This window comes from Microtus pennsylvanicus, chromosome 17, assembly GCF_037038515.1.
Source record: "Microtus pennsylvanicus isolate mMicPen1 chromosome 17, mMicPen1.hap1, whole genome shotgun sequence".
Classification (NCBI taxonomy): domain Eukaryota; kingdom Metazoa; phylum Chordata; class Mammalia; order Rodentia; family Cricetidae; genus Microtus; species Microtus pennsylvanicus.
Genome location: NC_134595.1, coordinates 3,956,667 through 4,100,430, shown reverse-complemented (window position 1 = coordinate 4,100,430; position 143,764 = coordinate 3,956,667). Strand labels below are relative to the sequence as shown.

Below are 143,764 nucleotides of genomic sequence, written 5' to 3'. Positions count from 1 at the left end.
CAAATAGTAACTGTTTTGGGCGCTACAGATTACAAACAGTTTCTATGACACGTTCTAGTTTTCTCATGCTACACACACTGTGGTAGTTTGAATGCCATTGACCCCCATAAGCTTACAGGGAGTGGCACCATGAGGAGGTGTGGCTTTGCCAGAGGAAGCATGTCACTGTGGGCTTTGAGATTTCCTACGCTCAGGATACTGCCAAGTGTGACAGTCGACTTCCTGTACCCGCAAGATGTAGGTCTCTCAGCTACTTTTCCAGAAGCACATCTGCCTGCCTACCACCATGATGATAATGAACTGAACCTCTGAAACTGTAAGTCACCACCTTAATGGGTTTCCTTATAAGCGTTGCCATGGTAACGGTGTCTCTTCACAACAGTGAAATCGCTCCTTTTTTTTCTTTTTATGTATATTGTATTCCACCCACATCTGTGCCTGCGGGCCAGAAGAGGGCACTGAATCTCATTATAGAATGTTGTAAGCTGCTGTGGGACAGTGGTCTTGTACCCTGTAAAGATTTGTTATTTGCGTTTTAATAAAATACTGATTGGCAGTAGCCAGGCAAGAAGTAGAGGTGGGGCAAGGAGAACAGGAGAATTCTGGGAAGAGGAAAGGGTCAGTCTGCAGTCGTCACAGAGGAAGCAAGATGAGAATGCCTCACTGATAAAAGGTACCAAGCCATGTGTTAGCAAGAATTATGGGCTAATTTAAGATGTAAGAATTAGTCAATAAGAAAGTCTGAGCTATCAGGCCAACCAGTTTATAATTAATGTAGATTTCTGTGTGTTTCTTTGGAACTGAATGACTGGAGACAAAACCTCTGGCAAAAATAAGCTACCCTGTGGTTGTTGGGAACTGAACTCAGAACCTTTGGGAGAACAGCCAGTGTTCTTAAACTCTGTATTGTCTCTCCATTACCAGCAATGAAAACTCTACGACAGAAGGTGGTACTGGGAGTAGAGTATCGTTGTGATACACCTGACCATGTGTTTATTTGAAAGAATTTGGGTTACAAAAGCGGTGTGGTTCTTTAAGTACTGCTTACAGTGGCAGGGGAGAGACACAGACGTGGATAGGCATGCCATGCAGAGTGAGATTGGATATGTATTTAGTGAGTTATGGAGGGGAAAAGGGAGAAGGGGAGAAGAGAGTTGGGGGGGGACAGAAGAAGGAAAGGGGAGAGGTAGGGAGAGGAAGATGGAAAAGGAAAAGAGTCAGGCTGCAAGCAGGAAGAAGATCTGCTTCCCTCAGGAGATGGGGGCAGTGGGCGTGGCTTGTCTCTTAAAGAGACAGGACAGACCCTTATGGTAACCTCACAGTATGATCCTACCTAGCTAAATTTCCAACTTGTGGAAAGAAACTAAAGAAAAGCTTAGAGCTGGGTGTGGTGGGGGCACATCTTTAATCCCAGAGCTGGAAAGGCAGAGGCTGACAGATCTCTGAATCTGAGGGCAGCCTGGTCTACAGAGCAAGTTTCAGGACTGCCTAGCTTAGGCGGTATAGTACAGAAACCTGGTGGAGATATAATTGAACGAGGGTCCATGCTCCAGCCCCAGCAAGCAGCAGAACTTGGCAGCATAGGTCAAGTTGTTATGGCTTTAGAGCTAAGGATAGAAGAAAAGAATTAAGGAATAAAGTCACCGACAGGGCCTAGTAGAGAGGCCATTTCATGACGCTGTGAAAATGAAGGACAGGCTGCCTTGGAGAACTCAGGATGCTAGACATGCCAGAGCCATGGACGGGTGCCTGCTGAGGAGAGCTTCTCACAGGGAATAGAACTAGTCCGAGAGAAGGGGGTGTGTTGCAGTCAAGTGCTTTGACATCAGACACGGAAATGCAGAGTTTGGAGTTTGCCCAGATGGTTTCCAGCCTTGCTTTCCTCCCTATGCTCCCTTCCCTGCATTTTGGAATGGTAATGTACATCCTGCGCCATTATATGGTGGAAGTATGTGGTCTGGTTTGTTCCATTCTGGTTTTTTACAGGTGATTACACTTAAGAGATTGCATGAATCTCAGAAAAGACTTTGGACTTTAAAACGTTGTTGAGTCTGTGAGAGACCATGGAGACTTTTAAAGCTAAATTAAATGTATTTTGCATGATGATGCTGTTACAAGCTTATGGGGGGCAGGGAGTGGGATGTGATAGTTTGAATGTAATTGGCCCCCATAAACTCATAGGGAGTGGCTTTGTTGAGTGGGTGTGGCTTGGTTGGAGGAAGTGTGTCACTACGGGGGCAGGCTTTGAGGTTTCCTGTGACTGGATGCCTCTGAGAGTGGTAGTTGACTTTCTGTCGTCTGCCTGCCTGCTGCCATATTCCTAGTCATGACAATAATGGACTGAACCTCTGAAACTGTAAGCCACCAACCCAAGTAAATGTTTTTCTTATAAAAATTGCTGTGGTCATTGGGCGGTGGTGGCGCACGGCTTCAATCCTAGCACTCAGGATGCAGAGGCAGGCGGATCTCTGTGAGTTCGAGGCCAGCCTGGTCTACAAGACAAGCTCCAAAGCTTTACCCAAACTAAAGGCTAAACAAATACAAGCACCCAGGAAATTGCTGGCTTGCATTGCTTTCAGTTTTACACTACAGATTTCTTTTCTGTGACAATAGGGCTTGAAAAAAAAGAGAGAGAGAGAGATTTATATAACCTTGGATAGCCTAATATTCACTATGTAATCCAGGCTGCTCTTAAACTATTGAACATGCGATAACCTTCCCATCTCTGCCTTCTGGGTGTTGGAACTTGCCAGAATCACCTACAGCAGACAAGCACTTAATAACTATCCTTATCTCCTCTTGGTATGTCCTTTTTATTAGAGAGGAAGAAAGATTACAATTTTATTTTTTTATTTTATTTTTATTTATTATTATTATTATTATTATTGGTTTTTCAAGACAGGGTTTCTCTGTGGCTTTGGAGCCTGTCCTGGAACTAGCTCTGTAGACCAGGCTCGCCTCGAACTCACAGAGATCCACCTGCCTCTGCCTCCCTAGTGCTGGGACTAGCTCTGTAGACCCTTACAGGCTACAGCTCCCTTACACTCTGGACACGACAGCTCCTCAAATCAGATAATGATGGAGCAATCCTCCTTTCCCCTCTCTTTCCCTTCTTCTGGGTTTCAGCTTTAAAAATAGGCAAAGAAACCAGGCATGGTGGCTCACACCTATAATTCCAATACGCAGGAGCCAGACAGGAGGACCACCAAAAGTTCAAGGCCAGCCTGGACTACATAGTGAATTCCAGGTCAGACTGAACTATAGTGTGAAACCCTACTCCAAAAAAAAAAAATCAAAAGGCAAACAAGAAAAATAATTAATACGCTAGAAGGTGGTCACAGGAGCTTTATATAGCAGCACTTGGGCACTTGTTCTTCAGCCAAGAGGCAAGGCAGACGGTGACAGCTGTGGATGGCTGGGAAGCTGGCAGCAGTGGAGGCAAGTCTTTACTCATGGTGTCTCCCTGACAGAAGCAGTGGTAGATGACCAACAACGACAACTGTTGTGCAGCTTCCCGATTCAGCAAATGGCCTCCTGAAAATAGAACGTGCCGCAGCTTCTTTGGTGTCCTGATCCTACAGCACAGCTCTCAAGTTCACGTTTGAATGCTCAACCCAGAATCAGTTTCTTCGGTTCCCCAAGTTACCATAGCTTTTCTGCTCACGCCAATTTGAATCGATTCATTCTCTCTGGATGGAAATATCACTGTAAAGTTAAAGACAGAATTCCAAAACCACAAACATTCTTTCTAGTGCTCCCAGCAATAGGAGAGCTAGGAGTCCCATTTCTGGGAGAAGAAATGAACCAACTAGACAGAGTCGTAGGTCAGGGTCCCAAGGCTTCTTTCCCAGTAGGCCTAGAACGTGAACTTAGCCCAGGTGAATACAAACCTGGTAAACTATGCCAACCTTAGGCTGGCTATGGAGGTAGTACCACACTTCTTAAAACACACAACAGATTTTAATTCTTAGGTGGAAGCCATAAACCCCACTGAAAAGTTGATAAGACTACAAATCTCTTCCCCAGAAAAAGTTCACATTCTTGCCAGGCTCAGTGGTACAAACCTATAAACCCCACACTTGGGTCACTGAGGCAGGGGCTAGAGAATCCTAGGCCAGCCTCGGGTACATAGTGAGCTTGGAATAGTCTAAGCTAGACCATAAAGTAAAGCTCTGTATCTAAAAGCCAATAGAACAGAAAAGAAAAATTCCACCCTCTGTTTTAGGAAATTGATGTAATCAAGTTAAGAGCATATTTGGTGAAACACAGGCTGGAGATCAGGGGTACCGTACTGCATGTCCGAGACCCTCAGTTCAGTCCCAGGAAGAAAGGGACATATTTAATAAGCACCATTATTCTTCATGTCACTGAATCTTAAGGCTCGGAGGTCTACATGATCAAAAAGCAACTATCAAGGTTTGTTTTTCCAGAGAACGGAGTCTCATGACTACCCTAATGGACTTTTCTTCTCAGAGTCCCTTTTTTCCTGAGTACTCGGCTCCTAAAATGTCAAGAAACATTTTTTTTCTCTGTGCCAGTCTCCTTTTCAAGACCCTCAGCCCCGTGATTTTTTATGGGGGAAATGACCTTCCCTGTCTAGTTCACCCATAAATATACATTAATACGCAGGGCCATAGAGTAGTGAATGCAGGAGGTAATTATAGACAGCAAAATGCATAGTGTTAGGGCCACATTAGCTTAGAAACTTAAGACCATCAAGGCATAACCTAAAAGGATGACCTAAAAGGTTTCATTCTCATTCCTTGTGTGGGAAATACAACCATTCCCTCAGTTCCTCTCAAATAATGTTGACTATCTCTGTTCAGAGACTCCAACATGTCCTTGAAGCAAATTTCCACTTGCTTAATAGCAGTTATACCTTGTGCTAGAGCCTTGAGAGCCAGTGCAGGAGACAGCCTGAAACCCTGTCTGGTTTTCCTCTGTAAGACGACCTGTCCACTGTCCACTCTAACAACATCCAAGGGGGAAAGTATGCCTCTGGATACAAGCAAACATACTGAAAAACAAGGGCAGTACAGTAACCTCTGCATTCCCAGAGCTCTTAGGCACCATCAGGACGCAATTCACATTTCTTCACTATTGCCACCGGCAAAAAGGCACTGTGGAGGGGACAGAAAAAGGGAGACATGGAATCTGGATACAGAATTTCAACGCTGCTTCTTCATTTTGCTAAACTTCTTCACTGTGCTGCAGAGTAAACAGTCCACTGTTTTTCAGAGATATGATTAATGAGACCAACTGCGTGCTAAAAAGCCAGAAGCACTGTGGAGGCACGGACTGTTGAAATTAGCTGCAGCACAGGAAAAGCAGAGATTAGGGGGTCGCGGTTTAGGTGTGTTTGAAAAGCAGGCCCTAGGGAACAGTGTGAGCCGGTAGGTAGCAAGAGAGGCAAAGGCGTTGCCAGGAAACCAAAGCAAGGAGGTGGGTGAAGCAGGAAACAGGGAAGAGAAGTTCAGAAACGACGACGTGCTGGCGAGGGGAGGACTGCTGGGAGGGAAGATGGCTTCAGTCCTGCTGGGAGGGAAGATGGCTCACTCAGTCCTGCTGGGAACCATCTGATAAGCAACTAGAACCCGCTCAGGAATATCCCACTGGGAGACTGGGCGGCTAGGGTGTACAGCTGCCTGTTTGTGATCGTGGGTTGATAAGTGGCACTGGGACTTTAAGCTTCTCATGAAAGCATTGAAGCCGGAGGCAAGATGGTCATTGTACCTGGTAACCAGCCACAAAGGAGCAGGTGACCTAAGAAGGGGCAGCTGTTTTGTGTGTGAGAGAGAAAGACGCCCTGGGGGAGGTTAAGCAATACTGGTTCTAGGACACCATTTCCAGGCTCAAAGTATTGGTTCACATCTGCCACGTATCAACTCCTTACATCTTTGGAAGACGTCAGCAAAGCAATGTGAGAAAAGTGCCCGCATCACAAATCCCAGTCCCTGGAGAACCCAGGAGCCAGGAGTCAAGGTGACACTGAGGCCTCCTGGATGACTCGGCAGCCTCTCCTTTCCTCACAGAGGTTACCTTTCTGTTACTGCAGCCCCCTCTCCTCCTCAGTGTGGCCAGGAAGCCAGCAGAAAGAGCGAGCTAAATAACACATACATCGTTGTGTCCCCCAGCATCTCGCCCACACTCATCGGATAATTGCCATCTCACGGCCTTCTGCCTGTGAGCTACAACTCTGAAGAACTGCCTTAAAATGGCTCCTTTTCAGCACACAGACACGTGTGCATCTTTATATATTGCTGCTCTGTTTACAGCAAGAAGGAATCAGCCCAGACGTCCATCAACAGACAAAGAGATAGTGAAGACGTGGTACATAGACACAGGGCAATTTTATTCAGCCATAAAGAAAAATGAAACTATGAAATATACAAGCAAATGTATGGAGTTGGAAAATGTTAATTAAGGGAGGTAACACTGGCTCAGAAAGATAAATGCCACACATCCTTTCTCATATGAGGATCTTAGCTTCTAATTATTATATATGTGTATTTATGTGGGAGTGAGAGTGGGTAAAGGTCAGAGAGCTACGTGAGCCCCTGGAGAGGGGGAAAGGCTTTAATTGAGCGGGGGGGGGGGGGGTGATAGCATAAAGGCGATATGAACATAGAAAGGGGACTATGGGGGCAGAAAGGAACAAGGGGCAGGGAGATGGGAAACAGACCCAAACCAAATAGTATAAAGAATGCCAAAAGGAGGAGGCTGAAGAGATGGCTCAGAAGTTAAGAGCATTTGCTGCTCTTGCAAAGACCTGGATTCAATCCCCAGCTCCCGCATGACGGCCCACAGCCATGGCTAACTCCAGTTCCAGGGCAGTTGATGGCGCCTTCTGTCAACAGGCAAGCATATTTTCACCTTTTAACAAGCAGGCAAAACATCCAAATACATAAAAGAAAATAGCCAAAAGGGAACTTATTGCTCTGCATATCAATTTTAAGAGTGACTGGTAAACATATTTTTGAAGCTAAAATAAGAAAACCAGGCCACGGTGGTGCACGACTTTAGTCCTAGCACTTGGGAGGCGGAGGCAGGAAGATCTCTGTGAGTTTGAGATCAGTTGGTCTGCAGGTCTAGTTCCTAGATAGCCAGGGCTACACACAATAAATAAATAATAGAAATGGGGATGTAGCTCAATTAACCGGGAGAATGCTTGGCTAGCATTCACAAAGCCCTGAGTTCATCCCTACGCTGAATTCCCTGCACTGAGTAAATCAGGCAGGGAGGTGTATGCCTATCATCTCCACCAGCACAGAAAATATGCGTAGGAAGATCTGAAGTTCAGGGCCATCTCTGGCTACATAGTGAACTCGGGGCCAGCCTAAGTAACATGAGATGTGTAGGTCTCAACCACGACAAGCTTGATGATAAAGGCCTGAGTCTCAGTAGGTTACCCTGAGGCAATACTTGGTTCCAAGAAAGACCACAAACTGAGACCACCCAGCACCACCTAGGAACAGACCATCCAAAGGAAATCGCTACCATTCCAACCATTGTCGATAGGATCCCCTGTCAGCACACAGCCGTCGCTTTCCACCAGGACACCCCTAGACAAATGTCAGCCAATCAGGGGTCCTGAACCTTAGAAATTCCTCACTCCCACCTTTCTATTATAAAAACCCAACCCTAACTGAGCTCGGGGGCTCTCCGACCACTCCTATGCCTTGGGCACACAAAGACTCTGAGTTAAGAATAAAGGCTCTTTGCTTTTACATTCAGTCCTAGTTGGTTTTGGGGAGACTCTGTGATCTGGGCATAACAAGACTCTGTCTAAAATATATGTTTATAGAATAATAAAAATAGTGAAATCAGGGAGTAAAAAAAATTTATTTCCCACAGGTCCAACCACGTGTCACAAACCAGCCTTCCAGATCATACTCAAACAATCTCGAATCCCAGGTCGGACCAAACTCAGACCATCAGGCAAGGATTCCTGCTAGAACCTACTGGAAGGGTGGGCAGTTAATTTTTGTCTCTGTGAGATATACCACAATCTCAGCAGCACAGGGGCCAGAAAGCTTTTGGTTTTTCCATCCCCAGGAATGTAGCTATAAGACAAAGCTGGTTCTAAGAAGCATTAGCCAGTTCAGGCACTGGACAAGTTAATTACATTCCTGCACAGTAGGGCTCCTAGGGGGAGCAGGGAGAGCTGCTGAGGGAAGCTGGGGTGCCAAACACTCCAAGTTCCAGCCAGAGAAAAAAGTTCCAGATCCTGCCTGAAGATGGGGAAGGAGTTCTTAAATTTGAGCTCGCAGACATGACTTGGGTCAAAGCTGCCAGCCAGCCAGCCACTCTCCACTCTCCTCCATTGCATCCCGAGTGTTCAAAAGTTCCGTGTGCTTCACCCTGCAAGCACTGCTACCTGGCTCCCTTCCCACTCCGACTGTAGGGCTCGTTGACCAGGCTTCCTACCTGAGGGAAAATCCTTGTGACTGCAAAGGAAGAAGAGGGTGTTATGATGATGCCAAAGGGATCTGTTTGTAACTTTGATTCCTGAGAAAATGGAAGTGAAAACTGCAGAAACCAATGGAGAACCCAACGTTTGTCCTTGCTCCTGACCCACAAATCTGTGGTCACAGAGGGAGTCACACCAGGCCGTGAGCTTTACTCTGGGACAGGATAGGAGATGCTCCCACTAATGTCTTGCTGAGCGAAGGCTACTTAAAGAATCTACTATTTTCTCCCTGTATTAAAGTGATCCCTAAATCAGATAGGCTAAACTCTGCTGCAGTAATAAACCATCCCTTCATGTCAATGGCCAAAAGCAGTCATAATGTATCCTTACTCACTGCGTATCCACTGTACCCTGACTAGATGAGCCAATTGATTTTGGCCATTCCAGGGCCTTGAAAAAGGAGGCAGATAACCTCAGAAATGCTGCCTGTCTTCTCAGGCAGGAGAGACTACAATGTATTTCAATGAAGTTTGAATTTTCTTTTAAAGAGAGGGGTGAGGTAGAGGCATCTCTTTTCCCTCTCTATTCGATTGCTTTCCATTTAAAAAAAAGTCAATAGGCTAAGTTTTCTCAACCCTTACTTCTAAATTTTTATTTACTTAATAGTTTTGTGGGTATATGGGTTTCTGTACGGGTACACACATGCCTCAGAGTGGGTACAGAGGGCAGAAGACAGCTTGTGGGAGTCTGTTCTCTCTTTCTATGGACTGAACCCAGGTTGTCAGCCTTGGCAGCAGGCATCTTTACCCACTAAGCCATCTTGCCTGGACTGCCCTCCAGTTACTACTAGGATTACTCTTCAGCCTTTGAAAGTTCTTATTGTTCTCCTAATGTCCTCCATCCCCATTGGCTAAGCAAGGTGCATTCGGGCTCACAGAGACAGAAGTATCAATTCCAGGGCCTACACGGGTCTTGTAATATTGAGTTGGAAGTATCACTTGCAGCCTGCCCAGTGTTTGGACTCCAACTCCTAGCCTGCCAGCGCTGACCCCACAGGTTATTAAGCTCAGGCCAGGAAGAGGAACGTGGTTTTGGGTTTGCATGTGTGCTCCCTCTGTCTTCCCCTCTCCGTGCTCCCCTGGCCACCCGGGAATGTGCCACCTATGGAACAGGGGCGTTTAGTTTGGTTTGATCTGGTCTGATCGGAGTTCTTTTGTGTTGGCGGAGTGGCTCATCTTAAGATTTTTCCTAACAGATGGAGGTTTCCACTGAAAGGGTCCATGTCTCGTTTCTCCCCCGCACCCTCTGCAGGCCCGGGGCCCAGGGAATTGCTGGAAAAGGCTCTAGGTGAGTTCCTCTTTTAAAGTGAATGCCTGGTAGGGTTTGTGGTGACCCATTTGCTTTTTGGGTTCTCTGATGAAGCGATGGGCCTGCGCTGGGAACCTGACACTTTCGCTGAGGTGGACTTTGATTAATCCAGGATGCCGGACATTCAGTTTCCACAGCCCTGTCTTCAGACAGGAATTGTCTCAGCGGATGCACTGTGACACACTTGAGTCACTCAGGCATGTGCTCCAGTGGGTGTCTTAGGATTCCAGGCCGATTCCAAACTTCCCTTAGGCACCCTTTTACAAAAAGTCCTTTTAAACTGGGGCTATCTAACTTAAAGCAAACAACACGCCAAAAGCCCGTGATGGATATATGTCCTCCCACCCTGCTCCCCTTCCCCACTCCCTGCGTTTCTAAGCTGTCTGCTGTGCTTTTCTGACCTTTGTCCCTACCTCCTCTTACAGCGTTTTCTCTAACAGCGCTTTATTTGTCTGTCTGTTAAAATGATGTGGCCACAATATATTCGCGTGAGTATGTGGATTTGTTTCTGTGAGCATGTGTGCTTCCAGATTGCAGCAGCTCCAGAAAAATATAGATACCTTCGTAACTGCCATTTTAACCTCACCGCCATCTTTGGTGAGGGCAACCACGTGTGCTAGCCACCATTTTAACCTCACCGCCATCTTTGGTGAGAGCAAACCACATGTGCTAGCCACCATTTTAACCTGACCGCCATCTTTGGTGAGGGCAACCACGTGTGCTAGCCGCCATTTTAACCTCATCGCCATCTTTGGTGAGAGCAAACCACGTGTGCTAGCCGCCATTTTGGGAAGGGTAACCACTTGTGCTAGTATTCTACTAGCATTGGTAAACTGTAACTAATTAAATAAAATGCACATCTAAATTTAGCTTATACGCCCAGTTTAGAATAACAGGCAGTGGTACCTGGTTCTCAAGTGCCTTGACATATCTGAGATTATGGCATTTTAACACAGACATACAGCTTCCGCAGCATCCTTTAGCTCCTCCAAGAAAACAGAAGACCTTCTGCTTCTACGCCTTGCCTCTGGGATTGGCAAAACAACCCACAAAGCAAAAAAGTGACTTTTCACCTCTTCAGCTTCCTGGGTGCCACCTGGGGCATTGATCTTTTCATCCTACCAAGAAACGTAGACTAAAATCTTTCCCCACAGGATAAATCTTTGGGCTCCTTGCACTCAACAGCTACTGGCAAGCACTGCTTCTAAGACTGGTGTTCTCCAAAGACAGGGAAAGGATTTGGGATTGCCTGTGTAGCTAAAAAGCTGCCCCATTTTTGCTCATTTATCCCTCCCAGAGCTGTCTAATGGCAGGCATTTGACAATTTAAGGTACAGGTTCCTGTGAAGGTTCTACTGCTGTAATACAGGCAGGTGTCCCTAACAGGTTTCAGGTATATCTTAAAAATCTAGGGTTTCCTATCCCAGCACTTAGGAGGCAGAGACAGGAGGATTTCTGTGAGTTTGAGGCCAGCCTAGTCTACAAGAACTAGTTCCAGGACAGGTTCCAAAGCTACAGAGAAACCCTGTCTCAAAAAAAAAAAAAAAACAAAACAAACAAACAAAAAGCCTAAAAAGAGGAGAGAGAGAGTGTGTGAGACAGAGAGAGAGTGTGAGAGAGAGAGACAGACAAAGTGCCTTTTAGACATAAAGCAAAGAAAGCCAACCTACAATTCACAATCCCCAGAGAACCTAGACAACAATGAGGACCCTAAGAAAGACATACATGGACCTACTCTACATGGGAAGTAGAAAAAGACAAGATCTCCTGAGTAAATTGAGAGCATGGGGACCATGGGAGAGGCTTGAAGGGGAGGGGAGAGGCAGGGAGGGGAGCAGAGAAAAATATATAGCTCAATAAAAACAATTTAATTAAAAAAAAAAGACTCGCTGGAAACTGAGAAGGCCTCACCTGAGTAGCAATCTGTTTTACCCTTTCTAGTTAACTTCTGAGTTAGTAATAAATCACCTGCCTTTCGCACTCTCTGTGCTGCCTCCTCCACTCCTGGACAGGGCAAGGCAAGAGCCCACCCGGTGATGGCAGATGGTCCCTGTGTCCCCCTTCACCAAGTCACAGACCCATGGCCCCGGGGAACAAAGATGGCTCAAGCTTTCTGCCCTGGAGCTTCTGCTTCCTGGAAGCCGCAGGCAGGTAAAGGGACGGACCAGATGGGGGCAAAGGTGACATTTTTAAACTCTAACCCAGAGCTCTGGTGGAGCTGGAGCGTACATTTGACTGGGTCAGAGTGTGGAGCAGTTTACTCCGCAGATGACTGCTGGGACAGCAATGGAGTCATCTCTGTGGCTCTTGGTGTGGTCAGGGGAAGACAACAGACTGAGACTTGCCCGTGTCCCTCCAAAGGGAACCCAGGGCATGGCGGAGACAGCCACCAAGGCTAAAGAGAGGTGCAGAGAGAGCTGTGTGGGTGACAAATTAACATCACCAGGATGATACTCCCCAACATCAGAAAACAAATTCAGATGTGGAACTGAGGGCCAGGGGTCCGAAGCAGAGATGTTACAGTGTGTTGTCTAAAATGTCCAGTTTCCAAACCAAAAAATAAGTCTGAAGAAATGGAAGATGGTGGCAACAAAGAGAACGTCCTAAGACTTAGTACTCTAGACTAGTACTCCGAATTTAACAGAGAAGATGTTGCCTTATAAAACAAAAACAAAAATAAGAAAAACAACTAACAAAACCACAAAGGTGTCAGGAAGGCATGGCAGTGTCACATCTCTAAGGAATGCCAGGGAAGACACAGCAAAGAGAGATCTGAGGGTGACAGTCAGTGACAGACCCTGGCTTACATCGCGATACTGGGACCAAACAGGAGGAAGTTATGAAACTGAAAGGTACAAGCGACAGGCTGGAGGGTTCAGTGATTAGGGGCACCTGCTGCTCTTCTGGAGGGCCGGGGTTTGTTCCCAGCACTCATACTGGACGGCTCCAGGGTATCTGATGCCCTCTTCTTCTGGCCTCTGCGGGTTCCTGCACACAGGCACCATCAACACCTACACATAAATAAACATTAAGAAAGAAAAAACAAGCAAAATGAGTGCTGGAGAAGGTCCACAGTAGGTTTCAAAGAGGCTGAAGAAAGAATCAGCGAACCTGAAAGTGACTGCTAGATTCTTTTACAGTGTACAAGGAGAGCATGAAGAAAAGAATCAAAGCGCCCCAGCAACTGCACCGTGAAAAGGCCAGAGAGACGAGAGAAAAGTGAAGAAAAGTGCTGCATTTACAACGAAACACTTCCTAGTCTTTTGACAGTTCACTCCAAACTGCACAGACGTGAGGACCCATGTGGCGGACATGGCAGGGCCAAACACCAAGTCAAAAGCAAGAATGATGTCTTGAAGGCAGCAGGAAAAAGAGAACTCGCTTTGGTGGGAGAAGACACCACACTGGGACTCGGGGGACAGGGTGATGGGGGCACAGCAACTTTGGGTGGCCCTGGGAGGCACCTTAAGTGCGGTGATAGACAAGCTAAAGACATTTCCGCACGTGCAAACCCTGGGATGATCTGTGGGTAACAGACCATTTCAGGAGAAATACGGAAGAAAGTGCTCGCAGCCAGCCAGACACAAAGACTTCAGACAGGGAGCAAACGCACGAAATAAAAGCCGGAGAACCAATAGAGTAACAACGACATTTTAGTGGAAGTAGAATTATACTTACTATAACTAAGAGTGAAATTCAGCAAGTCCATGTGCACACTCCTCATGTATCTTGAGCAACTGTGTATAACAGTACGTACAATATATAACGTACTGTTGGGTTTATACTGTATTCAAATGTTACGCTTAACACAAAGGAAAACAGAAAAAAAGACAGGAGACACAAAAAATAAGCAACGAAAGTGTCAGATATAAATCTGATCTCATCACAAAAAACCTCAAGAACAAGTGGAACAATTCAGTCAGAGACTGTCGGGGCCAAGGGGAACCTTACTGTAGGTGACATGTTGGCCCGCTATGTGTAGGGATGTGAGCTCAGTACCCTGTACAGAGGTGGGGCAATGCCAGAGAGTGCCACACAAGGAAACAAGCCCAACTCCACATGATATACGGAGGGTCTCTTTAGAGTCAGATCGTGGAAACAGATGCGTCAGGCAGGGAGCTGCCACTAGACGTCTGCAGGGGCTGTATGTACATGAGGCAGGATTTCAGGGCACTGGGGATACAGCTCAACCGTAGAATACTTTCCTAGTATAACAATAAATAAATAAACAAATAAAAAAAATCCAGGTTCCCAATTACTTTAACTGTCTTAACCAAAGCAATAGCCTTTTGCTATGATGTAAATCTGTCCCAGTTCTCTTTTGGGTTCCTGGAAAAGTTCTACTGCTGTACCAAAATCAGATCTGGTTAAAAAAAAAAAAAACTAACAGTCTCCAAAGCCTTTTGTTAACCCCAGCCAGTTTCAAGCATATTTTACAGGTTACTCCTGCTGCCTGGGCCAACTCACAAAGTGCTCTCCAGATAATGCCAAGTACCAGCACCAGCTCATGGGACTTCACCATTGGTACCGATTTTCTTTCTTTCTTTCTTTCTTTCTTTCTTTCTTTCTTTCTTTCTTTCTTTCTTTTTTTTTTTTTTTTTTTTCGAGACAGGGTTTCTCTGTGGTTTTGGAGCCTGTCCTGGAACTAGCTCTTGTAGACCAGGCTGGTCTCGAACTCACAGAGATCCGCCTGTTTCTGCCTCCCGAGTGCTGGGATTAAAGGCGTGCGCCACCACCACCCGGCTGGTACCGATGAAGGACTCCTACTGACTAAAATCTGGTTGTATCTGATACACCAGAGCCTCACCTGTCCAACCAGGGCACTTCCCTGCTCCATTCTTTCTGGCAGTTAATACATAGAGCCAGTAATAACAATATTTTTCCTAGCCACCTGCCTTCTCATCTCCCTCAAAAGCAGCTGCCTGAGGACTCCAAAATGACAGCAAATTAGATACAGCTCCAGCCACACCTCTCACTACAAATGAGCCCAACTCCCTGCTTTTCTCCATCTTCCATGTCGCCTCATGTCTGCAGGAAGTAGACAGACTTGAGCCAATGCCCATATCTAAGGACTCTGGGATGTTTGGTTAAAAGTGAGACCCCAGTCCTCTAACATCCCTAATACCCAAAGAGGCTGGAATGTAATATTGAGTTGAAATGTCACTCTGGGCCTGCCAAGCATCTGGACTCCAACTCCCAGCCTGCCAAGTGCTGACCCCACAGGGTATTTAACCTTGCGCCACGTGGTTTTGGGTTTGCCTGTGTGTTCCTTCTTTCTTCCCCTTGCCATGCTTTCCCAGCCGTTCAGGAGTGTGTCGTCTGTTAAACACGGGCATTTAATTTGGTTTGATCTGGTCTGATTAGAGTTCTTTTGTTTCGGCGGAGCAGCTTGTCTTAAGATTTTTTTCTAACAGGTCTGCACCAGGTCCTCTGCATATATAGAATTTGTTTTGTTTTGTTTTTGTTTTGCTTTGTGTAACAATTCTGACTATCCTGGAACTCTCTGTAGACCAGGCTGGCCTCAAACTCAACAATCCAGCTGCCTCTGCCTCCTGAGTGCTGGGATTAAAGGCGTGCGCCACCACACCCAGCTATTTTATTTTTTAATAGTCTTATTCTCATACCACAGATGTGTTAGAAAATCATTCTTCCTGCAGTGGAGGTTCCACATGCTAGACATGGCTGGTTGCTTTCTCACAATGTGGTGTAGTTTCCCCTCCAACCCCTGCATCCCATGGAAAATGTCAGACACTTGATCAGACTTACGTCAACTTACTTTACAGAAAAAGTTTGAAACTGATGCTGTCCACTTCTGAGTCCAGGACCTCAAGAAATACAAAACTAGAAATACTAAGCTTGGTGAGTGGGTGACAACCTGACAGGCTTCGAAGTTCCCCTGAACCTTCACTGTAGTGCTCAGCATCCAGAAGACACACTGCCCACCTGACTCCGTCAGCCCTCGCCCTCCGGTTGCACATACTCACTCTCTAATTTTATCACTTCTAGAACTATTAGGCAGATGTTCTTATGCAAAGCAATTATTTAGCCATCTTATAACATGGGGTGTACATAAACTCCAAGAAAAGAAATGACTTAATTCTTTATTTTCTGGGTAATGAGAGTAAAAGAGGAATGATACCCTAACAACCTCTAAATGGTGACCAATGAGTTGGCCCTTAACTGCCATCGTGAAACCAGAGATTTTTTAATATACTCATGAGTACAGTCATTATTTGTTTTGATTCCTGACCAGAATGCCTCTTCTAAGACTAGAGAGTGACTTTTCAGGGGCATCAGGTTGGTTTCTCTCTCATTTCCCCCCTTTTCCCTTTTTTCTTACTTTTGTTGTTATTGTTTTTTAGGATATTTGTTTGTTGTGTGCTTGTGTTTGAGACAGGATCATAATATCTATCCTTGGCTGGCCAGGAATTCAATTCACAGCTCAGGCTGAGCTGAGTTCCCTCCTGCACTGGGTTCGTAAAATCAGAGACACAGTCCTAAGCCTCCACCGCGGGCATGACCGGGGATCTGGACATCTGGATGCATCACCACTGCTGGCTCTTGGTTGCTTTCCAGTGCCTTGCACAGCTAAACTGGAAGATACATTTTTAAAAGAGAAAAGTGATTCTGAGCTCATTTTGTTTTTCCAATTCATATTTAAGATTACAATATATTGACTTAACATTATCTTTTTGCTCTTACATCGAATATAAGATCTTCATTCACATTCATACTGATATGAACTTAGATTTCATTTTAGTTTTCAATAGAGTTATAATAAGTTTCAGAATAAGAATGCCGATACTTCTGCTAACAGTAAGTGTTTCTTCACAATTCTTTTGTCCCATAGGATATGTAGGCAAAATACTGCATTTTAATATCTCTTCAAGTAATTGTTTCTCCTCCGTATGGGAAGGCTACCAACATGGCTTACTGTCAGGTTCATCAGCTTCAATTTGTTTTCAGTTTTTAAAGATTGTTCTTTGTGCTTGATTCAATTCTGCTCTTTTGGTAATGTAAAACAACTACGAGAACAAAAACAGGAATTATATACACTAAGGTACATTTAGAGAAGCCGGCCTCTTCCCTCTCTTTTCCTTTTATAGCCTGTATACTTTTGTTATCTACACATAGAATTTTTGAAGCAGGGTCTTTTATCTCCCAGGATATCCTTCAACTTCCGTTATAGCTGAGGATGGCTTTGAACCCCTCCCACATCCAACTGCTATAATCCTATGCTCACACACGTGTGTGTTACCTGCACATGTATATGTCTGCAGCAGAGATCAGAGGATAACCTTGGGTGTCATCCTCAGAAATACTAGCCACATCCTTTGAGACAGGTCTCTCATTGAACTGGAGCTCATCAATCAGTCTAAACTGGTGGCTGGTGAGCCCCAGGGATCCCCATCTCCACCTTCCTCCTTTGAGAGCAGAAGTGCACACGGCCACATCCAGCTCTCCCCACCTCCAAATACCGAGTGTTGGGGATCCAACTGAAGCAAACACTTTACCAATTAAGCCATCCCTCTTGATTCATGTTTATGTAAGTATGCACATAAAGAGAATCATCTTTGTTTGGGGACAGGATTTTACTTTGTAATCCTGACTGGCATAGAGCTCACTTTGTAGCCGATACTGGTCTTGAACTCATGGAAACTTTCTTCCTTCTGCCTCCAGAGTTCTGGTATTAAAGAAATGTACCACCACAATGCTTTTTGTTGTTGTCATTGTTTGTTGGTTTGTTGATTTGAGATAAGACAAGTCTCTATAATCTGGTCTGGCTTTGAATTCAAGGAAATCCTCCCACCTCAACCTCCCGACTATTGGCATTGGCATTGTGTGTGAGCAACTATATGTGTTTGTTTGTTTGTTTTGTTTTTTTTTTTTTGAGTCTAAACTCCCTCACATGGGGGAGCATCGATGGTTTTGTTTTTTTCCAGTGCTAGGGGTCAAATTCAGAGCTTCTGGCATGTTAGGGAAGCATCTACCAGGAAAGCTAGATTCGCAGCCTGTATGTTCATTCTGATACAAAAACTAGCATAATGCCCAGTGGGGGGGGGGGGCACATGCCTTTAATCTTAGCACTCGGGAGGCAGAAGCAAGCAGATCTATGTAAGTTCAAGGCTAGCCTAGTCTACAGAGCGAGTTCCAGGACAGGCTCCAAAGCTACACAGAGAAACCCTGTCTTAAAAAACTAACATAACACAGTTCTGAATCCACATTTTTTCTAAAACACAACTCAGCGAGTCCTACATATCAGTGCATAGAGGTAGTCTTTATTCCTTTGTCATCTGCAAAGACTCTACTGTACAGATGCCTCCGAACCTCCTCATGTAGATGTATCTCTTACACACAGAACAGAATCAAGGTACCATGTTTTATTTTGTTTTGTTTTATTTTTTAACTATCACAACGAAAAAGAATAATACGAAAGAGAGGAAACTCAAAATGAGACAACTCTACGCTGCTAGAGAACCATCTCTCCCCTGGTGATGATTTTTAGTTAAGGACTTAACTAAAAATAATATGATAAGACAGATTAATTAAAAAAATCCTCATTAGTTGCATAGTGGTCCTATGTCCACCTAAAAGTTTCAGTGAGCCATTATTTCCTGGTTAAGGCAAAGTCCCTGCAGATGTTCTCACCATTCAAAACCCTTCACACAGAGCTGCTGAGTTCATGCCTACTCTTGTGATGCACTGGCCGTACCCCTCCACGCCTCCCAGTAGATGGGGAAACAAGTTCCTGAACCGCAGGCATGGGCTGCACTGAGCAAGCACTGGATGGGGCAGAAAGTAGTTCAGGGCTTGGGTACAGAGCACATGAGTATGACTACTTTCAGTTCCAGAAATAGAATCAAGAGGTCACAAATTATTATCTGTCACTCTACTTAAATGGAAGGCCATTTTTGAGCTTCTAGCTTTGTGACATCCACTGGCTTTCCTTTAGGCCTGGGATTCTCCATCACTCTCAGGCTGACATCCGCCTGAGTAACAGGTTCATCAAACAAACTCATTTTGATGAAGTATAAGAGTGAGTGTCCCTGCTTTCTAGTCCAAGAACAAACAATATTTTCTGCACCTTGCTTCCCTTTGGGACTGCCTTGTAATATCAGAGGCTATGAACTAAGCACATCGCTGAACGTGCCAGGCCTAGATTAGGCAAACCAACATCTGTGCTTTCTTTTTGCCCCCTCCCTATAGCAATTCTGTGGGGCAGAATTTTCAGAAAGGTTTTTATTTGTTTGCTCTTTCAAAAAAAAAAAAGCCCAAGTTATCTCACCCAACGAGACTGTTGCCATGACATCTTGAATGATGAACTGTTAGCTATTTTCAAGGAACTTAAAGAAGTGCAGTGTATCAAGTTTCCCTTTGGTTTGACAACAGAGAACAACAAACTCAAAATAAGAGTGACCTAACCACTCTAGAGCTATATCTCTCAACAGACGAGGAGATCCCAGGGTGGAAGTTGCTGGCACTGCACTCTATTGCCTCAAGGCTCAGGAACTTAGGTATGATGATATATGCCTACCAATCTCAGTGTGTGGGAGGCTGAGCAGGGCCGCAGTGAGTTCAAGGTCATCCTATGCTCTGTAGTGGTGAGACCCTGTCTCAACAACGAAGAAATGTGGGAACTTTGGGTTCTGCATTATTTATAATAATGTATCATCAACCTCACCTGTCCTTCTTATATTCTGGAGGCTACAGCTTTCTTATCCATCTTTTAAGGCATTCCTCCAAAGCAGAGCCAACTTTTCTGGAAGCCTCAGTTACTGTTTTCTACTTACACCTTAGTGACCATTCTGAGCTTTCCTGGAAGATAAGAAGTGTGGTGTCTTCTCTAGGTTCATTTCCGCACTACGTAAAACTGTGAGACTTCATCGTGAGGGAATTGAAATAGATTTCTGCAGCGGAAAAGATAGTCCCTGCCACAAGAGAAACAGGGGTCACAGCACCTTATCAATAAGAAGAATAATGGGGCGCAGAGTGGATAACTTGGGGGAATTAATAGCTATAGCATGGACAGTGACTGGACCCTTATTCTCTGCATGCTTTAGATATGCAGAGAAAACCTCACACCACCACTATAATATCTAATATCATCACTAATATCATCATCACCATTCTCCAGACAAACAAACAAACAAACAAATGAAACAAGGCTTAAAATCAGGCAGACAACTCGTGCCTGAAAGCCTTGCTACAGGAGTTCAAAGATACTTGAACCCCACAACAACAACAACAAAAATTGGGACCAGAGTTGAATCTCAGAAACATGCTTCCAGCCACTCAACCATTGCACAAATAAGAAACCCAGATTAGAACCCATGCCACTGAAAGCCCAGTTTTGCAGTCAATCCAAGAGGCTTCCTCAGGGGCTCTGATCTCTATCACCCAGCAGAAAGCTGAGCGGCTGTTCTGGAAAGGAGAGGCCTCTCCTGGAATGTGGCTGGCGCCTTCTCCAAGGCTGTTCCCTTTATCACAGTGCAGCAGGACAAGAAACCTGACTCTGCTTTCTCTCTCAGGGAGGAGTTTTTTTTCCATTTCTGGCCAAGTGTGCCCTACCCTCTACATCTGTCATCTTTACATGCGCCATAATTAGGGTCCCTACCCCCAGGTAAATTTCCAATAGTGGTGTATAATTTAATTCAACTACTAACTTTTAACATTTGAAATTTGAATTGTATTTACTTATTATTTGGGAAGAAAGATTCTAAAAGCCCACAAACAACTTTATCCTCCTCCAAATCCTATCTATATGAGTAATCACTAACAATCTTCTCTTTTTAATCGCTTTTAACCAAGACACAAAAATGCACATATTTATAAGGTACTGTATGTCATTTAAATACATAGATACACTGGATAAAGCTTAAGTTGAGTTATAAATATGTCTATATCCTCAAACATTTATCATTTCCTTCTGGCGAGAACTTTCAAAATCCTTTCTTCTAGCTTTTTCAAAGTCCTGGCTTTAACAACAGCCCATCAGGACTTATTCTTACCTACCTGTAAAATGGCGCCAACTGACTAGCCTTTCCCCATGCCTCCCTCCTTGAAGCACTCCCAAAGTCCTGCAACCACCACTTTTTAAGATTCCACACAGGCCTGAGATGACTCAGGGCTTGAGCTTCTGTCTCTGGTTTATCTCATTTAACATAGCCACCTGTGGGTCCAGCTGTATTATCACAAAAGACAAGATTTCATCTTTTCTGAAGGCTGAAGGGTATCAATTATGTGCACATACCACGGTTTATCAACTTATCAGTGGCTGGACCCATCAGTTGTTTCTATCGCTTCTCTAGGGAATGCTGTTGCAACAGAAAAATGTAACTGTCCTTTGGCATACGTATTTCTTTTCGTTTTGATGTGTAGCCAGTTTGGGATTGATGGAGTGCATAGCAATTCCATTTTTAATTAAAGAAAAAAAACCTTCACATAGTTTTCAATGACTGTACTAACTTTACATTCAATAGTATGTAAGGATGCCTTTCCTTTCACCATGTTCTACTAGCCTCTGTCTTTTTGGAAGTTGTGTGTGTATGTTTGTGCATGTGTGTGTGTGCGCACATGTATGTTTGTGTTGAGACAGGGGCTTGACAGGGACACTGAAGCACTCCTTCTATTAAGTAAGACTAGAAGTCTCTTCTACTGGTTCATTCATGCTGAAGCAAGATAACATCTCAGTGTGGTTTTGATTAGTATTTTCCTGATGAGTGTTACTGCAACTTTCTGGTGGAATGGCAGGAAAGGAAATAAAACATCAAGTCTGCTCTTTTTATTACACTCAAAAGTTATAGTTTTGCGTGTGTCATTGAGGGCTCTTGGACTGCACCTGAAGCTATCAACTTGCAATTCTACTGCTCACCTCTCAAGAATTCAAAGAAAGTTTTCATCTTCTTATTTCCATGCACTGTATAAGTCAACAAACTTTCTTCTCAGTGTGCTTTCTGGATCTCATAAAACTTAAATGGAGAGCATTAACTAGCTCGATGGCAGGGTAACACCAAATCACACTTTAAAAAATATAGTCTTATTGTATTAAATGTCTTGTTACTGTAATTACAGTGCCGCAAGCACACAGAATAACGCATCATATCATTATTTAATTTTACGGAAAAGCTTTCTAAAGTTGTTTGTTTACAGATAATGCCAGATTCTGTTTCCATTTTACCTAAATTGTAGCCTGTGCTAGGATTTTGTATTTTACTGTAATATTTCTTAAAATGTGCTTATCTTTTAGGATCCAGCTTGATAGTACACGATTCCTGTAGAAGATGGACCAATAATTGCTCCGAAAGGGGTTTGACAGCGTGAAGCTTCTGTGTTACAAGGTGGCAACACAGTTGCTTTTCGAACCTCCTGGCAGAGCGCTGGCCGAGCACAGTCTCGGGCAATCATTAAAAAGCCCGTGTTTTCACTAAACACAACTCCCAGTGAAAAGCATCTTTCTGAATACTATGTAATGACACTGAAAAATGTCCATGGTGAAATGGGGAGCTGTACTCCAAAAAGTATAACAATAGACAAGAGTGTCAAGACTGGGCTCTCAAAAGATGGAGTCAGAGTCAAGGATGAGTTTTCTATTTATTTTATGCTTTTGAAAATCTTCTACTTATTCTATGATTAGCATCCAACTGTTTTGTAGAATTGTTTTTGTTTTTAATTATATATGTGTGTGTATGTGGGGGGGAGGCATGTACATATGCATGCAGGTGCCCACAGAAAGCAGAGGTACCAGATCCCCTGAAGCTGGAGTTACAGCAGCTGTGAGCTGCTCAGTGTTGGTGGTACTTGGGGCCTCTGTAAGGGCAGGGCATCTTAACCACAATGCATCTCTCTGGCCTCAGCGTAAAGCTTTAAAACTGAGTCAGGAGGCTAAAGCTGAAAAATGCTAATCTTGAGATCCAGCCTGGCTTATCAGAAAGACTATGTCCCACAAAAGTAAAAAGTAAATAAAACAGGCACGGCAGCCCATGTTTCTAATCCCAGTATCTAGAAGACTGAGGAAGGCTGACTACCCGAGTTCCAGACTAACCGGGACTAAAGCAACCAAGGAAAGCACCTGGCATCAACCTTGCGCATCCACATGCATTCACTCACACACGTGTGCACCCCGACATGCAAACATGCATACACACAGGCACACACAGCCCACACATATGCAGTAATAATGAAACAAAACTAATGGCAGCTGGGAACAGCAGCACACACTTGTTAGCACACGCGGGGCTAAAGCAGAGGATCAGGCAAATTCAAAACCAGCCTGACCTACAAAGGCTACTCTGGCAAAACCTTGTCTCAAAGTAAGTAAATAAATATAATTACAGCTCCTGTGTAGAGTTTAAACAATACAAGCACTGTGGGCATGTGATGGGGAGCCGAAGGGCAGAGTGGGTCTAGTTGCAGCATTTAGGAAAGTTCATCCCCTGAATCTGCACGGACTACTCCCTGCCTTCCTCTTTGACGTGCGACTGTTCTACAGTTAAGCACCTTAGAGTTGATTTGTTGATTTCAACGTCCTTTTCCGTGCACTCGGGTTTAACTAGGGTAACGTGGGGTATGCTTTTCTAATGGTGGGCCTCCAACTCTCAATCAGCTTGCCTCAAAAGCTGAAGTTAGTCTTCTTTGTGTTAAACTCAGCTCAGTTTTCTAATGCTGAAGAAGTTCAACAGGAAGAGAATTCTGGAAGGATGGAAGGTAGATATTATAAACTGCCCTCCAGACTGAGAAGCTAGGAGGGAACCATGTGGGACCCTGAGGTCATATCTTGCCTAAAGGGAAAAGAACCACAACTCATCCACTTCATGGGGACTCTGTCCCAGGGTACCCGGACAAGCTAATTCATTTCATGAGGTGTCAATAATCTAAGTGGCTATTTAAACTGCCTTGATTTTTTTTAATGTTGGAAGTAAATTCAAATTGTAACAACCGTACAGTGTAAACAAAAGGCACCCACAGCTGTGGTGTGTCCGCAGACTGCCAGTTTTCCCAAGAAGTGTTAAAGCAGCTGAACCAGAGACAAAAAAACTGTGCCTTGTTGGAGTCCTTTCCCTTTCCTGAAATGTGCTGTTTCGGAAAAATCCAAATACGCTGACATCATATTTATAATTACGAGATTTAATGAGAAAAGCAGCATCAGTGAGTAGGTAGTTGGGAGGGGACTGACCCTTTGAATCTAGGCCAAGGATACTGTCACCTAACTGGAGTACAACAGATTTATTTAGCCACAGGCAGTCCACATTGTCTTTCCCGGGGTAGTTAAGTCAGACTCGGCCTCCCTTGCTTCCAAAGGGAGGAAATACTTCCTCCACTCAGGGCAGTTGCTGTCAGTTCTCCGGACAAACCGTTAAACTTGAAGGATTTTGAGCCCAGAAGACAGGGCTGCCCGCTTCCAGCCTCCCGGCCTGTCCCCAACTCCAACACCCGCACCTTTCAGAGGTAAGCCTTTGTTTGCGCAGCCCCCCACCCCTGCCACCCTCACGGGAAAGCTTCACCCTCCCTCCCTACCACTCCCAGGCAAGTGAGTCAGACAGACAGTAGGTAAGAAAATCAATTTAAATCCTTTTATCTAGATCTCATTTGAATTGGCATTTGGCTTATTGTGAAGGCTTATTTAAATTAGAGGGAAAATAGAAGCCGCTCCCCACATTTCCGTGGGGAATTAAAGCCTTGTGTATTTTAGAGAAAAAGATGTAGAGGCTCCCTTCTAGCACCCGCTACGCCCATCCTCCAGGCTCAGCTCCTCTAGGAAATAATAAAAATTTAAAGCAAGAATTTAGACAAGGCTTTGTCCTAGGTGGCCTTTAAGAATTCTTGGTTTAAGTGGACTAAAAATGCCTGTGTGGCAGGGCAGCTGGGTTTCTAGAAGCAAACCCCTTGGGCCTGTGAATCCATTCCCATCCTTGGAAAGCTCTGCCAGCAGCCAAACTCACTGGGCAATCAGATAAAGACCCCAGACCTCATCCCCGTCCCTGCTACCTAGAATCAGCAGGCCCAAGATGGGTCCTTACTTGTGAGGTAGTTAGCACCCTAGACAACAGGCAAGAATTGGAACTGAAGTGTGAGTTCCTCATTCCCAATCAACTTCTTCAGTGCTTATCCTGGACTTTTCTTTTCTTTTTTGTTTTGTTTCAGTGTTGTTGTTTTTGCAAGTAACAACAGCAAGATTAGGTTTGAGCATTAACCAAAATTAACTTACTTTCTACAAAAAGTCTGTTTCTGAAACTATTATCAGAATACTTAAGTGATTAGAAAAAGTATGCCATTTTAACATCAGGTAAGAAAAGGAAGAGCAATGATATCCTTGATTATAGAAAAAAGATGGCAAACCAAGTTACTCACTCCAATGAGGGGAGCGGCCCCTTAAGATCACTGAATTGGATTACTACAGAGACACATCTTAAAAAATATAATATATTCCAATTATCTAAAAGTATATCTAATTATCTGAAAGTAAACTTTCAAACATCAATGGAAAAAAAGCTATTTTATGGTGGGGGAGGTTCTTGTGACGAAAATAAATGAGGTAGAGGCACTTTGTTGTCCCTGAGTCCAGCTGTCCCTAAGGGAATGCAGGGATACACATACTCCCTCCAGAAGTTCCTCTAACATAGCTCCATTAGAAGTTTGAAAAGTTGGCTTCTCCTGAAGCCCATCTGTCTGGTAGGAGTCATTACCCCTTCCCCCCACTTCATCAGTCCTATAAACATCTCTTTCAGTTCAGGAAGTCTCTTAAAGAATGGTTTGTAACCAGGGGGTTTGGGAACAATCCCCAAGCCCCGCCACTGTCAAAGCGACTCCCTTTCCATTACAAACATCTATTCATTTGTTCGGTGTGTCTTGAGGAGGTTATTTGTGGAGGTCAGAGCACAGCTCCGTGGAGTCAGTCGGTTCTGTCCTTCTGAACCTGGTTCAGTGGCTCAAACTCAGGCCTTTAGCTTGGGGGGCAAGGGCCCTTAGCCCCTTGTTGAGCTATCATCTCAATGGCACCAGACAGGCTGTCCTCACAAATTCCCAGGATACTGATTTACCAATCTAACCAATGTCCTGAGAGCATGGAGGATGTGCACGGAGAGATTATTGCTCAAGGGTTAAAGGTCTCCAGGACGGTTAAGCAGGCCCGGATTCATGCACTTTTGCCGAACTCATCAACTGCAAGTCAGGTCTTCTTAGGTGGTGGGGGGGGAAGGAGGCTCCTCAAAGCAGGACAGAATGGCACCAATTGTAGCTCCGCCGACTTGAGAGACCATTGCAGGACAATCACATGCGGCCAGCCCAGAGGACACATGAGACATATAACATATGCCAAACATACAGCAAACTGTAGAGCTTACTAAAGATAGATTATTTTTGTTAGTTTTTTTTAATCATGGCAGCTTAATTTTGCTGCATCTCAGACTAATTTAAAAGCTAAACAAGCACATCTCAATCCTTTTGTTTTAGCTGGTACCTAATGCATAAAGATAAGACACATATTCCTAGGTTTCGCTGTACACTGTGTTTAAATTATGCTTGACACACAGTATAACCCTTAATCAGTGTCTTTTCTCTTGTCAAAATTTCTAGTCTTTGCTACTGGATGCTTCCTGCTCTATCACAAAACAAAATCTATGTTAAGAAACTGAAACTCACTGAAGTTCTCCTCAAGAGTGCCTTTTAAGGATAAAAACTGAGCTTTTGTGAGACTGCAGGACACAGGCAAGGGAAGACACACTGAGTAGCCCGCAGCACTAACAATTATCTCCTCAGCAACCACACGAATCCTTCAGGACTGAAGAGAAGTAAGACGCCAAGAGCCTAGCGTGTGCTTATCAGCGCCTGCTTATCCTTGGACAATCAGGAGACTCACTGAGGGAAGGCAGAGAGCACAGGGCCCGTGGGCCCCAGAGGGCTCTAGGATCTAGGACAAAGGGACACAAAGGCGCTGTGAGGAGCCTCCACTCACCACGTAACTCCCACCATGAAACAGACATCCCGTGCTTTTCTTAGGTTTGGTTCTAAACAACAAATACAAAATCAAGCACTTCTAACTTTTTTTGTGTCTTTGGTTTTTGTTTTGTGTTGAGCTATGGTCTCACTACGTAGCCATGAATGGCCTGGAACATGGTTTGTAGACCAGGTTCGCCTTGAATTCATATGGCTCTGCCTGACTGCCACGTTCTGCTCCATGACCAGTTTTTGGTTTTTTAAGACAGGGTTTCTCTTTGTAGCTCTGACTACCCTGGAACTCGCTCTGTAGACCAGGCTAGCTTGGAACTCACAGACTGCCTCTTGTCTCCCTGAGTGCTCGAATTAAAGGTGTGACTCATCACCTCCTGGCTCTCTGTGACCATTTTTACAGCTGACTTTTTATCAAATATCATACAGTCATGCTCATGGAGCATGCAATCGCCAAGGCAGCTCTTCAAAGGCAAGCAAACAGCATCCAAGCTTGCTTACCTTCAATCTTCATGCTGCTCATACCTTAAACTTCCCAACCGAGGCCTGCCTCACAAACAAATACACCTATCTGACCAGCACCGAGGCCTGCCTCACACACAAATACACCTGTCATCTGACCAGCACCGAGGCCTGCCTCACACACAAATACACCTATCTGACCAGCACCAAGGCCTGCCTCACACACAAATACACCTGTCATCTGACCAGCACCGAGGCCTGCCTCACACACAAATACACCTATCTGACAAGCACCGAGGCCTGCCTCACACACAAATACACCTATCTGACCAGCACCGAGGCCTGCCTCACACACAAATACACCTATCTGACAAGCACCGAGGCCTGCCTCACACACAAATACACCTATCTGACCAGGGCCACAGACAGCCAGTGATGAGAGTTTAAAACCAACTTTTTGATTTCCTTGGAGGGAATGAAGTTCTCTCACCCCACCTGTAAAAGAAAATGTAAAATCCACCAATAGGATTCCATCTCTTCACTAACAGAACACACTGGCACCCAGTGCGGTGAGATTGGCTGGCGGGTAGAGACATTTGTCACCAAGCCCCGACAACCTGAGTTCAACCCCCAGGGTCCACATGGCAGGAAGAGAACTGACTTCTGTAAATGTCCCCTGACCTAGACACACTCACCAAGTAAATGTAATTTTAAAAAAATCTCTCCTAATCAAGCTTATAGGTTCTTTTGTATTGAACAACCCCCCTTTGACATTTTCTGACTCTCATTCCATAGCTGTCACTACAATTTGACCTTTCGAAAGCAAAAAAACTAACCCAGGTAAAGGAAAGGGAGCTTCAGGTCACCACGATCCCTGCCAGCAGAAGGGCAGCAAGTAGCGGTGATTCCCAGTTAAACAACAAAGGAGAACCAGATGATGTGCTACAAAAAATCAGCTGGGAAAGATTAAATCCACATCTCTGGAATATTCGAGGGAGGAATGTTTTCCATTGTACTAGGTTTCTAGTTCCTCTCAGATAGGCCGCCCTTCTGTCCCTCAGTGCTCCTAAGCACCCTCTCCTAGGTCTTTCTTTTAGAAAGAGCCGGGCGGTGGTGGCGCACGCCTTTAATCCCAGCACTCGGGAGGCAGAGACAGGCGGATCTCTGTGAGTTCGAGGCCAGCCTGGTCTACAAGAGCTAGTTCCAGGACAGGCTCCAAAGCTACAGAGAAACCCTGTCTCGAAAAAAAGAAAAAGAAAAAAGGAAATGAAACACACATGCACATACTTGGGGCTGGCGCGATGGCTGGACTTTTCCCAGAGGACCAGGCTTTGGTTCCCAGCATTCACATGGGGGTTCACAACTATCTGTAACAGGTTCTAGGGGATCCACCCTAGGCTCCCTTCTAGCCCCTGCCAACACCGCATGAACTTAGTATACAGATATACATGCAGACAAATGGCTATGCTCATAAAATAAAAATAAATGAATCTTAAAAGGCAGCTTCTAGACAGCTGGCTAGCGAGGAACACTCCTCATAGTTCATATTCCTGGTCTTGGTACGTGTTTTGGGAAAATGTTTCTGAACCAGGCACATCACGCGCCATTCACGCAGCCTATTCAAAGGTCATGCTTGACCCATTAGAAGGCTGAGCACCACAAGGCAACCCTCCCAGAGATCCTGTCCCTCGGCAGTGGCTACTTGCAAGGCCTATATTAAATGGCGAACAATTGGATTAACAGGCTAATCTCAACTATCCCACTCCCCATGTTACCGGAAGCAGACTGCTGCTGTTGAACGGGTGGGCTCTTGGATACAGAAAGCTTAGCCTGGCTCAGGATGCAGGGGGCCTCCACTGTGATCCCGGATCTAGAGACATAAAACAAGGTAGAATCCAATCTAATCTTAATGAAATCCATCTCCTTTTTTTTCTTTTTTTTCCCCCATTCTTCCACCAAGACCTGAAGTACACAGAAGAAGGGAAAGTTGTCTGACTTCCACACAGCAAGCCAGGCATATGCGCATGCGCACGTGAACACAGGCAGTGATTTCATGATGGTTACACGTTACTAGATGCACCCTCTGGATGGCATGCTGTTTTGTTTCTTTTAGGGGGCCTTTAAGGTTTTCCGCTTTTCAGTGTTTAATTAAAGACACCACCAAGAGCAAAGTGGGGGGGGGGGCTAAAGATCTGGAGGTAAAGATTAGAGGGGTAAAAGAAATCTACTCAAAACTGGAATCTTCCATTATTTCTTTTTTATTGTTTTTATTAAGCTTTCCATTTTTCTCTGCTCACCTCCCTTCCTCTCCGCTCCCCTCCTGCCCTCTCCCATGGTCCCCATGCTCCCAATTTACTCAGAAGATCTTGTCTTTTTCTACTTCCTATGTAGATTAGATCCATATATGTCTCTCTTAGGGTTCTCATTGTTGTCTAAGTTCTCTGGGATTGTGAATTGAGGGCTGGTTTTCCTTTGCTTTATGTCTAAAAGCCACTTATGAGTGAGTACATGTTATATTTGTCTTTCTGGGTCTGGGTTACCTCACTCAATATGATGTTTTCTAGTTCCATCCATTTGCCCACAAATTTCAAGATGTCATTGGTTTTTTTTCTCTGCTATGTAGTACTCCATTGTGTAAATGAATCACATTTTCCTTATCCAGTCTTTGGTCCAGGGCGTTTAGGTTGTTGGAATGGGACTGGAACAGCATTCTTGGTCACCATGGGTCAGCATTATTCCAGCCTCTGAGCAGCCATCGACCTAGATACAGAAAGATTAGAAACCTCCATTTTTCATATAAAGGAATCCCAAACTTCCCTGGCTGAAGTAGTCATGCAGAATCGGAGCGGTTTAGACCTCATTTTCCTTCAGCAAGAAAGATGATATGCAGCTCTTGGAGAGGAAAAGCTGGGGCGTTCTGGAATTAGTAGAAATGGGTGGGTTGGTCACTCAGCTCTTGGAGAGGAAAGCTGGGGCACTCTGGAATTAGTAGAAATGGGTGGGTTGGTCACTCAGCTCTTGGAGAGGAAAGCTGGGGCGTTCTGGAATTAGTAGAAATGGGTGGGTTGGTCACTCAGCTCTTGGAGAGGAAAGCTGGGGCACTCTGGAATTAGTAGAAATGGGTGGGTTGGTCACTCAGCTCTTGGAGAGGAAAGCTGGGGCGTTCTGGAATTAGTAGAAATGGGTGGGTTGGTCACTCAGCTCTTGGAGAGGAAAGCTGGGGCACTCTGGAATTAGTAGAAATGGGTGGGTTGGTCACTCAGCTCTTGGAGAGGAAAGCTGGGGCACTCTGGAATTAGTAGAAATGGGTGGGTTGGCCACTGAGCCTGTTTTCAGGTCCTCCATCCTTTGAGTGTTTGGGCCCCCGCCCCTAAATGCTGTTCATGTCTCCTTGGCTTAATAGTTTAGCCATCTTATGAGGACATGCTTGACCCAGTGCCTCTACTCTTTGCAGTGTGCGTATTGATTCTTTCGCAGTCGGGGCCTCTCCTTCTACTTCTTAATTCCTTTTCCTGTCCAGCAGTCAGGCATTGTCGTAGGCGTCTCCTGTGCTCCTCCGGTTCCGTTCTTGTGGCTAGCAACATTTCAGTTAGCACTGGTCCTTTCTGATTTCTTTTTCCTCTACACTCTCCCTTCTGTTATGCACTCTCTCCGTCACTGTCACTAAATCTCTAATACTCCTTTCTGCAAGGCGTTCTAGTTCCAGCAACTTCTTTCTAATATCTGTGGCTGACTGGTTAACGTAAGCCAGCATCATGGCCAGTAGCACTGGGATTCGGGATCATAGGGCATATATCTTCGGAAGGCTCTGACCTGCACCTTGTTTATATCATATGCTTTACTCATGTTGGAGGCTGTCTCGCGGCTGCCTTGAGACCTGTCAGAAGAGAGCGTAGCCCCTTACCCTCAGGAGTGTTGTTCTGGGGACCAGCCTCAGCAGAGAAGGGGTTTTCAAATCTGGGCTGTCTGGAAGGCGAACACAGGATTACTCCTCCTCTTCCTCCTCCTCCTCTTTCTCCTCCTCCTCTTCCTCCTCCTCCTCTTTCCCTTCTCCCTTTTCTCCTCCTCTTCTTCTTCTTCTTCTTCTTCTTCTTCTTCTTCTTCTTCTTCTTCTTCTCCTTCTCCTTCTCCTTCTCCTTCTCCTCCTTCTCCTTCTCCTTCTTCTCCCTTCTCCCTTTTCTTCTTCTTCTTCTTCTTCTTCTTCTTCTTCTTCTTCTTCTTCTTCTTCTTCTTCTTCTTCTCCTTCTCCTTCTTCTCCCTTCTCCCTTTTCTTCTTCTTCTTCTTCTTCTTCTTCTTCTTCTTCTTCTTCTTCTTCTTCTTCCCTCCCCCTCCTTTCTCCTCTTTCCTCCTCCTCCTCCCCATCCTCACTCCTCCACCCTCCTCCTTTCTCCTCCTTCTTCCTCCTCCTGCTCCAGCTCCTGCTCCTATTACCTAAGGTCATGCCCAAACAGGTCCAACATCTCAAAGCCTATTGGCTGAAGGAGTTTCACCAGCATAAGTAAATGTATGTGCACCATGTCCCTGCCTGGTGCCCAGGGATATTAGAAGAGGGAATCAGATTCTTTGGAACTGGAGTTACGGATGGTAGTGAACAACCATGTAAGTACTGGGAACCAAACTGGTTCCTCTCCAAGAGCAGACAGGGTATTTAACCCCATTGCCATCTCTCCAGTCCCCATACTCTTTTCTAAATGGATATTCTAGTGACATTTTAGTCTAAAAGTTAGAGCAAAATTGGGAACTTCAAATGTCAATGAGCCTTTAATTTACAATTCAGTGTTACAGTCACATACCGACATGCTCAGATTTTCAGAACAGAACACGTTAATACAAGCTTGTTAGGAAAACTGGACACCCATGACCAGAGCTGTGGTGGAACATGTGAACTTGAGAGTAGAGAGAGTGAACAAGGTCAGTTTTCTCCAGAAAACAACTTACCAAAGCCAGATACGGGTATAATTAATTTAAAATGTTCGATACATTTCAATTGAAGGATTTTGATTTCAAATTGACACTCAGTATGATTTTGTTTTACAAATACATATTCTTTGAAAATAAATACATATCTATCACCATGCACAAAACTCAAGTCCAAATGATCAAAAAACCTCAACATAAAGCCAGCCACACTGAACTTCATAGAAGAGAAAGTGGGAAGTACACTTGAACACATTGGCACAGGAGATCACTTCCTAAATAGATCCCCAGTAGCACAGACACTGAGAGAAACAATTAAAAAAATGGAACCTCCTGAAACTGAAAAGCTTCTGTAAAGCAAAGGACATGGTCAACAAAACAAAATGACCGCCTACAGAGTTGGAAAAGATCTTCACTAACCTCACATCAGACAGAGGTCTGATCTCCAAAATATACAAAGGACTCAAGAAATTGGTCATCAAAAGAACAAATAATACAATAAAAAAAATGGAGTACAGACGTAAGCAGAGAACTCTCAGAGGAATCTAAAATGGCTGATGGACACTTAAGGAAATGCTCAACATCCTTAGTCATCAGAGAAGTACAAATCAAAACAACTCTGAGATTCCATTTTAAACCTGTCAGAATGACCAAGATCAAAAACACTGATGACAGCTTATGCTGGAGAGGATGTGGGGTAAAGGGAACACTCCTGCATTGCTGGTGGGAATGTAAGCTGGTCCAGCCCCTTTGGATGTCAGTGTGGCGATTTCTCAGAAAATTAGGAAATGACCTTCCTCAAAACCCAGCAATACCACTTTTGTGTATATATCCAAAGGATGCTCCATCATGCCACAAGGACGTGTGCTCAACTATGTTCATAGCAGCTTTGTTTGTCATAGCCAGAACCTGAAAACAACCTAAATGCCCCTTGACCAAAGAATGGATAGGAAAATGTGGTACATTTACACAATGGAGTACTGCAAAGCAGGAAAAAAATAACAACATCTTGAATTTTGCAGGAAAATGGATGGATCTTGAAAATATCATTGTGAGTGAGGTAACCCAGACACAGAAAGACAATTATCATTTACTTACTCATATGTGGTTTATAACCATAAAGCAAAGAAAACCAGCCTAAAAATCACAATCCCAGAGAACCTAGACAACAATGAGGACCCTAAGAGAGACATACATAGGTCTAATCTACATGGGAAGTAGGAAAAGACAAGATCTCCTGAGTAAATTGGGAGCATGGGGACCTTGGGAGAGGGGTGAAGAGGAGGGGAGAGACAGGAAGGGGAGTAAAAGAAAAGTGTACAGCTCAATAAAAATCAATAAAATTTAAAAAACTACATATTCTTATAATTTGGTTTTGAGGTTTTCTGACCAACATCTTTTCTGTTTCTGTTTTGATTTGTTTTGCTGTTTTAGGCTTTTCTTCACCAGGAGCCTCAATCTTAGGAACAGTCTTCTTCAGTCAGGAGGAGGGTCTGTGGAATGGGACAGACCTGAAGTCCAAACCAGGGCGCTTGAGCCCCCTACTATAAGATGATGAGTCTTTACCTTTGTAGGTGTGGTGCTGGGCTTTGGGAAGAATTAGCTAGTGCCAGTGCTTACCACAAATCTCCATCCAGGCATACCTCCTCCCCGCCCCAGTGCTGAGGTTTCTGTGTAGCCCTGGCTCTCCTGGAATCCCCCCCTTTTTTTCCCTCAAGAAAAGTCTTTAGAATGGCTTATTTCTAGGCATCTCACTTTGGACATTTGCCGAGCTCCTGGTCCTGTCCAGCAGTCCCTGCTGTGAGTCGCAGTCTCCCGTCTGCGTTCTGACTTTCCTTGCTCCCAACAGTTGCTTCCTGCTCTGAGGTCTCCTCGTTAGGGTCAGAGCGGCAAAGAGAAGGAAGGCCCCGAATAAGTAGCACAGTCTTCATACTTGTTGTCCGTGGTGATGCCATTGGTTTCCAGCTGTGAGCTATTCCCCACAGAGAGCATAGGCTGGGGCTGGCCCTGCAGGAAACATCCACTTGGTGGGTACAGGGACCTTGTTCTGCGTTCTTTCCCTGTGGGAATTAATGTGCTGTAAACCTGTACACCTCGGCCCCTGACCTGGCAATCAGCTCCCATCTGGCTGGCTCTCCTTTGGGAAGAGGGAGGCCCTTTGCTCTCTGCGATCTGTCTGTCTGTCCACATAAGATCAGAAATGCCATTTCTGGAAGGATTTATGGTACTGCAATCAGCAGAATGCTTTGGGGTAGAAGAGGAGGTGACTGGGGAGTTATGTTGTGCAGCATGCAAACCAGCTCCAGACCTTCAGTGGTAGAGCCCTGTGTTTCCAGTGGGGGTTCTGGGACTGGGTGTGGAAGAGCTACCTGTGGACATTTGTGTTCACAAGTGCACACTCTTCACCGTGTGCCTGTGTTTTCCTCTGATTTCGTTGTGGCAGGAAGACAGACTTAGCTTTGAGCTGACAAGATTCCAGGGAGCTGGTCTTGGGTGCTCCAGTGTGTTTTTCTCTGGGTGCTACTGTGGCTAATGATGGTTAAGTGTCAGGCTGGTGATCAGTTGTTCTTCACGGGGGGAACTTACTTTTGCAGATGAGCCTTGATTCATAATGAGGTGACACCTTGATAAACGCATTGTAAGATGAACACATCTTAAATTGAAAACAGATTGAATTCGCCTAAGCTACTGCATATTGTTTCTTAGCAACACACCGCACAGCAGAGTACCATTTTTTTTCCTCTTGGTGATTATGTGGCTGACTGAGGGCTGTGGTTTGATGCTCTGCCCGATGTCTGAAGTGCTTGTTCTATTGCTAATGCAGGAAAAGATGAAAATTTAAAATACGAAGCACAGTTCCTGATATCTACATATCGCTTTTTCCTCCAACTTAAAGTCCTAATTCTGAAGCCCATCACCTACGTCTGTGTGTGTCTGTATACCAGCAGCCCATGGGACTTGTCTAGTTTTTCCCCAGCTTATCTAGGTAGATAGTTACTGTCTAAAACAGCCCTAGTGGTAAGAGAGCAGGGTCCAAGTGCGACTCAGGTGAGAAAGGAGCAGACAGGACAACAAAGCCCAGGGGAGAAGAGAATCGCTGTGGTAATTACAGATCCTAGAGAACAGGGGGCCTGCAGAGCCAGTGGGAAGGAGAAGCTGCCCAGAACAGAGGAGCAGACAGTGGGAGGGGGCCAGAAGGAGAGGAGGACAGGGTAGTCAGGGGTGGTAGGGGATAAGCACAGGATGTTACCCCAGCAGGATTCCCGTGTGGGAGTCCTAGTTGGGGACTTAGAGCAGGCAGCTGTGTCACTGAGGCTCTGAGACAGAGGTGGCCAGAGTAAGGTGTCTGAACTCTCTATAAAAACATCCCCCCCCCACCCCTTGGAATCTCCAAATGTTAAAAATATTTTTTAGATGAGCCTCTCTGCTGAAGTAAATAATTCCAATCAGACCAAATAAAATATGCCCATGTTTAATGCAGTGCTCCCGTGGCGAGGGGAAGAGAGAGAAAAGGGGAGAGCACGCTAAACCTGGAGATCGTGTGTTTATTATCTGGGGGGGCAGATTAAATAGCCCGTGGGAGTGGTCCTGACTGTCTCTGGGGAGGGGTCACCACTTAGCAAGCTTTCTTGAAGATTGAGTTTGGACTAAGGCAACTGCCAGGGGAGGAGGCTTGAAATGAAGTTTCTGTCCATAATTCCAGAGATGGATGCCAGGGCCTGGGATGAGACCCCCAACTATAATATTCTAGATTTTTATATAAAGGGGAGTTTGGAAGCTGGGGTGATGCCTTTGACCAAAAACTACCTTTTGTATTTAATTTTTTCCTAATGTACTAAAGAACTGGGTAATTTTTACATTACATTTACAAGACTGACATTTTGTTAGTTAATGTCAAGGCGCACCCGAGTGCGTAGCTGCCTGAGCTTACTGGTTTGAGACCATTTACAATGGTTGAGAGAGAACACTAGGCTCAAGGGTTTAGGCCCTGGTTTGAGATTTACAGTAGTTGCAGCCAGAGCTGAGACTGTTCGAGAAATCGGGTCTGAGCCAGTGATCTTTCCAGTTTTTGTTGGTGATAGAAGATTTTCTCAGGACTGTCCTTTCTGTCCATAATTTTGACTACATACACAGTCAGTTAGGTTGGACTAGATAGATGGTGCTATGCAGGGTTTTCTTTTTTTTTTAATTTATTTATTTATTAAGGATTTCTGCCTCCTCCCCGCTACCGCCTCCCATTTCCCTCCCCCTCCCCCATCAAGTCCCCCTCCCTCATCTGCTCGAAGAGCAATCAGGGTTCTCTGACCTGTGGTAAGCCCAAGGACAGCCCACCTCTATCCAGGTCTAGTAAGGTGAGCATCCAAACTGCCTAGGCTCCCCCAAAGCCAGTACGTGTAGTAGGATCAAAAACCCACTGCGATTGTTCCTGAGTTCTCAGTAGTCCTCATTGTCCACTATGTTCAGCGAGTCCGGTTTTATCCCATGCTTTTTCAGACCCAGGCCAGCTGGCCTTGGTGAGTTCCCGATAGAACATCCCCATTGTCTCAGTGTGTGGGTGCACCCCTCGCGGTCCTGAGTTCCTTGCTCGTGCTCCCTCTCCTTCTGCTCCTGATTTGGACCTTGAGATTTCTGTCCGGTGCTCCAATGTGGGTCTCTGTCTTTGTCTCCTTTCACCGCCTGATGAAGGTTAATATTCAGGAGGATGCCTATGTGTTTGTCTTTGGATCACCTTCTTATTTAGCTTCTCTAGTAACATGAATTATAAGCTCAATGTCCTTTATTTATGGCTAGAAACCAAATATGAGTGAGTACATCCCATGTTCCACTTTTTGGGTCTGGCTTACCTCACTCAGGATAGTGTTTTCTATTTCCATCCATTTGTATGCAAAATTCAAGAAGTCCTTGTTTTTTACTGCTGAGTAATACTCTAATATGTATATATTCCATACTTTCTTCATCCATTCTTCCGTTGAAGGGCATCTAGGTTGTTTCCAGGTTCTGGCTATTACAAACAATGCTGCTATGAACATAGTTGAGCATATACTTTTGTTGTATGATAAGGCCTCTCTTGGGTATATTCCCAAGAGTGGTATTGCTGGATCCAGGGGTAGGTTGATCCCGAATTTCCTGAGAAACTGCCACACTGCTTTCCAGAGTGGTTGCACAAGTTTGCATTCCCACCAGCAATGGATGAGTGTACCCCTTTCTCCACAACCTCTCCAGCAAAGGCTATCATTGGTGTTTTTGATTTTAGCCATTCTGACAGGTGTAAGATGGTATCTTAAAGTTGTCTTGATTTGCATTTCCCTGATCGCTAAGGAAGTTGAGCATGACCTTAAGTGTCTTTTGGCCATTTGAAGTTCTTCTGTTGAGAATTCTCTGTTCAGCTCAGTGCCCCATTTTATAGTTGGGTTGATTAGCCTTTTACGGTCTAGTTTCTTGAGTTCTTTATATATTTTGGAGATCAGACCTTTGTCAGTTGCGGGGTTGGTGAAGATCTTCTCCCAGTAAGTAGGTTATGCAGGGTTTTCTATTCCTCCATTTTACCACAGAAGCCAGGAAGAATTCTTGATCCCTAAGGTCCTTAAAAATGTCAATGCATTTGACTTTTTTTGATCCAAATGCAAGATTTCAAGGTCCTTCAATAGCTGGATGCATTTGCTGTGGGTGAAACAACCAAACAATTCCATTAAATCATTTGGTAAATTTTCATTTAGTCTTGGGGGTTTGGGAGCAATCGTTGGGTGGTGTGACTGTCATAGCAATGCAAAGGTTTAAATGGTAGGACGGCAGCGGTGGCTGCCTAAGATATTTGATGGAGTTTGGAGTTGCTGGGACGGCAGCGGTGGCTGCCTAAGATATTTGATGGAGTTTGGAGTTGCTGGGACGGCAGGGGTGTGTGCCTATGATATTTGATGGAGTTTGCAGGGCTTATGGGGAAGAAATTTGTTTTTTAAAGCATTAATAATTTAAATGATATCCAAAGTATTTGGTGACTTTCCCCATTTCCTCATTCCAGATGAGACAAGCAGTTCATCTTGTATAAGGTGTTTTGCTTGCTGCTCTGTCTCTCTGTAGGTTATTATTGGAGGATAACATAGGAGCCCCAGAAGGGTCATTGTAATTCAAGTTTTGCTAGTGAGAAAGAAACAAATAATGTTAGTATAGTAGTGGTAAAGGTCGCAAAAGCAAAGATTTGACCCAAAAGACTGAATTGAAGTGACATTCCCGTGAGAGCAACTGGGCCACAAAGAGAAGTCAGAAAGCCCTTATAGAGAATCAAGAAAAACCATCTAGGGTTAGTGGAGAACCCCACTGAGTCCATGGAGCCCTGAGAAAGAAATCTACTTTAGAGGTGTCTTTCAAGAGACACCCAGAATAATGCGGGTCGGTTCTCCATAGGACTGTGTTTGCATTCAAATCTGTTGTAGTAGCTTAGAGCGGTAGGAACCTGGCCAGTGAAGTGACTCAGCAATAAGGCGCTGTGGCCAAGCCTGACAACCTGAGTGTGAAGCCCAGAATTCGCCAAGGGGAGAGAGAACAGACTCTCTGCCCCCTGTAGTGTTCCATATCAGGAGTGAGTGCACCCCCGCCCCGCCAACACACACACAAATGTCAAAAAAAATAAAGTGGTAAAAATGGATTTTGTTCAATACTTATTGACGGGAGCGGAAACAGCTAAGCTCTGTTCTGATTTGGTCGTGCTAAGGGAACGCTGGGAGAGTAACTTCGGAGAGAATTTCAGGAGCCTGGAGAGCAGTGAATCCTGAAGCAGCTCCAAAACAGTAGGGTAAGGAGGGATCTAGGCAGCAGCCACCAGTGAAGAAATGGGGTCCCATAGACCCGCGATTGCTTGCATCTGCTCTTCGGGGTCTCAACTGTTTCCTTCATAAGAATCTGGATAAATTAGTGGTTTCTTTATCCTTTATCTCATAAGACCCATCCCAAACAAAAAAAAAAAACACCCATGTATCAATTCTAAAATCCAAGTAAACAGTTAAAGCCAAAAAACAAAATAAAACAAAAAAGCAAAAACAACAGCCAAAAAAAAACCCAGGAAATATATATTTCTAAAATCATAAAATCAAACAAATTTTCAACAGCTTTCTCAAGTTTATATTTGACTTTTCAGATTTGCAGTTGACTTTTCATAATAATTGTTCAAATGTTTTTTTTAGGTAAAAAAATGTCTTTAATCATAAAGGATTTATTTTTTTTCACAAATACCATAAAGTCAATTAAAATACACATAAACATAGTATTTCCACAAATTGGACATCAGAGGACAGTTGTAAAGCTGAGCCAGGGGCTAAGGACCGGGGCACATGCAGGGTGGCTGGTCAGCTGTGGCTCCAGGTGTCCTTAGTCATCTCTCTGGGGCAGGTAGAGCAGGGGACAGAAGGTGCGGCTCCAATCTGATGGCAGCAGCATCTCTGCAAACTGTGATAGCCAGGCCCCTCTCCAGATGGTTTCTTCAGGAGAGAGTGCAGCTGCTGGGATCGGAGCGCCTGGGGCAGAGTGGGTGAAGGGTGTTCCTCTCTTCTGGAGGACAAGGGTGACACCATTGCTGGCTGCAGTGCCTTTGGGAACTGTGGCTGGAGGCGGAGCTACAGATGGGGGACTGAGGGAGGGCTACAAATGGAGGGCTATGAATCCAGGTGAGGTTCGTAGCTGGCCATTCTGTCAGATGCCAGGGCTGCTTTGGTTTCGACACAGAACATCCTATCTGTGTGTGGCCTATCTTCTCCATGAGGCGCAGGAGAAGGAAGCAACTGAGTCACTGTGGTTACTTGGAAAGTGCTTGTTTGTTGGATGCTTGCTACCTCCTAAGGATGAGGTCTGGGCAGTCATATGAGGAAACCAAGTCTTTAACATCCCTTCCACTTGCAGCAAAGTTCCTAGACAACGTTCTCCCATCTGAAGCTTTCATAAAACTTCCACTCTACGCTGGATTTGGTCCATGGCCACACTCTAGTAGAAGTTACTCAATCCTCTGTCGAAGCGGGCCAGTTTTAGTCCAATCAGTAGATCTGTGAGGGGCCCTATGGACCTTGGAGTTCTTTACACTTTTGAGCAAAAAGCAGGTCTCCCTCTGTGATTCATCCCTGTGTGTGTAGACTAGTCTCCAGTTCACTGTCTCTTGATCTTCTGATCCTAGATCCTCACTGTACCAAAGGAGATGCTGTATGTTTGTTGGATACCAGAACCCCTGGTTCACTGTCTGCAGTGGATAGAACCTGGACTGGGCTGGGCACCTCCCCTTTGCCCAACAGGGTCTGGCCTGAGCTGTGGGCACTCTTGCCTTCCCTCTCATTATCAGAGGGGAAGCTAAAGTCACTGTTGACAGGGCATGTGGAAAAGAGGAGGAGGAATAAGGAGAAATGCTAGAAGGAGAATCCATAGGTCTAGGAGCAGAAGATGAAGAGGCTCCTGGAGGACCACAACAGAGAAGGGGCTCACGTAGTACCAGAGATCAGAACCAGCAACTGAAAGCAAAGAGGGAGTCTGCAATGAGAGTCAAAGGATTGGAAAAGGAACCCAGAGACTGGGGCGTTCTCAACAGGGTAACACGTTCCCCCCATCCTGTTCTCAACAGGAATAAGAAAAAAACTTGCTTTTTCACCCCCATTCAAAATCCAGACCGCTGGCCCACGCAATGCTCCTGACCCCACACAGCCTTTCTTCCTTTGGGTTCAGAGCAAATACCCGACTTTACAGGTCTGTCTGCTGTTTGGGACTGTTTCCTTCCAGACCTCATAGTGAGCTTATCGACCTAAAAAACCACCCATAGTGGCTCATCTGTGCATAAAAACGCACCTAAAGTCCCTATCTGTTTACGTGTTTTCTAGCAAGGGAAGGTGCACACGATCTCCATGTAAAATAAATTAGTACAGTTTGTTGGTTTGTAAGCTCAGGACGCGGTTTTGGGTGCACAGATTTTGGAGGGGTATACAAAACAAATGTCTCTTATGGGCTTTCTCGGAGCATTCGCAAGCAGTTTATTTCTACATGTATGTTACAAGTTTTTTGCCCAACAAAGGCAGAATTGGAGGGCTGTGGGATTATTCTAAGAAGGCTAGACCTGTTAGAAACCCAGTGACTAAATGCCAGTCTGATATTCTTGTGCTGACATTGTATTTGTAACTTCAAATACTTGAATCTGATCGGATATACCTAGCAAACAACTGTGTAATTTCTTGGTTATGTTTTTCGCAGTGATTCTGTTTGTTCGTCAGGTACACAGCTGCTTGAAACACTTGAAAATCAGCTTTACAAATGCTTAGTTCGATGTGGAAGATTTTGTCGTTGCTGTAATTAACATTCGTTTGATTGTTTTCTTCGTGTGTTCGTGTGTGCATGTGGTACAGTGTTTGTGTGGAAGTCATAAGACAACTTGTGGGACTTGGTCCCCCCCCTCCCCTCCCTGCTTGTGATTTCAGCAACTGAACTCAGCAAGGAAGTTCCTTATCTCCCAAGCCCAGTATTTGGGTTTTTGTTTTTGTTAGTTTTTAGTGCTGGAAATTAAGACCAGGCTCTCTATGAGCTAGTCCAGACAGCTGAACTACATAGAATTTGTATTTGATATGTGTACCGAACTGGGGCACCGGATCGTGAGACACAATGTAGAAATTCAAGGGCAATACGTTTTAAAAGCCCTTTTTGTTATCAGCGCATGTTGCAAATGGAAAGTGTAAAAGTTGTCCTTGAACGGGTACATCAAAACTGCTTGTGCTTTGCTGTGAATCATTTGGAAGCCATACAGTTTTACAGGGACGGAAACTGTCTTTCAGGCCACTGAGTGAGTTTAAAGACTGCTACAGACAAAACACTACAGCCTTTTAGGAGAATTCAGAGAGCCCGTCCGCTGCAGCACAGCCAGTGAAAGACAAGTGTGCCGTTTCTCAGGACTCAAAAACACTTGCGCCAACTTAGGGCTGCAGAGAAACAAAGCTAAGGGGTCTCCCTGGTGTATGTGAAAATCTGATTCTGAGTGGAACGCTCTGTAAACAATGCATTTTATTAGTCAGTGCTAAAATAACGCTGATAAATTAAGATAGAACATTGGCATTATTAGACATAGTAATACAATTGTGACTCTTGTATTGTGTTCATTTTAATTCTAAGGATATTGAGCAAAATGCTTCTTTTCATTTGGCTCTTGTTAAATTGTATAACGTTTGGTGCTTTTGTGTACTAAATATAAACCAAATATGATCATGCTGTTTGCAGTTTAAATATTTTTTCATTGTTTTTATTGAGCTATACATTTTTCTCCACTCCCCTTCTTTCCTCTCTCCTCCCATGCTACTCTCTCCCAAGATCCCCATGCTCCCAATTTACTCAGGAGAGCTTGTCCCTTTCTATGTCCCATGGAGTTAAGATCTATGTTTGTCTCTCTTAGGTTACTCATTGTTGTCTAGGTTCTCTGGGGTTATGAATTGTAGGCTGGCTTTCTTTACTTTATGTCTAAAAGCCACTTATAAGTGAAGACATGTGACATTTGTTCTTCTGTGTCTGGGTTACCTCACTCACTATATATATTTTTTTTTTTTTTTTGGTTTTTCGAGACAGGGTTTCTCTGTGGTTTTGGAGCCTGTCCTGGAACTAGCTCTTGTAGACCAGGGTGGTCTTGAACTCACAGAGATCCACCTGCCTCTGCCTCCCTAGTGCTGGGATTAAAGGAGTGCGCCACCACTGCCCGGCACTCACTATATTTTCTAGCTCCATCCATTTGCCTGCAAATTTCAAGATGTCGTTGCTTTTTTCTGCTGAGTAGTACTCCATTTTGTAAATGTACCACATTTTCCTTATCCATTCTTCAGTCAAGGGACATTTAGATTGTTTCCAGTTTCTAGCTATGACAAACAAAGCTGCTATGAACATAGTTGAGAACATGTCTTTGTGATATGATTGTGCATCCTTTGGGAATATATCCAAAAGTGGTATTACTGGGTCTATTTGTAGGTTGTTTCCTAATTTTCTGAGAAATCGCCACACTGACATCCAAAGGGGCTGTACCAGCTTGCATACCCACCAGCAATGCAGGAGTGTTCCCTTTTCCTCACAACCTCTCCAGCATAAATTGTCATCAGTGTTTTTTTATCTTGGCCGTTCTTACAGGTATAAGATGGAATCTCAGAGTTGTTTTGATTTGCATTTCTCTGATGACTAAGGATGTTGAACATTTCCTTAATTGTCTTTCAGCCATTTTAGATTCCTCTGTTGAGAGATTTCTGTTTAGATCGGTACCCATATTTTTATTGGATTATTTGTTCTTTTGATGACCAGTTTCTTGAGTTCTTTATATATTTTGGACATCAGCCTTCTGCCTGATGTGGGGTTGGTGAAGATCTTTTCCCATTCTGTAGGAAGCCATTTGATCCTGTTGACTATGTCCTTCTCAGTTTCAGGAGGTCCCATTTATTAATTGGTTCTCTCAGTGTCTGTGCTACTGGGGTTCTATTTAGGAAGTGATCTCCTGTGCCAAAGTGTTCAAGTGTACTTCCCACTTTCTTTTCTATGAGGTTCAGTGTGGTTTGCTTTATGTTGAGGTCTTTGATCATTTGGACTTGAGTTTTGTTCCTGGTGATAGATAAGGATCTATTTTCATTCTTCTAAATGTTGATATCCAGTTATGCCTTTTGCTGGATGTGCTTTCTTTTTCCCTTTAATATATTTTGCTTCTTTGTCAAAAATTAGGTGTTCGTAGGTGTATAGATTGATATCTGAGTCTTCGATTCTGTTCAATTGGTCCTTCTGTCTGTTCTTACGCCAGTACCAGATTGTTTTCAGTAGCAGAGTTTGAAGTCAGGGATTGTGATGCCTTCAGAAGTTCCTTTATTGTACTGGATTATTTTGGCTATGCTGGGTTTTTTGCTTTTCCATATGAAATTGAATATTGTTCTTTTGAGGTCTGTGAAGAATTTTGCTGGGATTTTGATGGGCATTGCATTGAATCTGTACATTGCTTTTGGTAAGTTGCCATTTTTACTATGTTAATTCTACTTAGCCAAGAGCATAGGAGATCTTTCCATTTTCTGGTATCTCCTTCAAATTATTTCTTCAAAGACTTCAAGTTCATACAGGTTTTCCACTTGTTTGGTTAGAGTTACTCTGATGTATTTTATGCTATTAGTGGCTATTGTGAATGGTGCTATTTCTCTGATTTCTTTCTCAGCCCACTTATCATCCGTGTAAAGGAGGGCTACTGATTTTTTTTATTCAATCTTGTTTCCTGCTACATTACTGAAGGTGTTTATGAGTTGTAGAAGTTTCTTGGTAAAATTTTAGAGGTTACTTACTTATGTTAACTATCATATCTCAGCAAATAATGAAAGTTTGACCTCTTCTTTTTAAATTTGTATCCCCTTGACCTCCTTTTGTTGTCTTATTACCCTGCTAGAACCTCAAGAACTATATTGAATAGAAATGGATAGAGTGGACAACCTTGTCTTGTTTCTGATTTCAGTGGAATCGCTGGGAGTTTCTCTCCATTTAGTTTGGTGTTGACTCACTGTATATTGCCCTTATTATGTTTAGGTATGTTCCTTGTTTCCCTGCTCTCTCCAAGACCTTTATCATAAAGGGATGTTGTAATTTGTTGAAAGCTTCTTCGGCATCTAATGAGATGATCATGTGGTTTTTATTTTTCAGTTTGTTTATATGGTGCATTACGTTGGCAGATTTTTATATGTTGAACCAACCCTGCACCTCTGCGATGAAGCTGACTTGATCATGGTGGATGATGACTCTGATGTGTTCTTGGATTTGATTTGTCAGTATTTTATTTAGTATTTTTGCATCAGTGTTCATGAGTGATATTTGTCTGTAATTCTCTTTCTTAGTAACGTCTTTATGTGGTTTTGGTATCAGGGTAATTGTAGCCTCATAAAAAGAGTTTAGTAATGTTCCTCTGCTTCAATTGTGTGGAATAATTTGAGGATTATTGGTATTAGTTTTTCTTTGGAAAATCTTGTAGAATTCTGAGCTGAAACCATCTGGTCCTGGGGTTTTTTTTGGCGGGGGGGAGACTTTTAATGACTTTCTATTTCTTTAGCAGTTATAGATCTGTTTAATTTGCTTATCTGGTCTTGATTTAATTTTGGTAATTGATATTTATCCAGAAATTTGTCCATTTCCTTTAAGTTTTCCAATTTTTAGAGTACATGTTTTTAAAATATGAATCATAGGAAATATGATTCTCTGGATTTCCTCCATGTCTGTTGTTATGCCCCCTTTTCATTTCTGATTTTGTTAATTTGATATTTTCTCTCTGCCTTTGGGTTAGTTCGGATAAAGGTTTGTCTGTTGATTTTCTCGAAGAACCAGCTCTTTGTCTCATTGATTCTTTGTATTGGTTTCTTTGTTTCTATTTTGTTGATTTCAGCTATTAATTTGATTATTTCCTGCCATCTAGTCCTCCTGGGTCATTTGTTGTTTGTTTTGTTTTTTTGTGTGTGTGTGTTTTTCTTTTTGTTCTAGAGTTTTCAAATGTTCTGTTAACTCACTAGTGTGGGATTTTTTTTTTCAGCTTCTTTATGTAGGCATTTAGTGCTATGAACTTTCCTCTTAAAACTGCTTTCATTGTGTCCCATAAATTTTGTTATGTTGTATGGTCATTTTCATTCAATTTTAGGAAGTCTTTAATTTCTTCCTTTATTTTTCCTTGATGATCCATGTGAGCATTGTTTAATTTCCATGTGTTTGTGGACCTTCTGCAATTATTGTTGCTGTTGAATTCCAATTTTAAGCTATAGTGATCCAATAAAATACATGAAGTTATTCCACTTTTTTTTTGTATCTGTTGAGGTTTGCTTTATTACCTAGTATGTGGTCAATTTTTGAGAAGGTTCCATGAGGTGCTGAGAAGAAGGTATATTCTTTCATGTTTGGATGGAATGTCCTATAGATGTTTGTTAAGTCCGTTTGAGTCATAACATCTGTTAGTTTTCTTATTTCTCTGTTAATATTCTTTCTGATTAGTGGTGAGATTAGGTGTTAAAGTCTCCCACTATTAGTGTGTAGGGTTTAATGTGTGATTTAAGCTTTAGTAGTGTTTCTTTTACATATGAGTGTGCCCTTGTATTTTTGACATAGATGTTCAGTATTGAGATTTCCTCTTGATGGATTTTTCCTGTGACTAATATGAAATGTCCTTCTTTGTCTCTTTTGATTGATTTTAGTTTGAAGTCTATTTTGTTAGATATTAGAATAGCTACACCAGCTTGTTTCTTAGGTCCATTGGATCGGAAAATTTTTTCCCAACCCTTTACTCTGAGGGAATGTCTGTCTTTGAAGTTGAGGTGTGTTTCTTGTATCCAGCAGAAGGATGGATTCTGTATCCAAACTGTTAGCCTGTGTCTTATTGTAGGTGAGTTGAGTCCATTCATATTAAGGAATATTAATGACCAGTGATTGCTAGCTCCTGTTATTTTAGTTTTCATTGTTGGTGATATTATTGTATGTGGTTTTCCTTTCTTTGGGATTTGCTGCTGTGAGACCATCTGTGTTTTTGTTGGTGTAGCCAACTTCCTTGGGCTGAAGTTTTCTGTCTAGTACTTTGTGTAGGGCTGGGTTTGTGGCTAGGTATTGGTTAAATCTGGTTCTGTCATGGAATATCTTGTTTTTTTCCTTCTATGGTGATTGAAAGTTTTGCTGGGTGTAGTAATCTGGACTGGCATCTGTGGTCTCTTAATGTCTACATAATGCTTGACTAGGACCTTCTGGCTTTCATTGTCTCCATTGAGAAGTCAGGTGTAGTTCTGATAGGTCTGCCTTTATATGTTACTTTGGCCTTTTCTCTTTCAGCTCTTAATATTCTTTCTTTATTCTATATGTTTACTGTTTTGATTATTATGTGACAAGGGAACTTTTTCTTTGAAAGATTTATTTATTTATTATGTATACAACATTCTGCCTCCATGTATGCCCACATGCCGGAAGAGGGCACCAGCTCTCATTATAGATGGTTGTGAGCCACCATGTGGTTGCTGGGAATTGAACTCATGACCTCTAAAAGAGCAGCCAGTGCTCCTAACCACGGAGCTATCTCTCCAGCCCAGGAACTCTTTTTTTTTTTAAATCCAGTCTATTTCGTGTTCTGTTTAAAGCTTCTTGTATCTTCATAGACATATCTTTCTTTAAGTTAGGAAAGCTTTCTTCAATGATTTTGTTGACTATATTTTCAGTGCCTTTGAGCTGGAGTTCTTCTCCTTCTTCTAAACCTATTTTTCTTGATTTGGGTCTTTTCATGGTGTCCCATATTTCCTGGATATTTTTGTTTAAGTTTTTGTTAGATTTAATGTTTTCTTTAACTGATGAGTCTATTTCCTCTATTGTATCTTCAGTGCTTGAGATTCTTTCTTCCATCTCTTGTATTCTGCTGTTTATGCTTGCATTTGTGGTTCCTGATTGTTTTCTTATAATTTTCATTTCTATAATTCTCTCAGTTGGTGTTTTCTTTATTGTCTCTGTTTTGGTTTTCAAGTCTTTGTTTCTTTCCCCTGTTTGATTGTTTTTTTTTTCTTGGTTTTCTTTAAGGGATTTGTTCCAATTTTTTTGTTTGTCTTTTCATCTATTTCTTTGAGGGTATGTTTTATTTCCTCTTTAAGAGCCTTAAACATTCTCCTAAAGTTATTATTTAAGTCAATTTCTTCTGCTTCATCTATATTTGGTTGTTCAAGTCTTACTGTTGTAGGGCCACTAGTTTTTATTGGTCTTGTATTGCTCTTTGTAGTGTTTGAGTATGTTCTTACCATATCTACCCATCTTTTCCTCTGATTGGTATAGTTGTATAGTTAGGACTGTCTGTGTCTCTGGTGATCAATCTTCCAGGTGCCAGTGGATCCAAGGCTCAGATGGTAGCTCCTCATGGTACAGTCAAGGCCAAGGTTTCAGTCACCCCAGAGGTCGCTTAGCACTCCCTGGGGTCACTCTGCAATACTGGGGGTCATTCAGGCCTGCTCTCATGGAGGTTGCTTGCTTGGGGCTGCTTCTGCCGAGCTCACTGCCATGGGCCTGCTGGGGCCTGCTCAGGCAGCAGCGGTCTTGGCTCAGGCCTGCTCCTGTGGTAGTGGCTGGTTCATGCCTTCTCCAGTGGAGGTGAGCCCGATACTTTTACAGGGAACTTTTAAACATAACTGAAATTTCAGAATTATTTACTGAGGTTTTTTTTTCCCCATAGTGAGGCCCCAGGAAAAGAACAAATAGAATTAATTACTTTATCAATTTAAAAAAAAAAGTAAAAGATATATCAAAGACTTCCTACCCAGGCGGTGGTGGCGCACGCCTTTAATCTCAGCACTCAGGAGACAGAGGCAGGCGGATCTCTGTGAGTTGGAGGCCAGCCTGGTCTACAAGATCAAGTTCCAGGACAGGCTCCAAAGCTACAGAGAAACTGTGTCTTGAAACCAAAAAAAAAAAAAAAAAAAAGACTTCCTTTAGTTTTTAGCTTTTGTAAAAAGGATTCCTTCAGGAACTTTATTTTTGGTTTTGGTTTTTGTGTTTTGTTTTTGTTTTTGTTTTACCAGACAGGGTTTCTCTGTGTAACAGCCCTGCCTGTCCTGGAACTCACTCTTGTAGACCAGGCTCTGTTTGTAGTTTAAATATATATACATTTACAGATATGCATGTTGTGTTTCTAGATTAAGCGACTTTCTCACTCAGGAGAGGGGGCAGAGAACAACCCTTGGCTTTAAGGTCAACATGGGGTGGGGGGCAAGGAGGCCTGCTGCCTGTGAGCAGCACTGTCTCTAGGTGGCCATTATCGCCCCCTATCACGGTGGGGTTCCCAGCAGTATCAGTGATCTTCCATTCCTGAGCATGGACCTTCTATTCTTGCAAGAGCTACATGTTTATCGTTTCAAGACTATTTTACAAAATGTCGCACAAGGAGGCATCAGGGGTTATCATCAGGTGTGTTGGCTAGAACGAATAGGAAACATCCCTGGTGACAAGCGGCTTGGGGAGGGGAGCATCCTAGAGACATTCTTGGTCTTCTCCAGGATAGCCTCCTGGCTCCAGTGTTCTCATTCGGAACCCTTCCCAGTGAGCTGAACCCCAGTCTCCTGGGCAGCCTTGCAGTCCCAGGCTGTCACACTTCCCAGTCTTATCTGTAAATCTCAGTGGCACTTGTGGGTGCCACTCCTGTTGGGAATTGAGGAGACCTGTGTCAGGACTGTGGAGTGCATAGGGGCATAGGGGCACCCAGCTTCACTCTCCAAAGAACTCTCCTCTGCGGCGCTGGGAGCACTTGGCTCCCTTGAAGGTCTTGTTTACCGGCCCTGTGGATTTAAAAGGTTTTAACCAAAGGCGAGAGTGTGATCCAAGTTCCTCTCAAGTGACTAAGGAATCTGATCCGCATGTCCAGGTTCACCAAAAATCAGGTCTTTTGTTTTAGAGATGATATGCAGGTCAAAGGTTGCCTCTGTAGGTTTCAGATGCTGGCCAGTATATCTTGGAAAAGATGGTAAGTGTGTCCTTTTGGTTTCCAGTTTTCCCCTCTTTGCCCTATTTCTTTTTGTGTTTTTTTTGTTTTGTTTTGTTTTGTTTTGTTTTTCGAGACAGGGTTTCTCTGTGGTTTTGGAGCCTGTCCTGGAACTAGCTCTTGTAGAACAGGCTGGTCTCGAACTCACAGAGAGCCGCCTGCCTCTGCCTCCCAAGTGCTGGGATTAAAGGCGTGTGCCACCACCGCCCTGCTCTTTGCCCTATTTCTAAAGTGCTGAAAGTTAGTGGGCCAAGCAGTGTTTAAAAGAATACAGTTTCCGTGTTAAAAAAAAAACAGAATCAAAGTTAGGGGAGTAGGAGTACTCTTAGCCTGCCCCGCATCGTCAGCGTCCTTCTAACGCAGGACAAAAACGGAACAGCACACTGGACAATCAGCAGACAACAGTCCTCCTGGCGCCACGAGGCAGAACTGAGACGGAGATGCTGGGACCAACCCGCACATCTGTCTGCAGAAACTAGAGAGATCCACTCTCATAGAGAATGGTCGCACCGGGAACGTCTCCCCTGGTACCCACTCTGTGATCTTTCTGCCTGTCTACGTAGACCATCAACAAGCACTTACAATTTCACCAGATTACAGATTCTGGGCCCACCGACAGAAAGATATCCAAACAGAAAGACGTGAGACACAAAACCAAACACAGAAAACTTAACCGCCGGCTTAGGCTGAAGGTTCTCAGGTGGTAAAGTGTGCTTCCTTTACAAATGAATGTTCTTTCTTTTTATCATAGTTTCATAGCCTTCGTGGGCTTGGGTTATCTGGGACAAGCCCCCAAATGTTATACCCAGATTTGCATAGTCCCCCCAAAATTAACAAGGAGACCAAGTCCCATATGTAAAAGCAAAGAGCCTTTATTCTTTCTTTATTCTGACACAAGTTCATGGACTGGGATTCTCCATGTTCCCAATGTATTGGCACATGATTAGAGAGCTTAGTTGGGGTTGGGTTTTTATAATAGCAAAGGTGGGGGTGAGGGATTTCTAAGGTTCAAGACCCCTGGTTGGCTGACATTTGTCTAGGGGTGTCCTGGTGAAAAGAGATGGCTGTGTGCTGACAGGGGATCCTATCGACAATGGTTGGAATGGTAGCGATTTCCTTTGGATGGTCTGTCTCTGGGTGGAGCCTGAAGTGGTCTCAGTTTGTGGGCTTTCTTGGAAACAGGTATGTCTTAGGGTAAACTGATACTCAGGCCTACCTTTCTGTTGGTCTATAGGGCCTATCTTAACAGGTGTGCACCAAGCTTGCCGTGGGGCCTCCATAGAACAGGCTGGCCTCAGACTCAGAGATCTGTCTGCACCACCTCCACCCAGCCACAATTCTTAACATACTGAATTGAAATTTTTGTTTAATTTAATTAATGTAATCTTTTAAAATTTTTTCATTTATTTATAAACTTTTGGGGGGAGGGTTTCACTGTGTAGCCCTGGCAAGCCCACAGCTCACTGAAATTCACCTGCCTCTGCCTCCTGAGTGTGGGCATTAAAGGCGTGGGGATTAAAGGTGTGCACTGTGGCGTCATTCTCACTTTGTGAGCTAAAGGCAAACCTTGTAGTTATGACTCTTATTAAAACAACAGTAACTTTCCTGTGTAAAAGTTGAAGAAAGATTTTTTTAGGAAGATATCCAGTATTAGTACTTTCAAATGTCAGTAAGCTGTCAATTTACAATTTAATGTCATCTACATGGCTTGCTAGATTTTTGTTTGTTCATAGTACATTACCATAAGCCTATTAGGAATATTGGACGCCCACAACCTAAAATCTGACAGAGCACAGGAACTGTGGCAGCGGGAGCCAAGAGCAAGGAAGTAATTCTCCTAAGAAACGGTGCTGAGGTGCAATTTAAAATGTTCAAAACATTTTAATTGCAGGACTGTAATTCTAAATTGCCATTTAAGAATGCCACTCTTTTGTAAATATAAATTCTTTCCAATTTGATTTTGAAGCTATTTGACATCCATACACACACACACCCACACACTTTATAGACTTTGTTTTGATTTAGATTTATATTTTGATTTTGAATCCACCTGAAGCCACAATTCTTAGATTCAGTCTCTAGCCTGTAACAAGAAATGGGGAATGGCAACAGAGCTAAATCACCCTAACACACAAACACACACACACACACACACCAGGCAGTGGCCGCACACACCTTTAACCCACCACTCAGAAGGCAGAGAGAGGCGGGTGGATCTCTGTGAGTTTGAAGCCAGCCTGATCTACAACAGGCTCCAAAACTACAGAGAAACTCTGTCTTGAAAAACCAAACACAGATACACACACACACACAGAGACACACACAGACACACAGACACAGACACACACACACAGACATGCACAGAGACACACACCCACAGACATACACACACAGACACACATACATAGACACACAGAGACACACACACAGACACACACACAGAGACACACACAGATACACAGACACACACACACAGACACACACACAGACATACACAGAGACACACACCCACAGACATACACACACAGACACACAGAGACATACACAAAGACACACACACAGAAACACAGACACACACAGATACACAGACACACACAGACATACACAAAGACACACACACAGACACATACAGATACACAGACACACACACAGACATACACAGACACATACACACACAGACACACACAGAGACATACACACACAGACACACATAGAGAGACATACACACAGAGAGACACACACACATATACACACACACACAGACACACATACACACACAGCACCTTACTTTGTTCTGCTGATGTTCAAATTCAGAGGTATGACTGTGACATCTCAGTCCCACCCTTTTGTCTTATTTTGGACTCTGAGTAAAATCTTTAGAATGGCTTGTGTTTCTAGGTGGTTGATGTTTCCTGCCCTCTCTTTGAATGGTTACCTGCCATACTTAAAGTGATGGCACAAAATGTGTCCATTTTGAGTTCCTATGTCAGGGATGCTAAGAAGGCAGCTTCTGCCCTGTTTCTTCCGTGGTGGTTGCTTGGTTTCCTATTGTGGGTAATTCTCATGCTGGCTAAGGGTAGAGTCTTAGGGTAGAATGCAGGCAGCATGTCTAGGGTGCATAAGGTCTGGGTTCAATTCCCACTACTGAAAAGAAGGAGGGGGAAATGAGTATCCATTTGAGGAGCATAGTAGATCAAACCTATACTCCAAATACTCAGGAGGCAGAGGAAAGGGGATGAGAGTCTGAGATTAGCCTGAGCTACATGGTAAAATTCTGTCCAGTCCCAATATTCTTCCCTGCTCTGCAGTCACAGAAGACAAATTCTCCTTGTGTCCTTACAATGAGAATTCATTTTCTGCATATTCTCAACCCTCAGCTTCACTGGGGATGGAATTAAAACTTGGAAATCTAATGTAGGTTCACTGGCTTTTCGTGCATAGGATGTAAAGCCCCTGTTTCTTTCTTTTGTAAGTCTAGGGCCTCTCTGGGGTCCAGTGGAGGGTTCGCCTTGCATCCTTTGGGAGGATTTACTTTGATAATGGCGACAAAAACACTTGGAGGGGGACAGGGTGGGCAACCAACAGCTGAGGCCCTGGGCTCAGCTATAAAGGCAGAGTGACAGAACTCCAGCATAAGAGCCGCCTCCCCCACTGCAGGGCACACAGGAGGTCAAGGGTGGGGGAGGGCTGCTCGCTCGCGGTCATGCCCTGCTTGTTGTGTGTCTTCCTAGGATTCAGTTGTTTCAGGGAGAGGTCCCAGCCCTGCACTGGCAGGCCTCCTAGGGAGGTAGTATGGATATTTCAGCGTGCTTTTCTCTGGACACGGCTGTAGCTTGGCCTAAATGGTAAACTGTTCAACCTGTAACTGCATGTCCTTCACAGGGGGAACTTATTTCTGCACATAATCCTTGATTTATGATGGGATTACGCCTCAATAAACACATTGTAAACTGAAAATATCTTAATTGAAAACAAATTGAATACACCTCACTTACTGAACATGGTTGCTTAGCAACACTGTGTGCGCTGAGTACCGCTTTTTTTTCCCCTCATGATTGCGTGGCTGACTAAGAGCTGCTGCTTGTGCTGCCCAGGATCTGAAGTGTTTGTGTTATATTGCTTGCTTAGAAAAAGGCCAGAATTTAAAGCAGGAGATACAGTTTCTACTAGATGCATATGGCTTCCTCCCCCACAAGTTAAGGCCTAAGGTTGACCACCTATATCTGGTTATGTTTGCTTTTTGTTCAGTTTATTTCTAAGGAGAAAGAAAAGAGCCAGGTCCAAGTGCGGATCAGGTAAGAAAGGAGGAGGCAGGACAACAAAGCCCAGGGGACAACAGAATCGCTGTGGTAATTACAGATCCTAGAGAACAAGGGTCCTGCAGAGCCAGTGGGAAGGAGAAGCTGCCCAGAACAGAGGAGCAGACAGTGGGAGGGGGCCAGAAGGAGAGGAGGACAGGGTCAGGAATCGTGGGGGGAACCTCTAAGTGGAAGAGCACAGGATGTTACCCTAGCCAGATTCCCGCGGGGGAGCCCTAGTCCCAACTTAGCTTAGCGTGGGCAGGATGAGTTCCACCGGGGCTCTGGAGTTGGCCAGAGTAGGGTCAACTGCGTAAATCAAATAGATTGTATCCAACTGTTCCCTAGGGAGGTGGCTCCAGGCCGGGGTGGTATAAGGCAGTGGACTCTACCCATCACCTAGGGAGGCTGGGACAACTGTGTAAAGGTCCATCCGAGACTGAGAGTGGATGCTTAGGCAGGGTCAGTGACCGTGACCGTCCAGTACAGCTTTGTGTTGTGTGTTATCAGATCTACCAGGAGCTGCACTCACCCAGCACAGAGAATGGTAGAACAAGTCTCCCCCCACACGGTCAAAGCCCCTATTTGATATGCCAGTGTCATCTGGTAGTCCACAAGTACAAAATAAAACCAAAGGGCCAGATGAGACGACTCCGTGGATAGAGGTGGCTCCCCAAAAGCCTGATGACCTCTGTTTGGTTCTCTTTTTCCAAATGGTGGAAGGAAAGAACCATGGCGTGCACCATACACACATACATGTGGAATCATGGCTACACACACAAAGTACACAAATAGGTCGGCAGATAAAATGTAGCAATAAAATCAAAACCCCTAAAAAGCAAAAGGTAAAACTAAGAAATTATTTTACCTTTAAAATAAAAAGCTTTTAGCAAAGCATGGTGGTGCACACTTTAAATCCCAGCTCTTAGGAGACAGAGGCAAACATAAATCAGTGATTTGGAGGATAACCTGGTCTTCATGACTGCAGGCCAGCCAGGGCTACATGATGAGAGGCTGTCTTAAACACCATCCAACACACACTCTCTCTCAATCTCTCTCTCTCTCTCTCTCTCTCTCTCTCTCTCTCTCTCTCTCTCTCTCTCACACACACACACACACACACACACACACAGACACACACACACACCAAATAAATAAGGAAAGCAAAAGCTTTTACATTTCAAAAATGATGAGGTGAAATTCCCTCCGTATCAAACATGTTTCCAAAGAAGTTGTACGCTTACACAGTCAAGGATAAAAAATTTCTTTGGTTCCATCAGAAGTGAGACAGGGACCTCAGGTGAGGACCTCAGGGTAGACAGTATCAATCAGACTGTTTGTCTTATTCTCCTGCCTCAGCAGAAGTAGCTTCTTGTTTTTAGTATCTCCATTTGCTGTAAATAAATCTCCGCTGCTTAGTGGGAAACCCCAGTCTGTATCCTTGTCCCATCTCCCTTCTGCTTCTTTTCTTTGCTTGATAATTTAGCCTTTCCTACAGACTGCTTTGCTTTCTGGCCCAGTTTTGTAGGAGCAGATTGAGTTGCAGCCCTCACTCATTTCTTCAGTGATCTTCCTATTGGTGTGCTGGTGGCGGGGGGGGGGGGGGGTAGACCAAGGGCCTGTGGACACCACTGTGTTTAAGAGACAGACGTGGGCATCTAGACTTTAATATCCACAAGAGTCAGAGATCAACTCCTTGGAAAGATAGGAATATGTTTTATTTATTATTTTTTAGAAAATTCTTCTAAGATGTGATATATTTATTGAGCAAACACACAGGGCGATGTGCTGACCAAGGGGCACATAACAGCCAATCCTGAGTTAGTCAAGTACAAAAAAATTCAGGTTCACAAATATACATATACATAAGACTTTAGATTTCTCGCTGTTGCTATTTCCTTCCTTTCTTCCTTGCTTTTTTTTTCTTTAATTTTTGTTGATTGATTTTTATGTGTTTGGGTGTTGTGCATGTCTGTGTGTGTATCACATGCTTCTCTGGTGCTTCTGAACTCCAGAAGAGTGGGATGGATCCTCTTAAACTGGAATTACAGATAATTGTGTGAGCTGTCCGTTAGGTGTTGGGAATCAAACCCAGGTCCTCTAGAAGAGGAGCTAGTTCTCTTATTTGCAGAGCCATCTTTCCAGCCCCTTCCCTTGCTGTCTGAGGCCAAGCTCTCATGCAAGTCAAGATGGCCTCCAACAAGCTCTGTAGTGAATGCTGAAGCTCTGAAGAAGTTCTTTAAACTTCTGATTTTCCTGTCTCCACCTTCCATGTGCTGACATTATAGGCATGTGCTCAATACCTGATCACAATGCTATTTTTTTAAACATTTATTTTTAATTAGGTGCCTTGAGGGACCTATAATTCTTAATACCTATATAGCTTAAAGTGTAAGGCCTCATATTAGAATATTAAACAATCTTTAAACAACTATGCAACAAATGAGGAGAATGACCTCAAAATGTAAATAATGTATAAGTATCTTGATCAGAGGTAGAAATGTAGAGTGCAATATGATAAATAAATTCTAAAATTATATCAATATACAAAATAACGTAAGCAGAGGTAGAAGCATGCATGCATACAATATGACAAAATAACTTTTCATAGATGTACAAGTATTATAAATAGAAATAGGAGCATATTCACCTTAACAAATATAATTTGAATTTGTATCAATATACAAGAATCTATACCAATGGAAATGGTCACAAGTATTCACTCTATTACTATTACTATTAGTGTGACTAAGCTCACACTAATCTACCTATTATCCCCCCCAATCCCTTCCCTTTTTTTAAGATACCTGAGCCTACATAATTTCCACCCCAACCCCATCTCTATACCAGTTATAATCAATCCCTAATTGATGTCCTTAACCCTGAGGGCAAACTTTGTTAGGAGAGGAGACATCGTCTTCTAGAATTACTTCCATCTGTCATGGAGGCAATGTTCTTTCTATGGGATCCTGTAAAAGTAAAATAATAGTTAAGTTTCAAGATTATTGTCTGGTATAATTGCAAATAGTCTGAAATTCTCATTTGAAGCTCTGGCCAGAACGTTGTAAGAAGGTGCACCATTTCAACTAACCAACTTGGAACCTTCTAGAGCAAAACTGATCTTAAAGTAGCACTATCAGCATCATGATGTCATATCAGCCAGGTGGAGTAACTCTGGTGGAGCCCACCTTCTTCCTGGAAATTTCAAAGATTACTACAGGAAAATTTTGTTGTTTATTGTAGAAAACTTAAATATTATTCATATAGATATATATTCAATGAAAGGTATGCTAGAGACAAAAATAGATGTGGAGAGAAGTAAAATGTTTCCTAAATTCTTTCTTCTTTCTGTCCCCTACCAGATGGATCCTGACATGAGACAGAAACTCTGAATTTTTCTTTTAACAACACACTTAGATTTAGGGATAGCCATTGTCCAACTCCAAAGCAAGCTTTGATTTTTAAGTGAGTCATGATTATTATTATACTGAGAAGTGGAAAAACATATATGTTCAGGTAATGAAATTTTATCCTGCAGATGACCTGTCCTCATAAGTCAGATTTCTCTTTGCTTGGTGATCCTTTCAGGATTGTTTTCTTTTCTTCTTTAGGCATCTAAATGTCTAAGGTCTCTTGATTTTTTGAAGATGAGTATTTTTCTGGGGAAACAAGAACAGAACCTTGCCCCACCCTTATAAGGTCTCCTTACCACCTGTATGATTGTCACCTTTGTGGATGAGTTGTCACTTCCCTTTTTCAAGAGGTTTCTCCTTTTCAAACCAAATTGTTATTAATTTTGATGGTATCTATACTTTTTCTTCTCCTGTGGAAATAAGATCAAAACCCCTTCCCCAATGTAGCACATCTCCTGCCTTCCATTGTGAGGTCAACACATCCTTGAAATACACCAGCTGATTTAATTCAGAAGTTTTTCTGTGTTATCCAATGTCTCTTTGCTGCCATTGCTCCTTTCTCATTAGCATTAAGAAAATTCAAGGTTAATAAAGCATTATGCAGTCTATTTTGGGGGTATTTTCCAACCCTTTCTGTTGGTTTAACATACCCTTTATAGTTCGATTTGATCTTTCTATAACTGCCTCTGCCTGACCTGTAGGATTGTTTGGTATACCTGTAATATGCTTTATATTATAATAAGCAAAAAAAGCTGTTTCATTTTCTTAGAGACATATGCTGGACCATTATCTCTCTTTATTTTAGCAGGTATACCCATGATGGTAATAACTTCTAATAAATGAATGATTACTGAATCAGCCTTTTCTGAGCCCAAAGCAGTTGCCCATGAAAACCTAAATAAGTGTCAATGGTGTGGTTTACATATTTTAATTTTCCTAAAAATCTGCAAAGTGGAACACATCCATCTGCCAGATCTCATTCCTTTGAATACCCTTTGAATTTGTCCCTGAAGGTAGCGGTATTTGGTTATAGAAAAAGCAAGTAGGACATCTCTTTATAATCGCCTTAGCTTGTTGCCACGTAATAGAAAATTCTTTCTTTGAACCTTTGCTATTGACATGATTTTTTTTATGAAATTCTGAGGCCTCCAGCACACTTTCAATCAATAATTGATCGATTTCTGCATTTCTTTGTGCTAGAGGACCTGGCAGACCCGTATGGGATCGGATTGTGTTATGTACATAGGACAAAGCCTATTCTGATTATATCTTGAACCTGAATGAATAATGAAGTCAATTATGTATCATCTGGTAAAAATTCAGGAGATCAATATCTAAAACAACTCTTTCTGCATATTGCGAATCAGTAACTATATTGAGAGGTTCTTTAAAATTCCTTAGTACCATGAGAATAGCATATAATTCTGCCTTTTGGACAGAATTATATGAGCTTTGTTCCACCTTACTTAAATCTTTTGATTTGTAGCTTGCCTTTTCTGATTTATTTGCATCAGTATAGAATGTATGGGTTCTAGTTACTAGTGTGTCACATATAATACAAGGAAGAATCCAAGAAGTTCTCTTTATAAGGTTAAGTTTATCACTTTTGGAATAATTGTTATTAATCTCTCCTAAAAAAATTAGCACAAGCTCTTTGCCAGGGTTTATTATCTTCCCATAATTTTTTAATTTCATCAGTAGTAAAAGGCACTATAATCCCCACTGGGTCTATTCCTTTTATAATTAATTCAGAGATCTTTTGCACATAAGTTTTTAATTTTTTACTTAGTTTATGTGGTAAAAAGATCATTTTTTTTTTTTTTGGTTTTTCGAGACAGGGTTTCTCTGTGGCTTTGGAGCCTGTCCTGGAACTAGCTCTGTAGACCAGGCTGGTCTCGAACTCACAGAGATCCGCCTAAAAAGATCCTTTTAAAGATAATATCTTTCCTCTGCATTAAAAATCCTGTAGGGGAAAATCTAAAAGTCAATATGGCTAGAATGAAATTAAGATTTGGATTCACCTGATCCACATGCGCCTCCTGTAATTTCTCTTCAACCAAAGGTAATTCTTCCTTAGCTTCAAGGACTATCTAAGTCTTTGTCACCATCTAAGGTTTTGTTTAAGTGAATTATTAGAACAGGTGTTATCCCAACAATGGGTTGTAGATTGGAAATATCTTCTAACAATCTTTGAAAGTCATTAAGAGTCCACCGTCAGTCTCCCCTAAATTGAGATTTTTATGTTCTAATATTTCTTTAAACCTATTTTATAATCTAGGTAATTGATAGAATCTCCTCTTTGTATTTTTTTCAGGATCAGTGTGTAATCCCCATTTAGGCAAAATTTTCCTTCTTCAAACATTATTTCTAAAGTATCAGTATTAGAAACAGATAGCAAAATGTCATTCGTGTAATGGTAAATTATAGATTTAGGAAACTGTTTACATATCATTTCCAATGGCTGACTTACAAAGTATTGGCACAGGGTGTGGCTGTTGAGCATCCCTGTGGAAGGACAGTCTATTGATATCTTCTAGTAGGCTGAGAATTAGTAAGTAGGCACTGTGAAGATAAAATTTTCCTCTGTCCTTTTTTTGTAAAGGTATAGTGAAGAAACAATCTTTTTCAATTTTTTTTTTTTGATTTTTCAAGACAGGGTTTCTTGTAGCTTTTTGGTTCCTGTCCTGGAACTAGCTCTTGTAGACCAGGTTGGCCTCGAACTCACAGAGATCTGCCTGCCTCTGCCTCCCGAGTGCTGGGATTAAAGGCGTGCGCCACCACCATCCGGCAAGAAACAATCTCTTAAATCAATAACTTTAAGAGACCATCCTTTAGGTAATAGGGAAGAAAAACTAATTCTAGATTGTAGGGGGTCCATAGGTTGAATTACCTTGTTGACAGCTCTTAGATCTGTCACCATTCTCCATTTACCAGATTTCTTTTTAACAATAAATACAGGAGAATTCCAAGGGTTGGTTGATTCTTCAATATGGTGAGCATCTAGTTGCTCTTTTACCAGCTCTAAAGCCTGCAGTTGAAGGTCATTGTTTAACCCATATGGGCTCCTCAGTTAACCATTTTAAAAGTAGGGCTGTTGATACCACTGAAGGTTTGCTAGTTGTTTTGTGTTATTGTACAGCCCAAATGGCTGGTGACCTTTTGTTACAGTATCTTATAATTTCCTTCCTGGAAACATGAGTTTCTAGGACTGCAGGAATGTTGATCTGGGTATTCCATTGCTGCAGCAGGTTACAACTTTGTAAATTCACTGTAATAGTAGCCACATATGGCCTCGGCCTTCCTCTCTGTCCTTCTGTTCCTATGCATTCAATCCATCTCCTTCTTTGTTTCACTTGTGATAAGGTTCCAATACCTAGTAGTTGAACATCTACCTCCCATAGAGGCCAATTTGGATGCCAAGATTCTGGAGTAATGATAGTCACTTTAGCAACTCTGTTCAGTAATCACTCAATTACAATGTTATTTATAATCACTCTTAGCTTTGGCCTTTGATCATTTATAGAAGTCTGCCAAAATATATGTTTCCTATTTCCTACTGGATTTTTTATTCTTCCTCCATGTTTATTCCATCATCCAGTATAGTATGATTTTTTTTACAACAGGCACTGTATTTTTTAATTTTTTTAACACTGTCTTTTGTAAAGCGTGAATCTCTTAACCTATAAATATTTCTTTTTTCATGATAGTTATTGAGCTCTACATTTTTCTCTGCTCCCTTCTCTGCCTCTCCCCTCCCCTTTCAATCCTCTCTCAAGGTCCCCATGCTCCCAATTTACTCAGGAGATCTTGTCTTTTTCTTCTTTCTACTTCCCATGTAGATTACATCTATGTAAGTCTCTCTTAGTGTCCTCATTGTTGTCTAAGTTCTCTGGGATTGTGGCTTGTAGGCTGGCTTTCTTTGCTTTATGTTTAAAAACCACCTATGAGTGAGTACATGTGATAATTGTCTTTCTGTGTCTGGGTTACCTCACTCAAAATAATGATTTCTAGCTCCATCCATTTTCCTGCAAAATTCAAGATGTCATTTTTTTTTGCTGTGTAGTACTCCATTGTGTAAATGTACCACATTTTCCTTATCCATTCTTCAGTCGAGGGGCATTTAGGTTGTTTCCAGGTTCTGGCTATGACAAACAAACCTGCTATGAACATAGTTGAGCACATGTCCTTGTGGCACGATTGAGCATCCTTTGGATATACACCCAAAAGTGGTATTACTGGGTCTTGAGGAATGTTGTTTCCTAATTTTCTGAGAAATTGCCACACTGACATCCAAAGGGATTGTACCAGCTTGCATTCCCACCAGCAATGCAGAAGTGTTCCCTTTCCCCACAACCTCTCCAGCATAAGTTGTCATCAGTGTTTTTGATCTTGGCCATTCTTACAGGTATTAGATGGAATCTCAGAGTTGTTTTGATTTGCATTTCTCTGATGACTAAGGATGTTGAACATTTCCTTAAGTGTCTTTCAGCATTTTAGATTCCTCTGTTGAGAGTTCTCTGTTTAGGTCTGTACTCCATTTTTTTAAATTGGATTATGTGATTTTTTTGGTGTTCAATTTCTTGAGTTCTTTGCATATTTTGGAGATCAGCCCTCTCTCTGATGTGGGGTTAGTGAAGATCTTTTCCCATTCTGTAGGCTTTCATTTTGTCTTGTTGACCATGCCCTTTGCTTCACAGAAGCTTCTCAGTTTCAGGAGGTCCCATTTATTAATTGTTTCTCTCAGTGTCTGTGTTGCTGGGGTTATATTTAGGAATTGGTTCCCTGTGCCAATGCATTCAAGTGTACTTCCCACTTTCTCTTCTAAAAGATTCAGTGTTTTATGTTGAGGTCTTTGATCCATTTAGACTTGAGTTTTGTGCATGGTGATAGATATGGGTCTATTTTCATTCTTCTACATGTTGATATTCAGTTATGCCAGCACCACTTGTTAAATATGCTTTCTTTTTTCCATTTGATATTTTTTGCTTCTTTATCAAATATCAGGTGTTCGAAAATGTGTGGATTGATATCCGGGTCTTTTATTCGGTTCCATTGGTCCTCCTGTCTGTTCTTATGCCAGTACCAGACTATTTTCAGAACTGTAGCTCTGTAGTAGAGTTTGAAGTCAGGGATTGTGATGCCTCCAGAAGTTCTTTTATTGCCAGGGATTGTTTTGGCTATCCTGGGTTTTTTGCTTTTCCAAATGAAATTGAGTACCGTTTTTTCGAGATCTTTGAAGAATTTTGCTGGGATTTTGATGGGCATCTATACATATTTCTAATGATTTCATTGATTCGCTTAATCTCTGGTTCTTATTCTGTATATATGATTCAAAAGTTTGAAATTTTTCCATTAATGATAACTTCTCATCCTTGGATATTATTTGGATGGTGTGCAGGTTGCCTTCCTGGAGAGATACTCTATCTGCTAACCTATCATAACTTTTTTTTTTTTTTTTACAGATTTTCATTGTCAGGTTCAGCAGTATGAATTGTTTCAGATAACTTCTCAGAACCTTTGAGATGGATTGAATTTCGTCTGTCAAATTATGTTATCTTTTTAATGATATTAATTTTTTCAGCTATCTTTTTTATTTTCAATGATATTAATCCTGTCAGGAGCTGTTCATTATTGGTCTGTAAAGACTGTGTCATTTCTAAAAGTGCCTCATTCTTGGCTCTGTTATCAAACCATTTTCTTAAAGTTATATTATATATATATGATGATATACTATATAAAATTAAAAACAAAGCAAAGTTCCAATATCAAATAAATAGATGTATCAGAAAAACCATATAAGTCTTGCAGAATACCATCCATAGGATAAGCAAAAAGGTTATTAAATTCCTGGATTGTGGTATTTTCTGCCATTATATAACTTTCAAATTTACTGGTTTATTTATGTAAATGAACATACCTTGTCATGGGTCTTTGGTAAATTGTTGTAGGTGTAATAATCTTTATTGGCCAGCTGTGGGTGTGCATGGTTGGCAGTGGCAATTCCAGTACCTGAATTACCTGGTACTTAATTAATTAAGAGTAGCACATTTGTATACAGAGGATTGAATCGGCCAGAATATCAAGGAACCCAAAGCTTTCCATGAATGGGGCCTGAGTGTGGCCATTGGACATGGTGCCTTGGGATCATGGTGGGAGAAAAGTGTGTGGGGGCAGGCAAGTCGCCTGGTCTGGGTGCCTGTCGGAGAGGCTACAGTGGCATGCTGTGGGCAAAAAGTGTGCCCGGGATGTCAGGCTAAGGAGTGTGGCAGCGTAGGGGGGAGAGTGCGTGGACCTTTTGGGTTGGTCCTTGTAGGAATTGATTCGGGATTCACATGGGCACTATATGTAGATGGATGTTATAAAGTAGTACCACACTAGCTCAGACTTTAGTATAACAAAGAGTTCTTTATTTAGGGGTAGACTCACAGATCACAGTCCTCCCTGCATAAGCAGGGAACAGGAACTGAATCCAGCAGCAGCAGCAGCAGAGAGAGAGAGAGAGAGAGAGAGAGAGAGAGAGAGAGAGAGAGAGAGCCCAAGGGCATGTTTTTCGTACCAAAGGCCATGCCCAAACTGGTCCAGCATCTCAAAGGCCATTGGCTGAAGGAATTTCCCCTGCAAAGAAACGACATGGTTTATATTTTCTAGATGTCAAAAAAGAGTGGTGTGAAAAACAGCCTGTGTCTGGCCTAATGTAATAAAAGTTTCTTATGCCTCAACATAAAACATGGATTAATTACTTTAAGAATTATAGGCTAGTTTGTCATAGCCAGAACCTGGAAACAACCTAAATGCCCCTCAATAAAAGAATGGATTAAAAAATGTGGTACATTTACCCAATGGAGTACTACACAGCAGAAAACAATAACGACGGCTTGAATTGTGCAGGAAAATGGATGGAGCTAGAAAACATTATTTTGAGTGAGGTAACCCAGACACAGAAAGACAATTATCACATGTACTCACTCATAGGTGGTTTTTAAACATAAAGCAAAGAAAGCCAGCTTACAAACCACAATCCCAAAGAACTTAGACAACAATGAGGACACTAAGAGAGACTTACATAGATGTAATCTACATGGGAAGTAGAAAGTAGAAAAAGACAAGATCTCCTGAGTAAATTGGGAGCATGGGGACCTTGGGGGAGGATTGAAGGGAGAAGGGGAAAGGCAGGGAAGGGAGTAGAGAAAAATGTAGAGCTCAATAAATATCAATAAAATAAAAAAATAATTATAGGCTATATTTATATGAAATAATAACATTTGCTTTATTTCTCCATAGGTTATAGTCAAATATATTTAACAGTATAACCATGGTCTGATATGGTACCTCATTTCTATAATCCCAGCTTGTGGGAGACTAAGGTGGAAAACTGAACAAATTCCAGGACGTCCAGGGCTGTCTAGTGAGACCCTGTTGATACACTCCTATCATCTCACTGCTTGATATCGGAGCAGGAGCAGGATGAATCCAAGACCACCTGCAGCTACTTAGCAAGTTAGAGGCCACCGTGGGCTATATTTTTCCCTGAATTAAACGCAACAAAAATAAGCAGTAACAACAATAGAACATCCTAAACACAAGGGAATTTGATATGTTTTTGTCATTTGAGGCAGGGTTTCCCTGTGTGCTGGACCTTGTACTCCTGAAGTAGGGCAGTGGTTGGTTTCTACCTAAAACAAAAGCCTAAGGATCCAACTAAGTCCCAGTTCCCTTTCTGGACACTTGGGATTCCACCCAGGGAGTGGTTTGTCTACCGAGTGTTTTATCCAGGGTGTGAGTCTAAGGAATGAGTGCTGAAAGTGGCCTGTGGCTTTCAATGTGTATGTTAATGCAGTCTTTTGTTTTAGTCCTACCTTCTGAGGTCAGGGGTATATTAACCAGTTGAATATTAAACATGGCAAATTTTCACTACTCACTGAAAAATTCCCTCCTGATACTATCCTATATGTTTCTGCATTTATTATTTTTCTTTGCATCTTCATATTCTTTACTATATTTCTTAATTCCCATGTCTCTACTCTGGAAAAAGGTATTTTTGTTGAGGCTAGCCCCCAACTCTTAGGCAAGTAGATTGTGTCATTGACTTATGTATGATGTTGTGTTTATAAAACATTTATTTTACCCAATTGTATTTCAGATTTTCAGATTATCATTGTGTTTCATAAGGTTTTGTATTTGTTCCAGGCCTGAGGATTGAATCTAGGGACTTATGTTTGTAAGATGAATATTAGCTTTGAACTCAGTCTGAAGCTCAAGCTGGCTTTGAACTTGGGGTTCTCCTTACTCAGCTAGGATTATAGGTCCCCTTAACCAGTCTGGTTCCAAAGTGACTTTCATTTCATTAGTTGTATTGAAAATAAAAAGAATTGTTCTTTGGAATGATACTCGTTATTGCCACCAATCATACACACAAATCCACATTTGTAGTTTCTTATTTTTATTTAGCCAAGAATCTGGGATGAGCTTTGATCATGAAAGGACCTTATGTAGATCTTGGGGCTAGTAAAATTGTGCAGGCCTGGCAACCTGAGTTTGATCCATGGAACCTACCTAAAGTTGCTAAGATTTCTGACTTCTGTACATGTTCAGAGACACACATGGAAGCACACACACACTGTAATGGTCTGTCCTGTTCCTTTAAGAGACAAACCACCCACAGTTCCTCCCCCATCCACTGAGGCAAGCTGATCTTCAGCTTCCAGGCTGAGTCAGTCTCTCTCTCTCTCTCTCTCTCTCTCTCTCTCTCTCTCTCTCTCTCTCTCTGAAGCAGCTTCTGTCTCTCCCTTCTCCACACTTCTCCCTTTCCCCCCTCTGTTATTCTCTCTCTCTCTGCCTCTCTCTCTTTGCTCTTCCCCCTTTCTCCCCTTTCCTTGCATAAACCACTAAATAAATATCCAACTTCACTCTGCATGAGTTGCCTATCTGTCTCAGTCTCTCACCCGCCATGTGGCTTCCTGCTTGGGACCCAGCTGCCTTCATGGCCTGCCATGGTCTCGGGATCCACTGACCGCTGCCTGCCCCAACTCGGGGAACCTGCAGCATTTTACTTAAAATACTACACACACAATTTAAATTTTAAAAAATGAAGACCATAGATCACAGTTCTTTGCTCCTTGTTGAGAGGGACAAGGCTTTAGCACAGTAGTGTTCAGTCTGAGGCCCTTCCCTCTCTGACCACTGGAAAACACATATTTCTGAAGGTCATAGAACTGAACATGCTTCTCTGTCCATCTCCTGAGTTGGGGTCACCACAACATGAAGAACTGTATTAAAGGGTCATACCATCAGTGAAGTTGTCACTTACAAATCTGCCCTTCTTGCTCCACTGCCTTTGTTTTGCTGAGCTAATGACCGAAGAGAGAATTTCAGGGAACACTTAAAATTGTTTTATGCCACATAAAGGTGGTGTTCAGCCAAATATGGAGGTGCATACCTGCAAAACTAATACTTGGGAGGTAGAGACTAAAAGATGATGGCTTTAAATGCCAGTCTTGGTTAAAGAATGGGTTCCAGGCCAGTCTGGACTTGAACAACAAAGTAAAATACAAGAAAAGTAATACTTTTTAGATTTTTCTCATAAATTAATATATTTCAAAACACGGTGGAAGAAAAACAATCATGTGTGTAGGCCATTTCAAGCTTTTGTTAGAATATATAGAAGAATATTCATTTGCTTCATGCTTTCAAAAAAGCTTAATTTAAAAAAAATTGTTTCTACCTATTCTCAGTAGAATTTGCTCAAATAGGCAGTAATTTTCTACAGAATAGCCCTTTTTTCCCTTTTACATTTTTTTCTCAGACAATCAGTATATAATATATTCATCAAACTTAAGAGAGGGCCTGGACATCATTTTTCTCTCGGAGGCAGATAATTTTTCAGTTTCAAGCCAGGTGGTTTCTGTCTCATCAACGGGGCCATACAAAGAAACTCAGGTCTGTTGTACTGATATTCATCACAAGAAATGAACACATCTATTGAATTCTCTGACACAAAACAAACAGAGCATTATCTGTCAGAGGATCAGAAAGCCCTCTTTTTACAAAAAAAATAAAAAAAAAACCTGAACACAATGTAACGATGCTGGAATAGCAGGGATACCATTATCTTGTTCTTTACAATGGTTTCTTTCAGCTGATGCTTTCACAGTATAGACTAAGTCTAAAGCACATAATAATAACACATAATAATATCCTCAAATAAGCTCTCTGAGCTGAGCTATTAATCATTAAATTACCTACAAATTAAAAAAAACATGCTTTATTTCTGTAGTCATATTTAAATTATGAGAATTATTATAAACCCTAATAAAGGGATTGATTATTAGGGTCATAAGAACACTCACATTTACGGAGTTCTATGAGCCAGACCCTTAATATCTAAATAGCCTATCTTATGAAATTCCTACAGCAAACCCTGAATACTAAGTATGGCGGCAACATATTTGTAACCCCAGGGCTTAATAGACTGAGGCCAGAGGCAGAGGAACCTGAGACCAGGGTTTGTTACTCAGTGAGAACATTTCTCAAGAACCCAAGAGGTGGGTCTCGACAGATGGCTCAGCTGGCTATCAGCACTGGAAAAGGATCTTAAATTATTCTTTGCACTACAAGTCAGCTCACAGAAATCTGTTAATCCCGTTTCAGGGTATTGGACACCTCCGGAGGACACCAAGCACAAATGGGGTATATGATGTTTTCTATGGAGGTACATGTACTCCATAACCTAAAACAAACAACAAAAGCCAAGTACTAGCACTGAGAATTTAGCTCAGTAGCAGAACAGACCTAGCTTGTCCCAGGCTCTGAGTTTATAACAACCAAGATGCAGAGACTGAAAACAGTTGGTAAATTATAGGAGAAGAAAATAGAAAATTACAGTAATAAATTACTCTGTGTAGCTTCTGGAACCAGGCCTGGTAGTCACATGTTTTCTGACTTTGTGCACCCAGAGATAGTACAGACTTCACAAATTTAGGGTTCAGTGCCCTAAAGCTTATGCATTGTTTTTTTGTGGTTTTATTTATTTATTTTTATTGAGAAAAGGAAGAAAAAAAACAAGTTTCCACCTCCTCCCAGCCTCCCATTTCCCTCCCCCTCCTCCCACTCCTCTCCCCCTCCCTCTCCAGTCCAAAGAGCAGTAAGGGTTCCCTGCCCTGTGGTAAGTCCTAGGTCCATATCTAGGAAGGTGAACATCCAAACTGGCTAGGCTCCCACAAAGCCAGCACATTGTGTAGGATCAAAACCCCGTGCCATTGTCCTTGACTTCTCATCAGCCCTCATTGTTCGCCATGTTCAGAGAGTCCAGTTTTTTTGCGTTATAAGAATATCCTATCTTGGTAAGTATAAAGTCTTATACCTAATTTACTTTCTATTATGACTTGTTTTCTGCATCAAGTAAACAAGGAAAACTATAACTATCTAATCTTCAATTTGCTCAAGGAGAAAAAAACATTAACAGAATAAGCAGGAAGTACGAGCAAGGACTTCCAAAAAAAATGTGAATATTGATAGAAACAACTGGCTGCCTGGACAGTCACCCAAAGTTCCCCTGCAATATTAGGGCATCCATCTTCAGGCTACAGGTCTAGCATATCTGACAGACTTTTCTGTGAAGCAGGATATTTTGTGTCCTGCTTGTTTAATTAGGGCAGCATACTGTCAGCAGTCAAGGCAGGGGCATTTTCTTGCCCAGTGGCTTACTTTTGCCACAAAGAAAGTAAACACGATGTGGAATTTCTTTGATGCCCATTATCTTCTCTGAAGTAGATTGGTGTTGCCAGGAGCAGACATGTCATAAAAAAGAAGAACCTACATTATTAAAACATCTTAAATACCACATTCTGTACCTCTCTGAAGTGGTTGAAGATGCTCTATCTATCTAAAATATGTCTTTGTTTGACCTTAAAAACATACCTAATGTGACTATAAGTTTGATCTTCACTAACCCCACATCAGACAGAGATCTGATCTCCAAAATATACAAAGAACTAAGAAATTGATCATCAAAAGAACAAATAAATCCAATAAAAAATGGGTACAGACCTAAACAGAGAACTCTCAACAAAGGAACCTAAAATGGCTGAAAGGCACTTAAGGAAATGCTCAACATCCTAAGTCATCAGAGGAATGCAAATCAAAACAGCTTTGAGATTTCATTGTATACCTGTAAGAATGGTTAAGATCAAAAACATTGATGACAACTTAGGCTGGAAAGGATGTGGGGTAAAGGGAACAATCCTCCATGGCTGGGTGTGAGTGCAAACTAGTAAGGTCCCTTTGTATATCAGTATTTCTCAGAAAATTAGGAAACAGCCTACCTCTAGACTCAGCAATACCACTTTTGGATATATTCCCAAAGGATGCTCAATCATACCACAAGGACCTGTGCTCAACTATGTTCATAGCAGCATTGTTTGTCATGGTCAGAACCTGAAAACAACCTAAATGCCCCTCAATCAAAGAATGGATAAGGAAAATGTGGTACATTTACACAATGGAGTACTACACAGCAGAAAAAAATGACATCTTGAGTTTTGCAGGAAAATGGAGGGAGCTAGAAAACATTATTTTGAGTGAGGTAACCCAGACACAGAAAAACAATTATCACATGTACTCACTCATAGGTGGTTTTTAAACATAAAGAAAACCAGCCTACAAACCACAATCCCAGAGAATTTAGACAACAATGAGGACACTAAGAGAGACTTATATAGATCTAATCTACATGGGAAATAGAAAGTAGAAAAAGACAAGATCTCCTGAGTAAATTGGGAGCATGGGGACCTTGAGGGAGGATTGAAGAAGGCAGGATAGAGGCAGGAAAGGGAGTAGAGAAAAATGTAGAGCTTAATAATATCAATAAAAAAATAAAATTAAAATAAAATTAAAAAGACAGGCATTTACACAATGGTGTGTGGGATAGACTAGACAAAAATAAACAGGGCTTGGAGCATAGAAAAGAGAAATAGAGAATGGGGGATCTCTTTCCATTTCCCCGATTGTTCACATCTGTAAAGGTCCCAAATAATATCAGGTTCTAGGGTGCCACTAGGCTGTCCTTGGGTTGATTATCTATGGGATATTGAAGCCAAATCCGATTGCAAAAGTGAGTAAGTTTAGGACCCTTCAGGTCAAGCATCAGGTGGAGAGACTGGAGGTTTTCTAAGAGGCAGTGAGAGAGGAGAGTATGGAAGACACATTGCCATGGATGAGAGAGAAGGAAAATGTCAATGCAGCCTGCAGTGGGCATCCTTAAGACTCAAGCCTGACTGAAGTAGGACCAGGTCAGTCAGTGGGTCGCCACAACAGTCAAAGCCCTGCCAAATCAGAGACTCAGTGCCTGGGACCAGGGCTTTTTGTAAAGGTGAGAAGGCAAGATTGAAAACCTCACTCTAGGAGGAGCTGGAGAATGGAGCCACAAAAGCCACGAGGGCCTAGAGGAGCTGCGGGATGTGTTGCTGCTCTGCCCTGGGAAAGGTTTCCCTAGTGCAAGTGTGTCCGCTCTGCCACAGCAGGGGAGAGCTTACCCAGGGAAAGTGTTCTGCTGGGCTCTGCCCTAAGTATGAGCAGCCCTGAAGGAAGAAGAGGGCAGAAGGGACACAATAACCTGGCTGGGCCGGACAAAAGAGCCGGATTGCAGCTCCAAGGTTGGGGGGATGGGGTCAAGTGAACAGGGGGAGGGGGGCAACTGTAGCCTTAAAGACCATAGTTGGGGGTTACCTCCAAGAGTACCAAAGGGTGCCGGGTGCTCAACAGTCCCTTCCTCCAGCTCCGGGAAACATTTACACTGAGCAAAGAGGAAACTGATCTAATTGCTCCTGGTGGATGGAACGATGAGCAGTTGGTGATCCAGGAGAGTCTAGAGATGGACTAGAGAGGAAGGATAGGGTCCCAACGCAGCTTAGGCCCCGGGGGACACCCACGGGCTAGGAGGGCCATTCCCAGGTTTTGCACCAAATGTAAGCACTGCAGCTCAGACGGAAAGGTATCCTGGTGTTTGGGAGCCAAGGAATACCATAAAGTCACACACTGCACAGCAAACTTCACACAAGAGATGGATTGAGAGGGGGGGAAAAGCCAGGAGGGTGGTTGTCTCTGCTTGGGAGAGAAACAGCAGAACATTGAACAAGATACAGGGCTTATATAGAGTGTCTTGAGCAGTGGGGTGGAACTTCAGGGTAAAGCTTCCTAGGGTAGAGATTGTAGGGCTCTGTAGGGTGGGGGCAGTGTCCAGCAGTTAGGGCAGTTAGACTGTTCTATGGGATGGAACCTGGTAGTTGGAGGTCCTTGGGGGGAGGGCCTGTGCCCCCGCCCGTGTGTGTGTGTGTGTGTGTGTGTGTGTGTGTGTGTGTGTGTGTGTGTGTGACAGAGACAGAGAGAGAGACCACTGTGTGGAGGGACTTACACATAGCCAAGATGGGAGCGGGGTGGGATATTCTGCCAGGCTGAGTGCCTTCAAACCTCAGTGATTTTTGTTAGTGAGCCAGGGGCCCTCACACCGAAATGAGCAGATACCACACATAAGTGACATGCAGCAAGCCTCTCTGCGATCCTGGGGAACTTTTCAAAGCGTCATGCTACCGTACTGTGTGCTAGAACAGCCTTCTATCAGCCGAGCTCTATCATCAGCGGCCCTCCCTTTCGTGATAAAAAAGAGAAAGGAAAAGGTATGTGGGCCGTACGCACAAACGCATGCTCATCCTCTACAATCAGAACTCTGGAGAACTAGCTGCAAGTGGAGATTCTGTTTCCTCCACGGTTCCACAGCTGTTTGGGCACTGTCATGTTTATACCACTCTCTCACAGATGTTACATTTTATGAAGCGTGACTCATTCGGGTGGTACTGCATATCTTCAACTCCGAAGAAATCCCAGAGGATGAAATGGTTACACAACCTGAAATATTTGAACAAAATATTTTTTGGAGGCCAAAAAAGGGCAACCTGATTTTTCTATGCTTAAACGAAACAGAAAGACCAGCGGTTTCATATTCATTATTTAAAAATGTTACCTTCTAGTTTGGTACGGCACTAACTGTGATTGTGTGGAGCTTGCAGTGGCCCCTTCTCTCCTTCCACCATTGGAGTTCCAGGGATCCAGATTCTTGGCATGATCCTCACTGAGCCCCCTTGCCGATCTGATTTCAGATTTTTTATTATAGTTGAGATAAAGGTGTGAGGGTGTTTTTATTTGGCCAGATCTTGTTTGATTTCTGTGAATCTCTTGTTTTGTGTCTGGTTTCTGTCCCTTTGTTGTGTTTCTACAGAAAAACAAACAAAAACAAACCCCACAGAGCAGTGGCTGCACATGCTTGTAATCCAAGCACTCTGGAAAACAATGACAGAAGTAAATAAATCTCTTGAGTCGAGGCCATCCTGGTCTGCAAAGTGAGTTCCACAACAGCCAGGGCTAGCAAGAGAAACTCTGTCTTTTTTTTTTTCTTTTTTTTTTTTTTTAAAGAATTATTCTTTTTTGTTTTGTTTTTTTTTTTCTTTTGGTTTTTCGAGACAGGGTTTCTCTGTGGCTTTGGAGCCTGTCCTGGAACTAGCTCTTGTAGACCAGGCTGGTCTCGAACTCACAGAGATCCGCCAGCCTCTGCCTCCCGAGTGCTGGGATTAAAGGCGTGCGCCACCACCGCCCGGAGAAACTCTGTCTTGAAAAATAAAAGCAAAAAACAAAAAAATTAGTTGGAGACATTTTTTCAGAGTATTTTTACCCCGTGTTTATTATCAGTGGTTCATTATGGAAGCTAAATAATCCAAAACCAAGGAAAACAAAAAACAAGTACTAGTGTTTTCTAGTAAATAAGAATTTAGTCCTGCCAGGCTGGTGGTGGTGCACTCCTTTAATCCCAGCAGAGGCAGTCGGAACTCTGTGAGTTCAAGGCCAGTTGTCTCTGGGCTACAAGAGCTAGTTCCAGGACAGGCCCCAAAGCTACAGAGACCCTGTCTCAAAAAAAACAAAACAAAAAAAAACAAACAAACAAACAAAAAAGAATTTGCTCCTAACAAAATGACCAAGTAGAACTCAATTTTAGGAGATAATAACACCATCAGCATAATTTCTTAAGATGAAAAGCAATAATTGCACACTATTTTATCACAATTGGGCAAAACTTTTTCAACTTCCAGAAAGTTTTCCCTGTTTAAAAAGACAAATCGAAAACTTCATAACTACAAAATTCAGTTCAGAAAAACAGGGAATTGTTATTCAAATTTTGGTATTAAAAAGGTTTTAATCTGTTAAAAAAAATACAATGGGTGTATTGAGACAGGTGGGAAAGAAGGGCTGACAACGGGTGAGTTTAACGTGGTGAGAATACTGTTAGGCAAAGGCAAAAAAAGACGTGAAGATAAAGGAAGGATTGTAAACCGGAGCCTTTCTGGCCCTGGATGCGGGGTTCAGAATCCCAGCACTAGGGAGGCTAAGCTGGGAAAAGAGTTGGGGGGCCAGTCTGGGCCTCTCTACAAACAAACAACCGTACAAGATTCTCTCTTTAAGATAGACAGATGCGCAGTTCTAAAGTATTTATAACACCAAAGAGGTCTTTTTGAAAATTGCTTGTTTATGGAAGCTTCCATAAAATAGACTTACGAACTCATCATGATTCACCTCTTACTAAAACAATATCAAAAGCGTCAGTGAGTGCACTGGTCTTCAAGCTCACCTGTCGCTGTTTTTCAGTTAGCTAGGAAAGAAAGCTAAGAGTGCCAGAGAAATAATGCAGTTGGCAGAGTGCTTGCCTGGCCCATACCAAACCCTAGGTTGGAGCCTCCGTAATGGATGTACTGAGTGTGTGGCAAACACTTGTAAACCCAGATGCCTAGAGGGTAAGAGAAAGGCAGTCTTCAATTTGGATGCCAATTGTGGCCATGGCAACTTACCAGCTCTCTGTTCCCTGCAAATCCTTTAATTTTCCAGTCTTCAATTTTCTATTCTGTAACGAGGAGGAAAAGCTCATAACTGGCATTTCTTATCACAGAAAAAAGAAATAGTCAGAGCTCCTTTAGTGCATATATTAGTGCCTTGTGCAATGGGCCAGGTCAGTAGCCCTGAGCTGTCTGAACTTGTGGGGAGTTCTGTCAATGCAGTGTCCTTTTTGTTTGTTTGTTTGGTTGGTTGGTTGGTTGGTTTTTCAAGACAGGGTTTCTCTGTAGCTTTGGAGCCTGTCCTGGAACTCACTCTGTAGACCAGGCTGGCCCCCAATTCACAGAGATCTTTCTGTCTCTGCCTCCCGAGTGTTAGAGATTAAAGGTGTGAACCACCACTGCCCAGCAATGTGGTGCCTTCTTTTTGTTTTGTCAGTTAGTAGGCTCTTAACAGATTTGATTTTGAGCAGACTCCTTGCCCCTAAAAACTCAAATCATCCTAGTTTGCCAATTTAAAAAATAATTTTATTGTTTATTGATTGACGTAGGTAGATGTGTGTGTGTATGTGTGTGTATGTGTGTATGTGTGTGTGTGTACGTGTGTGTGTGTTGTGTGTGTATGTGTGTGTATGTGTGTGTGTACGTGTGTGTGTATGTGTGTGTATGTGTGTATATGTGTGTGTGTGTATGTGTGTGTGTATGTGTGTGTGTATGTGTGTGTATGTGTGTGTGTATGTGTGTGTATGTGTGTGTGTACGTGTGTGTGTACGTGTGTGTGTGTATGTGTGTGTGTACGTGTGTGTGTACGTGTGTGTGTATGTGTGTGTGTACGTGTGTGTGTATGTGTGTGTGTGTATGTGTGTGTGTGTGTCTATACACTCATGCTACAGCTTACTTACAATAGTTCTCCTACTGTGTCAGTCGTGGGGATTGAACTCAGGTTGTCAGATGTGGTGGCAAGTGCCTTTACTGACTGAGCTATCATTCCCCCAAGATTCTTTAAAACCAGCCGGGCAGTGGTGGCGCACGCCTTTAATCCCAGCACTCAGGAGGCAGAGGCAGGCGGATCTCTGTGAGCTTGAGACCAGCCTGGTCTACAAGAGCTAGTTCCAGGACAGGCTCCAAAACCACAGAGAAACGCTGTCTTGAAAACACCAAAAAAAAAAAATGATTCTTTAAAACCCTTTTGAAGCCTGTCAGGGGTGGCACAGACCTTTAATCCCAGCACTTTGAGAGGTGGAGCAGGTGGATCTCTGAGTTCGAGGCCAGACTGGTCTACAGGATGAGTTCCAGGACAGCCAAGGCTCCACAGAGAAACACTATCTTGAAAAACAAACAAACAAGCAAACAAAATAATAATAAAATAAAAATTTTTGAAAAAATATTTCTCTGTGTGTGAGAGGAAAAAGGACTCTATACTAAGAATTTTGTTCTAATTTCAAGATCAGAATTATTTAAAAGAAACATCTGTCTCCTCATCTTCAAACTTTGGGAAATTGCCTTCAAATTCCTTAATCCTCCTTTCTGTTGCAGCCGTTCCGTTCAGTCAGAATTTCAGCACATTCCTGGAGTCCTTCTCTTTGTCCCGCTTCAGTTTTCTTTTATATATATAATGTATACAATATTCTGTCTGTATGCCAGAAGGCCAGACCTCTTTACAGATGGTTGTGAGCCACCATGTGGTTGCTGGGAATTGAACTCAGGACCTTTGGAAGAGCAGGCAATGCTCTTAACCACTGAGCCATCTCTCCAGCCCCCCTGCTTCAGTTTCCCAGTGAAACGTTTGAAGCCAACTAAGTTCTCCTGATACAGATCGGCCACAATAGGAATGCCCTGCTGGGCGTGGTGCCAACCCTTGGGAAGCTAAGACAGAAGGATAATGGGAAGTCTAAGATCAGCCTAGGCTACATAACAACTACTAAGACTACCATAGCACGGTGGTTCTCCACCTTCCTAACGCTGCAACCCTTTGTACGTTTCTTCATGTTGTGGTAACCACAACCGTACAACTATTTTTATTGCGACTTCATAGCTGTAACTTGCTACTGTTATGAATCAGAATGTAAATATCTGATATGCAGGGTATCTGATGGGCAACTCCTGTGAAAGGATCAGTCAGCACCCCTAAGGGTCACAACCCACAAGCTGAGAATGGCTTAGTAAAACCTGTCCTCTTTTGCTGTTGCTGGTTTTTTCTTTATTTTTTTGTTTCATAGCTGAGGACCAAATCCAGTACAAGTGCTCTACCATTGAACTAAATCCTAACCCCAAGATCTGTCTTTAAACAAGGAATCTCAGTGGAATAATACTAATACTTCTTAAAGATGGTGTGTCTCTATACCACCACGGGATGGCTGTGAGCGACAGACGAGAGCTTCAGTTTGTGCTTTATCCTGTACGCCCTTATTTAGTAGGAGAAAAAAAAAAGCAAAAATATGTCCAGATGTAATCTTATATGAATAAGAGGAAGAGTCCAAATTGCTGCCATTCGTCTTCCCCCACCTTCTGCTGCTGTGAGGAAGAGAATTGCCATGGCTACCAAAACATGCTCTTTCCCCAGGCTTCATCAAGTTCACTTTCTACCACCCTGCGTGATGAACAGTATTGTTCTGTTAAGTGACTTCAATCTCAGTCTATTCTGCACATTCCCTCGCTATTCTTCCTCCTTCTCTAAGAGAACACCCTCGACTTTTCTTTAAGACAGGAAATGTCTTGATGTAAATTAAAATAAGAATATAGGGGCTGCCAATTCAGTCTCTGCCTGAAATCTGGCATTTCCTCCGGGCCACTGCAGCTATCACTGACAGTGTGCGTCTGATAATCAAAACATGCCAAGGAATGGAGAAATAAAAAGCAGGGCTACGGTAGCTCACAGACACACTCCCATTGTGTGCCCTCGGCTCCTTGAAAGACTGTCTTGATCTGTAGATTTCAAGTCATGGTTTAAGACGTTAGATTAAGACAAATTAGTTCTGTTTAGCATTTTTCTTTTTAAGTTTTAATTTCCCTTTTTTGTTCTCCTCTTCCACCTTCTTCTTTGGGTTTTTGACCCTTGCACACCCCATTTATACAAATAAAACAAGACAAATCTGGAGAAAAAAAAACCATTTTAAAAAGAAAGAAGATACTATCTAGTGGTTTATTTTCTTACCATTCTTTGTGAAATTCAAGGCTAAGTTCGACATTTTGGGCCTAGACACAAAATCTCCAACTCAAATGGAAGAAAGATAATATTTGTGAATTCCATACCAAGTCAATTTTTTTTCTTTTTTAAATTAGGTTTTTCGGGCTGGAGAGATAGCTCAGTGGTTAAGAGTACTGCTTGCTGTTCCAGAAGTTCTGAGTTCAATTCCAGCAACCACATGATGGCTCAGAACCATCTGTAGTAAGATCTGGTGCCCTCTTCTGGCCTTCAGAACACTGTATATATAATGAATAAATAAATTTTTTTTTAAAAAAATTAGGTTTTTCAAGACAGGGTTTCTCTGTGTGGCCCTTGTCGGTCCTGGAACTCAGTATGTAGACCAGGCTAGCCTCGAACCTAGAGATCCATCTGCCTCTGCCTCATGAGTGCTGAGATTAAAAGCATGCACCACCACTGCTTGGCTCAAGTCAATGTTTTTCAAACCATGAAACCAGAAAGATTGCTGCAAGTTCAAGACCCACATGGACTTCAGAGCAAGTGCCAGGCCAGCTGGCTTGCTTCTCTGACTTCTTCCTGCCCCACATGAGGAAAATAAGGAGCAGAAAAAAATATATGATCAAATAAATTTCCACGGTAACTGGCTTTGGTGGTACACATCTTTAATTCCAGCACTGAGAAGGCAGAGACAGGTGGATTTCTGTGAGGTCGAGGCCATTCTGGTCTTCATATGGTGTTCTAGGCCAGGCACAGGTATGTAGTGAGACCCTGTCTACACTCTGTGCCTATCTCTAGCTCCTGCTGCTCTGTTCTAATCATGGAAGGACGGGTATCTGCCATTACTGAGCAGGCTATGAGTCAAGAGCTGAGCTAACTGCCTTTTGAGGATTTCTTCACATGATCATCACAAGGACTTCTATAAGAGTCTGTGTGACTTTGTTTCTGTGTTTGTACACACACGTGTGGGAAGGGTGATGTTGCCCATACAGGCCAGAAGGGAATGCTGGGTTTCTCAGAGGTAGGCATTTGCAAGCTGCCTGATGTTGGTGCTGGAACATTGGTCCTTTGGTTATTGCGGGAAGTGCTTTTAACCACACAGTCATCTCTTTAGCCCCATTACAACATTCTACTTTATTTATTTTGGGATTTTCATGATAGGATTCTCTGTATTACGGTCCTGGCTGTCCTAGAACTAGCTCTTGTATCTTTACGTTTCAGATAAGAAGAGTAAAAAGAGTCTTCAAAGGAGCAGGCGGTTGTACAGCATCTCACAGGCAGGAAGGAGTGGAACTGAGGTTTGAAAGTGAGTCGTCAGTCCAGAGCCTAGTGTACTGCCTGGTGTTTAACCTCTGTGCTGAGTGCCTTAACACTTGCAAAGCAGGTAAGCCTGAAAAATACTCCTGACCCAACCCTGAACAAAGTCATAAGACTGCGCAAGCGAGGGGACTCATCTCTGGGTGGGGCGATGAAACAGCTGGTCCAGAGGTAGGTGGTGACATTCCTGACTGTGTGCGCCTTCTCGTCCCGAACTGTCCAAGTAAGGCCTGGGAGACAGACAGGAAGACCAGTTTGCAAGTCCTTTTATGAGCAGAACCTGATCTCAACACAGAGGGAACAGAGATCAGATCATTTCATTGCCATTTGACTTAGTTTGGTTTTTTGTTTGTTTGTTGTTTTATTTTAAAGGTAAAAGAAAACCTTTTTCTTCCTTCTTTCCTTCCTTCTTTCCTTCCTTCCTTCCTTCCTTCTTTTCTTTCTTCCTTCCTTTCTTCCTTTCTTCTTTTCTCCCAACCTCACAGCCTTGAAAGCTGATTAACACATTTAAATGTCTCAAATTAGCTAGCACTCTGTCCAAGATAGATTTTTCAGTGCCAGCTCAACAGGAGTGTTATTGTGAAGGTCACGCTCAGCTCAGCTCAGCTCAGCTTCCTGGTTCTATTGGCTTCCTGAATTAATATCTTTCAAGCTGTCTCCCTCCTCATCGTTCTAACTCTTGCTAAGTCCCCTTCCACTTTCTGATTTCAAGTGTGAGAACTGTCTCTCTAGTTTCATTCAAATATTTTTTTCTAACTCATCTCCCAAACTGCTACCAGATGATTTTCACAAAAACAAGGATTTAGTATGCCATTCCCTGCTAAAAAAACATTTTCACTTTCACTGGCGGGGGAATCAAATCCAAACCCGGGGGCATGACATTCAAAGACCTTCCTCAGAACAGTCCTTTATGTTTCTTACTGCTTCCAGCCAGACCAAAGCAAGTCCACTCCTTCCTTGTAGGGCACCAAAGACAGTAAATGACATGGTGACTATAAAGAAAGCAAGACACTTCTCCAGTAAAGGACAGGGTTAGCCGGGAAGATACAGTCTCACGATTTCAGTTCTGCTACCTATAGTAAACAGAGGCTGTCAGTATAATACCCAACTTCCAGTCCTTTTTTATTCTTTCTTTCTCCCTCCCCCTTCATTCCTTCCCTTCCTTCCTCCCTCCCCCCTTCCATCCCCCCTTTCCTTGTTCCCTCTCTCCTCCTCCTTCTCTCCCTCTTCTTCCCTCCCTTCCTTCCCCTCTCTCTCCCTCCTCCCTCCCTTCCTCTCTCTTTTCCTCTCTTCCTCCCTTCTTCCCTTTCTTCCTTTCTTCTTTTGGCAAGATCTAACAATTCATTAACCCTACCTGGCCTGGAGCTAGCTGTATATATACCCAGGCTTGCCCTGAACTCACAGTGATCCCCTTTGGCTCTGTAGTGTCAGGATTATAGTGTCAAGCCTTCAGCATGCCAGAGGCCCTAGTTTCTATCCTAAACCCTGGTAACAACAACAACAACAAAAAAAAAAATGTTCTTTGCTCCCCTTGGGTAAATAAACAGGGTATTTCATAAAACTTGGCTGTGCCTTGACACCTTCCAAGGGACTGTTTATCCAAAGGGCAGGAGGATGCTCTAGTGGTGCCAAACATCTTGAGTACATTCTAGGGTGTGGTATATAGTTCACGTCTGATAATTAGTGGAGAATACTGAGAAATGACTTAAGTCATCCCCACCCCGCCCCACGCATGCGGACATATGTACACAATAGAGCACATATACACCTGCTCTCTTTCCCAAAAATCTTTGTTCAGCTAAGAAGAAATCCATTGAAAATAGTTTTGTTCTCTGAGTATGGTAGCTCATGATTTTAATCCCAGTTCTCAGAGGGTAGAGGAGGATCAGGAAATCAGGAGTTCGAGTCCAGTCACAGTTACATGAAATCCTGCCTTATCTCAACAGCAATAAAAGTTTGTCCACCATTGACTAAGTATGACCCCTGGCTCAGGGATCTGTGGCTTTAATTAAAGTTTCTCTCATGGTAATAACTTTTTTCTTTCCTTCTTTCTTTTTTTTGGGGGGGAGGTGTTTTGTTTCATTTTGTTTTGTTTTTCTCTGGGTAACAATCCTGGCTGTCCTGGGACTAGCTTTGTAGACCAAGTTCACTTCGAACTCACAGAGATGCGCATGCCTCAGACTCAGAGTGATGGGATTAAAGGTGTGCGCCACTACCAGCCCCACAATAGATTATTTGTTATTTTTCTTTCTCTTTGTTCCTGTTATCCAATCATAGACAAAACATGGTCTTTCTAAGGCCCATGGTTTTATTTGCCTTTTTTTTTAAGACAATCTCATTATGTTTCCTAGGTTGGGCTAGAACTCTGTATCTACATAGACCAGCTTGGCCTTCATCTAACTTACAAAGACCCACTTGGCCCTGCCTTCTAAGTGCTGGCATTAAATGCGTACCTTACCATGGCCACCAAAGGTCCATGGTTTTAACAGGATAAGTAGTCTGTTGCTGAGCGTCTTCTTCACAGACAAACGTCAACAGCATCAAATCTTCCTTTGTCAAAGTAGGTTAAAGTCCAAACCCCCTTCAGACTCTGCTAAGTATATATCTCCTCAATGGGTCAGAAAAACCATCCACCTCAGTGTTACAGAATTTAAATCCAACTTCTACACATTCTGTAGCAGGAATCATTGCTGTTAACACAAGGTCTCACATAGTCCAGGCTCCTCTCAAACTCCCGAAGCCCTTTCGCCCCCTGAGCACGGAGATGGTGATGACCAGCACCAAGGTTCCTCTGCAGCCACACTTGGTCTAATGCCTCATTTAGAAGGTCGCTGACACACGCTCTCACCAGATGGCCTCTCCCCAGAGTCACCTGCTTCAAAGGCTATTTGCCGCTGAAACTTTCTGACCAAAGTTTTATAGTAAAATTTATTTGTTCAGAAAAGCGTTTCAAACTTCTTTACCATCTATTAAATCCTGAGCTGACCAGAAGCCAGCTTGCTTAGTTCTGTAAATTCCTGCCGACTCCAGAACTGGACAGACGCCTAAGTGTGTGGATACATATCACCCAGGAATGTGATAGCTCGGGCCCCTTCACATTCTCAGCACACCAGACCATGGACGTCAAGGGCGGTTTCTTCAGCTTGGCTCTGTCCCAAGCATTTTCCACACGTTTCTCTCCACGTCTACACTGCAGCTTGGTAGTTATTTTTGTGGCGACTCAAATGTTTTATGATTATAAATATCTTTATTAGTCTTTACTGCGATGAGAATTATTTACTGACCCTCTAGCGCCACAAATGGCTTTGGACTAACACCATAGCTATTTCCTATTTTCAGTCAGGTCTAAAAGCCTCATTTTGGCATTATTATGCATTTCCAAATTGAGAAAACCTACATCTCAGTGCAAAGTCACTGTAGCTAAGACCTGGCTGCTTTATAAATGATATTTTCTTTAAATGTGAGGGGTTTTTTTTGTTTTTTGTTTTTTGTTTTTTTGATTTTTAGAGACAGGGTTTCTCCCTGGCTTTTGGTTCCTGTCCTGGAACTAGCTCTTGTAGACCAGGCTGGCCTCGAACTCACAGAGATCCTCCTGCCTCTGCCTCCCGAGTGCTGGGATTAAAGGCGTGCGCCACCACCGCCCGGCTTTAAATGTGAGTTTGAAGAGCTAACATCTACTTAGTAGCCACCCTCTTTTTTTGTTTCTGCCCAACATAACTCTTGTCTATGCCCAGATCACCTCTGAGACTCAGCCATACCTCCCATCAACTCTCAAAAACACACATATGCATGCGTGTGTATATTTGTCTTGATATACTTGACTTAGTTAGAATAAAGGGAAATTTTCTGTTTTCTTTCATAAGTTTTCTCTTTTTTCTTTTATTCACTAAAGATGAGTAGATAAACATAACAGTATGATGGACTATGCAACATAAAGTTTTTGTTTGAAATGGCTCAGCAGTAAAGAACACTGACTTCCCTTCCAGAAGACCTGGGTTCAATTCCTAGCACCCCACACAAGTGGCTCACAGCTGTATGTAAATCCAGTCCCAGGAGATTCGATGCTCACATTTGCTCTCTACAGGCAATTATATGGTACACATGCAGGCAAAATATCCGTACATATAATTTTCTTTTAATTAAAATAATCCTCCTGTCTACAAGATCTGATGTCATGCACACAGCCTCATTGTGCTTCATTCTTTCTTTTCTCTTTCTTAAAAAAAAAATTATATTTTCATTTATATGTTTATTGTGAGGTGGGTACAACATGACAGGTACGAAGAAATCAGAGGACAATTTTCAAAAACAGGTTCTCTTCTCTCTTTCGCAGAGACTGAACGCAGGTATTCAGGCCTGGCACCAAACACCTTTCCCCACTGATCCATCTTTAAACGGTGTGTTTATTTATGTCTATGAGAGCTCTGTTTGCATACATGCCTGCATGGTAGAAGAGGGCATCAGATCCCACTCTAAATGGTGGTGAGCCACCATGTGGCTGCTGGGAATTGAACACTGAACCTCTGGAAGAGCAGCCAGTGCTTTAAACCACTGATCCATTTAAAAAAAATTTCAAATATGTTTTATGTATTGTTTTACTTGCATGTATGTCTTGAGTATCACATGCAGTAGCTGCAAAGGCCAGAAGAGGGCAGCAGATACTCTGAGGCAGGAGTTAGATAAGGTTGTGCGTCAGATATAGATAGGTACTAGGAAAGGAACTGGGGATTTTTTGGAAGAGGCTAGTGCTCTTAGCCACTGGGCCATTTCTCCACACACACTGATGCATCTTGCTAACTCCCTTTCCACTGTTCTTATTGCTCAGTTTTTTCATCATTATCTTTAAGATTAAATTATGTCTATCTTTCTATATCTATCTGTCTGTCCGTCCATCCACCCATCCTGTGCTTGTGTGAGAGCATGTACCACGGAACACTGGTAGATCAAGGACAACTTTTAGAAGACAATTCTCTCCTTTCACCGTGTGGGTCCTGCATTTCAAACATCATCAGGCTTGGCAGCAAGCCCCTTAACCTGCTAAGCCATCTTGCCTGCCCACTTACAGCTTGTTCTTCTTCTTCTTCTTTTTTTTTTTTTTTTTGGTTTTGTCTTGTTTTTTGTTTTTTGAGACAGGGTTTCTCTATGGAGCCCTGACTGTCCTAGAACTCACTCTGTTCCAGGTCAACGCTGACCTTGAACTCACAGAGTTCTGACTGCCTCTGCTTACCAAGTGCTGGGATTGAAGGTGTGCGCCACCACTGTCTGGCTAATTTTTTGTCATAATTATAGAAAATAATCCACATTAATTCAAAGCAAAGGAATTTCAATGGGAATAAAAATTTAAATGCATTATACAAGAAATTGATGTGAAAATTATATGGTCCATAATGAAGTTTACTCTTAAAGATACCTTTTATTCGGGGTGGTGGCTTATATCAATCTCCTAGCATTTGGAAGGCTGAGGTAGAAGTGTTGTTGTGAGGACTAAGCCAGCCTAGACTATACAGTGAGATGCAAGCCTACAGATAAGGCCTACAGAGTGCTAGCCTGTCTCACAAACCAAAACAAGGGAAAAAGCAAAACAAAACAAAAAGTACCCAAAGCCAAATACAGCAGAAGTACAGATATCTTCCAGCTGAAAAGCCAGCTCTGTTGATAACTGATTAGGAGCATTCCCATCATCTTCAGGGCTGGGGCCGAACCTTGCTTTAAAGTGTCTGCTTGGCATGCTCAAGGCTTCTAATTAAATACTAACACCAGCTAAAAACAAAATTCTGGGCATAAAATATTTGGTCAAAATCTTCACTTCTTACTAGCGTCATGGAAGTAGAATCATCCAGAAAGCTGTTGTTTTGGGGCTAGCAGTCAGGGCTGCAATCACAAACCCGGAACTTTCCACTGCCTAAGTACCAATCTGCTTTCCTCCGCATCTGATGGAAAATAACGCATACGGGGAGCTTAACAAATGCTTGCTGAATGTCAAGATTCTCCTAATGCACTGTAATGCTCTGTAAGTATTGGGGACGGGGGACTTGACCTATGGAGTGGATCATTTTAACTTAACAATTACTGAATCGCAAATGAACTCTCAAAAGCTTTGAGAGCAGAAGCAGGGAAATGGGGACATGGCCATCTTTGGTATAAACACAAGCCTGAAAAATAAGCCCCGGTACAGTCATAAAATGAAGGACTTTTGTGTTTAGATTCTTTATTCATCAAACCTAATTCCTCTTTAAGCTTTTTTTTCCATTAAAATTTGCTTTTACAGCTCTCTCCATCTGCAAGGTCATCATGGAAGTCTCAAAGGAAGCATTATTTGAGGAATTTGAGAACTATTCCTATACCTTAGAATACTACCCACAGGAGTCTGCTTCAGAGGAGAAGACGCATCTGAAAATTGTTCACTGGGTCTCCCTGCTGTTGTGTGTCCTAGCATTTGTTCTGGGGATTCCAGGAAATGCCCTTGTCATTTGGCTCATGGGATTTAGGTGGAAGAAGACAGTCACTACTCTCTGGTTCCTCAGTCTGGCCATTGCAGACTTCATTTTCCTTCTCTTCCTGCCCCTGTACGTCTCCTATGTGGCCTTGGGTTTCCACTGGCCTTTTGGCCTGTGGCTCTGCAAGGCTAATTCCTTCATTGCCCAGCTGAACATGTTTTCCAGTGTTTTCTTCCTGACAGTGATCAGCCTGGACCACTATTTCCACTTGATCCATCCTGTCTCATCTCAGCGGCACCGAACGCTAAAGAACTCACTGGTTGTTGTTCTATCTGTCTGGCTTTTGGCTTCTCTGCTTGGAGGTCCTAGCCTGTACTTCCGCGACACTCTGGAAGTCAATAACCACATTATTTGTTATAACAATTTCCAGGAGCATGGCCATGACCTCACCTTGATGAGACACCATGTTCTGACCTGGGTGAAATTCCTTTTTGGCTACCTTTTCCCTCTGCTGACAATGAGCTTCTGCTATTTGTGTCTCATCTTCAAGGTGAAGAAGCGAAGCCTCCCCATGTCCCGTAAGCATTTCTGGACAGTCCTGTCTGTAGTCATTGCCTTCGTGGTCTGCTGGACTCCTTATCACCTCTTTAGTCTTTGGGAACTCACCATCCACCACGACAGCTCTTTCCAGCACGTGCTGCAGCAGGCAGTCCCTCTCTCTACTGGCTTGGCGTTCCTCAATAGTTGCCTGAACCCCATCCTTTACGTTCTGATTACCAAGAAGTTCCAAGCTCACTTCCGGGCCTCTGTTGCTGAGATACTGAAGCATTCGTTGTGGGAAGTCAACGGCCCTGTCACAGCCAGTGAACAGCTCAATAGCCTAGAAACAGACCGTGTTCCCAGAAACCAGCATGGATTCTTCACGTGAACCTCATAAAAATTCCTTTCAGATGAACCTTTGTTCTGATCTAAATCGACCATATTTTTGTTGTTTTTGTTCAGTGTATTGGCCTTATATTTTTGCGTGGGTATAAAATGTAGATTTCTTCTTCCTTGCAATTTAAATGATGCCGCTGTCTGGCTGCCCTCTGGTGGCGACTGTGATATTAACAACCTAAAACTCCCCCCCCCCCCCCACGCCACTGTTTTAGCCTGTGTCTATTGATGTACCGCAATATATCTATCCGATTAAATAAATCGTTTTTATAATGCATACCACATTATATTAATTATAGCAACTTTCATCTTGAAAAGGCATCAGCCTCTTTTTTGGTTTCCTTTTGGGTCATTTTGTGTGCACACCTTGCTTGTTGCTCCTCGCTTGCCTACGATGGCTGATGGCTAGCCAGCAAGTCCCAGAGATCTGCCTGTCTCCACCTCCACAGCCCTACACTGAGTGCCTGCCACCACGTCAGGCTTTTTCTAATGTGTGTTTATCTAAAGGCTTCCTTGAATGCACTTAACCAACTAGGGTGTCTCCCCCGCTCCCTGATCTTCACCTTTTCAGTTACTAAAAGAGAAAATTAACAAAAAAAAATTTTTTCTGGGACAGTTTCACTGTGTAGTCTAGGTTGGCCTCAAGCTCCAATAAACAAATTGAATACAAATATATTTTAATAGTATAATACATATATATATTCAACTTTTTAATAATTTACAAATTAAAGTATTAGTTAGTTATGTTGGCTTAAAACTTTCATTTCTGTTAACTGTTTATTTGCTAAGTTGACCCAAAATCTAATTACTTAAGTAATTTATTGTTAGCATAGTTCAATTTTGAGGTTCTGGAACCTCAGGTAGATAACGATGCAACTGGTCTAGCTTGGAATAGTTGGCACATTTTATGACTGTGCCAGGGCTTATTTTTCAGTTCATCAACTGTCCTTTCTCTCACATCTGTCCCTTGACTCTGTCCAGAGTGGTCATACTTCTCAGTTCCAAAGGTGCAAGCGGCAAGCGCTCCACGGAGCTGCATCCTCAGGCCTGTTTACTGAGGGTTACAAATGCCGCTCATACAGCCTTGTTTCAAAGGGAGGGGGACAGACCTCTTGCTTCTTGACGAAACATGCCTACAATTTTCTGTTTTAGTTCTTTAGAGCATCATGAAATTTGAAAAATCTGGTTGTGTACAAGTGTGTAGATTAGTTACTATAAACACATTCCGGGGTGGGCTGGCCTGAACGCAGAACTACTTCAAAGCGCAGGCTTTCTTTGGTTTACGTGGACGCCAGTATAAGCTAAATAAGATACCGTTATGCCTGTGTTCGTCAGCATTTTCAAGCACTATGGATCCCCAGAAGGGCAAGTGCTGCCCTCTGCCGGCTCTCGTGGTTCTGGAATAAACCTCTGCCGGCTCCCGTGGCTGACACTGCCCTCTGCTGGCCCTTATGATCCTAACAAATTTGAAAAAATTTTCCCACTATTTCAGGCTGCACCTGAATTTTCCTCAGTGCGTATTTTATTAAATAAATCTTTACAATATGTAGCTTGCGTCACTATACCAAGAGCAAGAGTAGGGTCAGGCTGTGTGACATAACCCTAGGTTAATTTTTCTGGATCCCCATCTACACAATACAGAAAGCTTTAAAGATACAACATCCAAACTGTAAAAACTACATCTGGTATTTAACATGAAGTCAAAATAGCTGATGTGTTACAACGGTATCCTTTCGGGGCAGTACAATCACTGGCAGTAGCTTTTAGCATATTGCCCACCTCAGCCAGCGTTTGCTTACAGCTTCAAGAGAAAACACCCCACACTCAACTACCTCATAAACCTACACAAGACCATGGGAGTGTGGGAGGCCTGGGAACTAGTTAACCTACACAGTACTCCTATGAGGACATAATGCTAACACCAGATTATACTTCTGGCCCTAGCTGTCCTAGAACTCTGTAAACCTGCCCGTGTCTGAAACTAAAGGCATGTACCACCTAGTCAGACTACATTTCTAACAAAAGGTTCACCCCTCTATAGCTCAGCACATTAAATAATTCCTAACATTTGGAAATGGCTGTGATTGTATGACTTACCTCCTCAGATACAGCAGCAATGAAACACTCATGGGAGAGCTGAAGGAATCAGGCACTAACACCTACATAGTTAACTTTGGGTGTAGGGGATCCAGCACCAGGCACTCATGTGGTACACACACATATGTACCATGGCTCAAGGATGTACGTATGTGAATGTCAGAGGACCGAGCACCACTCTACCGCCCACCTAGACTCTAGGGACTGAAAACCCAGGTGGTAAACATCTTACTGGCCCAAGATTCAATTTTTCAAAAAAATTAATCTTGATGTCTGGCCAAAATAGACCATATCCACCAGTACCATGTGACTGTCAGTAACAGAGCTGTATTACCAATGGCCACAAAATTATAATCGCAGAACAATAACACTACATAAAACACATGTTGGGAGTCAGTCTCCTTTCACCATGTGGGCCAGGCTGGTCATCAGGCTTGACCTGCTGCTGAGTGACCCACCCATCTTCCCAGCCCCCACTTTCTATTACTAATGGATTATATGGCCACTGAAGCCTTCCCTTTAATGAAAGCATATACCATTTCTCATAACAGAATCAAGAGCCCAGGATTTTTTCTAGCTTTTATTCAAGTACACTGACTTGACGATGATTTTAGATTTTGTTAAAAGCAGCCACATCCATGGATTGTACGTAGTCTTCAAAAGCAGTAATCTGCTCCTCCAGCATATCTGTTCCAACCTTATCGTCTTCAACTACACACTGTATTTGAAGCTTTTTAATTCCGTATCCCACTGGAACCAATTTGGCTACAAAAGAACATAAAGGGAAGAGTTAGGAAACTCTTATTGATGGAAAAACAATGAAAATGTATATAAATTCCAACTTCAAAACACCACCATTAAACTTACAAGAGCCCCAGACCAAGCCGTCTGCCTGGATGCTTCTGACACACTCCTCTAACTTGGCCATGTCTGTCTCATCATCCCAGGGCTTCACATCCAGTAAGATGGAAGACTTGGCAACAACCGCAGGCTCTGGAAAAGAGTTAAAAATGCATTACCCTTACTCAACTGACCATCTTCTTACGAAAACACACACAAAACCCACCTGTCTGTCACGCGCATTCCTCTTTCTGTGTGGCTAAGAAAGAGGCATGAAATTGTGTAACAGTTTCTATCCCACAGAGGAATGCTACAACTGCCACCGTAAGATCAGCTGCAGACCAGTAGCTGTGGACCTCGTATGAGCAGAGATGTCTACTGAGGACTAAAACCACGTTAGGGTCAAGCTCTGGAACAGACCACTCGCACTATTACTTAACAAGGAAGACACACGACTGTAGAATCACCTACTTTTAGCTTTCTTTGATTCGTACTGTGCAAGGCGCTCTTCTCGGAGCCTCTTTGCTTCTTCACTTTCCTGTATAGAGAAAAAAATCCACGAAGTTGGTTATCTTCTGCTTATACAGTGTGATGACAGGGCCATTACAGAAATGACCAGGTTCATCAGTAAAAAGCAAATCCATCAGGAGTTCAGCCGAAAGATGGTGATTTGGTTTTATTCATCATGTACCCGGTGAGGGTTCGAATCCAGGCCCTGATACAGTACCTACATTTATGCCTTATCAATATACTCAGAGATGTCAGCCATACCTCCTCGTCATCTGACCCAAAGAGATCAATGTCGTCGTCATCTTTGACATCCGCAGCTGCACTTCCTGTGGTGTCTTCCACACTGGCAGGGCCATACTTGCCCAAAGATTTCTTCACTCCTGGCAGACTTGAAAACAAACATCCTACCACGGTTAGGTCGGTGCCACACCTCTTTCCTTTACTAGACAAAACACAAAGTCTTTCTTTCCCAGTACCAATCTGTTCTGGTTATTGACGCTTTAGCACAGCCCCAGGTAAAAATACTACGTGTGCCCGACTCTTCAGTCAACCAACACTAGTACTACAGGAGACAACATACTCAATACTCACTATGGCTTAACTCTTTCAGAACGAACATCTCTGAGCTTTCATTATGTTTTCTTAGTTAACTGGAGTATACTCCCCAAACTCTCCATCCGTGCTGGTAGTGTCAGAAGGCCAGGGACTGAATGAATGAGCTACCCTCTCACCCCAGCGATGGCCCCCTCCCCAGGTCGAAGCACACTGGCAGGGAGGTGTGGGGTAAACTTTGACTCTTGTCCATGTTCTACCTGTCCTATGAGGAAATGGAGGACTTCAGTCTCTTGGCCTTCTAAGGTTACCAAGAAATTCAGCTTACACCAGCCCAACAACGCTAACCTGGACCCGACTTTGCCATGGGAGAGTCCGGGTGGTGCAAAGGCATTTTTATTTTTACCTGGCTTTTTCTTTCTCGTAAGACTTGATGTGATTATACCAGCGCAGGGCATGGAACAGGTCAGCGGGCGGTGGGCCAGAGACTGCTTCAAAGACCGCCACATCGGCTTGGGATGGCACATACCTGCCGGTGACACAAAGACACGTGCACACACCTTTCAAAGGAAGACACAATATACGACACAACGTGTGACCAACTCTGCATCCGTCCAACCGGCTAGTGGCGACTATTGCGGGGCTACCAAGTTGCTTCTTCAGTCGCTTTTCATTTTAAGTGCACCAAACATCTGTCTGAGCCTGTGCAAGCTAAGAGCGGCTGCACCATCCTCCCATCAGCCCACCTGCCCGGGAGCCCGGACGCCCCGCTTCCCTCCCGCCGCGCCCGCGCCACGTGGCCCCGGCCTCCCGGCTCACCCCTCGATGTAGCTCTTGTCCGCCAGGTAGTCGTTGAGCACCTGGAGGCCGGCGGGGGTTCTGAGGTCTCCGAAGCCCATGGCGTCGGCTGTAACCGGAGGCCCGCAGCGGCGGAGGGACAGAGCGCCAGGAGCCCGCGGCCGGCGCTGAGGGAGAAAAGGGCCCGGGCCGGCCGGAAAAGTCCTTATATAGAGACGGAGGCGTTCCCCCTCCGCGGCACCGGCTAGAGGTGAAAGGTCAAAATGCGTCACTCGTCCCGCTCCTCCACGTCAACCTGGGACTTGCGGATTAAACGGCCCACAGGCTGTCCGCGGGTCACCCCTTGCGTTTGGGAAGAAATGAATAAAAGAGGCATTTTAAAGTGCCTCCCTCCAAGGATTCCGAAAGTAAGGGAAACGCCCCTTGAGGAGACGGAGATGAACGAAAGCGCTCGGCCTCGAGGCCTCGGCTACTTCCGGCGGAACTGCAGGTCCAAGTCGACCTCTCCCCTTCCTCTCGGCTCTCATTCGGGCTGACGGAAATTGCCGAACAGGGCCAAAGAGGGGAAATTGTCGAGTCTGGGTTTTTCGTCCCTCCTCGCTTTCCGTCCACCAGCTCCTGTGACGGAGTCAGCCGGGACCGCCATATTGACTTAGCGGCCGGGTTCTAAGGGGTCGGAGAGCTCCGGACGAGTCAGCGGAGCATCCCAGTGGGCTCCGGAGGAAAGGTGAGGACGTGTTTAAGGGGGAGGGCTGAAGTTCTGCCAGCACGTGTTTTCTTTCTCGGCAGGATTGTATCCTTTAGGGCAGACAAGTCATTCTCCTCCTCTTGTCCTTGACTGGGTACCGCCTCCCGCCCCGCCGCCTCGGAAACCCGGGAGAACCAGCAGGTGAGGCCGTCCGGCCTTAGCTTCTGGTGTGATGGAGCAGAAGGGAGGACGATTGGAAGACCTTCGGGAGCTCGGGCTTGCGAGCTTCTTTCTCCGTGCCTTGACAGGAGGAGGCCGGCTGTCTGCCAGGGTCCCGAGCGACTTCACCTTGGGCACCGCTGTTTAGGTGCTGTCCCGCAGATGTCCACACCACTGTTTGTTTAGTCTGGTTCATTGATCACACTGGGTAGTGTTTTATTCATTCTACAGACGGGGAAAACTGACCAAAACGGAAAATGTGTAAAAAGTTAGCCGGCGCTGCTCAGCTAAGTGGTTAAGAGTACCTTGCAGAGAGTATCCGAATTCGGTTCTCTAAGTCAGGAGACTGACAACTGCCTGTCACTGTGCTCCAGGGGATTCGCCACCCTCTTCTGGACGGGGAGCATCTGCACTCACATGACCCACACACAGACACGCACAGGCACACATAAATACAGAGAAAATGAATCTCAAAAAGTTAGCTCGGAGCCCAGCTGCAAATCAGGAAGCTGCAGTGTCTTCAAGTTCCTGAGATTCGATGTAAGATCAAACTAAATTGTAAACTTTAGATTTCTTTTTTTTCCCCCCTGGGAATCTTTTTCTTTTCCCACTGAGTTTTACACTACTAAATGGAGTGTTCTAAACCAGAGAAAAGTTTCAGAAAGTTGTTCCTCTAAGTCACAGCCAAGGTACTAGAGATGTACCAGGTGTGGTGTGGTGTGGCCCATCCATCTATAATCCCAGCACTGGGCAAGCTGAGACAGGAGGATGCAACCCAGGACTCTACTAACTGAGCTACAGCCCCAGCTTGAGTAGTTATTTCTGTTCCTATCTGATAAATAGTATGTCTGAAATGTATATCAGGGCTGGCGGGGTGCCTGACAACCTGAGTTTGATCTCCAGGACCCCCGTGATGGAGGGACAGAACAGACTCCCAAAAGTTGTGCTTTGGTGGTCACGTGCACGTGCATGTGTGCTTGCTAGCACACGCAAAGTAAATAAATGAATGTGAAAAACAAGCCCAGCAACAGACATGCACCAATCTGGACGTGGTGGGGTTTGTTTATGATCCTGGCACTCACTTGGGAAGTCTAGGAGTCCTGAGTTGATCCTTTCCTTCATAGCAAGCTTGAGGTCAGTCTGAGCTACATGAGATATATATAAAATACACAACAAAACAAACTGTATTCTGTATAAGGCAGGTTATCCTCGAACTCTCTGTAGTGCAGGTTTTAATATCATTGTATAGCTTCGGCTGGTCTCAAATGCATGATTCTCATGCTTCAGGGTCCCCAGTGCTGGGGTTATTGTGGACATTGGGTCATCATGCTTGACCTCTTCAATACTCTTTGTCTGATGGAGTATGTACTACTCATTCTGGAGTTTGGTAACTTGTTTTTGTAAGGATACTGTGTTAGTCCTCAGAAAAGGGAAATAGATTTCTTGTCAAGGAATTTATGGTCTAGTAGGTACCAAAATCAATAATTCACATGCAACTTAGCGTTGGGGACTTTGTTATCTGTGCTTGGGATACAGCCCAGTGCAGGCTAAGGAGGTGGTCCTCCACTAAAGCTTAGCCCACGTTTAGTAAGTAGTATAGTAAAATAAATGCATGGTTGAAGGACGCTTGAAAGAAATCCCACACTAGCTCAGAATTGACTATAATAGAGGGTTATTTATTTAGGGGTAGACTCACAGATCACAAAGCCCTGCTCGAACAGGAAACAGCAACCAAAATGCCACAGCCGGAGGAGAGAGTGGACGCACACTTTACATCAGCATATATAGTATTTGAGGCCCAAGTGGGTGGGTAACTTAAAGGCTGCTGGCTATAGGAATTCCTACAGCACATGATATGTGCTGTTAATAAAGAAAATGACCACAAGCAAAGAACACTTCACAACTGATTGTCAGTAACCATTACTGATTAAGTTGAAGTCAGCTTTTATTGCAAATTTTTCTTTGTTTTTAGTATTGGCAATTTTTTTGTTGTTGTTTTTGGGGTTTTTTTTTTGGTTTTTCGAGACAGGGTTTCTCTGTGGCTTTGGAGCCTGTCCTGGAACTAGCTCTTGTAGACCAGGCTGGTCTCGAACTCACAGAGATCCGCTGCCTCTGCCTCCCGAGTGCTGGGATTAAAGGCGTGTGCCACCACCACCCGGCAGTATTGGCAATTTTTGACATAGTAATAACACCCTAGGAAGTATTGTAGATCTGCTCTGTAGATTAAGAACCAATAACTGATTTATACTAGAAATTATTAGTAGACAACACACTGTAAACAGACTGCAGCTGTCTGCAGATTCAATATCGAAAGTTATAGATTACTGTTATTAAGGAATTAATTAAATAAAGTTTTAATTATAGGTCTTATATGATAACTACAGACTTTAGTGCTTAGAATTTTATTTTATCTGAATGGTAGCAGAGGCAGAGAGGCCTGTGGATGGATCTCTGAGTTTCAGGCCAGACTGGTCTCTGTATAGCTAAAAGCCAGTTGTGGTAGCACATGCCAGTAGGATATGTTGAAGAGGTAGAGGCAAGAGAATCATGAATTCAAGACCAGCCTGGGCTTAAGGACTGGAGAGGTGGCTCGGTGGTTAAGACCCCTGGTTGTTCTTCTAGAGGACCCAGGTTTGATTCCCAAAAATTACATGACAACTTAGCAACTGTTTGTGACTCCTGTTCCAGGGCATCTGACACCCTCTCCTAGCCTCTCTAGGAATCAAGCGTGTACACAGTGAACAGACATATATGCAGCAAAACACACATAATTTTTTTTAATTAAAAGGGAAAAGAAAAAATTCTGATTTTTGCATGATTTTCTATTAATGCTACTGCTATTGAAACTTTTTTACTAATATTAATGTTAATTAATTAATGTTGATACATTCTAATCACATAATTTTTTCTCACTATCTTTAAAAGGTAAAAACAGCTACACGAAAGACTAGTCATTTTGCATATCCCTGTAATCCCAGCAGTTTGGTGATAAAGGCAGAAAGATGAAGAGTATAAGGCTAGCCTGAACTCCATGAGACCAAAACTAAAACCAACTGACTAAAAAAAACTTTAAAAATTCCAAAGGAAAAATTATGATTTTAGAGGCTATGCTGCACAGTTTTATGTGAACTTGACACAAGTTATCCAAGAGGAGGGACTCTCAATTAAGGAAATGTTTCAACCCTGGGCAGTGGTGGCACATACCTTAAATTCCAGCACTCAGGAAAAATTGTTTTGTTTTCTGTCTATGAATGTTTTGCCTGCTTGTATGCATGTGCACTGTGTGCGCAGGTGCATGCAGAGATCAGAGGAAGACATGAGTAACTACAGTTCTGGGTGGTTGTGAATCACCATGTGGGCGCTGGGGACTGAACACAGGCAGGTTCTCTGCTTTAAACTTGTGAGCCTCTCCAGTCCCCTTTCTATTTTTGAGTCAGGGTTTCACCAGGTTATCCAGGCTCACATTGAACTCACTCAAGGTCTAGGCAGGCCTGGAGTACATGATCCTGCTGCCTTGGTGTCTCAAGTAACTGAGATTACAGTCCTGCAACACTGGGTCTGGTGGAGGACTGTTGTTTTAAAGCTCACCCATGAGTTTGTGATAGATTCAGGATGGAAGTATATATCAAGCAAATTGCAGGCCTGCGAGATAAGCATGCTACTCAGCACAGAATGATGGGCCTCAAGATGCGACAAAGGCTTTTGACTTCTGAACTACCTCAGCAATATTTTAGGATCATATATAATTCATGTATCATCTGAGAGTGCATACTGGAGCCAGTTGTGATAGCACCCAGGAAGCAGAGGCAGGAGGATTACTTCAAGACTAGCCAAGATTAATAGCAAGACCCTGTTTCAACAAAACCAAAACCCCAACATACTGGTAAGAGATGAGGGCAGAAAGGTTTTTTTTTTTTTTATTTGTTGTAAGTAATGATAAGAGTTACTTTACAATTTATTTTACTTTATTCTTATTTACTTTTTTTTTTTTTAGACAGTGTTTTCTATATATCTACCTGTTTTCAAACTTGCTATGTAGCAGAAAATGACCTTAAACTTGTGATCCTCCTGCCTCCGCTTCCCAGGTTCCGGGATTACAGACATGTATTCCATGTGTGCTGTGCTGGGGTTCGAATTTAGGACTCTCTGGATGCTAGGCAAGCACCTTGCATTGCACACCAACTGAACTGTGTTCCAAGCCCTTGCCACTTCTTTCTAGTCACAACAGAACTGCCCTTTCCATTACAATTACATTCCACGACAGATTTACAGCTGGAGAGAGAGCTCAGCCGTCTCAATTGCCTGTGGACCCAAAGGCTACTGAATGCCAACTGCTCCCTAGCTGTGTGACATTGTGTATGCTAACGTCTCTGGAACTGAGAGAGAAAACATCAGTACCTCTGAATATTCTCTTAGAATAATGTATATAAAATCATAAAACAATACCAGATAGTTTACAAATAGGTGGGTTTTTTACCTCTACAACAATTTATCTTTGTTTTATTTTTTTAGGCATCATGTTAAGGATACCTGTAAAAAGGGCCTTAATAGGCCTTTCTAAGTCTCCTAAAGGATATGGTAAGTTTTTTGTTTTGTTTTTGTTTTTTTTTTAATATCCATGAGTATTAGACTTACCTTTGTCAGTTCCATGGTCTATTAGGTATTTCTTCAGAAAATTTGAGCCCATAATTTACATTAAATAAAGAGTAGAAACCATTGATCCAAGTTGACAGAAGAATTTTCAAAATAAAACCTTTTCTTCTTTAGTTTACAAAAAACACATAATAGAACATATTAGGAATTACATTCTGTATCAAAATAAAAAACAATGCTCATTTGGTTTTTGAAAAGCAATGTTAAAATGTCAACCAAACTACTGGTAAAAGCAGACAATAAGGCCAGCTGGTGGCGGCACACACCTTTAATCCCAGCAGAGGCGTGCATGTGTCTTTAAGTTTGAGACAGCCTGGTCTACGTAATGAGTTCCAGGCCAGCCAGGACTACCTAGGGATGCCTGTAAGAAGAGCCTTGATAGGTCTTTCTAACTCCTAAAAATATGGTAAGTTTTGTTTTTGTAGTATGTTTAAAACTATTTTTCAGTGTCCCTCTCTCGAGCAAACAAAATAAACAAAAAAACCACAAAACCAAATCTGACAACCGTGTGTGTGTTGGGTAGAACTGAACTGAAAAAGCTTTTGTGCTTTGTTACTTTAGTACTTGCTTACTTTACTTTAGATTTAGTTCTTTTTTTTTTTTTTTTTTTTTTTTGGTTTTTCGAGACAGGGTTTCTCTGTGGCTTTGGAGCCTGTCTTGGAACTAGCTCTTGTAGACCAGGCTGGTCTCGAACTCACAGAGATCCGCCTGCCTCTGCCTCCCGAGTGCTGGGATTAAAGGCGTGCGCCACCACCGCCCGGCCTTAGATTTAGTTCTTAAAGAAATGTGCATCTAGAGAAAGAGGACTAGTAAAAAATAAAAATTTTCTATCCATTAGCTTCTGCTGTCATGAGTGAAGCTCTGTTAATTTGTTTTTCACCTTATTGTTTTTATGATCAGTTCGAACAACTGGTACAGCAGCAAGTAACTTGATTGAAGTGTTTGTTGACGGCCAGTCTGTCATGGTGGAACCAGGAACCACTGTCTTGCAGGTATGCATATGTTGTAATTAATTTTGTGACTGTGTTCTCTAATTTCTGTTTAATAAAATTATTTGCTCCATACTGCTTAGTTTAAAGATGAAACAGAACATTAGCTAGCAGGCAGTAGTGGTGGCACATGCCTTTAATTCCAGCGCGAGGAGGATTTCTAGGAGTTGGAGGCCAGCCTGGTCTACAGAGCGAGTTCCAGGACAGCCAGGGCTACACAGAGAAGCTCTGTCTCAAAGAACAAAAACAAAACAAAAAAGGAAGTCCAGGTATGAAGCACTGGGACAATTTGACAGGGAACTGGTGGACAGTGGTTCAAGCTGATAATGGGGAAGAAAGACTACTTCTTTCTTCAGCAGAATGTGGCTGTTTATCTGATTTCTCACACGTAAGATGAAGAGACGTCCAGGATTCATCAGAGGGTTTGGGTTCAAAGCAAAGAGTGAAACCTCTTCAGGAATATATGGAGCAGTGGGTGCAGGTGCAGGTGTTTAGGGATATTAGTAATAAGGATCCCCGTCCGCTTTCTAGTTCAGTGAGGACAAGAACCAAGTGAAGATCCTCTAATGCAAACTTTTGTCTTCTAGGCTTGCGAGAAGGTCGGCATGCAGATCCCTCGATTCTGTTACCATGAAAGGTTGTCTGTTGCTGGGAACTGCAGGATGTGCCTGGTGGAAATTGAGAAAGCTCCAAAGGTACATGATACCTGGAATTCCATATCATGCTGTGGGAGGGAGAAGACTTTCAATCTTGCAGCAAACTTTCTTGAAAATCAACACAACTATAAATTTAGTATTTTTTTATATGTAGGTAATTCATTTCAAAATGAAATACATTGATGGAAGTGTTATATAAAGTAAATGCTGTATAACAAATCTAGGAATTGAAGGTGGTTTTTTTTTTTTTGTTGTTGTTGTTGTTGTTTTTGCTTAGGCAGGGTTTCTTGGTTTAGCCCTGGCTGACCTAGAACTTACTCTGTAGGCCATGCTGGCCTTAAACTCAAAGAGATCGTCTGCCTCCCAAGTGCCACAGCCAGGCCTCAAGGTATCAGTATCTTGAGACTCATGGCGAGTGTGGAGCATATAGCGTATCTGTAGAGAAGTTCCCTTGAGGTTATGTGATTGCATTTTGGTGTACACAGCAATGCGTACAAATGAGAACAAGGTCTGTGTGTGTGTGTCCTTCCAAAGGGCAACTTCAAGTATCATTCCTCGGGTTCTTTAGAGATAGGTCTCTCGGGTTAGGTTAAGCTAGGCAAGCTCCAGGGATGCACTTGTCTCTGTCTCCCCAGTGCTGAGGTTACAAGCCTGCACCACTATGCCTAACTGTTCTGATACTGGTTTTAGGGATCAAACTTACATCAGTGTGCTTCTCAGGCCTACACAACAAACACTTTGCTGACTGAGCTATCTCCTTAAATCCTAGGATTTACTAGGGCTCTTTTCCTGGTTTTTCGTTTTATTTATCTTTATTTTTAATTGAAAAGGTATGTATTCATTGATTTAGTAGGAAATGAGGTCTGGGGCGTGTGCCATGATGCACATGTGGAGGTTGGAGGACGATTTACAGTGGTGTGGATCCTGTCCACCATGTGGGGCCTGGGAATTGAACTCTCAGGTCACTAGATTTGACAAGCACCGTTCGTTACTCACTGAGCCATCTCACTGGCCCCTGGTTTCATTTTTTTTGAGACGAAGTCTCTCTACCTGGTCTAGGCTGACCTCAAATATACTATATAGCACAGACTAGTGTTAAACTCTTTAAATTTTTAAAATTTTATTTGGTGTATATATATATTTGTGTGCTTGCTTGCATACATGCCTGAGTGTATATGCACACTGGTGCACACTTGTGCATGCATGTATATACTACTGTTTGTGTGGAGGTCAGAGGAGTGAGTTTTTTTCTTCCACCAAGTTGGTCCTGGAGGTCTACCAAGCTTGGCAGCGAGTGCCTTTACCCACGAGCCTCCTGATTGTGAATATATATAGGCGCATTAGTCACCATACCTGTACTTCTCACCATGTGTGTGCATGGCATGTCTGCATGTGCCATGAAACATGGTGATCAGAGGACAGCTGGGTGAGATCGTTCTTCTCTTCATGTAGGTGCCAGGGTTGACTGAGCAAGTCCCTTTACACATTGAGCCTTCTTGTCTGCCCATTTCTGCTTTTTGAAGCACAAAAATGGTGACCAGGTTGGGTGTGGTGTTATGCACCTTTAATACCATCACTCAGAGCGGAGGCAGGTGGACCTCCGTGAGTTGGAGCCTGGCCTGGTCTACATAGTGAGTTCCTGGTCAGCGCTACTACATAAACACTTACCCTGTCTTAAAAAAAAAAAATTTAAGTAAGAATTAATTTAAAATAGACCAGAAAAAAATTTAAGAAGTAAATTCAGACATAGTGGACCTTTAATCCCAGCACTTAGGACACGAAGGTAGATGGATCTCTGAGTTTGAGGCCAGCCTGGTCTATGTAGAGAGGCCCAGAACAGCCAGGTAGAGAAACCCTGTCTCCAAAAGAAAAAGAAAAAAGAAAAGTATTGTTTTGACTAGTAGAATATCCTTAAGAACTCCTAGGGTATCTTAGCTTTTTTGGAGGTTTAATTAGCTCATAGTTTTAGAGTCTGAAAGGCCAAAATCAAGCAACTCCATTGGTAGACATCTAATTGTTATATAATACGACAGCAGGAAAAGCAAGAGACTAGGGAAGGGACTCCCTCTTTATTGGCAGTAACCCACTTCTTACGGGGACTGCTCTGCTCCAATTCCTGACCGCGGAGATGCCAGTGTTACTCTCACATGTCCCAGTTGCCTCCCACTTGGCATTGTGTCTCACACATCTTTGTAGACTGGGGACCAACCTTCCAGTACATGGCCTTTTGGGAATAAACCACTGCAATGCTTTATTTGTTTTTAAGATTAACATGAAGGGTCAGAGTATCTTATGGTTATTAAAAAAAATCTAGAAAAAATGTTATTATTGTTTGACTTTTAGAAAAGGTCTCACTGTAAAATCAAACCCTAGACTAGGCCTCAGACTTGCAGCCTATGCCTCCTGAGTGCTCAAGTTACAGGGATGAACCACTATACCTAGCTGAAAACTAAAATCTGTTTTGAAAGATAATCTGTGCTTTTTTTTTTAATCTTTGACGCATATTTCAGGCTGTCATGCAACTTATTGTGTATCCCAGGGCTTTCTTTTTTAATGTTTTATTAATATTTTATGATAAGCGTTAGTTATGACTAAAAGTAAATACAAATATGGATTTCTCCATTGAAATTCTAGGTTGTTGCTGCTTGTGCTATGCCCGTTATGAAGGGCTGGAATATCCTGACAAACTCGGAAAAATCCAAGAAAGCCAGGTACTTTGTTCTTACTGCTGTAGATTTGTCAGGAGGAATTTATGCCTCCCCCAGATGAGGGATTTAGTATCAACCTGTGGAGAACAGCAGGTATGAGTACAATAGCAGAAATCAGCTCAGATGGTCGAGGTATTACATGGAATAGTATCAGCGTTAAACCCCGTGATGAGTAGAACCCAGGTCTTGCTGAGCTGAGCTGAGTTCATGATACATTAGTGTTTGCTCTGGGGCTCAGTGTGTGTTTGTGAAGCTTGGATAAAACTAATACATTATCTTCATTGTAAATTAATGTAGATACTTTCTGAGAATATCTTTCAGCAATTTCTAAAATCTTTATTTTGGAGATGATCTCACGTGGCCCAGGCTCACATGTGGAGCTGATGATGACCTAGAGAGTCTGGTCTCCCTTCCTTAGTACTAGGACTCCAGGCACAATGCCACCATACCTGAGGAGTGCGGTAGTGGAGACTGAACCGAGGCTTCATGCATAGTCAGTCTACATCCTGCCCCTAGCAAGGTTTGGGAATTCTGTATTGTTAAAATAGCGTAATTTTAAAAAAGGATTTATTTATTTTTATTTTCTGTACATTGGTATCTTGCCTTCATGCATGTCTTTGAGAGGGTGTCAGATCCCCTGGAACTGGAGTTAAAGGCAGTTTTGAGCTGCCATATAGATACTGGGAATTGGACCCAGATCCTTTGGGAGGGCGGCCAGTGCTCTTAACCACTGTACCATCTCTGCAGCCCAAAAGTCATCATTTTAAAAGATGAGCATGGTAGCACATGCCTGTAATTTCCTCCGTTGGTAGGTTGAAGCTACATGGACTACATAGCAAGACTCCGTCTTTGAAAAAATAAAGAATGTTGCTGATGGTGGCATATGCCTCTGTTTCTATCTTTTGGAAAATCCGAATGCAGGGGTGTCCTTGACCATATTGTGAGTTGAAGGTCAGCTGAGGTTCATGAGACCCTGCCTCAAAATAAATAAGTGAATAGACAAAGCCCTGGAAGTCAGTCTCTTAGGATCGGGGTTTTAGTTGACACTCTTTTTTTTTTTTTTTTTGGTTTTTCGAGACAGGGTTTCTCTGTAGCTTTGGTGCCCGTCCCGGAACTAGCTCTTGTAGACCAGGCTGGCCTCGAACTCCCAGAGATCTGCCTGCTTCTGCCTCCCGAGTGCTGGGATTAGAGGCATGCGCCACCACCACCCGGCACTAGTTGACACTCTTATGAGTTTGTTCAAACTGTATTTAATACTGAAGGTTATTGAACTAGCCTATAGATCGCCATTTTTTAGGGGTAGCTGCTTTTGTCACTGTATATATCTGATTTTTCATACAGAGAAGGTGTGATGGAGTTCTTATTAGCAAACCACCCATTGGACTGTCCTATTTGTGACCAGGGAGGTGAATGTGATCTGCAGGTATCTAGAATAATTCTGTAAATCTTTTTGATGGACTCATTTTAATTTCATTATAACATTAGATTGACTGTTTCCTAATCTACTTAAGGACCAGTCCATGATGTTTGGGAGCGATAGGAGCCGGTTTCTAGAGGGGAAACGTGCTGTGGAGGACAAGAACCTTGGACCCCTGGTAAAGACTATCATGACCAGATGTATACAGTGTACCCGATGCATCAGGTAATGTTTCTCTTCAGGAATATTTCCATATAGTTTCATGGAATAACAACACTTGAAACTATAGCCATTATTTAGTGGGGAAAAAGTTAGATTTTGTTTAGTTTTGGTTTTTTTTTTTTCTTCAGATATTCTGGTAAAAAGACTATGCTAATTTGCTTTAAAACAATGCCAAATTCAGTTCAGTTTAAACCTTTACATCTGGTGTTCTGTGATAACATAACAAACTCTGTCCAAACGATGTGTACAGTTTTCCGTTTGTGTGTTCCACTTTAGTTACAGAAAAACATTGATTTTTTTTAATTTTTATTTGCTGACTATGCTTATCATTGGAAATACACTAATGCCTTTTTAATGTTTTGAAAGTCGTTGCCTTTGTGATTATGAGCCAGAAAGGAAATGCTGTTTTCTGGACTCAACCATTTGATAAATTCCTATTTTTTAGGTTTGCAAGTGAGATTGCAGGAGTAGATGATTTGGGCACAACAGGCAGAGGAAATGACATGCAAGTTGGCACATACATCGAGAAAATGTTCATGTCTGAATTGTCTGGGAATATCATTGATATCTGCCCTGTAGGTGCCCTGACCTCTAAGCCTTATGCTTTTACTGCCCGGCCTTGGGAAACAAGGTATTTATCTTTGCGTTTTCAACAAATTTGTTTTTACAAGATTTTATTTTGTGTGTGGGCTGGGGCAAATGTGGTGCAGGTGCCCATGAACATGTGTGTAGGTGTGTTTGGAGGCCAGAGGACGACGTTTGGTGTCATCTTCAGAAACATTGTCCACTTTCTTTGAGGCAGGGTCTCTTGTTTGCCTAGACTGGCTGGCGAGAGACCTTCTCCCCCTGCCTCTCCAGCACTAGGATTCCCAAGATGCACCAGCGTACCAGCGTTTTCACATACGCTTTGAGAGTAGACTCGGGTCATTGAACTTACTAGGCAATGGCTTTGCAGACTGAACCATACTCCTAGCCCTGATTATTTGTTTTTAATTTTTATTTAGTGTGTGTACTTGTGCTTGTGTTCTTGCACAGATGGCTGGGTGGGTGCCATTGTGAACATGAGAAGGACTACTTTTGGAAATTAGTTTTTACCTTGTTAAGGAAGGTTTCTTATTTCTTCCATTGTGCTGCATATTCCAGGCCTGCCAGCCTACAAACTCACTGTAGGAGTGCTGGATTAGAGATAGAAACTCACTGTAGGAGTGCTGGATTAGAGACAGAAACTCACTGTAGGAGTGCTGGATTAGAGATAGAAACTCACTGTAGGAGTGCTGGATTAGAGATAGAAACTCACTGTAGGAGTGCTGGATTAGAGACAGAAACTCACTGTAGGAGTGCTGGATTAGAGATAGAAACTCACTGTAGGAGTGCTGGATTAGAGATAGAAACTCACTGTAGGAGTGCTGGATTAGAGACACAAGCTCACTGTAGGAGTGCTGGATTAGAGATAGAAACTCACTGTAGGAGTGCTGGATTAGAGACAGAAACTCACTGTAGGAGTGCTGGATTAGAGATACATGATCACTGTAGGAGTGCTGGATTAGAGACAGAAACTCACTGTAGGAGTGCTGGATTAGAGACAGAAACTCACTGTAGGAGTGCTGGATTAGAGACACAAGCTCACTGTAGGAGTGCTGGATTAGAGATAGAAACTCACTGTAGGAGTGCTGGATTAGAGACAGAAACTCACTGTAGGAGTGCTGGATTAGAGATAGAAACTCACTGTAGGAGTGTTGGATTAGAGATAGAAACTCACTGTAGTAGTGCTGGATTAGAGATAGAAACTCACTGTAGGAGTGCTGGATTAGAGACAGAAACTCACTGTAGGAGTGCTGGATTAGAGACAGAAACTCACTGTAGGAGTGCTGGATTAGAGACACAAGCTCACTGTAGTAGTGCTGGATTAGAGATAGAAACTCACTGTAGGAGTGCTGGATTAGAGATAGAAACTCATTGTAGGAGTGCTGGATTAGAGACAGAAACTCACTGTAGGAGTGCTGGATTAGAGATAGAAACTCACTGTAGGAGTGCTGGATTAGAGACAGAAACTCACTGTAGGAGTGCTGGATTAGAGATAGAAACTCACTGTAGGAGTGCTGGATTAGAGACAGAAACTCACTGTAGGAGTGCTGGATTAGAGATACATGATCACTGTAGGAGTGCTGGATTAGAGACAGAAACTCACTGTAGGAGTGCCGGATTAGAGATAGAAACTCACTGTAGGAGTGCTGGATTAGAGACAGAAACTCACTGTAGGAGTGCTGGATTAGAGACAGAAACTCACTGTAGGAGTGCTGGATTAGAGATAGAAACTCACTGTAGGAGTGCTGGATTAGAGACAGAAACTCACTGTAGGAGTGCCGGATTAGAGATAGAAACTCACTGTAGGAGTGCCGGATTAGAGATAGAAACTCACTGTAGGAGTGCTGGATTAGAGATAGAAACTCACTGTAGGAGTGCTGGATTAGAGATAGAAACTCACTGTAGGAGTGCTGGATTAGAGATAGAAACTTACTGTAGGAGTGCTGGATTAGAGACAAACTCACTGTAGGAGTGCTGGATTAGAGATAGAAACTCATTGTAGGAGTGCTGGATTAGAGACAGAAACTCACTGTAGGAGTGCTGGATTAGAGATAGAAACTCACTGTAGGAGTGCTGGATTAGAGATAGAAACTCACTGTAGGAGTGCTGGATTTGAGATGTTTGCCACTTCATCTGGCTCCTGTGTGGGTTCTAGGGATCAACTCAGGTCTTCAGGCTTGCTCAGCAAGCGCCTGTACTCTCTGAGCTACCTTCCTGGCCTTGTTTTTAAATTGTAGTTCACTACTTTTTATAAAATGTTCTGTGTCGTTTTATTCCCAAATTTTATTTTATTTTATTTATTTATTTATTTTTGGTTTTTCGAGACAGGGTTTCTCTGTGGCTTTGGAGCCTGTCCTGGAACTAGCTCTGTAGACCAGGCTGGTCTTGAACTCACAGAGATCCGCCTGCCTCTGCCTCCCGAGTGCTGGGATTAAAGGCGTGCGCCACCACCGCCCGGCTATTCCCAAATTTTAATTGATTTTGGTCTACACTTTTGTTTGCTTTAAGTAAAAAAAAAAAAAAAATCTGTGTTACGAGGAGGCGGTGGTACACACTTTAGTCCCAGCACTCAAGAGGCAAAGGCAGATGGATCTTTCTAAATTTGAGGTCAGCCTGGTCTACAGAGTGAGTTCCAAGACAGCCAGGGCTGTTACACAGAGAAACTCTGTCTGGAGAAACAAAACAACAGCAACAAAAAGACACCAAAAAAGATTTGTATGTGTGTACATGTTTCCATGTTTATATGTGGTGTATGTTGTGTGTGTGTGTCTGAGTGTCTGATGTAGATGTGAGTGTGAGGTGGCCTCTTTATGTGAGTTTGAGACATTGCATCTCAGGTCTTTATTCATGTGCAGCCTATACCCACTGAGTGGGTCTGGCCCAGCTCCAGAAGAATGGTTTGTTGGAAGGTAGCTAGTTAAATTGAAAGGGAGGATAAACCTCTACAAACTTATTTGTAGCTTCTTTCTTTCTAAGATTAAAAAACTTATGTACATGTGTACCATGCATGGTGCTAGCCTTTAATGAGAAGGGAGACAGGAACAGCATCAAGCCAGACCATTAAAGATTTATTTGTTTTTGTTTGAGACAGGGTCTTTCTATGTAACTTTGGCTGTCCTGGAATTGGTTATTGTAGACCAGAGTGACCTTGAATTCACAGAAATCTACCTGCCTCTGCATTCCAAGTGCTGGGATTACATTGTGTGCCACTCACACCTAGCTGTTTGAGATTGTTAGCTAGTCAGGTGTACTTGTACATGTGCACATGTGTGGAGACCAGATGTTGACAGGTGGCTTCCTGACTCCCTTCACTCCATTTACTGAGGCAGCATTTCTTGCTTAGCCTGCAGCAATTGCTGTCCCTACTTTGACTAGCCTGTTTTCCTGGTCCACTCAACTAGCTCTCCATCCTCCAGAGTGCTATCTATGCTGACAAGCCCTCCTGGCTTTTCTGTGACTGCTAGGAATCTGAATTCCTATTTTTGTGCTTGCATAACTAGTATTGTATTTACTAAACCACATTTCCAGTTCCACAAAAGTTGTTTTTAGACTTTTTTTTTTATGTGTGTGTATGTGGGTCTGAGTTATGTATGAATACTGTATGTATGCAGGTGCCTGAAGAAGCCAGAAGAGAGCATTGAATCCTTTGAAATTGGAGTTGGATTGTGGTGAGCCGCCATCTGGGTACTGGGAACCAAACTCAGGTTCTGCAAAATCAACAAGTGCTCTTAACCACTACAGCACCTCTCCAGCCCCACAGAGTAGATTTTATACATCTAAAGTAGCTTACATTTTGGTGTGTAAGTGAAAAAATTTAAGAAAAAAACTTATTTTGTGGGATTTTTATTTTATTTCCTTGTTTATTTTTGTTGAACTCCTTTCTGCTCTCGGGAATGGTTGGTTTGTAGCTGTCTTTGACGGCCAGCGCCCAGGATGGATTAGCTGTGCTCCCATGCAGCTGGCCGTCAGTGTGTTTCAAATCTGGAGGTGCTTACTTCTGTCGTTATCTTTCTAAGTCCCACCATCTTTAGATATGGACAGGGAGGTGGGTCTGGAAGTGTCTGTCTGTAATCCTAGCATTGGGATGCAGAGGTCACCCTCAGTTCAGAGTCACTTGTCCTCCAGAGCATGTGAGGACCGCCGACGTGTATGGGACTGCCAAAATAAGAAACGAAACCAAAACAAAACTAATTAACAGAAGCTCTTGTTGCTCTTAGAATCAGTGTACTAAATGTGTGTTTATTTTCTCAGAAAGACAGAGTCCATTGACGTAATGGATGCCGTGGGGAGTAACATTGTGGTTAGTACAAGGACTGGAGAGGTGATGAGGATTTTGCCACGAATGCATGAAGATATTAATGAAGAATGGATCTCTGATAAAACCAGGTACTGTCTGTATGTTTTTACATTTGCTATAAAAATTTATAGTTTCCCTTTAGATTTATAGTTTATATGTGAGTGTTTTGCTCCTATGGATCTATGATTATTACAGTGTTATGGACAGTGTGAGCCATCATGTGGGTGCTGGGAACTGAGCTCAGTTCCTCTGTGAGGGTAAGAGCTCCTACGCACATAGTCATCTCTCCAGTCCTTATTGTCATTTTTAATGGAAATTTTTATGTTGCAAAATGATATAGTCTATTGAAAAGTCTGAATTTTTATAAAGAGAATAGGGGAAAAAGCAACATTAATAGTTGTAAATAATGGGCATAGTGGCACAAGTTTGTAGTCGAAGCTACTTGGAGACTGAAACAGGAGGATCTGTAATTCATAGCCAGCCTGGGAGACATAGACCTTGTTTCAAAATAAAAATATAGAGGGGCTGGAGATATAGCTTAGCTATAGAACACAGGCCCTGCTTTCCATTTCCAGTGCTCAGGAAATAACGGAGCAAAGGGAGAGCTTTTCTTTCTCTCAGTGTAGCCTGGCTGTCCTGGAGCTCTCTCTGGAGACCAGGCTGGCCTCAAACTCACAGATCGATCTGCCTCTGCCTCTGCTTCCTGTACTGGGATTAAAGGCGTGTGCCACTGTGCCCAGCTAAGGTAGATCTATCTCTTGACACCGTGCCTACCTTAGGTATTTATTATTCTGTTTAACATTTTAGGTAATCTTCTATTTAAATAAGTTTTTTTTTATTTTTTAAACATGGAAATTGTAGTTGCTCCTTATCAAAATTCTATATATTGTGTGATTTCTTTTGTCTAGATTTGCCTATGATGGACTAAAACGTCAAAGACTTACTGAGCCAATGATCAGAAATGAAAAGGGGCTTTTAACTTACACCTGCTGGGAAGATGCACTCTCTCGTGTAGCTGGAATGGTAAAAAATTGAAATATAGGATAAATAGTGTGTAGTTACTAAGAAACAACTTTGTCATGAGAAAGAGCATATCTTTCTCTTTCATCCTCTTTCTTCCTTTATTATTTCTTCCTTTATTTATTTATTTTTTTTAGACAGGGCTTTCATTGTGTAGCTCCAGCTGACCAGGCTGGTCTTAAACATGCAGGATCTGCTTGCTTGCCTCTGCCTTCTAAGTGCTAAGATTAAAGACACGCACCATCACACCCATTCTTTTCTCTCTCTCTCTCTCTCTCTCTCTCTCTCTCTCTCTGCCAAGATTTGATATTTTTGAGAGCTGTATCTCAGATATTAGACTAACCACACATGATCTCTACCTTCTACCTTGTTATGCTAGAGAAAGAGGCATTATTGTTGATCTACCAGGGCACTAATGAGAAAACACAGAAGTGGTGCACGGTGCCTAACAGAAACTATGGTATCAAGATGCCTTCCTAAAGGAAGTGATCCTGACACAAAGCCTAAAGTTGAATGTGAGCTTGGGTGTAGCTCACTTGTACTAGTGTGCTTAGCATGTGCAAAGCCGATAAAAGAGGAAAGAGAGACCGGATGACAGGCAGTGTAGACAAAGCAAAAGCCGAGAGGGAATGGCAGATACTTTAGAAGAGGTTGCGTTCAGCTAAGGTAACTATAGCGCCACGATTTTCATTCTCCAGAGCTCATATTGAAGTTCCTTTGTTCCTAAGGTAGCACACACAGCATCCTGCCAAGCTAGGGTTACTTGCCCTGGCCCACACACCATGGCTGCTTCTCATTTGTAGACCAAGTGAGCAGTGGGACCCTTTTAGTCATATGTGGATTGCTGGTCTTTTGCTTTGAAGATTGATCAGTATGTTTTACTGATGCATTTGGCAAAGAAAATGTTTTTTTGTTTTGTTTTTGTTTTTCAAGACAGGGCTTTTCTGTTTAATAGTCCTGGCTGTCCTGAAACTTGCCCTGTAGACCAGGCTAGCCTCAAACTCACAGAAATCTCTCTGCTTCTGTCTCCTGAGTGCTGAGAATAAAGACGTGCACCACTATCACCTGGCTAAAAATGTGTAATTCTTAAAATATAGGAAAAATTTAGAATATGTATAGTATGGTTTTAATATTATGTAAAAAAAAAGCCTATAAAGCTTATAATCTGCTTCAGTGACAACTGTTAGGAATATGTTTATCAGAAATAGATATAGTTAAGTGATTCATTGCACTCAAACCCTAAATATATTAAATTGAGATCTCATAAGTTATATCAACAGTTATATGCTAATTTGATCCAGCAGTAAAAGAAAGGGTTAAAACTCTGTTATTTGCTAATAGCTTTGACAACATTGTTCTTTTAAATTAATGTTTTATATTTGCTCCCCTTTTTTATTTCTTAAATGTTTTTAATTGAAATAGAATTGCATTGCTTTCCTGTGTTCTCCCTCCAGGCCCTCCCTGTTACTCTTCTTCAAGTCCTTCTCATTCCCCTCCCACTCTCTAGTTGATAGCCATTTTCTTTTTTTGTTGAAAATAATTTTCATACAATACATTTTAATCTTAAACTGGGAGTGGTGGCGAACACCTTCCCAGGACTTGGGAAGGCAAAGGCAGGTCAACTTCTGAGTTCAAGGCCAGCTTGGTCTGCAGCAAGTTCCAGGACAGCCAGGGGTACACAGAGGAAACCCTGTCTTAAAAAACAAACAAAAAGAATCTGTCTTTTCTACGGTGTTCTCTGAGCTGTAGATGCAGGAGCCATGATGTAGATGTATCTGTTGTGTCTGGGGCCTCCTTGATCTGTTGATCTCTGCATTCTGTCCAGTTGCTGTGAAGAGAAGCCCCTCTGATGGGTGGTAGCTACCCCTAGCCAGGAAAGAGGACTGATGTGTCCCAATGCATAGTTCTCTTCTGATACTTGAAAATGACTTGTTTTATTTTCTGAACAATTATGGTCTTTGCTGACTGTAGGTTCACTAGTGCTGCCCTGTTTTTCTATTTCTAGTTACAGAGCTTCCAAGGCAAGGATGTGGCAGCAATTGCAGGTGGCTTGGTGGATGCTGAAGCCTTAGTCGCTCTGAAAGATTTGCTTAATAAAGTAGACTCTGACAACTTATGCACTGAAGAGATCTTCCCCACCGAAGGAGCTGGGTGAGAGACTATAAGCTGCGCTCCAGGCTGCTGCTTTCGGGTTTATTTATTTATTATGTATACAGTATTCTGTCTGCATGTATGCCTGCAGGCCAGAAGAGGGCACCAGATCTCACTACAGATGGTTGTGAGCCACTATGCGGTTGCTGGGAATTGAACTCAGGACCTTTGGAAGAGCAGGCAGTGCTCTTAACCACTGAGCCATCTCTCCAGCCCCCCAGGCTGATCTTGAACAGAGGAACTTTGTGTTCTTCACCTCCCAAGTGCTTGGATTAAGGATGAGTGCTTCTGTACTCAGCCATTGTTTAGTTACATGGAGCAGCCACGTCTGTGACATCAGTGTTCAGTTCTGACACACTGCAGTTCTCCAACTCCCCATGCACTCTGACATATAAAGTAGAAAGGGCCGTTTGAGAAGAGGAAGATGGCAGGAGTGGGGGGTACTGAGTGCTGAATGTGCTCAGACTCCACGCTACACGTGTATGAAAGCAGGACTCTAGACCCATTCAGTGTAGTTAATAGGTGGTAATAAAAGACTTCAATACATTAAACCAAACGCCAGAATTGTAGAATATAGTCACTAATTAATACTGTAGGTTTGATTTCATCTAGACACACCTGCCTGGCATGGTGGCTGATGTGCTTGGAAGGTTGAAAGGAGGACTCCTCAAGTTCCAGGCTGGCTTGAGCTGTAAAGGGAGACCTTGTTTCCTAAACAAAAGTCAGGAGAGTGCCCTGTGATTTACAATAGTAGGCCATGGATTCCTAGCATGTGTTAACTTTATGTATGCATTCTAGCATGTATTAAGTTCTCTTTCAGAGTTTCTTATCTTCGTAAGCTTGAGCCATGTATTACACTTTTAGCACAGATTTACGTTCCAATTACCTTCTCAATACTACGATTGCTGGTGTGGAAGAGGCAGATGTTGTTCTTCTAATTGGCACAAATCCACGTTTTGAGGCACCGCTATTTAATGCTAGAATTAGAAAGAGGTAAGTAACTTAATCCTCATGTAATAAGAATTTTGAAAATATGTGATTGTTTTTGCATATATAAATATATTTTAGGTGATTCCAGCTAAGTGTTAACTGTGTGGTTCTAGAGGAAGATTCCTAACATATTCACTCTACCCTCCCTCCTTGTCTTTCAGTTTATTTTAGTGTTTTCTTTTCTTTTGAGTTGGTCTGGCCTGGAACTCACAGAGCTCAGTCTGCCTCTGTCTCTTGAGTGCTGGGATTAAAGACATGTACCAACCCATCTGGCTTCCTTGTTATAGAGACAAGGTCTCATGGAGCCCAGGCTAGCCTCAAGCTTACTGTAAATCAGAATGAACCTTGAACTCCTAATCTTCCTGCCTTTACCTCAAGTGCTGGGATCATAAGCAGGTGCTACCATACCTGGCCCTATATTTATTTTTTTTAATTTTTTTAAATTTATTTTTGTTTTTCAAGACAGGGTTTTTCTGTGTAGCCTTGACTGTTCTGGAACTCACTTTGTAGACCAGATTGGACTCAAACTCAGAGATCTGCCTGCCTCTGCCTCCTGAGTGCTGGGATTAAAGGTGTGCGCCACCTTTAATAATCCTGGCTACTTTATTTTATTAAAAACAAGGTTTCATAATGTAGTCAAGACTAGCCTTGAACTTTCAGTGAAATTAAGGTTGAACTTGAACTCCTGATCCTTTAGCTTCCACCTCTGTCTCCATGAATTACAGGCCTGTTTGTTTGGATTTTATTTTGTGTGTATATGTATGTGGACATGCTGTGGTGTAGTGTGCCTGTGATAATCAGGACAGCTTTCAGGAGTTAGTTTCCTCCTTCTGCCCAGTGAGTCCCGGGAATGGAATTGAGTGGCAAGTGCCTTAACCTGCAGAGCTGTCTAGCCAGCCCCATCCTATTTCCTTTTGTCTTCTGGCTTTTCCTCGTAGACTAGGTAAGTACCTGCCAGCCCAGCTGTGTGCCGTGCCCTGTCTTTTAGAGCAGTTTCCTCCTTCATGTCCGGCGGCCTAGAGTCACACATTCATCCCCCTTTTACTTCCTCTGCTAGCACAGGCAAGTTCTTGTGTAGACTGCCCTCCACCCCTGTCCTTTTCACTTGTGTTGTGGACACTGTCTATTGGCTTGTCTGGGAGATGTTTTAGAGTGAAAGAGGGAATTACTACTTCAGGATAACAGCTAAATGAGCATTGCTTCCCCAAAGCCTTATAGTTGGTGACTGCATTCATAGCGCCATAGGACCCCGCTGTAAAGAGTAAATAAATGACAGTTTATTTTCATGACTATTTGAGAAATAAATGATTCTGCCATAAAAATACTGTGAAATATAACCTACAGGTCAGTTTTTCTAAAGTAGTCTTTTTCTACATTGAACTTGTACTTAGGTTCCTATACAACAAATCTGTTTCCTGAATTGTTTATGCATTTTTACAACACTCTTATTTTGAAAGGTGCACATGAAATTATATCTGTTAAGATTAAGTATTCTATGAGTTCTTTTGTGCTTTTGACATTTTGTGACTCAGAATTGTGAGACCAAGGACTGTTCTTAACTTATTTGACTCCAAAAATTGTTTTTGTTTCAGTTGGCTTCATAATGACTTAAAAGTAGCCCTCATAGGTAGTCCAGTGGACCTCACTTACAGATACGACCATCTAGGAGACTCTCCGAAAGTCCTGCAAGACATTGCTTCAGGGAGACATCCATTCAGCCAGGTGCTTTAAGTTATACATGTCTACTATTGGGTTTTGATGATTATTATTTATTTTTATGTGAATTGGTTTGGGTTTTATGTTGTTGTTGGTGGTGGTGTTTTGCAACAGGGTTTCTTTGTGTAGCTTTGGAGCCTGTTCTGGAACTTACTCTGTAGACCAGGCTGGCCTTGAACTCACAGAGATCCGCCTGTCTCTGTCTCCCGCCGGCTGTGCATTGGTATTTTGCCTCCATGTATGTCTGTGAAACTGGAGATACAGACAGTGGTGAGCTGCCATGTGGATACTGGGCATCGAATCCAGGTCCTCTGGAAGAGCAGTCAGTGCTCTTAACTGCTGAGCCATCTCTCCAGCCCTGCTTCTTAAGTATTGTTAGTCTTTCTTTTAGTTTTATTTATTTTTGTTTTCTGTGTATGAATATCTTGCCTGCCTACGTTTTATCTACTGCTTGCGAGTCTGGTGCCCAGAGAGGTCAGAAGAGGGCTGGAACTGGAATCACAGATGGTTGTGAGCTGCCAAACAGAGTTCCCATCCCTCTCCAAGTTCTGAGTCATCTCTCTAGTTCCTTTAATTTATTGCATTTTGTTTGTTTTGAGACAGGGTTTCTGTTTAACAGCAGCTCTGACTCTCCTGGAATTTGCTTTGTAGACCAGGCTGACTTTGAACTTACAGAGATCCACCTGCCTCTGCCTCTCCTGGGATTAAAGGTGTGCACCACCACCAGCCAGCTATTTTATGTCTTTATACTGTTGTATTGTTCTTCAGTTTTACTTAGTTTTCAACTTCCCACCAAGCCTGTAGTTTGCTGTCCTCTGGAAACTCACCCCTTGTTCTCTTCTGTCTGGGTCTTAGTGACTAGAGGAAGTGGAGGCGGTGACACCTGAGCTTCAGTTCTTCTGTGCTCTAACATGGATATTCACCACACCTGGGTCTTCAGTGCCATTTGACTATCTGTAGGGTCACTCTCCAGGTTCTAGCAGCTTACCCATATTCATTCCAGCCAAGGACACCTGGCTAGGATTTTCATTCCCAATGCTTACTTGTGTAAAATATTGAGCTTTTTCACAGTGCATTGGCAAGATGTTTTTATTAACTCAGATACTGTTAGGTAAATTAATGATTCTTCATGTTAGAGTCCCAAACTTGGAAGAACACGTAAATGCAACTATGGTTAGATTGTCTAGCTTATACTTGGAATGTTTTAAGGTCACGGCTCATTTTTTTTTTTCTTTTTTAATAGGTCTTAAAGGAAGCTAAGAAACCCATGGTGGTTTTAGGCAGCTCCGCACTCCAGAGAAATGATGGAGCAGCAATTCTTGCAGCTGTGTCCAGCATTGCACAAACGGTTCGGGTGACGAGCGGTGTTTCTGGAGACTGGAAAGTTATGAATATTCTACATAGGTTTGTCTATTGCTTTACATACAAAATTCAAGGTGTGTGTGTGTGTGTGTGTGTGTGTGTGTGTGTGTGTGTGTGTTCATTCCTGACAGACTTGTCATGGTTGTTTGGACAGGCAGCCTTTAGAAAAATTATTCCCATTGCAAATATGAAATGTAAAATGTTTTCTTTAAAAAGAGTTAGCCAGCACTTGAGAGGCAGAGGCAGGCGGTTGTCTGAGTTTGAGGCCAGCCTGGTCTAAGAATGAGTTCCAAGACAACCAGTGCTACACAGAGAAACCCTGTCTCAAAAAACAGAAAAATTACAGTGAATCCTCTGACTTTGATTAAATGAACAAAAATATAATCTGAAAATTTAGCTAAGGAGATTTTTTTTAATTAAAAATATATGTTTTATCTATGAGGTGGATGTGAGGTTACAAAAATATTTTTTTGAATTTACATTCACATCACATAAATGCTGTATAATAATAAAACAAATTTATAAGATGCTTTTTTTATTGGATTTTTTTTTATTGAGAAAAGGAGAAAAAAAAAAAACAAGTTTCCACCTCCTCCCAGCCTCCCATTTCCCTCCCCCTCCTCCCACCCTTCTCCCCCTCCTCCCATCCTTCTCCCCCTCCCCCCACTCCTTTCCCCCTCCCTCTCCAGTCCAAAGAGCAGTCAGGGTTTTCTGCCCTGTGGTAAGTCCTAGGTCCTCCCCCCTCCGTCCATATCTAGGAAGGTGAACATCCAAACTGGCTAGGCTCCCACAAAGCCAGCACATTACGTAGGATCTAAACCCCGTGCCATTGTCCTTTGCGTCTCATCAGCCTTCATTGTTCGCCATGTTCAGAGAGTCCAGTTTTATCCCATGTTTTTTCAGTCACAGTCCAGCTGGCCTTGGTGAGCTCCCAATAGATCAGCTCCACTGTCTCAGTGGGTGGGTGCACCCCTCGTGGTCCCGACTTCTTTGCTCATGTTCTCCCTCCTTCTGCTTAAGGAGATTTTTTTTGTAAACTCCAGTATGCTATTTTAAGAAAGCTGAAAAAGACAAAGTGTGACAATTAAATTATTTCACAATTTGAAAATGCTCGCTATTGCTATTTTAGTTCCTTTCCCTCTAGTCTTTTTTTTCCTGTATGATTGTTTTTAGTTATATATTTGAAATCATACTTTGTCAATAAGTTTTGTGTCCTGATTTAACTTATTTTTATTACCATATAAGAATTTTCAAAAAAAAAAAAAAAGAATTTTCACCTACAATTGGTGAAATTCTTTATGGGCTCTTTTCTTTAAAAAAATTTTTTTTCCAGCTGGGCATGGTGGCACGCACCTTTAATCCCAGCTCTCAGGGTTAAAGTTAGGGCTAGGGTGAGGAGGCAGATCTCTGTGACAGCCTGGTCTACAAAGCAAGTTCCTGGACAGTTAGGGCTGTTACACAGAGAAACCATATCTTGAAAAAACAAAACAAAAAACCCAAAACCCAAAAGAATATACAATACATTTTGATCATATTCTTTGCTCTCCCCAACTCCTACCAGGTTCTTCCTACTTCCTTGCTCACTCTGCTTCATGCCCTCCCCCCCAAAAAAGAAGGCAAGACAGATAAAAACCAGTGACAAAAAAAATACCAGAATAAAACAAAAGATGTTAATAGTTATTTACTATAATAATATATAACACTCTTTTTCTTATAGCATGCACTAAGATCTTACATGCACACACTAAGTACTAGAATTAAAGGTGTGCGCCATCACTGCCCTGCAAATTTCTAGCGACTTTTAATTCTGTGAGTGTCTGGGGTGTAGTTTAGTGGTGTAAATTGCAAGCCTGTGGTTTCCATTCTTAGCTCAAAATTAAACAAATTAAGCAGCGATAGCACAGGTAACTGAGCTTTAGATTAGCTCCTTAGGTTATAAGACTAGTCTGACTGGACTAGTCAGAGCTGTTTTGTATGTTTCTGCTAGTTTCAGAAGAGTTGTTGCTTTGAGCCTCTTTCTTAGGAGATATTTTCACTGAAACAGTAGTTGTAGGAAACAATTCTATAAAGGCAGATTCCAGCTTGTATATATCTGTAGTAACGGTTTTCCAAGAATGACTATTTCACACCCCTACCTCCCACCCCTGGTGTGTGTGTGTGTGTGTGTGTGTGTGTGTGTGTGTGTGTGTGTGTGTGTGTGTGTCTCATTTGTTTTTCAGAAAGGGTCTCACTATGTAGCTCTGTCTGGCCTGGAACTTGCTGTGTAGATCGTGCTAATCTAGAACTAGGAGATCCAACAGCCTCTGGTTCCTAAGTGCTGGTATTAAAGGCATGCACTACCATGCTTGCCCTCCCCTCCTTTTTTCTTTTTGAGGCAGGTTCTTATTGTATCTCTGGATAGCCATGAACTTGTTATGTTGCCCCCACCAGATTTGCCTCAAACTTGCAGAGTTCTTCATATCTCTGACCCTTGTAACTGGAATTACATCATCCCTACTTGAATTATTGTTTTATCAATACTTTTAATTTCTCCCTTTTACTTTTTTTCTTCCTTTGAGATAAGATCTTACTCTGCAATCTAGACTGACCTTGAACTCACTGTGTAACTCAGACTAAATATCTTCCTAATGGTCGTCCTGCTTTAGCTGGGATGTGGTGATGATTCTTGTGTAATTACCCAAATTGAATTACTTATACTGGGAATGCTGCGTGTATTTGGAATTCCACAATTGTTTTATAGGATTGCAAGCCAGGTAGCTGCTTTGGACCTTGGCTATAAACCTGGGGTAGACGCAATTAGGAAGAACCCTCCCAAAGTGCTGTTTCTTCTGGGAGCAGATGGAGGTTGTATCACACGACAGGATTTGCCAAAGGATTGTTTCATTATTTACCAAGGCAAGTAGCACCATGGCACCAGAAACAAAAGAGAGTCATACATGGTGTATATTAAAAGCTATTTGATACACAAAAGTTCTGTTTTGAATGGCTGTTCTAAACGTATAGAAGTTCATTGAAATGTATAGACTTTGGATCTGATTAATTTGAATATGTGACTTTTTTTTATTTGCAAGTATTTTATAGTAAACCTTATTTTAGAAATCAAAACAAACAAAATCTGTTTGTTATATAGAGGGGTGACATATGCCTATGGTTCCAGCCTAGTGAGGATGAGACAAGAAGAAAAGAGTTTGAGGTATCTTTAAAAGCCCATCATAGGTTTTACTGTATTTGAAACTGCTAGTAAAAACTACCTGTTGGGCTGGAGATAGGGATCCGCAGTCACGGGCACCGACTGCTCCTCAGATAGCCTAGATTCCATTTCAGACACCAGCATGGCAGCTCACAACTGTCGTTACTCCAATCCAGCGGCTCCAACACCCTCTTCTGACATCAGAGGTCACTAGGCATGTATGTGGTACAAGACACACTTACAGACAAAATACCTATACACAAAATAATTTTTAAAAAATTTAAAGAGAGATTTCTTGCCTGAAATTACTTAATAAGGAGCAGTGGTAACCTGAATGCTCAGTAAGAGGACTGGCTAGAGTTGGCTCACTCATGACGAGGGTGTTAGCCTCGAGTAGTAGTCCTGTCTTCAGGAAGCTGAGATAGGAGGAGTGCAAGTTTGAGGTCACTGAGGACAACATAAGACGCTGTCAGAATATTTAGCATTATTACTTAATAATAACAACAATAATAAACTATTATTACTATCCATAAGGGAAAAGAACTTTAATAGTGCAAAATATTTCTTATAATTTTGTCTTTGAAACAAGGTCTCATATAGCTCAGGTTGGCCTCTAACTCAATACTTAGCAGAGGATGACCTTGAACTCCTGATCCTTTTGCCTCCACTTCCAAGTACTGGGATAACAGGCATATACCACCATGCCTGACTAAACTGTAAAGTTTAACTACTGCCTTGGATTCTGTGTGGCAGGACAGGCAGTAAGTCATGTGGAGCGTTTACACGGAGCTTGTCCGTGAGTTCTCATGCCTGGCGAGTGCTCGTCACCTCAGATGTAGCTCCCTGTAGACCCTGGTTGTAGAGGATAGCCCGGGCCGGCCCTGAACTCATGAGCCTCCTGTTCTGCCTCCAGATCCTGGGAATTACAGGTCTGGACCATGTCTGACTTATGTAAATTAAGTTACAGCGGTCTTTAGCAAGAGGCTAAGGAATACATAAGTAGACAGTTAATGTGGCACGCTGACTTTCTGTATTTGATGCATTCTTTTGAACTCCCACTTGTAACTGTAATTATGTTTCCCTAGAGTAAGTATTTTATTGTATACATGGACATAATTTATAGTAGATATTTTATTTTCATTACCATAAAAATTATACAGGAGCTGGAGAGATGGCTCAGCAGTTAAGAACACTTGATTCTCAGTGTCCACATGGTATCTCTCAGTTTCCTGTAATTCCAGGTCCAGGGTATCTAACAACTTCTCTGGCCTCTGCAGGCATCAGCATACATGTGGTACACAGATATATATGCAGGCAAACATACACACACAAAATATCTTTTTTTTTTTTTTTTGGTTTTTCGAGACAGGGTTTCTCTGCAGCTTTGGAGCCTGTCCTGGCACTAGCTCTTGTAGACCAGGCTGGCCTCGAACCAAAATATCTTATTTTAAAAAATTATTATATAACATTTTATGCCAGTGGTGGCACACGCTTTTACCCCAACACTTCGGAGGCTAAGGGCAAGTGGATCTCCTGAGTTTGAGGCAGCCTGATCTACAGAAAGAGTTCCGGGACAAGCCACTGCTAAGCAGAGAAACTCTGTCTCAAAACAGCCAAAAGAAAAAAAATATTATGTCTTCAGTTAATATAATTGGTTGGTACTAAACAAAATGACTGAACTAAAATATTGTTTTACTGCTTTCTAGGGGCACTCAATCGGATATGCACACCTTTTCTCTTTTTTCTTTTCTCCTGAGGTAGAATCTCTGGTCGCCTGGTTTGACCAAGGATGACCTTGAACTTCTGGTTGATTCTCTCTGTGCCTGCAGCACCACAGGCTAGCGTAGTATGCATTGTCTTGCTGGACAGTGGTGGTGCACGCCTTTACTCCCAGCGCTCTGGGAGGCAGAGTCAGGTGAATCTCTGAGTTCAAGGCCAGCCTGGGGTCCACAGGACTGGCTCCATAGCTACTAGGAAACCCTGTCTTGAAACGCGTCTCAAAAATGTATTGTCCTTAAGGACTCTGAGAGAGGTATATATACAAGGACCTAATTAATCTACAAGGGAAGTAGAAAAAGATCTCCTGAGTACATCGAGGGCATGGGGCCTTTGGGAAAGGGTGAGGGGGCGTAGAGGCAGGGAGGAGAGCAGAGAAAAATGTAGAGCTTAATAAAGATCAATACAAAATTTTAAAAAGTATTGTCTTAATAAGTTTTTGGATTTTGGGGAAGGACTTTGTTGGATTTTGGATTTGGTTTGTTTCTTTCAGTTGGTTTTTCAAGACAGGATTTTTATCTGTGTAGCCTGATGGTCCTGGAATAAACTCTGGAAACCAGGCTGACATTGAACTTGGAGATCTGTCTGCTTCTGCCTTCAGAGTTCTAGGACTAAAGGCGGGTGCCGCCACCACCCAGCTTGAACTACCCTCTCATTCTCATTTTAAACCTATGAAAATGTCTGAACATGGTGGTGTACGCCTTTGATCCCAGTGCTCAGGAGGCAGAGGCAGGCTGATCTCCAAGTTCGAGGCCAACCTGGTCTCTAGAGCAAGTTCTAGGACAGTCAGGCCTACACAGAGAGAAACCCTGTCTCAAAAAAAAAAGTATAGTTCAGTGGTAAATAGTTTGCATGAGGTGATTTGGTATCCAGAGCTACAAAACTAGTAATAGGAATTACAAAGGAGGTATGTTTGCGGTCTTCACATATAGTAGTGACCAGTATCTGTTGGGTTCTAAGACTGTAATTCACACTGGTCTAAGCTGTAATTCACACTGACCTCAAGATTCTTCTGCCTTGGCCCCAGGTACTGGGTTACCATTGTGTACCACTACTTTGTGTTTATTAATACAGTTTCTCCTCACAGGACATCATGGTGATGTTGGTGCTCCCATAGCTGATGTTATTCTCCCAGGGGCTGCTTACACAGAAAAGTCTGCTACTTATGTCAATACTGAGGGTAGAGCCCAACAAACCAAAGTGGCAGTTACACCTCCGGGCTTGGCAAGAGAAGACTGGAAAATCATAAGAGCTCTCTCGGAGGTATTATTTTTGAGGCATTCTTTGACCTAATTTTATTCATTAAGCAGCTGGGGATGTAGCTCTATTGGTATTGTGATTGCATGCAGTCCTAGGTTCAATAAATTCTTGTACATAATTTATTGTGCTGGAGATAGACCCAGGGCTTCAGCAGATACTAGGCAGGAGCTTTGCCGCTGAGCTACATCTTCATTCACTAAGGCATGTCATAGTGATGCTGCCTCAAGGATGCTAGACATGTTAGCTTCTTAAAATGATTTTCAAAGTTGCGGAAAGTTTTTCTCTAGAATGAGGGAGAGTTGCATAACCTGGTAGTATAGGAGAAAAGGCCTTCAGAAAATTAAATATTAAAATAGGAATTGGTATTTAGCCTAACATCCTCTCTGTAATCCTTGACTTCAGAACCATGCACTTGTTAAGAACTCTCTGTACTATGGAGCAACATTCTGCAGATAAATATGGTGACATCTTATAAATTAGAGTTTTTGATATCTGTATTCCACACCTGATGCTTCCCTGAAAAATCTGTTTGGATTGGACGGATGGCTCAGTGGTTAAGATCATTGGCTGTTCTTCCAGAGAATCTGGGGTTAATTCCCAGCACTCACATGGTGACATTTTAGGAGATTTATCACACTTTTCTGGCCTACTTAGAGCTCAGGCATGCATGTGGTACACAGATACGCACACAGGCAAAACACATACACAAAAAAGTAATGATGAATAAATAATTTTTAAGAAGGAAAAATTTGTCTGCTAAAAGATACTAATAGAGGGTTTTTTTTCCTTTTAGTAATACCTCATTATTTCACCATAGTTGCAATTATAAATTATTTTTGCCCCCGTTTTTGGTGCTAGAGATTGAGCCTAGTCTGATGTACATATTAAGTTGCAACCCTCTCGAGATAGAGTTTCTCTGTGTGCTCTGGAATGCCATCTGTAGACCAGGCTGGCCTCAGACTCAGAGATCCACCTGCCTCTGCCTCCCAAATGCAAGGATTGAAGGTCTGAGCTATAGCAGGCTTTCTTTGGGGCCACCAGCCAGTTCCCACATTATAGTGCAAAGACTTACTTTTAGTTATGAATGCTCAGCCTTAGCTTTAGCTCATATTTTTGCTATCTCTTCTCTCCCCGGCCCCCCCTTTTTTTTCTTTTAAGACGGGGTTTCTCTGTAGCTTTGAGCCTGTCCTGGGACTTGCTCTGTGGACCAGGCAAGAGATCCACCTGTCTCTGCCTCCTGAGTGCTGGGATTAAAGGCCTGTGCCACCACCACTGACTTTTTTTGCTATCTCATATAATTTAAATTAACCTGTGTCTCTTTGTATGCATCTTGCCTTGGAGCTTTTTACCTTTCTTTTATTCTGTGTATCCTACTCCATGTCTGGCTGACCTGGCTGGCCCCGGGCATCTTTCTCTCTCTCCCTCCCTTGTTTTCTTCTCCCCTTGTGTCTTGATAGCTCCTCTTTTTATTCTCTGTGTCTGCTAGCCCCACCTGTCCCTCTACTGTCTGGCTATTGGCCATTCAGCTTTCTATTAGATCAATCAGGTGCCTTAGGCAGGCAGAGCAACACATCTTTATATCGTTAAACAAATGTAATATTTCAAAACCCTGTGCTACCTTACCATGCTAAGTGGCATTTATTTTTTGTTTTGGGTCATGGGCGGTGCGTGCTGCAGCATGTATTTGAGGTTTAAAGGGCATCCTGAAGGCATCTGCTCTCTCCCTGCACCCAGAGGGTCCAGGGATTGACTCCAAACAAGTCATTTTGGCTGCCCCACCTCTGACATACTGCAATAGTAAAGTTGTATGTCCTGATGAATCTGATCTGTGTAGATCGCAGGTATCACTCTTCCATATGATTCTCTGGATCAAGTGAGGAACCGTCTAGAAGAGGTCTCTCCTAATCTTGTTCGTTATGATGATGTTGAAGGAGCTAATTACTTTCAGCAAGCAAGTGAGCTTGCCCAGGTAAAAGCTTGCCTGTAAACAATTTTCCTAATGGTGTATATCTTGACACAATAGTACTGATTATCTGTCATATTTTTTCAGCTGGTGAACCAGGAACTTCTTGCTGACCCACTTGTTCCACCTCAGCTTACTATAAAAGACTTCTATATGACAGGTAAGTAGCTCTCAGTTCGACTACCGACTACCCAGAGAGAATCAGAGGACCTGCTTTATCTTTATAGCTATTTGTGCTTGGCACTGTTTGCTTCCAATCTGAGGATTTTGTGATTTTACATTTATTTGTGTGTGAGCAAGCATACACTCACCGTGAAGAGTGTGCACTCGGGACAATCTGTGGGAATCCAACTCAAGTCATCAAGCTTGGTGGCAAGCACCTTGGTTCACGAAGCCACCTCACTGGCCTCTAATCTGAATTGTCGAACATTAATGGAATTTAAGAGATAGGACTGGGGCTGGAAGCTCATGGTACATTAAGCATGGGAACTATACCCCTAGTCTTCTAACTTTTTCAGTGCTTGTGACATGTAAGCAAAGTTTAACACCCAAAAGAGTTAGCAGATTTTTAAATGTAAAATTTTACTATTATAAGAAAAATTACTGAACAGAAATTTAGGATTTTTCAAAGTACTAAAAATACTGTCAAGGTTCGTCTGAAAATTATAGATGAAATATTCAAAATATTTAAATATGAAGTATATTAAATAGGGCTTCTGAGGTAAATTGTAAGAATTTTTGTTTGTTTTTTAAGACAGGATTTCTCTGTGAAACGGTCCAGGCTGTCCTGGAACTTGCTCTATAGACCAGGCTGGCCTGGAACTCACAGAAATCCACCTGTATCTGCCTCCCAAGTGTTGGGATTAAAGGTGTGCACCACCACCACCCCCCAGAAGAAATTTTTTAAGAAATATAGACCTGTAACAGGCTCCCCAGTTCACGGCACGATGCTCGGCCTTACCTTCTGTTTGTCCCACTGCCTTCTATAACTTAACCTGCTTCACCTACATTCTGCATGTCCTCCATGTCTGACTGGCTCTAGGCATCTCCCTCTCTTTTTCCCTCCTCTTCTCCCCTTGTGTCTAGATTCCTCCTCCTATTTATTCTCTGAGCCTGCCAGCCCTGCCTATCTATTTACTGCCTGGCTATTGGCTGTTCAGCTTTTTATTAGACCAGTCAGGTGCCTTAGGTAGGCAAAACAACACATCTTTACACAGTTAAACGAATGCAGCATGAACAAATGTAACACATCTTTGCCTAGTTAAAGTAATAGTCCACAACAGACCGTCTGAAGTGCATTTTCTATAGATTTGACAGCAGTTGGTAAATGTATGTGATAGTTAATATATAAATAATTTCATATGTAAAAGCATATAGCATAAATTTGTTTATTTTAAAATTGGGTGTCATGTAGCCCAAGGTGACTTAGACTAGTTGTGTTACAGCGGAGGATGACCTTGAATTTGTAATTTTCCTGCTTGAACCTGCACGTGTCACTGGGGTCCAGCTCAGCGCATCAGCCTTTTACTAACTGAACTACATCTCTAGCCCTGAAATTATGTTTCATAGGTTTTTTTCTGTTTTTTTTTAATTTTTTCTTTTGTTTTATGCCATTTTAAACGTGTATGCAGTGACAGTTGGGTGATGGTTGTGCTTGCCTTTATCCCAGCACTCAGGAAGCAGAGAAAGGTGAGCTCCAGGACAGCCTGGTCTACAGAGTGAGCTCCAGGACAGCCTGGTCTACAGAGTGAGCTCCAGGACAGCCTGGTCTACAGAGTGAGCTCCAGGACAGCCTGGTCTACAGAGTGAGCTCCAGGACAGCCTGGTCTACAGAGTGAGCTCCAGGACAGCCAGGGCTATTCTGAGGAACCTGTCTCAAAAAACAAGAACAAAAAAATGTGTATAGTGTTTTGCTGTATGCATGTCCGTGTATAGCATATGTGTGTAAATGCCTGAGGAGATGGGAAGAGGGTGTTGGATCCCCTGAGCCACCAAGTAGATGCTGGGAATTGAATCCCAGTCCTCCCCAGGAGCAGCAAATGATATTAACTCCTGAGCTGTCTCTTCAGCCCCTTTTGTATGTTTTAAATTAGCATATATTAATAGGTTATTTCAATGAGGTGATTAAAAAGGTTAGAATCAGGGCCAGCAGCATGGCTTACTGTGTGTAAAGGAACTTGCCATGTAACCCTGACCCCACAACAGGAGAGAACCAACCCCTAAAAGCTGTCTTCTGACCTCCACACAGACACTCTGGCATGTGCATCCCCCACACCAATAACAAATTTCTAAACAAGAGTTTTTAAAAATAAATACAAGTTGGGGTCATTGTAGAATACAACAGAACCCAGCACAAAACCATAATGAAGCATCACTGTGACTTTAGCTCTTGAGGGGCAGAGGCAGGAAAATTTCTGTCTTCAGAGATTGGCAGTTTTTGACGAGCATGGTGGCTTACACCTATAGTCTCAGCACTTGGATGACAGGAGACTAAGGAGTTCAAGGTTAAACTTTGGCACATAGTAGGACCTTATGTTGAACAGATTCAACCCAATGCCCATCAAAATTCCAAAAAAATTCTTCAAAGACCTCGAAAGAACAGTACTCAACTTCATATGAAAAAACAAAAAACCCAGAATAGCCAAAACAATCCTGTACAGTAAAAGAACTCTGGAGGCATCACAATCCCTGACTTCATCCAGACAGGCTGTCACTAACAAAAGGTCAAGATGTTGTTTGCTCCTTTCTTTGTAATTTGGAGGATGCCTGATAGAAATGCTGATTCAAGCCTACGTGACAGCATACGGAGCAGACAGGTAGATGTGGATGTGAAAAAAAGCTATTCACTTTGTTACTTAGGAGACAGAAGTATTTCCCACACAGTTTATGTTTTGTTATAAAAGCTGTTTGGACAATAAACAAGAGGAATTCTTCAGGAAAAAAAAATCCCTGACTTCAAACTCTACTACAGAGCTACAGTACTGAAAACAGCCTGGTATTGGCATAAGAACAGACAGGAGGATCAATGGAACCAAATAGAAGACCCGGATATCGATCCACACATCTTTTAACACCCGATCTTTGACAAAGAAGCAAAAAATATCAAATGGGAAAAAAGAAAGAATATTTAACAAGTGGTGCTGGCATAACTGGTTATCAACATGTAGAACAATGAAAATAGACCCATATATATCACCATGCACAAAACTCAAGTCCAAGTGGATTAAAGACTTCAACATAAAGCCAGCCACACTGTATCTCACAGAGATCCACCTGCCTCTGCCTCCCGAGTTCTGAGATAAAGGTGTGTGCCGAGCCAGTGTATGTTTTTTTTAATTTTAATTTATTATAAGCAAAGAAAGCCAGTGACTGCGTGTGTTTGCTCATGTGTGAGCATGTCTGTTCATGCCACCATCGTACTTGTAGAGGCCAGAGGACAACTTTCCGAAGCAGAGACCTTTCCGTCATGCTGAGACTGAGGTTCTCTTGCTGTCTCCGCCGTGCTCTTTACCCCAGACTAGCTGGCCCGAACTACAGGGTGATTGTTTTAGTCTAAGTGCTTATTTTGTCATGGTGGTGTTAGGATTACTGATGTGTGCCCGCACGTGACGCTTTTACATTGGGATTCAGAGTTCAAACTCAGTTTGTCTGCCCTTTGCCAGCACCTGGGTGGTTTGTTTTGTTTTGTAAATTCTGAGTAGGCCAGGTAGACCTGAAACTCAAAGCAATCCTTCTGTCTCAGCCTACCACCTAAACAGTTGTGTCTTTATTTTTAAAGAATTTTCTGTCATTTAATTTTTTCATACTGGTATGTTGTCTAGCTCTTATGTGATTATTTAATTATTGCTAAATATTAAAAAGCAGTTAACCAGAAAGCTGTGGTGGTAAACAAGAAGTGAAAGCAAGAGGATTATAGTTCAAAGAGGTCATTCTTGGCTTCATAAGCAGCACAAGATAACAAGACCCTAGCTTAAACATACTTGCCTAGTAAAGAGGTTATGTGCACAATGGATTGCTTGTTTATAATTGCATTACAGTCTCACCATCGTTTGTTCCTGAATATGTGGAACACTAAATTTTCAGTGCATGTTCTAAAGTCACATTAACAAAACCTTGGCATAGTGGCTCTTCCCTGTAATCGCAGCACACGGGAATTGAGGTACGAGGAGCACCACAAGTTTGGGGCTAACTTGGTATACTATTGAGTTCCTGTCTGGTCTGAAATCTGAGACACTGTTTCCAAAACAACAAAGGAAGTTCTGTTAACAAAATGCATGTTCTTAATGTCTTTCAGATTCAATTAGCAGAGCCTCACAGACAATGGCCAAGTGTGTCAAAGCTGTCACAGAGGGCGCTCAGGCGGTAGAGGAGCCGTCCATATGCTGAGACATCCACCAGGGACCCGGTTTTGCTCTAGTCAGTAAATGGACATTGGTGTAATCCCTTACAAGATGACGTTTTCCAATGTGATTCTGAATGATGTAATTTTTTTTTTTTTTTTTTTTTTTGGTTTTTCGAGATGGCATTTCTCTGTGGCTTTGGAGCCTGTCCTGGAACTAGCTCTGTAGACCAGGCTGGCCTTGAACTCACAGAGATCTGCCTGCCTCTGCCTCCCGAGTGCTGGGATTAAAGGCGTGCGCCACCACCACCCGGCCCTGAATAATAATATTTAAAGTTATGCTATGCTTACTTGAAAATGGTATTGCCCTTAACCAGAATCTTGGCAGTTTAAAGTTTATGTATTATGTACAAGCATCAAGTAGTTTAATAAAGCTAACCTTTGTTCTTTCATGTTAAAAACACTGATCCTTAAAATATGATTTTTTTCATAGATCATTTTTGTTTCAAAATGGATGAAAGGAAAGGCCTTTTAGGACTAGGAACATAGCTCATTGGTGCAGTAGTGTAAGGCTAAAGATTCAACCCTTAAGGCTTAAGAAAACAAAGATCTTCCATTCAGTCTCACGTTTTGTGCTTAAGGCCAGCAAAATGACTCACAATGGGTAAAGGTACTTGCTGCCAGCTCTGACCAGAAGTTGAGCCCTGGAACTTACGTGGTAGGAGGAGGGAACTGACTCCTACAGAGTCTAGCTGCCTGCGCTGGGACTTACGTGGTAGGAGGAGGGAACTGACTCCTACAGACTCTAGCTGCCTGCACTACAGATTTAAGAGTCTGTCTCAGCAGGACATGGTGGCACACGCCTTTAATCTCAGCACTCAGGAGGCAGAGGCAGGTGAATCTCTGTGAGTTTGAGGCCAGCCTGATCTATAGAGTGAGTTTTAGGTTAGCCAGGACTACACAAGGAAACTCTGTCTCGAAAAAAAAAAAAGTCTTAAAAACTTTTAAGTTTTCTGTTAAGATTAATTAATAGAAATGTGGGGCTGGAGAGATGGCTCAGCTATGAAGAGCACTGACTGCTCTTCCAGAGGACCCGGGTTCAATTCCCAGCACCCACCTATGGCTTACAACTGCCTGTTAACTTCAGTTCCAGATCGGTTTCCTGATGTGGGAACTGGTTAAGCCACAGGGCACATGGCAATATACAGATTATTAAAATGGGTTAATTTAAGTTGTAACAGCTAGTTAGTAATAGCCAAATCAACTTCTTTATTAACCAATGGTAATAAGACATATTCACAGCATACAGAGGGGATCCCACATCATCTTCTTCTTCTGGCTTCCGTGGGCACCAGGCATGCAAGTGGTGCATAACATGCATGCAGGCAGAACACCCATATGCATACAATAAAACAATAATTAGCTGGGCAGTGATGGTGTGTACTTTTAATCCCAGCAGTCAGAAGGCAGAGGCAGGCAAAGCTCTGTGTTCTAGGTCAGCCTGGTCTGCAGAGTGAGTTCCGGGACAGCCAAGGCTGTTACACAAAGAAACCCTCTCTTGGGGGGGGGGTTAATTAAAGAAAAAAGTAAACATTTTATAATTAACTTAGGAGATGATCCAAAAGTACGTAAAGGTTTTTTGGTTGTCTTGTTTTATCTGTACTTAGAGGATTAAACCGGGGCCTAAGCAGACTGAGCAAGTGTTCTGCCATTGCAATACAGCCTTAGTACTGTTTTTGTTTTATTTATTTTTTCAAAATTCCTTCTTTTGTAGTCCTAATTCCTTTCTCCTTTCACTAAGACCCCCACGTATAGGATAGCCTTTTCCTGGCCTCGGCAACAGTATGGTTCTAGAGTAGGAGTGTGCCATCAATAATTCAGAAGCTGGACAGTACACTCAGAGTGCGCAACTCACACAAAATAACTATACAGAGTTTGCCAGGTTTTTTCAGAGTTCTTTGTTTTTGGTGCTGTCTTGAAGTTGTGTACTTTAAAGTACTTAGCTTGGGGTTAAGGGTGTAACTCAGCCATAGAGCATCTATGTGAATGGACCTAGGTTTTGACCCCAGCATACACAAAAGTACTCTGCCTAAAACTCCTAGTTGTCTGAAAGTCTAAATTCTTTGTTCTAAGCGTTTGAATCCAATACAGATTTCCTCTGCCTCCCAGTATTCTTCACCACTCGACACTGCTGGCCTCAAGGGGACATAACTCCAGCCTTGAGTTCCACACAGTGCTCTTCAGTGAATTGGCTACTCCAGTGAGAAGGAGCTGGCTACAGCTAAGTGGGTCCAACATCCTTGGCTGCCCTCTAGGTCCCAAGAATACACTTGGGTACTAACGGCAAGAGTGGGTTCTTTGAGTAAAGGGTCTTGCTATGCTGCCCAAATTTAGTCAGATTTACTGAGGTTTGCTTCTAAGAGTAAAATAAAACTTCCATCAGAAGAGGAAAATTTCTTGGTAGTGATAGGATTCTGAGAAAGGTCAAAGCTACTGATGTAAGTATGTGGGAACATTTTTTTTTCTCTTCAGTTTTTCAAAACAGGGTTTCTCTGTAGCTTTGGAGCCTGTTTTGAAACTAGCTCTTGTAGACCAGGCTGACCTCGAACTCAGAGATCCGCCTGCCTCTGCCTCACGAGCACTGGGATTAAAGGCGTGTGCCATGACAAATGGCTTCTTTTGCCACCATATGTCTTTGGGAAATAGAAACACAAACCTGAGCTCGCGTCACTCTGCTCAGACCAGGTGACTGTGCTGCCACCGTTGATTGTTGCTAACTTACTGCAGCATTTCCTGCCAACTTTGGAAGAGTTGGACATTTTTTCTTTAAAGATTTATTTTTAAGTATACAGTGTTCTGCCTGCACACCAGAAGAGGACACCAAATCTCATTATAGATGATTGAGAGCCACCATTTGGTTGCTGGGAATTGAACTCAGGACCTCTGAAAGAGCAGCCAGTGCTCTTAAGGCCATCTCTCTAGGCCCAGAGTTGGACAGTTTTTAACATTGTTTCTCTGTTTGTCAGCTGAGGATAAAAATTTTAACTACCACTTTCAACCCCATACATAGTTAAATCAGAAAGTTTATAATCCTTTGGCCTGTTCCCGACAGCAGGAGTCCAGCCTGCTCAGTGACTGAGTACCCTGTTGTAGATGCAGGGAAGCCTGTTGGTGAGTCCTTGATCCTAAATTGGAAGTCCCCATCTAAGTGTAACTTAGTTCCTAGGCTGAGGAATAATCATGCTTTATATAACCTCTAGTTTGTATTTTCTTTTTAAAAAAAGGTGTCTTCCTCTCACAGATTCTGAGAAATTAACAAATTCTCCAGGGGTAGCACAGTCAACAATGCCACTATCACAGATCACGAAAACTATTTTATTACGTAGACATCCTTTGTTCATTTTGATAGAATTTTTAACAGTTGTAATATAACTTACTGAGGAACTGGGTTTGATTGCCAGGACCCATATAGAAGCTCATATGTTCTGATTTCAGTGCTGGGGGGTGGAGGGTTATGTACGTACATATGCTAGTGTGTGCCGAGGCCGGAGGAGGCCCAGGTGTCCTCTTACACTCTACCCTGTTCCTCTGAGGCAGGGTCTCTCCGCACACCGGAAGCTCATGTTTTCCATCTAGGCTGGCACCCCGCAAGCCCCATCAGACCTTCCTTCTCCACAGCAGTGGGCCCCATAGTTGTACAACAAGCGTTCCTAACCACCGAGCCCTCTCTCCAGCCCCAATCTTCTAAACAGAATTAAAGAAACTTGGCATGGAACGTATAATTGTGTTTGTTTTGTTTCTCTTCAAACAAAAGCTTGCTTTGTAGCCCAGGCTGGCCTCAGACTTCCAGTCTTTCTAATTTCGCCCTCCAAATGCTGGAACCGCAGGTCTGCACCACCACGCCTGGCTCGACTTTTCAGGAAATGATTCTGTGGTAGGTTGGATATGGACTGTGCAGTCTGAGTTACTACAGGTCAGCGTAAGTTCCAAACGAAGAAACACTCCTCTAAGAAAATACTTAGCACTGTAGTTTGAATGAAAGAGTAAAACCTCAAACTGTGGGGTTTCATTACCATTCTATTGAGCTTTACTAGTGGGGTGCGGGGGGGCTGTATCACCACCAGCTTTTTAGTTGTGAGTTCTCAGGTCCTCATACTTGCAAGGCTGAACTTTCCCTGGTCCCTCTTGTATTATTTAGCAAAATAAGTAAGTTCCCTGCCAGAAAGTGGGATGTTACATTTAACACCGAGATGAAAATTACTCTGTGAACAAGTGAAATAAAAGTCAGGACCACTGAGCCTGTGGTCTGACCCGCAGGGTGAACTTGCCTCACTGTTAAAGAGCAGAAGCATCTGTTTGCTTTGGAAGCTCTGGGATAGTGTTGAAATATAAAAGGAAGCTGCACGGTGGTGGTGCCCACCTTTAATCCCAGCACTTGGGAGGCAGAAGCAGGAGGTTCTCTGTGACTTCAAATCCAGCCTGGTCTATAAAGTGAGTTCCAGGACAGCAGCAAGATCTGTTACACAAAGAAACCTGTCTCGGAAGAGGGGGGGGGGGGGACAGGCATGACTTATATTCACCAATCTACGTGCCAAACAGAAAAGCGTGCACACACAGCACACACACACACACACACACAGTGCCTTGTGCGTTGTGACAGTTATTTTTTCACTCAGAATCAGGAACATCACAAGTTCCAAGCTAGTCTGAGTGACATAGTTTTTGTTTGTTTTTTTAAGATTTATTTATTTCTTAGTATTCTGCACCAGATCTCATTACAGATGGTTGTGAGCCACCATGTGGTTGCTGGGAATTGAACTCAGGACCTTCGGAAGAACAGGCAGTGCTCTTAACCTCTGAGCCATCTCTCCAGCCCCTGAGTGACACAGTTGTTTTTTTTTTTTTTTTGATTTTTTGAGACAGGGTTTCTCTGTGGTTTTGGAGCCTGTCCTGGAACTAGCTCTTGTAGACCAGGCTGGTCTCGAACTCACAGAGACCCGCCTGCCTCTGCCTCCCGAGTGCTGGGATTAAAGGCGTGCGCCACCACCGCCCGGCTGAGTGACACAGTTTTAAAAATAATTATGAACTAGTAGATGGTAAAGGCACTTGCTACCAACCCTGGGTTTGACCCCTAGGAGTCCTCATGGTGGAAGGAGAGAACTCTCCAAAGTTGTCCTGAGACCATGACACTTGCACACACATACATGAATAAATGTATTTTATTTTGTTTTGGATTTGGTTGTTTGAAACAGGCCTTTCTATGTGGCTGGCCCTAATCAAGTAGATCAGGCTGGCCTTGAAATCAGAGATCCTCCTGTCTCTGTACCCCCAGTGCTGGGATTAAAGGTGTGCACCCCCATGCCCAACTTGTAATAGATTTTTTTTTTAAGCCTTTTTTTCTTTCAGTGCTGGGAGAAAATGTACTCATCTGCGGTGTGTCGTTGAACTGATAGAGCTCAATAATAGAGCTTCTCTCTTTCTGTAGCCTCCCAGGCATGCCGTTGAATTGATAGCGCTCAATAATAGAGCTTCTCTCTCTCTGTAGCTTCCCAGGCTACAGTGTCCAGAAAGCAGACACTTGGTGTTTGCTTAGCAAGAATTACATAGCCACATCTCTTCATGGGGTAGGGTTTGTTCTGCCTCTGCGAACCTTAGAAATGGTTGGGGATCCGTATCCCTGTACAGCACTGTTCTCTTGGGAGCTGGGTGTGTTCCTCTATGATCTACACCCTTCATGATTAGCCTAGTATGTGTCCTTAATGTGTTTGCTCCATCTCTTTTCAAAGCCTTGTTCCCTGTGGAAGGGAAAGGCGTTTTACCCTCACCAACTGTGTCTCTGTGGCGTCCCGCTAATGTGCTTCCCTCCTGTTTTCCACTCACCTTCCCATCTTGTGTATCTGTGACCAGGGCCAGGAGTGATGGCACATGCCTCTAATCACAACACTTGAGAGACAGAGGCAGGAGGATACCTCAGGCTATTCCAGCCAGTGCCTACATGAGCCTGAAAGAGGCACAGTTTCAAGACAGGATTTCTCTGTGTAACAGCTCTGGCTGTCCTGGAACTCACTTTGAACTGGCTTTGACCTCACAGAGATTCGCCTTCCTCTGCCTCCCCTGCGTCTCCCTCCCGCAAGCTGGGATTAAAGGTGTGTGCCAGTACTACCCGGCTGCCTTATGTGCTTTATTTAGGCTTGACTTACAAAATATATTACTCTTTGGTAAAAATGAAATGATTCCTGTCGCAAAATGGGATAATGGGACAAACAGTATGATTTTTAGAAAAATCTGGTTTCCTGTGTAAAATCCATTTTTTATGTAAAAAACGAAAAGAAATCTCCAATCTTTTTTTCCCTAGATTTTATTTGTATGAGTTTTCTGCCTGCATGTATGTATATATGTGTGCCAAGGAGATAGGAAGAGGGACTCAGATCACCTTGTACTGGAGTTAAAGGTGCTTGTGAACCCCGTATGGATGTTGAGAATTGAACTCCAGTTCTCTGGGTGAGCACTGAGCCGTCTCTGGAGCTCTAATCCCTAATATATTTGGTGCCAGCTATAGGGGTACAGTCCTGTAATGCCAACACTCAGGAGGGTAAGACAGGAAGGAGGGTGTAGGAGTTGGAAGCCCACAGCAACTACATAATGCGTTCAAGTCCAGCCTGGGACGTAGAGCAAAACTCTCAGAAACAGCAAAAGCCTTCACACAGGTAAGAACAACATCTTACCCATTGTAAACTTCCTACCAGGAGTTGGTTCTTCCAATCATGTTTCTGGTTTAACCCTGTAAGTACATGTACAAAAAGAAAATGTACATGTAAAAAGAGAGAAAATGAAATACAACATGCAATGGGGTAGAGAGAGATCCCCAGGGGCTTTTACTGCTTCTGATACAACAACCTGCTGTTACCACTAATAGCTTAAACCAAGGCCACTAGTAAGGACTGTGCTGACTCATGTTATATTATGGGAAGCATGCAGTGTGCTCTTAAATGTAAACACTGTTGTTTATTCTTCATGCCTGGTGCTAGTGCTGAATAGAACAATCCAAATGCTTACTCCTGAAATAAGGTCATTTTGCCTAGGCAGTAAAATGTAAGGGACAGGCCAAGACAGTTATTAAATAGGTTCTTCTGTCCTGGAAGAGACCATTCCTCTCTCACTGAGACCACTTCCTTCAGGCTTTCCGACTCAGCATGGTCAGACAGAGTTAAGTTGTGCCTGTTAGTGTCTATTGCAGGCTGGTGTCTGGACACATTGCTGGCCAGAGGGATGCCGCACATCCATCCCCTTCTCCTCTCCTGATCCCACATTGCTCACTCTTTTCTTCCCAAATGGTAAGTTCATTATCATTAGACCTTCTTGGTTGCTAAGTAGGTTTGACTAAATCAGTTACATTCTTAAATTTAGTTAACTATGTTGTGCCTTATACTTTTTCTTAGTAAGCACTTGTTTCAAGGCTCTGGTTTCAATTCCTAGCTCCAGGAAAGCAAAACAAAACAGATATGTTTTTCTTTTGTAACAGCTACTATAATCATTAACTTTCTCCATTTATTTATTCCACTGATTTCTTTTAGCTTGTTAGCCACTATGATTCTCATATGGTTTATTTTGTTGTTGTCCAGGTATTAACTAGTCAGCCTTTTGTTATCTAATACAATTTATTGGTTTACTGGAATGCTATCTTTGATTGCTTTAATTTTATAGGTAACCAAAATTGATTTAAAAAATCACTTGTAAGCATTAGCAACCCTGAGTATATTATGCATAGTTAGTTATGCATATGCTCATATTATAAACCAGTCATGGTGGGATAGATGTGACTGTGATCCCAGCACTCCTCAGATGCAAACAAGTGAAAAACCCTACAGACTTGTTCCAAAGGCCTGGAGCAATAACTTAGTAGGTGAGGACACTTACTGAAAGCATGAGAACCTGATTTGAATTCCCAACAGCCACAGAAAAAGTCATAAGACACCTATAACCCAGTGTGTGTGTATGCTGGAGACAGGAAGGTTTGCAGGGTCCTCCTGACCATCAGTTTAGGTCCTGCTTCACAGTCGTACGACAGGGCCCTCCAGCCCTAAGTGTACGTGGATATGGATACCCTCCCCATAGGCCACATACACACACACAACATTTTTAGTAGGTTTTTACTTTGTGTATATTTTGTTTGACTTCTAAGTCATATTTTGTGTAGTCCTATTTTATAAAACTTCAGTTATCTTGAATAATATGCCTTCTTAGTGTCTACCTCCACATTTCAAAGACTTCTACAAGTGTGAATTAAAAACAACTTTTCCTTATCACATGATGTGGGTTTTTGTTGTCATTTTTGTATGTATGTATTTTGACACAGGGTCTGACTTTGTAGCCCTGGATGGCCTGAAAGTCACTATGTAGACCAGGCTGGCATCAAACTCACAAGAGACTTGCTTACCTTTGCCTGGAGTGCTGGGATTAAAGACATGCGGTAACCTTACCTGGCCTATCTTTCTGAGACGGGGTCTCGTGTAGCCCAGACTGGCCTTGTACTTGCTATGTAGCCAAAGACAATCTTGAACTGATTCTATTGCTTCTATCTTCCCAGTGCTGGTACAGGTATGCCAACAATACCACGCCTGGCTTGGGTTTCTTTCCCTTTCTTTCTTTCCTTTTTGTTTTTCTGCTCTTTTCATTTATTTTATTTTTGAAGAAGGATCAAATTATGTAGCCTGTTACAGAACTCAACTCAATCAAAGCAGTTCTCCTGCCTCAGCCACTGCATACTCAGATTACAGACAGTTACCTCCACACCTGCTTAATACAGCCTTTAAAATGTAGGATCGGGCCGGGAGATGACTAAGTGATTAAGACTTCCACAAAAAGATGAGGACCTGAGTTCAGATCCCCAGAATCTGTATAAATGCTGGGCGGGGGTGGTAGCCACCTGTAATTCCAGTCTTGGAAGGTTAGAGACAAGGTCCCCAGGGCAAACTGACTAGCCCAGGCAGCCAGCTCTGGGTTTCAGTGAGAAACCCTGATATCAACTGCTCACACACGTGTCCTGCACACCCCACGTCTAAACCTGGGAATACACACATGTGCGCTAAACATGAGAAGAAAAAGAAAACTCCCTGTAGGGCTGGGAAACTGGCTTTAGGAACATAAAAACCAGGTGTGGTGGCTCACACCTTCAGTCTCGCCACCTCCGGGGTAGAGGCCACAGAGCAAGTGCCAGGATATCCAGGGCTCCACAGAGATAGACATAGACAGGATATCCTGTCTCAAGGGGGAGAAAAGAAAGAAGAGAAAAGCATGAAGACATTATCCTCTTGCGGTCCTGAAGCAGGAAGACACATTTCCATACATGAAATGTTGTGTTGTCACGTGTAGACAGGAAACTAGTGTGGAAACTGTAGGGTGAGGAAGGCAGAGCGCTGGCCTAGCATGTGTGGAGCCTGGGCAGCGCATCAACCCGGCCACGCTGATACACATGTGTGATCCCAACTCTCAGGAACATCTTCCTCAACTACATAGTACCTAGGACAGGAGACCCTATCTCAGAAGAACCCTTCTATGTAAGCAGAATTTTGATGTAAATCTAAGTCTGTACAATGTTTAGTTTGTGAGATTTGCACCTTGTATATTTTCTGTGGAAAATAGTTTTTCATCTATGACAACGTTGGGAGAAGTTGAAGCAGTTGTGCCGTCTAGTACTACTTCCTGGTAGAGCACTGATACCCCTTCATTCATGTATAGAGAGGAAGCCATCAGGTCGTTCTCACGTGCAGCTTCTAGCTCTGTCAGTTATAAGCTACTGTCATTATTTTAGACGTTTTCACTATTATAGTAGCAGAGAAACAACTAGGGAGGAAAATTATGTTTTGATTTTGTATCTGGGAAGACGTAGTGGGCAGTGCTGCTCCTTCACGACCCCCAGGAGGCAGATGGAGAAATGACCGTTTTCTTTACCCCTTCCCTTCATTTCTTTCTGGCCCCCACACATTGAGCGGTGTCATCCACATTCAAAGAAGCCCCCCCACACACACACACACATACCTTAGCCTGTGCTCTGGAAGTGTGCTCTACAAATCTAAGCACTTCTTGATCTAACCAAGTTGACAATATTAACAGTCATCAGGTATGGAGAAGTAGCTCAGGTAGTAGAGTGGTGGATGAGTCTGTACAAGGCTCTGGGCTCTGTGTTTAGCACTGACTAAGCATTAGCCAGGCGTGGTAGCACCTGGTGATGGCGCATGCCTTTAATCCCAGCACCAGGTTGGCAGAGGCAGGCAAATCTCTGGGTTCAAGGACAGCCTGGCCTACAGAGTGAGTTCCAGGACAGCCAGGGCTACACAGAGAAACCTTGTCTCAAAAAACAAACAAACAAAATTAATTGGGGTGGCTTGCTTACAGTTTCAGAGGTTCAGTCCATTCCCGTCTGATGGAGAATCTTTGTCAACCGATTATCTTTATGAGGGGGGACCAAGTTAGGGTGTGGCTTTCTGGGCCCTGGAGGGGTGCATGGGCCAGGTGCACTCTCTCTGTCTGGTTCCCTCGCAACACAGCTGAGCTTGCACTTCTCATTTCTGTTTCATGAGTTTTCGCCTTATAATAAATAAAAATATAACTGTTTTATCTTTTAGCTAGCCTGGTTATTTCCTGAATCCAGCTAACTTCTACAGTAGGCGCCGAGTCGTGGGGCTCGGGTCTCCAGCGGCTGTAGCCAGCCACTGGTGCATTTGGGTATAGGATTCCCACTGCAGCAACCCTGAGTAGCTGTTGGCTGTGGTAACGTCTTGGAGCCACTCCTTGGCCACCGGTGACAGCGTGGCTGGCTTCTGGGTCCAGCTTTTCTGTGCTGCGGAAACTCAGGGGGGACACGGGCTTTCCTGGGTGTCTCCGTTTGGCATCGCCGCCTTGCTGTTTCTGTACTTATGTGGCTGCTGACCAGTCAGGGACCTCCATGAGCACACAGTCTGTGATTTACACTAAATTACTGTTTTTAATTGAGATAGCTTTCAGTACTTAATGCTAAAATCAGGTTCAAGCCGGCCACGGGGCTATAACTGTGCCGCAACACCTACTGACAGGTAACGGTTATTGCACCTACTCCTACTCCAACTCAACCACAAGTAAGATGTATAATTTAAAATGTAAATTATAAAATGATAATTGAAAAGGGCAAAATGATGGATAATTTAATAAATCTTTTTTTTTTTTTGGTTTTTTTTTTTCGAGACAGGGTTTCTCTGTGGTTTTGGAGCCTGTCCTGGAACTAGCTCTTGTAGACCAGGCTGGTCTCGAACTCACAGAGATCCGCCTGCCTGGATAATTTAATAATACAGGAGTTCAATGCCTTTTTTACTTATACCATGTATGATATTATGCAAGGTTTATATGATTTCTCTCCTACATCCCTCTATTTAATTCTGGGGATTAGCTTTGTCCTTCATATTTTCTCCTTAAAAGCATGGTTTGATAATAGGGCCAAGAATGAGGTACTTTTAGAAATGATACAGTCTTTACAGACTGATAATGATCAACTAAAAGGGAAATTCAGCACTCTGCAGAAGAAGACAACCAATTTGACAAACAAAACCCAGGCAATGACAGAGGGGTCTGAGAGAATTTGTACTGTTGAATGTATTAATCAGATTCTGGTTATGACAGACTGATAGAATGTCTCTCCAAGAAGGTGATATGCATGCTATAAAAATTATCTCCAAGGGGGCTGGAGAGATGGCTTAGCAGTTAAGAGCACTGATTGTTCTTCCAGAGGTCCTGAGTTCAATTCCCAGCAACTACATGGAGGCTTACAACCATCCGTAATGAGATCTGGTGCCCTCTTCTGGCCTGCAGAGATACATATGGGCAGAACACTGTATATATAATAAATAAATCTAAAAGTAAAATCAAATAATTATTTCTTAAAAAAAATTATGTCCAAGGATAAGATATTATCTTTACTGGGCAGACTTCACACTTTGAAATCCTCAATGAGGGCATTAGAACAAAACGCCAGACAGGAGATCCAGACTTTACAAAAGACAGTGGTAAAAAGATTTAAAAAGATTGAGGAATTTATCGAATTTGATGACCAGGGACAAAAGGTGCAAAGACAAAATTTAGCCTCCTCAGTACTTACCCAGAGTTATACCTGCTTTTCCAGTGACATCATCGAAAAGATCATCTGGCACCAAATACCCTAAGGTAATCAAAGAATATACATGGGAGCCCATATATATGACTGACCTAAAGAAAATTAAACAAGCAATAGTTTCTTATGGAATACATTTGTTTACAGATTACTTAATATTCTGAATTCATGAAGTCTTCGTCTTTAAGTGATACAGGTATTAAATATTATAGGTCAATAGTTGTTCATGTTTGTTATACATATGGTCAGATTATAGATTCTTTAGATACATAGAGATTGTATTCGGCCTAGATAGGTAATCTTCAACCACTTCAAGGAACTGTAGAACATGGCATTTAAATAATTTAGGTTTCTATTGACATGAGACATGATTGCTCCCGACAGCACCAATCTATTGCTGAGAGAATGTTGAGCACCAAAGATACTCTACTTGGAGCTTGTTTTCTTCTGGGCACAATTGGCCTTTGAGCAAGGAACTGCCCATACATCGACCACTGACAAAGTACATGGTATCCGAATTGGACAAGTAGGACACAAGGAAAGGGATTGCCAAACCTTGCCAAGACAGGGTAAGATGGTTCTGAAAAATTTTCCTGCCTGAAAATGGTCTGCCAGTTATGCTAGGCCTTAGCCAAAGTTGGTTGCTTCAACATTGCAAATGAGACTTTGGGTGATTGCTCAGGTAGCCAGTTGTCTCCATCATATACTGCTTGACTCCAGTAATATATATTTTTTTAATTATGTATACTATTCTGTCTGCATGTATGCCTGAGGGCCAGAAGAGGGTGCCAGATCTCATTACAGATGGTTGTGAGCCACCACGTGGTTGCTGGGGATTGAACTCAGGATTTCTGGAAGGGCAGAGGGCTCTTAACCACTGAGCCGTCTCTCCAGCTCTCGACTCCAGTAATATTATCTCCCTCCTAGTTACCTTCCTCTTATGATTTAGCCAAGCCTATTTCCAATGCAAGACTTAGACTCTGGAATAGAATGTTTATTAAAACATTTGTCATGTGTTCCTTGCTTAATATTGTTTATGTTTATTGTAATTTTATACTTGATATCCGTTCCTGTTGTGTACAGGTTTGTATTGGGTTTGGATCGCTCTTGTTTAGACAACAGGGGGAGGTGATGGGAAATCTTTGTCAACCAATCATCTTTAAGAGGTGGGATCAAGTTAGTGTGTGGCTTTCTGAGACCTGGAGAAAAACAGGCACGTGGCCCAGGTGCACTCTCTCTGTGTGGTTCCCTCACAACACAGCTGAGCTTGGACTTCTTGTTCCTGTTTCATAAATTTTCCCCTTATAATAAATAAAAATATAATTGTCTCATCTTTTAGTTAGCCTGGCTATTTCCCAAATTGAGCTAACTTCAACACCCGTCATGGTGGGGAACATGGCAGTGTGAAGGCAGATGTGCTAGCTACATCTTGGTTTGCAGGAAGGAAGTTCACTGAAACACTGGGTGGTATCCTAAGCATAGGAAACCTCAAAGCCTGTCCCCATAGTGACACACTTCTTCCAAAGAGCTCATACCCATTTCAACAGAGCCACACCTCCTAATAGTGCCACTCCCCATGAGATTATGGGCACCAGATTCATTCAGACTACTGTTGGAGGAGGCTGCTTGTTGGATCCTGGCCGCCCATAGTTTGTAATCCCGGCTCTTCAGAGGTGGCTGTAGGAGGATTGGAAGTAGAAGGCCCAGCCAGAGAGATAGCCCAGCAGTTCAGAACTCTGGCTGCTCTTCCTGAGACTTCAGGTTTGATTCCCAGCACCCTGTGGCAGCTCACAGCTGTCTGTAACTCCAGTCCCAGAGATCCAGTGCCCCTTTCTGACCTCCATGGACACAAGGCGTGCGCGTGGCCTACAGACTCCCATAAGCTCATATGTTTATTTGAAGGCTTGGTCATTATAAAGTGGCACTGTTAGGAGGCGTGGCCTTGTTGCTCCTTGTTGGTCACTGGGGTGGGTTTTGAGGTTTCAGATGCTCAAGCCAAGCCCAGTGTGTCTCTCTTGCTGCTGCCTTTGGGTCCTTCTCCAGCACCATGTCTGCCCACATGCCATCATGCTTCCTGAAATGATGATAATGGGCTAAATCTCTAAATCTGTAATGTAATTTTTTAAAAAAAATCTTTGCTCTTTGGGGGCCCACCACTACACCCAGCTCCCAAATAAATACACAGAGATTTATTCTTATTTATAAACGCCTGTTCTTAGCTTGAATTGTTTCTTTTTTTTTTTTTTCGAGACAGGGTTTCTCTATAGCTTTGGAGTCCTGACACACTGTCTGTAGACCAGGCTGCCCTTGAACTCACAGAGATCCGCCTCACCCTGCCTCCTGAGTGCTGGGATTAAAGGCGTGCACCACCACCGCCTGGCTGCTTGACTTGTTTCTTGCCAGCTTCTCTTAACTAATTATCCTGTCTACCTTATGCCTCTGGGCTTTTACCTTTTGCTATTTGTATTTTTTTCCTTCTTATTTTATGTCTGACTGGGTGACTGCCCCCCTGGCATCCTCCTCTCCTACTTTCTTTCTTGCTCCTCCTTTCACAATCTTCTTCTATTTATTTATTTAAGGAAAGAGTTGGGGGGCTGGAGAGACGGTTCAGCAATTAAGAGCACAGCACTGGCTACACTTCCAGAGGATCTGGGTTCAATTCCGAGCATCCACATGACAGCTCACAGCTGTGTCTGTAACTCCTGTTCCAGGGTATCTGAGTCCCACACACAAACAAACTTGCAGACAAAACACCAATGCATTTAAAATAAAAATAAATTATATATAAAAAACAAGAGCATGCAGCATAAACAAATGAAACACATTTCGACATAGTTAAAGTAATATTTGACAACAGCACACCCCAGCAAGTGTGGCGGTGTTAAGCATTAAGCAGTTCTAGGAGTTACACATCACGAGTCTGTTTGCTGACTTTGAGACAGGGCCTTCCAGTGTAATCCAGGCTTCCCTTGAACACTGGAGAGTGCAGGGTGACACGTGTGTGCCACCAGGAATGGCTATAGGAATTCCACTTTCGTTTTTCTTCTTTGTTACTCTTGGGGTACGTCAGTGCCTTGCCCAGACTAGGCATTGTTCTACACTGAACTAATCTCCAGTCCTTTTTGAATAGTCTGGCATTTAGAAACCTCTTGCCTCATTTCCTGAGGACCTTGGATTATAGAACTAAACGGCAGAGTCATTCCCAGGAGTTTGATCTTTGGAAAGGAATGGAAGTGGGGGCTGAAACTGCTCACAGTTAAGAACACTTGCTGCTCTTGCAAAGGGCTCAATTCAGTTGCCAGCACCCACATCAGGTGGCTCACAATGGTCTGTAACTCCAGTTTGGGGGGGATCTGATACCTTTTTCTGGACCTCCAAGGACACATTCAGGCAAAATGCTTATACACATAAGATTTAAAACAAGTTTCAAAGAATAGAAGTGGACACTGAGAATCCCGTGGCTTTCAAAACAAGGTTTATTTTATGTGTGGAAGTGTTCTGCCTCACGTACGTATGTGCACTGGATTCATGCCTAATGCCCTTGGAGGCCAGAAGAGGCTGCTGGCTCCTAGAACTGGTCCCTGGAGCAGTTGTTCTGGGAATTAAACGTGGTTCCTCTGCAACAGCAGCGAGTGCTGAGCTGTCCCTCCAGTTCCAGAATGATTTCTTTGGCGTTTTCTCTTTCTTTCTTTTCCTTTTTCTTTTTTTCCTTTCTTTCAAGACATGGTTTCTCTGTGTAGGCCTGGCTGTGCTGGAACTCATTATGTATACCAGGCTGGCCTCAAACTCAGAGATCCTCCTGTCTATGTACTGGGATTAAAGGTGTGCACCACCACTGCCCAACTCCCAACCAATGTACACTTCAGTATTAAAACAGAAAGTGTTTCATGACTTCCTTGTGTGTGTGGTAGTGGTGGTGGGGTATTGGGAAAGAGGTTCTCACTACATAGTCGAGGCTATCCTTGAACTCTTTTTGTTGTTGTTTCTGTTTTCGAGACAGGGTTTTGCTGCGTAGCTTTTGGAGCCTGTCTTGGAACTCTGTCTGTAGCCCAGGCTGGCCTCGAACTCACAGAGGTCTGCATGCTTCTTCCTCCAGAGTGCTGGGATTAAAGTGTGTGCCACCACTGTCCAGCTACCCTTGAACTTTTTTAAACAAGCGCCTTTACCTACTCATACATCTCTCGGAACAGGGGCTCAAGTGCCCCAGACTTGCTTGAGTCCTCCCGGTCCTCTTGCCTCCACTGTCTACCACCACACATGGTTGCACACAATGTCTTACATCAAGATCCTTATTTCTCGACAGTTGAAATAGTAAGGGGGAGACAGTTTATAAACTGCTCATAGGGAGATTATATTAGATACTTGAACTATTCCTAAGATTAAGCTACTAGAGGCATCTTTTCTGCAATTTAAATTATGATTTATTACATCTTACTGTTTATATTTACTGCAGTGCTTCTAATGTGGATCCTCAGTAAACATTTATTTACTGAATAAGTGAATATAAAAATAAAAATGCATTGCAGCCAAGAGTATGATAAGAACATTTATTTTAAAATGTTTTTCTTTTGAGATAGGATCTTAACATGTTGCCTAGTAGGACTTCAAATTCTCCAGCTTATATGAACCC

At 42.8% G+C, this 143,764-nt stretch overlaps 3 protein-coding genes, 2 non-coding genes and 1 pseudogene across 6 annotated transcripts; 2 read left to right on the top strand and 4 right to left on the bottom strand.

Annotated features, from left to right (window-relative positions):
- The first annotated feature begins 24,159 nt into the window (after window positions 1-24,159).
- Window positions 24,160-86,189, top strand: Cmklr2 (chemerin chemokine-like receptor 2). The gene is made up of 3 exons (XM_075951610.1): window positions 24,160-24,222; window positions 78,529-78,691; window positions 84,893-86,189. The coding sequence occupies exon 3, from the start codon at window positions 84,916-84,918 to the stop codon at window positions 85,987-85,989; it is 1,074 nt and encodes a 357-aa protein (XP_075807725.1). The 5' UTR covers window positions 24,160-24,222; window positions 78,529-78,691; window positions 84,893-84,915; the 3' UTR covers window positions 85,990-86,189.
- LOC142837139 (circadian-associated transcriptional repressor pseudogene) lies at window positions 39,464-40,502 on the bottom strand (annotated as a pseudogene).
- Window positions 86,190-87,498: 1,309 nt separating the features above from the next.
- On the bottom strand, window positions 87,499-91,084 carry Eef1b2 (eukaryotic translation elongation factor 1 beta 2). The gene is made up of 6 exons (XM_075951861.1): window positions 90,816-91,084; window positions 90,403-90,525; window positions 89,706-89,832; window positions 89,406-89,472; window positions 88,962-89,087; window positions 87,499-88,859 (listed from the first exon to the last, which is right to left on the bottom strand). Exons 1-6 carry the CDS (start codon window positions 90,893-90,895, stop codon window positions 88,705-88,707), a joined length of 678 nt encoding a protein of 225 aa, XP_075807976.1. The 5' UTR covers window positions 90,896-91,084; the 3' UTR covers window positions 87,499-88,704.
- On the bottom strand, window positions 89,159-89,290 carry LOC142837249 (small nucleolar RNA SNORA41). Its single transcript, XR_012908237.1, has one exon. It is a non-coding gene; the product is annotated as a small nucleolar RNA SNORA41 (small nucleolar RNA).
- Window positions 89,551-89,629, bottom strand: LOC142837248 (small nucleolar RNA SNORD51). Its single transcript, XR_012908236.1, has one exon. It is a non-coding gene; the product is annotated as a small nucleolar RNA SNORD51 (small nucleolar RNA).
- Window positions 91,085-91,255: 171 nt separating the features above from the next.
- Window positions 91,256-127,456, top strand: Ndufs1 (NADH:ubiquinone oxidoreductase core subunit S1). Of its 2 annotated transcripts, XR_012908191.1 has the most exons (20): window positions 91,390-91,521; window positions 96,214-96,279; window positions 97,255-97,346; window positions 97,931-98,038; window positions 100,634-100,710; window positions 102,049-102,130; window positions 102,219-102,349; window positions 102,792-102,977; window positions 107,183-107,317; window positions 108,137-108,251; window positions 110,254-110,399; window positions 111,264-111,392; window positions 112,982-113,111; window positions 114,349-114,509; window positions 117,208-117,362; window positions 120,521-120,696; window positions 122,528-122,662; window positions 122,744-122,816; window positions 126,951-127,142; window positions 127,324-127,456. XR_012908191.1 is itself a non-coding variant. In XM_075951860.1 (19 exons), the coding sequence occupies exons 2-19, from the start codon at window positions 96,219-96,221 to the stop codon at window positions 127,040-127,042; spliced, it is 2,184 nt and encodes a 727-aa protein (XP_075807975.1). In that variant the 5' UTR covers window positions 91,256-91,521; window positions 96,214-96,218; the 3' UTR covers window positions 127,043-127,456. The 2 variants fall into 2 exon arrangements, 1 of the variants encoding a protein (XP_075807975.1); XM_075951860.1 differs by having other exon boundaries at window positions 91,256-91,521; window positions 126,951-127,456.
- Window positions 127,457-143,764: the final 16,308 nt, after the last annotated feature.

Coding starts and splice junctions, on each gene's coding strand:
- Cmklr2 (XM_075951610.1), top strand. CDS start 84,916: ATGGAAGTCTCAAAGGAAGCATTATTTGAGGAATTTGAGAACTATTCC.
- Eef1b2 (XM_075951861.1), bottom strand. CDS start 90,895: ATGGGCTTCGGAGACCTCAGAACCCCCGCCGGCCTCCAGGTGCTCAAC. Junction 90,526..90,815: donor GACAAGAGCTACATCGAGGG/GTGAGCCGGGAG, acceptor TGTCACCGGCAG/GTATGTGCCATCCCAAGCCG. Junction 89,833..90,402: donor TACGAGAAAGAAAAAGCCAG/GTAAAAATAAAA, acceptor TTTGTTTTCAAG/TCTGCCAGGAGTGAAGAAAT.
- Ndufs1 (XM_075951860.1), top strand. CDS start 96,219: ATGTTAAGGATACCTGTAAAAAGGGCCTTAATAGGCCTTTCTAAGTCT. Junction 114,510..117,207: donor GTTATGAATATTCTACATAG/GTTTGTCTATTG, acceptor ATTGTTTTATAG/GATTGCAAGCCAGGTAGCTG. Junction 122,817..126,950: donor AAAAGACTTCTATATGACAG/GTAAGTAGCTCT, acceptor AATGTCTTTCAG/ATTCAATTAGCAGAGCCTCA.